The 144179-nt window shown below is 39.8% G+C and overlaps 2 protein-coding genes across 6 annotated transcripts; both read left to right on the top strand.

The window, feature by feature from the left end:
* The first annotated feature begins 37617 nt into the window (after nucleotides 1-37617).
* ACSL4 (acyl-CoA synthetase long chain family member 4) lies at nucleotides 37618-106224 on the top strand. Of its 5 annotated transcripts, none has more exons than XM_061136867.1 (16): nucleotides 37618-37770; nucleotides 64772-64824; nucleotides 77627-77863; nucleotides 78098-78275; nucleotides 78665-78774; nucleotides 78892-79030; nucleotides 82021-82171; nucleotides 82312-82435; nucleotides 83183-83254; nucleotides 87662-87801; nucleotides 88791-88963; nucleotides 90643-90717; nucleotides 93097-93288; nucleotides 94723-94837; nucleotides 97741-97898; nucleotides 103296-106224. In XM_061136867.1, the coding sequence occupies exons 3-16, from the start codon at nucleotides 77636-77638 to the stop codon at nucleotides 103451-103453; spliced, it is 2013 nt and encodes a 670-aa protein (XP_060992850.1). In that variant the 5' UTR covers nucleotides 37618-37770; nucleotides 64772-64824; nucleotides 77627-77635; the 3' UTR covers nucleotides 103454-106224. The 5 variants fall into 5 exon arrangements, with proteins under 5 accessions (XP_060992850.1, XP_060992848.1, XP_060992847.1 ...); XM_061136865.1 differs by having other exon boundaries at nucleotides 77624-77863; XM_061136864.1 differs by having other exon boundaries at nucleotides 77334-77863.
* A 16846-nt stretch (nucleotides 106225-123070) lies between these two features.
* Nucleotides 123071-123582, top strand: KCNE5 (potassium voltage-gated channel subfamily E regulatory subunit 5). Its single transcript, XM_061136785.1, has one exon. The coding sequence runs from the start codon at nucleotides 123145-123147 to the stop codon at nucleotides 123580-123582; it is 438 nt and encodes a 145-aa protein (XP_060992768.1). The 5' UTR covers nucleotides 123071-123144.
* Nucleotides 123583-144179: the final 20597 nt, after the last annotated feature.

Below are 144179 nucleotides of genomic sequence, written 5' to 3'. Positions count from 1 at the left end.
AATGAAAAGAATAAAATACTTAGGAATAAATCTACCTAAAGAAACAAAAGACCTATATATAGAAAAATACAAAACACTGATGAAAGAAATCAAAGAGGACACAAATAGATGGAGAAATATCATGATCATGGATCAGAAGAATCAATATAGTGAAAATGAGTATACCATGCAAAGCAATCTATAGATTCAATGTTATCCCTGTCAAGCTACCAACGGTATTTTTCAGAGAACTAGAACAAATAATTTCACAATTTGTATGGAAATACAAAAAACCTCAAATAGCCAAAGTAATCTTGAGAAAGAAGAATGGAACTGGAGGAATCAACCTGCCTGACTTCAGACTATACTACAAAGCTACAGTCATCAAGACAGTATGGTACTGGCACAAAGCCAGAAATATAGATCAATGGAACAAAATAGAAAGTCCAGAGATAAATCCATGCACCTATGGACACCTTATCTTTGACAAAGGAAGCAAGAATATACAATGGAGAAAAGACAATCTATTTAACAAGTAGTGCTGGAAAAACTGGTCAATCACCTGTAAAAGAATGAAACTAGAACACTTTCTTACACCATACACAAAAATAAACTAAAAATGTAGTAAAGATCTAAATGTAAGACCAGAAACTATAAAACTCCTAGAGGAAAACATAGGCAAAACACTCTCTGACATAAATCACAGCAGGATCCTCTATGACCCACCTCCCAGAGTAATGGAAATAAAAGCAAAAATAAACAAATGGGACCTAATTAAACTTAAAAAGTTTTGCATAATAAAGGAAATGAAAAGCAAGGTGAAAAGACAGCCTTCAGAATGGGAGAAAATAATAGCAAACAAAGCAACTGACAAAGAATTAATCTCAAAAATATACAAGCAACTCCTGCAGCTCAATTCCAGAAAGATAAATGACCCAAGCAAAAAATGGGCCAAAGAACTAAACAGACATTTCTCCAAAGACGTACAGATGGCTAACAAACACATGAAAAGATGCTCAACATCAGTCATTATCAGAGAAATGCAAATCAAAACCACAATGAGGTACCATCTCACACTGGTCAGAATGGCTGCTATCAAAAAGTCTACAATGAATGCTGGAGAGGGTGTGGAGAAAAGGAAACCCTCTTACACTGTTGGTGGGAATGCAAACTAATACAGCCACTATGGAGAATAGTGTGGAGATCCCTCAAAAAACTGGAAATAGAACTGCCATATGACCCAGCAGTCCCACTGCTGGGCACACACACCGAGGAAACCAGGATTGAAAGAGACACATGCACCCCAGTGTTCATCACAGCACTGTTTACAATAGCTAGGACATGGAAGCAACCTAGATGTCCATCGGCAGATTAATAGATAAGAGAGTTGTGGTACATATACACAATGGAATATTACTCAGCTATTAAAAAGAACACATTTGAATCAGTTCTAACGAGGTGGATGAAACTGGAACCTATTATACACAGTGAAGTAAGTCAGAAAGAAAAACAGCAATATAGTATATTAACACATATATATGGAATTTAGAAAGATGGTAACGGTGACTCTATATGCGAGACAGCAAAAGAGACACAGCTATAAAGAACAGACTCTTGGACTCTGTGGGAGAAGGTGAGGGTGGGATGATTTGAGAGAATAGCATTGAAACATGTATATTACCAAATGTGAAATAGGTCACCAGTCCAAGTTCAATGCATGAAACAGGACACTCAAAGCCGGTGCACTGGGACAACCCTGTGGGATGGGATGGGGAGGGAGGTGGGAGGGGGATTCAGGATGGGGGACATATGTACACCCATGGCTGATTCATGTCAATGTATGGCAAAAACCACCACACTATTGTAAAGTAATTAGCCTCCAATTAAAATAAATAAATTAATTAAAAAAAAGAAAAATCTCAATGCTTTGATTAGTTCTTCCTTATAAACAAAATGGAAGATGGAAGCAAACAGTAATTAATTATAGTATAGAATCAATAAGCCATACCTTATAAATATTAAAAACAATGAGATCACATTTCACTAAATGAAATATAACTAAAATTTCATTCCAGTTTTCTGAATGATTGAACAGACTTCATCAAAACAGTTTTGTCTCCACAATCAATGCTTAGCTCTTTTTTTCCTATGTCTTGTTAATTGTTCTTATGGGCTCTGGTTAGTTCAGTGATGTACTCTGACTATCCCCTCCTCTCATAAAGTGGTCATATGATCTTAGACACAAGAGCAGATGCCCAAATTGCAACAAAATTGAGATTTTTACCCCCACCAAACGATAGGACATATCTGTGCTTCAGTTTGGACACAAAGCTTTGTTTCTGCCTTCTGTGTTGATAACTGCACCATTTGGGGTCAGCATTGGCATCAGTAAATTGCATGTCCTCTATCCTCTGATGTGTGTTGCCATGGATTTGAATTGTTTCAATGCCTGTAGTCTAGTCGTACTCCAGGACTTGGTTATTGGGGAATCTAACCTCACAGTGCTAATTATAGCTTGTAGCTGACTCCAACACACTTAATTTGTTAAGATAACAAGTTTAAGGGACACCTAGATGAGATGTCTAATTCCCACTAACAGGCCCATACTGTTTTAGTGAGAGGGAACTTGTGAACCTGCTAGACTTCTCAAGACAGCCAGATTTATTCAAAAGTTTCCATAACCCATTTCTGTAAATGGCATTAAGGGCTTCAGTTAGGTCAATATATCATGTGTGATCTTGATGCTCTCCCCCACATTTTTGCCAAACCAGCCATAGCATCATGTCCAGCAGAAGCATCCTACTACCTTGCATTTCATTCTGATTTCCTAAGTTCTTGGTTTCAAGGCACTGTGTTAGGAAGGATTTTACCAACTGGAGGAGTGGTATGATTATGTTCCTTCACTCTTTTATTCAACAGCTATTTATTGTGTGCCTATATGCTCTAAGTACTAAGGATGCAACAGTGGAACAAACTATACAAGAAGCCCTTGCTCTCATGGAACTTACATTTTTGTTGGGAGAAAAACAGAAAAACAAATACAGGATGTCAGGTGATTATAAGTCCTACAAAGACTAATAAAGCAATTTAAGAGGAAGGAGTGAGAGAGAGAGACATGGATGACCAGTGCAAGGGATATGTACTAATTTAGAGAGGGTAGTGGGGCTTTCCTGGTGGCTCAGATGATAAAGAATCTGCCTCCAGTGTGAGAGACCCAAGTTCAACCCAGTTGGGAAGATCCCCTGGAGAAAGGAATAGCAACTGATTCCAGTATTCTTGCCTGGAGAATTCCATGGTCAGAGGAGCCTGATGGTCTACAGTCCATGGGGTTGCAAAGAGTTGGACACAACTGAATCAACTGAGCACGCATACACAGGGAGGGTTGTTAGGGATCCACTGAGACCTGAAAGAAATGAGGGATGTCAGAGGGAAATGCATGAGTAGTAGCAAAGTGAAGTCTGTGGGGCAAGACAGTGCTTGGGTTGTTCAGGGAACAGCGAGGAGGCCTTTGCTAAAGGGCAAAAGCAAGGAGTAGTGGAAAGTAGTGAGAAAAGAAGGGAGTAGTGCATAGGGAGGTCAGAGAGATAGTTAGGAACAAGACAGTGTAAAGTCTAGTGGGCTCAGGTCATGCTATGATAAAAACTAATCTTGATTTTACATTTTTTGTTTTAGAGTTTCATTTGTAAACTGGGTCATAGATTAACATAACAATGTTTTATTTACATATTTTGATATTTAGTTGCAGTGGTAAAAGCAGCTAGCTTATTTATCAATAGCTGCTGCTGCTAAGTCACTTCAGTCGTGTCTGACCCTGCGCGACCCCATAAATGGCAGCCCACCAGGCTCCCCCGTCCCTGGGATTCTCAAGGCAAGAACACTGGAGTGGGTTGCCATTTCCTTCTCCAATGTGTGAAAGTGAAAAGTGAAAGTAAAGTCGCTCAGTCATGTCTGACTCGTAGCGACCCTATGGACTGCAGCCTACCAGGCTCCTCTGTCCATGGGATTTTCCAGGCAAGAGTACTGGAGTGGGGTGATATCAATAGCTAGGAAACCTCTATTTTCAAAGGAAACATGCTTTGGAAATAAGACAATTAGAACAGGAACTGATACATGTGTGGTGTAACAAAGCTGTGCCTTATTCAAAACAGACCAGTTCCCCAGTAGATGGCTTACTTGTGGCATGATAATGTCTGGCATTTTCAAAATGCTTTTTTATATTTGTGATCTCATCAGACTCTCATATCAACCCAAAGAGATGGGGGGACAGGTGGTATTGCAGATATGGAAATAGAGGGAGTTGATATGGTTTACCCCAAGATAACCCAGAGTGTGAGTCAGTATCAGAGTGGGAGACTCCTGACTCTGAATAGCCACCTCCTCACCGCCTGCTAAAAGGATTACTGAGTAACTTTTTGACTCAGGGGTCAGAATGTTGAATCAACCAAACTGTTAGCTTGTTCCTCCCTTTTACCTCCCAAGGGCATAAAAAATATGCACTATAGAGTTGAGAAAGAAGGCAAAGGATCTCTCTCTCTCTCTCTCTTTTGCTCCCCAAGCAAAGTCACTGACCACTTTGAAAACATAGCTCTACACTCAGAGAAAGGTTTGGTATGTGGGACGCAACCATCTTCCAGATCACAATAGTACAGGGGCTATCCTTTTCCCACCCTCCCAGAATCAACCCTGGAAGAGTAGAGTAGCTGTCTGTGAGTCCCATGTGTCTATGAATAAGGTTCAATACTTCAACAAGTTAAACTTCTGCTACCATATTCTCAACTTAACAGGTATATAAATTTTTTTCTAGTTTTTTGAGAAGTATTAGCAGTGTATTTACTAACATCCTCCTACTGATATGTGGTAAAAAGTAAAAGTACCCCCTCACAAAAATAGCACAATCTCCTTCGAGAAAAGGAATGTTGATTTAAAGAGGGGAAGAGTTATTTTTTTTGGATGTAGTCAGGGTGATTGAGTGGAAAAGTGAAAGAAAGAATTCAGGATTTTTGATTTCCAGAAGTGGAGGGAGAATCCATATATTGTTGTAGCTACTTTTTCATTTTGGAGTACAAAATGAAACAAGGCAAAGGCTAACAGAATTTTGCCAAGAGAACACACGCATCATAGTAAACACCCTTTTCCAACAACACAAGAGATAATTCTACACATGGACATCACCATATGGTCAATACCGAAATTAGATTGACTATATTTTTTGCAGCCAAAGATGGAAAGCTCTATACAGTCAGCAAAAACAAGACAGGGAGCAGACTGTGGCTCAGATTATGAACTCCTTATTGTCAAACTCAGACTTAAATTGAAGAAAATAGATGAAACCACTAGACCATTCAGGTATGACCTAGATCAAATCCCTTATGATTATACAGTGGAAGTGACAAATAGATTCAAGGTATTATATCTGATAGACAGAGTGCCTGAAGAACTGTGGATGGAGGCTCATGCCATTGTAGAGGAGGCATTGATCAAGACGATTCCTAAGGAAAACAAATGCAAAAAGGCAAAATAGTTGTCTGAGGAGGCCTTATAAATAGCTGTGAAAAGAAGAGAAGCTAAAGGCAAAGGAGAAAAGGAAAGATATACCCATTTGAATGCAGAGTTCCAAAGAATAGCAAGGAGAGATAAGAAAGCCTTCCTCAGTGATCAGTGTAAAGAAATAGAGGAAAACAATAGAATGGGAAAGACTAGAGATCTATTCAAGAAAATTATAGATACAAAGGGAACATTTCATGCAAAAGTGGGCACAATAAAGGACAGAAACTGTATAGACCTAACAGAAGCAAAAGATATTAAAAAAAGGTGGCAAGAATACACAGAAGAACTACAAAAAAGATCTTCATGACCCAGTAACAACGAAACCATGATGGTATGATCACTCACCTAGAGCCAGACATCCTGGAATGTGAAGTCAAGTGGGCATTAGGAAGTATCACTACGAACAAAGCTAGTGGAAGTGATGGAATTCCAGTTGAGCTATTTCAAATCCTAAAAGATGATGCTGTTAAAGTGCTGCACTCAATATGACAGCAAATTTTGAAAACTCAGCAGTGGCCACAGGACTGAAAAAGGTCAGTTTTCATTCCAAACCCAAAGAAAGGCATTGCCAAAGAATGTTCAAACTACCACACAATTGCACTCATCTCACATGCTAGCAAAATACTGCTCAAAATTCTCCAAGCCATGCTTCAGTAGTACGTGAGCCGAGAACTTCCAGATGTTCAAGCTGGATTTAGAAAAGGCAGAGGAACCAGGGATCAAATTACCAACATCCACTGGATCATCGAAAAAGCAAGAGACTTCCAGAAAAATGTCTACTTCTGCTTTATTGACTATACCAAAGCCTTTGACTGCGTGGATCACAACAAACTGTGGAAAATTCTGGAAGAGATGGGAATACCAGACCACCTTACCTGCTTCCTGAGAAACCTGTATGCAAGTCAAGAAGCAACAGTTAGAACCGGACATGGAACAACAGACCTGTTCCAAATCGGGAAAGGAGTATGTCAAGGCTATATATTGTCACCCTGCTTATTTAACTTATATGCAGAGTACATCGTGTGAAATGCTGGGCTGGATGAAGCACATGCTGGAATTAAGATTGCCGGGAGAAATATCAATAACTTCAGATATGCAGATGACACCACCTTTATGGCAGAAAGTGAAGAAGAACTAAAGAGCCTCTTGATGAAAGTGAAAGAGGAGAGTGAAAAAGTTGGCTTAAAACTCAACTAAGATCATGGCATCTGGTCCCATCACTTCACAGCAAATAGATGGGGAAACAATGGAAACAGTGACAGACTTTATTTTTGGGGGTTCCGAAATCACTGCAGATGGTGACTGTAGCCATGAAATTAAAAGAAGCTTGCTCCTTGGAAGAAAAGCTATGTCCAACCTAGACAGCATTTTAAAAAACAGAGACATTACTTTGCCAACAAAGGTCTGTCTAGTCAAAGCTATGGTTTTTCCAGTAGTTATGTATGGATGTGAGAGTTGGACTATAAAGAAAGCAGAGTGCCGAAGAATTGATGCTTTTGACCTGTGGTGTTGGAGAAGACTCTTGAGAGTCCCTTGGACTAAGAGGAGATCAAACCAGTCAATTCTAAAGGAAATCAGTCCTGAATATTCATTGGCAGGACTGATGCTGAAGCTTACTCCAATACTTTGGCCACCTGATGCGAAGAACTGACTCATTATAAAGACCATGATGCTGGGAAAGACTGAAGGCAAGAGGAGAAGGGGACGACAGGATGAGATTGTTCGATGGCATCACTGAAGCTATGGACATGAGTTTGAGCAAGCTCGGGGAGTTGGTGATGGACAGGGAGATCTGGTGTGCTGCAGTCCATGGGGTCGCAAAGAGTTGGACACGACTGAGTGACTGAACTGAACTGAGCTGAACTGTTTTGTTACACATGTTGACTTTTCCTGAGGCCCAGTCCTCAGTTGTCTCGCATGCCTATGCTCTCTCCCCTGGCAAACACACCTGCATCCACAGCTTAATTACCACATGCACACACATGACGTCCCCAATTTATATTTCCAGCTCAGTCCTCTTGTCTGACCTTCAGACTGGTATACCCAGATGCCTACTGGACTGGTCCTCTAGGATGTCTGAAAGCCTACTCAGACTCAACTTGCTCCCCAAACATGGTCCTCTTGCAGCCTTCCCTTTCTCAGTTGATTGGCCTACCATTCTACCCAGTGGTACTTAGGGATATTTTGATACCACTTGGCTCCTCCCTCACTTTGAAACTTGCTTTTGGGAGGAGAGTCAAATTTTGCTTATTTTTTTGTTTATTGCTTACTTCCTGAAATCTTGGGAATCCATCCACTTCTTTCCATCTTCATTCTCACCATGCTACCATCAATCTCTTTCCTAGACTACTGCAGTATCTTCTCATCTGCAAACATTCACTCTGATCTGTTCTGTTAATTGCTACCAGAATGGTCTTAGCGTAAGGAATGCCATGTCATCCTCATGCTTAAAAGCCTTACAGCTTTCCATCACTTTAAAAACAAATGCAAACAAGACTCCTTAATGTAGGCTACAAGGCCCTGCATGACCTGGCATGTGTACTTATTTTTCCAGCCTCATCATAGACCCCTTCGCTCTCCTCGCTTACTATCACGTTTGTCTTAAGTTCTTCAAGTCACCAGGCTCCCTCCTGCTATGGGGCCTTTGCATATTTGGATTTGTTTGTTTTGTTTGTTGTTCCTTCTTTTCTCATCTCTTATTCATCCTTTAGATGTCATTTTGAGTGACTCCCTTAGGGTTATCTTCTTTGACCACCAACTCCCCACACCAACCACCCTCCTCCTCGTAGGTCAGTTAGTGTCTTGGTACTGTGTACTAGAATCTGTAGCACTTACTATAGTTCCTTTTTGACATTTGTTAGTCTGATTACTTGATTATTATCTGTCTCCCCAGTAGATTGTTAGCTCCTGGGGAGACAGATAATAAGAACTTAATACGGTATTCCTAGGGCCTAGTAGTAGTAGTGGTAGTAGTCCTAGGGCCTACACAAACTATATGCCTGGCACATAGTAGTAGCAGTAGTGTTAGTTGCTCAGTCGTGTCTGACTCTTTGTGACCCCATGGACTGTGGCCCACCAGGCTCCTCTGTCCATGGGATTCTCCAGGCAAAAATACTGGAGTAGATTGCCATTCTCTTCTCCAGAGGATCTTCCCGACCCAGAGATTGAACCTGGGTCTCCTGCACTGCAGGCAGATTCTTTATCATCTGAGCTACAGGGAAGATCCTGGCACATAGTAGATACCTAATAAATACTTGTTGAATGAATAAGTATGTTTAAGTACATTAGGTCAGTACTTTTCCCCTGTAGAACAAACACTGGACCTTTTTAATTTTTTACATTCCTTAGAGCTACTGACTGGATTCCATAGCCATGCCCAATGGTTACCTATGTTTTTAACAGTAGATTCAAGGATGAGAAAAAATAGACCTAGTTAGGGCTCCCACAAATTAAAATACCAGGGAAATAAAAGAGTTTGCAACTGGAATTTCTGATGTAAACCACTGAAAAGAATGCCATCTTATTAATGCTGTTAGAATAATTTAATTTTTAATATTTTGTCCATTGTGGTTTCTCCCCCTTTAAATAGACTTTATTTTTCAGAGCACATTCTTTTAGGTTCATAACACAACTGAGCTGAAAGTACAGAGAGTTCCCATATACTCTCTGCCTTCAAACACATACTGCCTCCTCTACCATTAACATTCTGAACCAGACTGGTACATTTGTTACAATCAATGAACCTACAGTGACACGTTATAATCATCCAAAGTCCAGAGTTACCTTAGGGTTCACTCTTGGTGTTATATGTTCTATGGGTTTGGTTTAGTTGCTCAGTCGTGTCTGACTCTTTGCGACCACATGGACTGTAGCCTGCCAGGTTCCTCTGTCCATGGGATTCTTCAGGCAAGAATACTGGAGTGAGTTGCCATTTTCTTCTCCAGAGGAACTTCCCGACCCAGGGATTGAACCCTGGTCTCCTGTATAGCAGGCAGATTCTTTCCTGACTGAGCCACCAGGGATGCCTAATTTTATTCAAAAGGGCTGAGAGGCTGTAAATGATTCCTTCCTTTCAAGTAGTGTCCATGGGAAAATCATTAAAAAAGAATTCAAAGCATGGTCCAAGTCCAAAAGCACTTGGAAACATACTCCACATTGTAAGGCGAGTGCAGAGAAAAAGAGAGCGAGCTGGGCAGTCAGGCAAGAAAAGGGAAATTTATTAGAGGGAAAAGAGAGGGTGACTGGCCCTTAAAAAGAATCAGCATCCTCCCTTTCTGATGGAATCCTTCTTATACCCCACCAATGAAAAATTCTCTGGGTTTGGACAAGTGTATAATGATATTGTAGTATCACACAAAATATTTTCACTATCTTGAAAATCCTGTGTTCTGCTTACTCATCCCTCTCTTTCCTGCTTATTCTCTGGTAACCATTGACCATTTAAAAAAAAATAATTTTATTTATTTATTTATTTTTGCCTGTGTTGGGTCTTTGTTGCTGCATGGGCCTTTTCTCTAGTTTCAGTGAGTGGGTACTACTCTTTGTCGCAGTGTGTGGACTTCTCATTGCGATGGCTTCTCTTGTTGCTGAGCACAGGCTCTAGAGCACTCAGGCTTCGGTAGTTGCCACATGTGGGCTCAGTAATTGAGAGTCCTGTGCACAGGCTCAATAGTTGTGGCGCATGGGCTTAGTTGCTCTGCAGCACGTGGGATCTTCCTGAATCAAACATTGAACCTGTATCTCCTGTATTGGCAGGCAGATTCTTTACCACTGAGCAAACAGAGAAGCCCACCACTGACCATAGTTTTGTGTTTTCTAGAATGTCATATAGTTAGAATCAAATAGTATGTAGCCTTTACAAATTAGCTTCTTTCACTTAGTAATATGCACTTAGAGTTCCTCCATATCTCTTCATGACTTGACTTCTTTTTAGCTTTGAGTAATATTTGACTGTCTGGATGTATTACAGTTTATTTATCCATTCAGCTATTGAAGGACATCTTGGTTGCATCCAGGTTTGGGGAATTAGAGAATAAAGCTTCAATAAACATTCATGTGTAGGTTTTTTAGTAGATGTAAGCTTTCAGCTCATTTGGATAAATACCAGTGTGAATGCTCTATCATATATTAAGAGCATACTTCATTTTGTGAGAAACTGTCAAACTAGCTTCCAAAATGGCTATCATTTTGCATTCCCACCAGCAATAAATGAAAGCTCCTACTGCTCTGCATCCTCACCAGCATTTGTTGTTGTCAGCGTTCTGATTTTTGGCTATTCTAATAGATGTGTACTGGTATCTTATTGTTGTTTTAATTTACAGTCACCTAATAATATATAATAGGGACTTCCGCAGTGGCTTAGTGGTAAGGAATCCACCTGCAAGGCAAGAGATGTGGGTTTGATCCCTGGCTCTGGAAGATCTCCTGGAGGAGGAAATGGCAACCCACTCCAATATTCTTGCCTGGGAAATCCCATGGACAGAGTAGCCTAGTGGGCCACAGTCCATGGGGTCACAAAGAGTCAGATGTGACTGAGCGACTAAACAACAGCAAATAATATCCACTTTGGAAAATTTTTTCATATGCTTATTTGATATCTGTATATCTTCTTTCTTTAGGTGAGGTGTATGCTCAGGTCTGGTGTTAGAAAAGGCAGAGGAACCAGAGATCAAAGTGCCAACATCCACTGGATCATCGAAAAAGCAAGAGACTTCCAGAAAAACATCTATTTCTGCTTTATTGACTATGCCAAAGCCTTTGACTGTGTGGATCACAATAAACTGTGGAAAATTCTGAAAGAGATGGGAATACCAGACCACCTGACCTGCCTCTTGAGAAACCTGTATGCAGGTCAGGAAGCAACAGGTAGAACTGGACATGGAATAAGACTGGTTCCAAATAGGAGAAGGAGTATGTCAAGGCTGTATATTGTCACCCTGCTTATTTAACTTATATGCAGAGTACATCATGAGAAACGCTGGGCTGGAAGAAGCAAAAGCTAGAATCAAGATTGCTGGGAGAAATATCAATAACCTCAGATATGCAGATGACACCACCCTTATGGCAGAAAGTGAAGAGGAACTAAAGAGCCTCTTGATGAAAGTGAAAGAGGAGAGTGAAAAAGTTGGCTTAAAGCTCAACATTCAGAAAACTAAGATCATGGCATCTGGTCCCATCACTTCATGGCAAATAGATGGGGGAACAGCAAAAACAGTGGCTGACTTTATTTTTGGGGGTTCAAAAATCACTGCAGATGGTGACTGCAGCCATGAAATTAAAAGACGCTTACTCCTTGGAAAGAAAGTTATGACCAACCTAGACAGCACATTAAAAAGCAGAGACATTACTTTGCCAACAAAGGTCTGTTTAGTTAAGGCTATGGTTTTTCAAGTAGTCATGTATGGATGTGAGAGTTAGACTATAAAGAAAGCTCAGTGCCAAAGAATTGATGCTTTTGAACTGTGGTGTTGGAAAAGACTCTTGAGAGTCCCTTGGACTGCAAGGAGATCCACCCAGTCCATCCTAAAGGAGATCAGTCCTGGGTGTTCATTGGAAGGACTGATGTTGAAGCTGAAACTCCAATACTTTGGCCACCTGATGAGAAGAGCCAACTCATTGGAAAAGATCCTGATGTTGGGAAAGATTGGAGGTGGGAGGAGAAGGGGACAACAAGGATGAGATGGTTAGATGGCATCACCGACTCAATGAACATGAGTTTGGGTGGACTCCAGGAGTTGGTGATGAACAGGGAGGCCTGGCATGCTGCAGTTCATAGGGTTGCAAAGAGTCAGACACTATAGAGCGACTGTACTGAACTGAACTGAGCTGCTGTTCAGGTCTTTTGTCCATTTTTAAAATTACATTGTTCATTTTAATATTGTTGAATTTTAGACTTTGTACATTTTGAATGACAGTCCTTTATCAGATATATTTTTTGCAAATATTTTTTCCCAATCTGTGGCTTGTGTTTACATTTTCTTAATGTTGGATTTCACAGAAATGATGCATTTATTTTTAATGAAGTCTAGCTTATCAATTATTTCTTTCCTGATTTTTGCTTTGGTGTTGTACCTAAGGGGCTTCCCGTGTGTCACTAGTGGTAAAGAATCCACTTGCCAATGTAGGAGACATAAGAGACACAGGTTCAATCCCTGGGTTGGGAAGATATACTGGAATAGGAAATGGCAACCCACTCGTGTATTCTTGCCTGGAGAATCCCATGGACAGAGGAGCCTGATGGGCTGCAGTCCACAGGGTCACACAGAGTTGGACACAACTGAAGACACTTAGCATGCACACACATTGTAACTGAAAAATTCATTGCCATACTCAAGGCAATAATATTCTCATATGTTATTTTGTAGTAGTTTTATAGTTTTGCATTTTATATTTAGGCCTGTGATCCATTTTCAGTTAATTTTTGTGGGGAGTATACCAAGATTTTTTTCTTTTTTTACATATAGATGTCCAATCTCCATTGTATTGCCTTTGCTCCTTTGTCAAAGAACAGTTGACTATATTTTTGTGGGTCTATTTCGAGGCTCTCTTCTGTTCCGTTGATCTGTCCATTCTTTCACTAATCTCATTTGGTTATGGTATAGAATTCTTTTTATACATTGCTGGATTTGATTTGCTAATATTTTGCTGATGAATTTTGCTTATATATTTCTAAGAGATATTTGGTCTGCAGTTTCCTTTTCTTGTCACGTCTTTGTCCAGTTTTGGTATTAAGGTAGTGCTGGCCTCATAGAATGAGTTAGAAAACATTCCTTCTCTTTCTATTTCTGAAAGACATTGCAGAGAATTGGCATAATTTCTTTCATAAATGTTTGATCGAATTCACCAGTGAATCTATCTGGCACTAGTGCTTTCTCTTTTAGAAGGTTATTAATCATTGACTCAATTTCTTTAATAGATATTGGCCTATTCAGATTGTCTATTTCTTTTTGAGTTTTGGCAGAGTGTGTCTTTTGAGGAATTCCATTTCATTCAGGAGGTCCATTTCATTCAGGTTAAGAAATATGTGGGTGTGGCATTATTCATGGTATTTTTTTATTATCCTTTTAATGTCCATAGGATCTTCAGTGATGTTACCTATTTCATTTCTAATATTAACAATTTGTGTCACCTCTCTTTTTTTTCCTAATTACTTTAGCAAGAGGTTTACTGATTTTATTTATCTTTTAAAAAAACCAACTCTTGATTTCATTGATTTTCTGCATTGATTTCCTGTTTTCAATTTTATGGAATTCCTCTCTAATTTTTATTGTTTTCTTCCCTGTGCTTGCTTTGGGTTTATTTTGCTTTTTAGTTTTGGAGGTTTCTACTGACATAGCATCAAGCTCAGAGGTTCCTCTATCCTCAGTTTTGTCCTACTAATGAGCCTACCAAAGGAATTCATTTAGTATGAATGATGTTAGTATGTTTGATGTCTAGTGTTGCTTTTGAAATCTTTTCTAGAATTTCTGTCTCTCTGCTTATATTATCCATTTATTCTTGCATGTTGCTTGTTTTTTCTTTAGAACCCTTAGCATATCAGTAACAGTTGTTTTAAATTTATGGTCAGAATTCCAATATCCCTGACATACTGAGTCTGGTTCTGATGCTTGCTTTTTCTCTTCAAACTGTATTATTTTTACTATTTAGAATAATTTATTTTTTTTTTATTGAAAGGGTTGAACATGTACATCATGAATGAAAAGATCTTCAATAGATAGACATTTAGTGATATGCTGGTAATGTGTAGGAAGAAGGGAAAGTTTTCTGTAGTCCTATCATTAGGTCTCAGTCTTCTATGAACCTGTACCCCTGGGATATAAAATTCACCAGTATTTTTCAGTCCTCCCCCTTCACCTTAGTTCAGACAGGATGGCCAGAGGGAACTGGAGTTGGGTATTTCCCTTCTCCCCAAATTGGGTATTTCTCTTTCATAGGTGGAAGGCTAGAATAAGCTGAAACTGAGTATTTCATTTCCTCCAAGTCAGGCTCTAATACAAACCCAAAAGTTTAGGCTCTGGTAAAATAGATTCTCTTGAGGGTAAGTCTTGTTAAGAAGAACAGAATGCTCTGGTCTACTTGAAAGTGGCCTCTTTCCCCCTGTTCCTGCCAGAAGCCTGAGGGGATTTTCCTTTTCTCCTCCGTGTAAGGACCTGGTAGGGCTCCAGGAGATAAAACTCACAAAAGTGTTGGGTCTCCCCTGGAGTTTTTAACTCACGGACTTGTCCACACCAAGCCTCCAGCAGTTCATCATTTACATCTCAGATTTTCCTACCCCAGTACCCAGTACAGGTTCCACTGGAAGTTTCTGCTTTGATAAACTGTGATTCTCTATATCCGCCTGTCTGTTTCTCCAGTTTTCAGAGCAACATTTTACCCTGTGACCTCACTTCTTTTATGGATCTAAGAAAAGCTGTTGATTTTTCAGTTTGTTCAGCTTTTTACTTTTTGTCAGGATGGAGTGCTGACTCCCAAGCTCTTTACATGTTAGACAGGAAACCAGAAGTTCCTGTTGTTTTTAATGCCAACTTTTAGTGTAGATGTTATCTCTGCAATCCTTAGATAAAAACTTTAAAAACAAAAAAGTAATTTGATCTGTGTTAAAGAGTGAATTACTTATTGAAATCTTGGTAGGCTAGAATAATATGCACTTTGTTGTACATTAACTGTACAACTGATCAAACAACTATCATTGCCCCTGGGCAAGAGTTAAGTTTTTTGTGAGAAAAGGTCTTCGAGTATACTACCCAAAGCAATCTATAGATTCAATGCAATCCCTATCAAGCTACCAACGGTATTCTTCACAGAACTAGAACAAATAATTTCACAATTTGTATGGAAATACAAAAAACCCTGAATAGCCAAAGCAATCTTGAGAAAGAAGAATGGAACTGGAGGAATCAACCTGCCTGACTTCAGGCTCTACTACAAAGCCACAGTCACCAAGACAGTATGGTACTGGCACAAAGACAGAAATATAGATCAATGGAACAGAATAGAAAGCATAGAGATAAATCCATGCACCTATGGACACCTTATCTTTGACAAAGGAGGCAAGACTATACAATGGAAAAAAGACAACCACTTTAACAAGTGGTGCTGAGAAAACTGGTCAACCACTTGTGAAAGAATGAAAGTAGAACACTTCCTAACACCATACACAAAAATAAACTCAAAATGGATTAAAGATCTAAATGTAAGACCAGAAACTATAAAACTCCTAGAGGAGAACATAGGCAAAACACTCTCTGACATAAATCACAGCTAGATCCTCTATGACCCACCTCCCAGAATATTGGAAATAAAAACAAAAATAAACAAATGGGACCTAATTAAACTTAAAAGTTTTTGCATAACAAAGGAAACTATAAGCAAGGTGAAAAGACAGCCTTCAGAATGGGAGAAAATAATAGCAAATGAAGAAACAGACAAAGGATTAATCTCAAAAATATACAAGCAACTCCTGCAGCTCAATTCCAGAAAAATAAATGACCCAATCAAAAAATGGGCCAAAGATCCAAACAGACATTTCTCCAAAGAAGACATACAGATGGTTAACAAACATGAAAAGATGCTCAACATCACTCATTATCAGAGAAATGCAAATAAAAACCACAATGAGGTACCATTACACACCAGTCAGAATGACTGCTATCCAAAAGTCTACAAGCAATAAATGCTGGAGAGGGTGTGGAGAAAAAGGAACCCTCTTACACTGTTGGTGGGAATGCAAACTAGTACAGCCACTATGGAGAAAGGTGTGGAGATTTCTTAAAAAACTGGAAATAGAACTGCCATACGACCCAGCAATCCCACTCCTGGGCATGTACACCGAGGAAACCAGATCTGAAAGAGACACGTGCACCCCAATGTTCATTGCAGCACTGTATATAATAGCCAAGACATGGAAGCAACCTGGCAGCATCCATCAGCAGACGAATGGATAAGAAAGCTATGGTACATATACACAGTGGAATATTACTCAGCCATTAAAAAGAATACATTTGAATCAGTTCTAATGAGATGGATGAAACTGGAGCCCATTATACAGAGTGAAGTAAGCCAGAAAGATAAAGACCGATACAGTATACTAACGCATATATATGGAATTTAGAAAGATGGTAATGATAACCCTATATGCAAGACAGAAAAAGAGAAACAGATGTATAGAACAGACTTTTGGACTCTATGGGAGAAGGCAAGGGTGGGATGATCTGAGAGAATAGCATTGAAACATATATATTATCAAGTGTGAAACAGGTCATCAGTACAGGTTGGATGCATGAGACAGGTGCTCAGGGCTGGTACACTGGGATGACCCAGAGGGATGGGATGGGGAGGGAAGTGGGAGAGGGGTTCAGGATGGAGAACACATGTAAATCCATGACTGATTCATGTCAATGTATGACAAAAACCACTACAATATTGTAAAGTAATTAGCCTCCAACTGATAAAAATAAATATATATATATATTTGTAAAAAAAAGAGTGAACATGTAGTATATAAACTATATCTCAATACAACTGTTCTTAAGAAAAAAGAAGAGGACTTCAACTATAGTCCTATGATTAGGTCTCAGTCTTTTATGAACCTGTACCACTGGGATATAAAATTCACCAATGGTTAACTCTCAGATGACAGAGAGTATACCCTAAGCCACTCTTACTTATGATTACTTGACTCCATCTCTGCATCATTATTACCTTCTCTTATATTATTTAAAGATGCCACTGTTGGCAGAGTCCCCCATGTGTGGAAGAGTAATTGAAGAGGCTCAAAATTGAGGCAGTTTTCTCTACACTCGTGTGTGTAAGGAGATGGACTGCAAATGGGAATAGGCCTTTAGAGCTGTAAAAGGCCACAGAAATAACAATTTTTAGTTGTCTATTTCCATGATAATCTCAGGATGTTATGTAATGTTTCCATTTATATGTCTAATATATGACCTCAGTAGTGTTTGTATTTATTCCCTTGATCATTGGCATATCATCTTGTGAATATTTTCATGGCACATATTCAGACTACAGGAGTACTTGGATCTTGTGTGAATTATATGCTTATTGAGAAGAAGATTGGAAGTTTATTCCAAAAACAAGTTTCTAAACCCCTTGCTGGTTTATGTCTTGGCTTAGCTTCCCTGGTGGCTCAGATGGTAAAGAATCTCTCTGCAATGCAGGAGACCCAGGTCTGATCCCTGGGTCAGGAACATCTCTTGGAGAAGGGAATGGCTATCCACTCCAGAATTCTTGCCTGGAAAATCCCATGGTCAGAGGAGCCTACCAGGCTACAGTCCATGGGGTTGCAAAGAGTTGGACATGATTGAGCAAGCAATACTTTCACTGTGAAAGATAAAAATGGATCTATGACACAATATTTCTTTTACAGCCTTAGTGACTGAGGGGAATGTTCAGGAATGTTGTTCATTGCTTAGTCACCTACTTTTGTCTGGCTCTTTTCACCCCATGAACTGCAGCACGCCAGACCTTCCTGTCCCTCAGCATCTCCCAGAGTTTGCCCAAGTTCATGTTCATTGCATCAGTGATGCTATCCAGCCATCTCATCCTCTGACACTCTCTTCTCCCTCTGCCCTCAATATTTCCAGTATCAGGGATTTTTCCAATGAGTTGTCTGTTTGCATCAGATGACCAAAATACTGGCACTTCAGCTTCAGCATCAGTCCTTCCAGTGAATATTCAGGGTTGATCTCCCTTAAGATTGACTGGTTTGATCTTCTTGCTGTCCAAGGGACTTTCAGGAGTCCAGCACCACAGTTTGAAGGCATCAATTCTTTGGCGTTCTGCCTTCTTTATGGTCCAGCTCTCACAATTGTATGTGACCACTGGGAATACCATAGCCTTGACTATACGGACCTTTGTCGGCAGAGTAATGTCTCTGCTTTTTAACACACTGTCTAGGTTTGTCATTGCTTTCCTGCCAAGAAGCAATTGTCTTCTGATTTTATGGCTGCAGTCACTGTCCACAGTGATTTTGGAGCCCAAGAAGAGAAACTCTGTCACTACTTCCACGTTTTCCCCTTCTATTTGCCATGAAGTAATGGGGCTGGATGTGATGATCTTAGGTTTTTAATATTTAGTCTTAAGTTGGGTCTTTCACTCTCCTCCTTCGTCCTCATCAAGAGGCTCTTTAGTTCCTCTTTGCTTTCTGCGGTTATAGTGGTATCATCTGCATATCTGAGGTTGTTGATGTTTCTCCCTCTTATCTTGATTCTGGCTTATAACTCACCCCCTTCATGGATCACTGCCTTGTCATGGCAAAGGAGCCTGCATAACTCAATGAAGCTATGAGCTATGCCATGCAGGGCCACCCAAGTTGGACGGGTCACAGCAGAGAGTTCTGACAAAATGTGATCCACTGGAAGAGGGAATGGCAAACCGTCTCAGTATACTTACCATGAGAACCTCATGAACTGTGGTGGTGGTGGTTTAGTTGCTAAGTCGTATCCGACTCTCTGTGACCCCATGACTGTAGCCTGCCAGGCTCCTCTGCCCAAGGGATTTTCCAGGTAAGAATACTGGAGCAGGTTGGGTAGCCATTTCCTTCTCCGGGGATCTTCCCCACCCAGGGATCAAACCTGGGTCTCCTGCATTGCTGGTGAATTCTTTACCAACTGAGATACCAGGAAAGCTAAAAAAGATATGTTCAAGATACCAATATCTATAATATAATTGACCATATTATTATGGGATATTAAATGGATCTCATCTGAATCTTAGCTGTAAGGCAAGGGATTAGGTTTTCAAGAAATTTGTGCTAAATCTTTTGCCAGTGCATAATATGGTCTAGAAATCTTAGTGTTCATTGAAATTTTTTCTGCATTTTTTTCTGTATCTGTCACAATGCAACGAAAGTGAATGCTTGTTATTCCACAGTAAGTAAACAGTTCCAAAAAATGAGAAAAGGAACAAAATAATGTTATATTTATCCAAGAGTTGCAAAAGTCTGGGTTTTCAGCAAAGTAATGGTTTGAAGACGTCTGCTTTTGTGAAAAGAAATATTGGTCATTGAGGGAAGCAAGTGGCTCCCTGTGTGAAGTGTTTATAAAAGGATATATTTAGAGCTTACCACAGGAGATAAAAAGAAGAATCCTTGTTGACTTAAGAGACTATCTGAGGAAGAGTAACTCTTGGGAATTTACAGAGGATAAGAACTATAGCCCATTAATATGACATTAGATAAGATAGCTCAAAGGACTCTCAATGGAAACTGTAGTGGAATTCCTTTAACTGTGGGATGGGAATGATGGCATAGGCCTGGAGAAGTAGCAGTCTTCTATGATGGAGGTAGGCTTAAGAAGTGTGAGTTTTTATTAGAAGTGAGGCCTGCTGCTGCTGCTGCTGCTGCTAAGTCGCTTCAGTTGTGTCCGACTCTGTGCGACCCCATAGACGGCAGCCCACCAGGCTCTGCCGTCCCTGGGATTCTCCAGGCAAGAACACTGGAGTGGGTTGTCATTTCCTTCTCCAATGCATGAAAGTGAAAAGTGAAAGTGAAGTCACTCAGTCGTGTCCGACTCTTAGTGACCCCATAGACTGCAGCCTACCAGGATCCTCCGTCCATGGGATTTTTCCAGGCAAGAGTACTGGAGTGGGTTGCCATTGCCTTCTCCGAGAAGTGAGGCCTAGATAACAAGAATTATGTAACACAAATATGCCAGATTTTTCCATTTGGTGAAATGAGATCACATGATTGCTACTATCCAAATTTCATCAGCTGCAAAGCCCCACCTGCTCTCAGAGGAATTTAATCCCCTTCCAAAGACTCTCCAGTTATTTCTAGCCATCCTCTGCAGAAAGCTTTACCACATGTGCTTGTAACAATATCATTCATATTCTTCTAGTCCAGCCTACCAGACAAGGCACCTCATCACTATCTCTGTTGCTGATACCCTTTGGGCAAATAGCATTGAGCTTCCAGTCCTTGAAGTACTGAGATTGGGACCCTCACCCAACTTTATATTAATTTTATCAATTTGGCCCTAAACAGCAACATTTGAGCTCAGAATCACAGAAGGTCCTTCATGAAAATGTTTTTTTCAACTTTTGACTCCATCTTCCACATTGAGCCTTGAATCCAAAGGGCTAGCAGGAGCACCAATACTCCACCTTTCCCTCTGTTCTTTGAAGCTCTCTCTCCTCTTCTGTGTGCCCCAGAAAAAACCCAACAAACAAAAACCCAACTTATCACTCCTTCGGGCGTGATAAGCCTCAGTGTGCACAGAATTGTGCTAATAGGTAAAGGAAGTAATAGGGGTAGGTGTCATCTGATTTGTTTCAGAAAAAGTTCTATCACTAGCACCAGCCTAGTCAAGATAATCTGTAACACACACAATAAAAGCACAGGCTATGTTTCTGTTACATCCTGGGTGGGAATAGGAAGAGCATATCAAGGAAACAGTGGTATAAAGGAGCCACCACTTCAGAAAGAGAATTAAACCTTTAATGAGTGATTGACTGTCTTTGTCATTCTTTCTTACTGCTCTCTTTCATTTTTTCAGGTTTAATTTCAATATTGAGTCAAGCTCTTTTGTTCCTTCATCTCCTTCATCTTTAGATCCGGGAGAGGACAGAGATTAATTAGTATTTATAACTGAACAACCATGACTTAAGATGAGTTTTCATTATGAAAAGCTATGGAAAATGATTGATGACATTAAGTTTGATAAACCTCTTTGCCTTAAGTTAATTCTACTTTATAGCCAAAGCAGAAAGCTTCTATTCCATAATTCATTGGAATATCTTTTCAGACAAAGCAGCCTTTTTATGATGACAAGATTACACTTACTGAAACAGTAAGGACATGCAAGTACTACCCCCATCCTGTTTTTGGAGCAGAGGAAAGCTTATTGTACAGTCATTCAAGGAGAACCAATGGCTCATATTCAAATGACACAAACTCCAAAAGTAGCCCTGTTAAATTAGTCATATCATTGAAGATTTTCATACCACAAAGAAAAAATAGTTTAACAATTATCTCATGTCTTGAAATGGGAGAATTTATAGACTTGATTTGTTAGATATTATTACCCATGAGGGAGATGACGATGAACCTCACTTCAATAGGTATGTTGTGGATTGCCAGACAAAAGTGGAGAGGAAGAAAGTTCTGGAAGCTGTAGATGAGAACTCAGAAGATTTTAAAGTTTTAAGAAAAATTCTTGAACATCAAGAGTTGCTGACAACATAGAGAAGAATCTCAAACTTGGTAAAATACTATAAGGAGTTGTGCTGTTTAGACACTAAGTTGTGTCTGACTCTTTTGCGACCCCATGGGCTGTAGCCCACCAGGCTACAAGGCTGTCCTTGGGATTTCCCAGGCAAGAATACTGGACTGAGTTGCCATTTCCTTCTCCAGGGGATCTTCCTGACCCAGGGATTGAATCCATTTCTCCTGCATAGGCAGGCAGATTCTTTACCACTGAGCCAGCAGGGAAGCCCAGTACAGAGGGTGGAAGTGCTATAATGAAAAGGCAAATGATTAGATTGAGTTAGAGCTGTGGTTCTCAACTGGGGAAGGTTTTGCCCTCTAGAGAACATTTGGCCATGTCTGCAGACATTTAAAAGATAACCTTTCAAACATTAGTATATCTTTCAGTTCAGTTCAGTTCAGTTCAGTTCAGTCACTCAGTCATGTCCGACTCTTTGCGACCCCATGAATCGCAGCATGCCAGGCTTCCCTGTCCATCACCAACTCCTGGAGTTAACTCAAATTCATGTCCATCGAGTCGGTGATGCCATCCAGCGTTTCATCCTCTGTAATCCCCTTCTCCTCCTGCCTCCAATCCCTCCCAGCATCAGGGTCTTTTCCAATGAGTCAACTCTTCACATGAGGTGGCCAAAGTACTGGAGTTTCAGCTTCAGCATCAGTCCTTCCAATGAACACCCAGTATATCTTTAGAGTTACAAAAAAGTTACAGAGGAGAGAGACTTCCTGAATACCTCTACTTTCTCCTATTGTTAACCTGGTGGCTTGGATGGTAAAGAATTCACCCACAGTGCGGGAGACTTGGATTCCATCCCTGAGTTGGGAAGATCCCCTGGAGAAGGGAATGGCTAGCCAACTCTAGTATTCTTGCCTGGAGAATTCCATGGGCAGAGGAGGCCAGCAGGCTACAGTCTATGGGGTAGCAAAGAGTCAGACAGGACTAAGGGGCTGTCACATATTAGTCTGATATATTGTTGCTAGCATGATATATTGTTACAACCAAAGAAACAATATTGATATGTTATCATTAACTAAAGTGCATTCCTTATTCAGAAGTCCTTAGTTGTTATCTAACACTTCTTTTCTGTTTGAAGAAGCTACATTGTATTAATTGTCATGTCTCCTTAGCTTTCTCTAAGTGAAGGTTTCTCAGATTTTCCTCCCTTTTGACGATCTTGACAGTTTTGAGGGGTACAGGTCAGGTATTTTGTAGAATGTTCCTCAGTTGTGATTTGTCTGAAATCATTCTCAAGATTAGACTGGGGTTCTGGCTTTTTAAGAGGAAGAACAATAGAGGTGAAGTGCCATTCTCATCACATCATATCTAAGGTTATCAACATGACTTACCAGAAACATTATGGATCTAACAGAAGCAAAATATATTAAGAAGAGGTGGCAAGAATACACAGAAGAACTATACAAAAAGGATCTTCATGACCTAGATAATCATGATGGTGTGATCACTCACCTAGAGCCTGATATCCTGGAATGTGAAGTCAAGAGGGCCTTAGGGCATCACCATGAACAAAGCTAGTGGAGGTGATGGAATTCCAGTTGAGCTATTTCAAATCCTAAAAGATGATGCTGTGAAAGTGCCACACTCAATATGTCAGCAAATTTGGAAAACTCAGCAGTGGCCACAGGACTGGAAAAGGTCAGTTTTCATCCCAATCCCAAAGAAAGGCAATGCCAAAGAATGCTCAAATTACCTCACAGTTGCACTCATCTCACACGCTAGTAAAGTAATGCTCAAAATTCTCCAAGCCAGGCTTCAACAGTACGTGAACCATGAACTTCCAGATGTTCAAGCTGAATTTAGAAAAAGCAGAGGAATCAGAGATCAAATTGCCAACATCTGCTGGATCATCAAAAAAGCAAGAGAGTTCCAGAGAAACATCTATTTCTGCTTTATTGACTATGCCAAATTCTTTTGACAGTGTGAATCACAACAAACTGTGGAAAATTCTGAAAGAGATGGGAATCCCAGACCACCTGACCTGCCTTCTGAGAAATCTGTATGCAGGTCAAGAAGCAACAGTTAGAAGTAGACATGGAACAACAGACTGGTTCCAAATCAGGAAAGGGGTATGTCAAGGCTGTATACTGTCACCCTGCTTATTTAACTTATATGTGCAGAGTGCATCATGAGAAATGCTGGATTGGATGTAGCACAAGTGGGAATCAAGATTGCCAGGAGAAATATCAATAACTTCAGATATGCAGATGACACCACCTTTATGGCAGAAAGTGAAGAAGAACTTATGAGCCCCTTGATGAAAGTGAAAGAGGAGCATGAAAATGTTGGCTTAAAACTCAACTTTCAGAAAACTAGGATCATGGCATCTGGTCTTGTCACTTCATGGCAAATAGATGGGGAAACAATGGAAACAATGACAGACTTTATTTTTTGGGGCTCCAAAATCACTGCAGATGGTGACTGCAGCCATGAAATTAAAAGATGCTTGCTCCTTGGAAGAAAAGCTATGTCCAACCTAGACAGCATATTAAAAAGCAGAGACATTACTTTGCCAACAAAGGTCCATCTAGTCAAAGCTATGGTTTTTCCGGTAGTCATGTATGGTTGTGAGAGTTGGACTATAAAGAAAGCTGAGCACCAAAGAACTGATGCTTTTGAACTGTGGTGTTGGAGAAGACTCTGGAGAGTCCCTTGGACTGCAAGGAGATCCAACCAGTCCATCCTAAAGGAAATCAGTCCTGAATATTCATTAGCAGGACTGATCCTAAGGCTGAAACTCCAATACTTTGGCCACATGATGTGAAAAGCTGACTCATTGGAAAAGACCCTGATGCTGGGAAAGATTGAAGGTGGGAGGACAAGGGTACGACAGAGGTTGAGATGGTTGGATGGCATCACTGACTCAATAGACATGAGTTTGAGCAAGCTCTGGGAGTTGGTGATGGACAGGGAGGCCTGGTGTGCTACAGTCCATGGGGTCACAAAGAGTCGGACATGACTGAGCAACTGAACTGAACTGATCAACATGACTTATCACTAGTGGTGTTAATCTTGACCACCTGTTCAAGATAGTATTTGTGAGGTTTCTCCACTGTAACATTATCCCCCCTCATCCCACCCATCTCATACTCTATCCTTTGGAAGCAAGTCACTCCCTTGTATAGCCTTCACTTGCAAGGTGAGTAGTTATGCAGCATTGTATCAAAGGGGGAGTATCTATGTAAATGATTTAGAATTTTGCACAGGAGATTTGTCTCTTCTCCCATATTGATTTATTCATTGTTCATTTACATTTGTATGGACTCCTGTATATTTATTACAAACATTTAGATTTTTATAATTATCTGGGTAGACTGCTTATGGCATCTAGTGGGCAGAGACCAGGGATGCTGGTCCTGTATTACATCAGACAGACCTCCACGATAAAGAGTTGTCTGATCCCAAAATCAATAGCACCGAGGTTAAGAAACCCCACTTTTGAGTCCTGGATGTTCTATCCTGCTAGAGAGTGCATATGGAAATACAAGTCTAAAATCATAATTGAAGTCAGTGAATAAAAGTTGTGTTTTCAGAGAACTTCATTGGAATACATAAAATAAATGATTCTTTTCGTGTTGCTGCTAAGTCGCTTCAGTCGTGTCCGACTCTGTGCGACCACATAGACGGCAGCCCACCAGGCTCCCCTGTCCCTGGGATTCTCCAGGCAAGAACACTGGAGTGGGTTGCCATTTCCTTCTCCAATGCATGAAAGTGAAAAGTGAAAGTGAAAAGTGAAAGTGAAGTCGCTCAGTCGTGTCCGACTCCTAGCGACCCCATGGACTGCAGCCTACCAGGCTCCTCCATTCATGGGATTTTCCAGGCAAGAGTACTGGAGTGGGGTGCCATTGCCTTATCTGTCTTTTGGTGTTATACAAACGTAAATAAAAGACTTAGTCTCTCTAGGCTGTGCTCAAAGTGAGCTGGAAAGTTAAGGCAGCTACCCAGACTATTTAAATCCAGAGGTATAGTGACTCCATAGTCCACATAGGTAGTGTGCATTGAATGGACTTACTGAATATTTACTTAGCACTAATGTATGAGTTCTGGGAATCAAGAGATGTTTTGGAATGAGCCTGGAGATGGGAAGGTTAAACATGGCATAATGCACAGGACAGGCTCCTCTGTCCATGGAATTCTCTAGACCAGAATACTGGAGTGGGTAGCCTATCCCTTCTCTGGGAATCATCCGAACCTAGGGATCAAACCCAGGTCTCCCACACTGCAGGTGGATTCTTCACCATCTGAGCCACCAGAGAAGCCCAAATAAAGAATTATCCAGCCTCAAATGCCAATAGTGCCATGGTTGAGAAACTCTGGACTAAAAGGGCAAACAACAGTCTTTCAACTTGATCAAATTGATTTCTCATAAACAGAGAGTGGTGTAATTATCTTGGATTTCTCTTTTAAAATTGTGTGTGTGTGTTTCACTATCCTCTTTGTCCAGATGACTGCTGGTGCTGAAAGACATTTCAGAGCATAGGTGCATCTGAATAAAATCAAACTTCTTACGCTAGCCTATAAAACTGAAAAAACCAGGCCCTCCCCACCTTTCTGTCTTCTTTCCATGCTCTTATGCCCTTGGTTCTCTTGATCCATCCAATTGTAGAAGATGCAAGCCCCATCGGACTTTAAAACCTTTGTACTTCATAATCCTTCTGCCTGGACCACTATTGTCTGAGACTTAAGCATGGCTGGCTTTCTTTCATCATTCCCATCTCAACTCAAACATCACCTTCTCAGTAAAGTTTTCTTTTTCTTTCTTTCTTTTTTTTTAAAATGGACCGTTTTTAAAGTTTGTATTGAATGTGTTACAATATTGCTTCTGTATTGTGTTTTGGTATTTTGGCCATGAGGTGTGTAGGATCTTAGTTAGCTCCCTGATCATAGATTGAACCCACACCCTCTGCATTGGGAGGCAAAGTCTTAAACCACTGGGCCACCAGGGAAGTCCTTAGGACTCAACACGTTCACTGCCATGGGCCAGGATTTGATTCCAGGTCAAAGAACTAAGATCCCACAACCCGAACAATGTGGCTGAAAAAAAATGGAATTATACATTATGTGACCTTTTGTGTCTGACCTCTTTCACTTGGCATGCTGTTTTTAAGGTTCATCCACTATGTATCACATATCAGTGTTTCACTCATTTTTATGGCCAAATGATATTCCATTGTATGATTATACCATATTTGTTTATCCATTCATAAGATGATGGACCTCTGGGGTGTTTCCACTTTTGGGGCTATAATGAATAGTGTTACTTGAACATAAGTTGTTCCTGTATTTATTTGATTACCTGTTTCCAATTATTTGGGGTAAATGTCTAGTGGTGGAATTGCTGGATTACATGATAATTCTATACTTATCTTTTTGAGGAACTGCTGAATTGTTTTCTACAGCTATACCATTTTGCATTCCCACTAACAGTATGGGAGGGTTCCAATTTCTCCTTTTTTTTGTCTTCCTTTTTTAAAAAATAGCCTTCCTAGTGAATGTGAAGTGGTACCTCAACATAGTTTCAATTTACATTCCCTAATAACTAATGAGGCTGAGCATCTTGTTCTGTGTTTATTGTACATTTTCCATGCAGATTATTTCTGACTGTAGAGTATTTCTGAACTTTTACAGTTTCTTTTATATAGTGTAGAAGATGGAAAGATCAGAAGCAAATAGGAACAAGAGAACTAGTGTCATAAAATTATAGTTGGCAAATAACCCCAAATGTCTTTCTGGCCTCAACTCCTGAGAATATCACATTTTCCGTAACACTGGAAATTTCCCTTCTGATATCAGGCATTACCGGACTTGAATATTTGCTGATACAGTTAAATGACATTGCAGGAATGTCATAAAAGTGACAGACAGGAAATATGGAAGGCATCTATAAATGGGGCAAGCTGACCATCAACTCCATGCCTCCATTGGGTAAGGAAGAGGTTGCAACCCAAAGTGGACCTTTGTAAAGTAGATTGACCACATGCAGATAATCAACAAATACATTAGAAGAGTTTGTTTCTTTCCCTTAATGAATTAGATTAGGGAGCAGAAATGATCTTTCCCCTCAAAATTTCCACTTGCTTTCTTAGACATGTTCCACATAAACTGAACAGACCACATTTTCTTGCTATTTTCAAAAAGGTATTCCTGATAAAAAAAGAAAACTGAGCAATTCAGGGCACTTTAATAAATGTGGTTATGGAAACACAACCTTTTAAATTTGCTTCAAAAGTCAAATGACCATAGAATGGTAAAAAAAAAAAAAATATATATATATATATATATGTATATACATATATATATATAGCTTATGGTTAGATCATCAAACCTTTGGCAAATTGATATGAGGTAGGCAATGTAGCAAAATAGGAAGAGCTTTGAGCCCAGTCAGGAGATCCATGTTCTGGTCTCTAGTTCTGAAACAACTAGTTTTGTAACCTTGGATAAATTAAACTCTTGAAGCCCCAGTTTCCTCATTTGTAAATAAATGAGTGACTGTACTCTAGATTAGCTTTCAAGTCCATTACAGCTCTAAAATTATATTTGAGAAGTTCATGTGTTATGCTAAATTTCAGAAGCAACACATACTCTTTTTATGTTTGCATATGTAAAAATTAAAACCGTTGCCTCAGTTCAAACCTGTATCAACAAAAGAGGTTAAAAAGGAAAATAAATAAGGCCTAGGGATACAGGCTTTCAAGTTCCAGAGTCACACTCTTCTTTGTGTACTGGCTAAATGCCTGGGTGCTTTCTACGTGTGATGATCTGTCCTCTACCCTGAGGTTTCTTAATCTACGTTTTGCAATGTGTGTCATAGATGTTTGTTTATCAAACATAACTGACTCACACAGGACATAGCACTCTTTCCTAATCAGTGGCTCAAATATTTCTCATCTCCTGAACTTTTCCAGTCTTAAATTCCTATCTGAAATGAGGATATTTTGACTTTCACTTAATCTGATGATGCATTTTATTGTTGCAGGAAGATACTGGGTTTCAAAATGTTTCCCCCCATCCACTTCATTTGTAGGAAAATGTTACATGAAATGGTAAGGTGATTCTGCTCTGCCACCCATAGAGTCTCTTTCCAGGCACAAGGCCTGGGAAGCTCTGGGTCATTTCATTGCCATTGCCAGAAGAGTACAACTAGCAACTTTAGTCCCTGATGAAGAATCCAGAGTTTACGATCTCTCTGGGAAGGGTTGTGTTACATTTAGGTACAGTATAGCATGAGTTTGTTTGTAATCTTGGGATTAACATAGAGCAAGTGGAAAGGAAAGGGTGAAGCTAGTCATCTCAGATGAGGGAAGCTGATGGTGGTCTTTGCATTAGCATTTATCTCCAATTCGGAAGATGTTCTCACATGAAAAACTGTCCTAGATAAGATAAAGGCTCTATCAAAATTTATGATCAGAGAACTTTACCAGAAAACTGATCTGTTCTGAACTATCTTAAGACTCATTTTTCATGTATTTATTACCTCTTGGCTATTTCTTTTTTGTTCATTTACAGGTGTACATTGCATCAGTGCTTTTCTTGGTTTTCTGTATTTGGTCTTTTAGCCCTAGGTCAGCTTGTGTATTTCCCAAAAAGCAGCAGCTTCTGCAAAATGCTGGGAAACAGGGTGGAGTATGGGGTGTGAAGGAGGGAAATGTGATGGAGGCTGAAAGGAACTTTTATGGTTAGTGTGTTCTGTTCAACTAAGCTATCTCTCCCTCAACTTTTTTTCTCCAGTAGAATGTTAAAATATTGTATTCCTGCCAAAAAATGTCTTAAACTCAAATCCTACACAAAAGAAATGCCCTCTCTATCCTGAACTAAGCTGTATTTATTTTGTGTCTTATTTCAAGAATCATTATATTTAATTTAATTTAAAATTACCTTTGTGATTTTACAACAGACAAGCACATATATTTGTTTTCCTATTGGGGTCTATTGATAAATGGGACTATCATTACAAATCATCGTTTTCAATTTCTTTTTAAAATCAGAGGAAAATTGTTATGGTGATGTGAGTCAATTACCTTGAAATGCATCATTTGATTCAATAAATCTATATCTAGGAGTTATTCTAACAAAATAATTAGGAAGACACAACAAAATCATTTATAGTACTGGGAAAATTTAAAAACCAACATAAATGTCTGGCAAAGAATAGGTAACTAGTTAAATAAATTATGACTCTCATATACTAGAATAGTCTGCAATCCTAAACATTATTTTTAAATAATTTTTAGCAAATGGGGGAGAGCTCATGTTATATGTCAAGTGAAAAAAGCACACAGTATCCAATTTTGGAAGAAATATGCATAAGACAAAACTGATAAAAATATATCAAAATATTAACAGTGGTTCTCCCAGGGCAGTAGAATTGTGGAATTAAACAGCATTCTTCATACATTTTTGGTGTTTTCTATACTTTCTATGATGAATAGTCATTACTTTCACAGAAAAATACAAACAGCTACCAAACATTTTAATGAAAGCCAATTAAACAACAATGAGATGGCATTACCTATCAGATTGGCAAGATTTTTAAAGATTGATAATATTCAATGTTTTCAAGAATATAAGGAAAATGTTACTCTTACACACTCTAAGTAGGAGTATTAATTCATCTGGCCTTTTTGAAAGACAATTTGACAGTATCTTTTAAAATTTAGAATGGACATACTCTTTGACCCAGCATCATTTCCACTTATAGTGCTCCACTGTAGAGATGCTTGGACAAATATACAAAGCTATATGTATTGGAATATTAATTGGCATATTGTGAAAAATTAGAGAAAAATCCTGACTGTACATCAGTAGGGCTTTGGCTAACACATTATGGTATATCCATACTATGGAATACCGTGTAACAGTGAAAAAAGGATGAGGTGTAATTCTTTAGATATCTATCTACATACAAATATAAAGACATGGGATAATGTTTGTGATGTATGATTAAATGCATAAAGGCAACCTGTAGGGCAATATGCATAATCTCATTTTGAAAAAATAAGTATATGAATGTATCTGTGCACAACAAACATTTGGAATGATATATACCAGATTACTCATAGTTATCTCAGAAATTCTGTTACTTCATACACTTGAACCAAAGAAGTGAACATGCACTTCGTTTGTAAAAGAGCAATAATAACAAAGAGACAATCAGTGGAAAATGAGGCTTGCTGTGTGAAAATCTGATTTATTAATAGCCTTTCAGGAATATATTACAGTGGTATACAGCTACTAAGAGTTTGGCCACCTTAACCTAGGGCCTAATCTGTACCATGGCTCAATAAAGAAACAGAATAGTCTCAGGGAAGGAATTGATTCATAAACTGATCTAGACTGCCATACCTGAATTTTTCCCAGTGGCAACAAAATCAGATTTGTTGAACTCTTTCATAAATATCATTGAAATGAACTTGCAGGGAGTTGAGGTTAGCCAGTGATGTTCAAATCTGCCTGCATAGGTGAATTAGATTCATATCATAGCTAAAAATGTCTATTCTAACCTATAAGTTAAATATTTTTTTAAAAAGTCTGTGTGTTCACCTTCAAGGTATTTGCTTTAAATGTCCTTTCATAGGTGGGATTTTCCCTGGGTCTAATATAGAAATAGGATGTGTCCAAACGAGACTTGGCTTCTCTTCTAGATAGGTTTATGTGATAATGGGACGGACACTGGAAATTTTACTTATTCAATCATATGTACATTTCCTCTGGAATAATAATAGTATCCACCTTATAGGCTCATTGGGAAGGTAAAATGATATAACACATGCAGTGTTTGTGGCAGTCCCTGGTACATACTAGGTACTCAATAGCTGGTGGCCATCATTATCCAACCAATTACTAAAGCTTTTCTATTTGAATAGTAATAACTTGGCCTGAACCAGGTGCTATATATGGTCCTGCTAATGAATATTCAGGACTGATTTCCTTTAGGATGGACTGGTTGGATCTCCTTGCAGTCCAAGGGACTCTCCAGAGTCTTCTCCAACACCACAGTTCAAAAGCATCAGTTCTTTGGTGCTCAGCTTTCTTTATAGTCCAACTCTCACAACCATACATGACTACCGGAAAAACCATAGCTTTGACTAGATGGACCTTTGTTGGCAAAGTAATGTCTCTGCTTTTTAATATGCTGTCTAGGTTGGACATAGCTTTTCTTCCAAGGAGCAAGCATCTTTTAATTTCATGGCTGCAGTCACCATCTGCAGTGATTTTGGAGCCCCAAAAAATAAAGTCTGTCATTGTTTCCATTGTTTCCCCATCTATTTGCCATGAAGTGACAAGACCAGATGCCATGATCCTAGTTTTCTGAAAGTTGAGTTTTAAGCCAACATTTTCATGCTCCTCTTTCACTTTCATCAAGGGGCTCATAAGTTCTTCTTCACTTTCTGCCATAAAGGTGGTGTCATCTGCATATCTGAAGTTATTGATATTTCTCCTGGCAATCTTGATTCCCACTTGTGCTACATCCAATCCAGCATTTCTCATGATGCACTCTGCACATATAAGTTAAATAAGCAGGGTGACAGTATACAGCCTTGACATACCCCTTTCCTGATTTGGAACCAGTCTGTTGTTCCATGTCTACTTCTAACTGTTGCTTCTTGACCTGCATACAGATTTCTCAGAAGGCAGGTCAGGTGGTCTGGGATTCCCATCTCTTTCAGAATTTTCCACAGTTTGTTGTGATTCACACTGTCAAAAGAATTTGGCATAGTCAATAAAGCAGAAATAGATGTTTCTCTGGAACTCTCTTGCTTTTTTGATGATCCAGCAGATGTTGGCAATTTGATCTCTGATTCCTCTGCTTTTTCTAAATTCAGCTTGAACATCTGGAAGTTCATGGTTCACGTACTGTTGAAGTCTGGGTTGGAGAATTTTGACCATTACTTTACTAGCGTGTGAGATGGGTACAGTTGTGCAGTGGTTTTTGAATATTCTTTCGCATTGCCTTTCTTTGGGATTGGGATGAAAACTGACCTTTTCCAGTCCTGTGGCCACTGCTGAGTTTTCCAAATTTGCTGACATATTGAGTGTGGCACTTTCATAGCATCATCTTTTAGAATTTGAAATAGCTCAACTGGAATTCCATTGCCTCAACTAGCTTTGTTCATAGTGATGCTTCCTAAGGCCCACTTGACTTCGCATTCCAGGATGCCTGGCTCTAGGTGAGTGATCACACCATCATGATTATCTAGGTCATGAAGATCCTTTTTGTATAGTTCTTCTGTGTATTCTTGCCACCTCTTCTTAATATCTTCTGCTTCTGTTAGGTCCCTACCATTTCTGTCCTTTATTGCGCCCATCTTTGCATGGAATTTTCCTTTGGTATCTCTAATTTTCTTGCTTGCCATAATTTCTTGCTTCTTGGTTTATGCTTGCCATAAACCAGACATTTTATGAGCATGATTTCATTTAGCCCTCCCTCAGAAAAGCCTGTGGTACCATAATGAATGTGGTATCATTATTATCCTTGATTTACAGATGAGCAGGCTGATGCTCAGAAGAGGTTATGCAACTTGTCTAGAGGGGTCCAAGTCCAAAGCCCATAGAGTTTCTCTCCTGTTCGTCTGACTCTATGTGACCTCCTGACTCCAGTAGTCAATGATTCCCAGTAAAGGACATTTAAACAAAAAAAACAAAAAAACTTTTGTTTAGTTATTTTTGCCTGTGCTGGTCTTCATTGCTGCATGGGCTTTTCTCTAGTTGCAGCGAGGTGGGGCGGGGGGTGACTATTCTTCTTTGTGATACACAGGTTTCTCATTGCAGTGGCTTCTCTTGTTGCAGAGCATGGGCTCTAGGGCACATAGGCTTCAGTAGTTGCAGCTCCTGGGCTCTAGAGCACTGACTATATTTGTGGCACATGGGCTTTAGTCGCTGTGTGGCATGTGAGAGCCTGCATGGAGAGATCAAAACTGTGTCTCCTCCATTGGCAGGCAGATTATTTACCATTGAGCCACCAGGGAAACCCCGAGTAAGGGGAAATCTGGACTTGTCTTTTAAGAATGGGTGTGTGCTGTAGGAAAAACTTTGACTCGTCATTTAAGAATGGGTAAAGAAATCAAATCTTCTTGCATGTGAAAAGGAAAGGAAAATAAAGATTTAAAGCGAGTTAAGATATTGATGACCTTTTGTACACATTGCTATATTCAAAATGGATAACCAACAAGGACCTACTGTATAGCACATAGAACTCTACTCAATGTTATGTGCCGGCCTAAATGGGAGGAGGGTTTAGGGGAGAATGGATACATGTATATGTATGGCTGAGTCCCTACACTGTTTACCTGAAATGACCACAATATTGTTAATTGGCTATACTCCAATAGAAAATGAAAAGTTTAAACTTTGAAGAATAAATAAAATAAAAAGGAAAATTCTAAAAAATGAAAAAGATATTGATGACCTTTCCCTCTAACTTTACTAGGCTAGAATCACTACAGAAAATGGGCAAACTATACAAAAGGTAACTTTTTGCAGATTTGAGGACTACCACTGCACATTCAATTTGCCTCTGGCCTTATGGATAAACATGAATTTTTGTTCTTTTTTTCTTTGTTTTTGGGAAGGTTGCAAAAGCAATTTGCGAGGATACTGCAGAGGATTTTATCTAGAGGGGACAGAATTCGTTTTTAAGAAGACAGAGTTAATGAGAGACACGGAAGTCAAATTTCATTAAAACCCTGCTGGGATTTGGTTCGGACTGCACGATCTTTACAGATGAATTTAGGAAGAATTGGGTTTTTACTGAGATTTCCCACCCAGATAACTTCAGTATCTTTCCATTTGTTTTGTCTTTTCAATTAGTTTAAAAGCCAGTGGAATGTACTAAAGTGACAAGAAATTGTGGTCTGAAAAGATAAAAGAGTTGTTTCTCAAAAAATGACATTAAATCTAGCTGAGATGGCTATGGTCATTTTTGAAAGGATTAGCTTAGGTTATTATTTATGTTCACAGTTAGATCAGCTTCTGTCTAGGTTTCTGATTTCACCAGTTTCAGACACGCCACTGAAGACAATATTTGGCTTGGTTATTGGGTCTAAAAAAAATAAGGTCTCATGAATGACAAAGCATAACATCACTTGGCTATACAAATATTATTATAAAGTCCTGCTGCTTGTAGTGAGACCAAAAAGGAAATTATTATTTTACAAACATGTGAAGTATGTTTAACATGCAAAGGCTTGTTACACAGTCAATGAAGAACAGTTGTTTTCTGCCCTTCCATAAATAACTAATGCCAAGAGCAGCCTGGCTATCTGTTTCAGCTTCTTGTTACAGGAGAGTAAAATGGGCAAGGTCTAAATATCAGTACCTGCTAACAGAGCTGTCCTGTAAATTCTGTTTGCCTTCAGTTTAATTTCCATGCTTTCAGTGCTTTTTATGTTGTATGTTGAATCTGTCAATTGCACTGTACATTTTCCTAACTTTTCTCCATGTTCATGTGTTTCTCTCTTCTGTTTCTAATTGGACTGGTTGTCCTGGGTAAAACTTATTACCTAGGGAGCCTGATGTAGTGCAAGCACCCTGGTCTTGGAATCATAATTGTGATGGGAAATCCAGGCTCTGCTACTGGTTAGTTGTATGTCTAGACAAGTCGTTTAACCTGCACCTGTTTCTCTATCTGTAAAATAGGGATAATAATCCCATGTCTTCCAAACTAGTAAACAATGATGCAAATGTTCTCTCTAAAATGTCTGACAGGTGGCTTGGGGGATGTTTTGCTCCTGGGTAGTACACTTCTAGAGGGTTTCTGATGACAAGAAATTAAGCAAAGTTTATTTTGACCTTGAAAAAGTGAAAAAAGAGCAGTTAGAAACAGCGTGGATACACTTGGTATCCTTTTTGGAGATCCTTCTATCCTCTTCGACCTGAGTGTGGTTAACTAGAGAGGAAAAGGTGAGAAAAGGCAGATGATAAAGGTAGCCAGAACTGTTAGCTTGAATGACTGGCATGTGATAAAGATCTTGAAAATTCAACTAGTTTCTTGGTCTGATAAATATCTCTATATCTGTATTTACATACATGCTTATATATAGGTATGTACCTGCACAGATTCATACATACAAACAAAAACTGATAGCTTCAGGCTCTTTCCCTTACACCTTCTAAAGCTGGAGGAACTTTAGCAGCCTACGACTGACTCAGTGTTCAGAAAAAATTACCCAATTGAAAAATTCTGGGCTAAATGCCTGCTAGTAAAGGAAATTGACAAAAGTATGTACTTTCATTACGAGGTTTTTTTTTTTTTTTTTTCATTTTGGTCTGATTTATGTGGTCTATTGGGTCTGTTCTCTGTGTTTTCATTCCATCACTAGACACTAAGTTTGTTGAGGGCAGGGATGATCATTTGTTTGATTTCATTTGTGTTTACTATACTTGACAGTCCTCTGTACACTGTTGGTGCCCAGTGAATTTTATAGCTGACAAATGATTACTTATTTCTGGTATTACAACAAGATCTCATAAATAAACATGACAATTAAACTTGTTGTTTGAAGTCTTGAACTTTCTAGGTCAGTCTTGAAAAAAGAAGTTATATGACTGCCATAGCAATATTCATAGGCATATTATATATAAGTGGGTGGGCCTGTTGAAAATTGGATGAGTAATCCCACTTCAAAGAAGTAACATATAAAGTCTGCAGCTCTCAGCTCTCCAATTGCGGGCTTCCAACCACCTATAGTGTCACCTGAGATGCTTATTAAAGATTCAAATTTCTCAGCCCCACTCAGATCCAGGTATCCATATTTTAACAAGCACCCCAGATGATTTAGATGCATACTAAAGTCTAAGAACAACTCTAGCCTGTAATCTGAGTTGGTCACACACACACACACAGACAGACACACACAAGCATTGTTACCTCCCATAATTATATGGGAAAACGAAAAACAGTGAAATGACATGTCCATGCCTAGCAAGAAAAGGAAGCTAGTCCTCCATTAAACATCAGGGAACTGAAAGAATACTGGCATTTTCTTTCTTTTGGTGATATATTCTTGGCAGTTTGTCGCGGCTTATTTACAATTACGGTCTCTTTTGAAGCCCCGAGACAGTTCGCCAGCATTTTATTTTTAACAGCAGTTTCTTGAATCTCTTGGGAAGATTATTTGTAGGACTGGCTCAGAAGCAACGATTAGGGCCAGTAAGATGTCACAGTGCTGCGGTGACATTTCCTTATCGGTTGTGAGCTCTTTTTGCCACGACACCATCGTAGAAACACAAGGCATAAAGTGCAAACCCTGCGTTCTTGTGATATTTCATAAGTGGGGGTGGCTGTATGGGGTCTTAACGCAGTGAGGCGCGATAAAGGCGCAAGAGAGGCGTTAGGTGGGGCTTGGAGGGGCAGGATGTCTTCGGCAAAGAACGTTAAGATCTCTCTCTAAAGAGAAGTGAAGTCCGAAGATGCGTATCTAGAAAGGGCAGCTGGAATATGCCCCGAGGGGAACTTTCATTCTGGGGTGGGGTCCTGGGAAAGCGAGCGCAGGTGCGGGCGTGGGCCTATGGGGGAGCTCGCTGAAATCAGATAAGCGCCGGAACCTCCCGAAAACACGCTCCATCACCTGCGGCGGATGCGGGAGCTGGACCCTAAGGCAAACCCGCGGGGAGCCGTTAGCCAACTCGGTTCCCCCGCACCTCCCCCCGCCCCCCGCGTTCTAACGGCCCTCGCCGCCCCTCCTTTTCGGCTGACGTCGGGGTGAGCGGGGGCGGGAGCGTGGGTGGGCTGAGCGGGCCGTCGCCCGCGATTCGGCCGGCTGTGCCACACCACCGCGCGCCCCCGCTCCGCCCGCCCCTCCGGGCGCGTCTTTTCCGGGCCCGCGCGCCGCTGCGCCTCGCCCCGCCTCCGTTGGCCCTCCGGGCGCGCGCGCGCTGCTGCGGCTTTTTCTCCGGCCTCCGCGGCGCGCCCCTCCTCGTCCCGGCGCTAGCGGGCACGCGGCTCCTTTCCGCCAGCTTCTAGAGTGCAGAGCGCCCGCCGGCTGCGATCACGCCACAGGCAGCGCCTCGGGTAAGCAGCCGTAACCGGCGAGGCTCCGGCCCCGGCGCCCCTACCCCGTTGCTATGGCCCGGGCCCCCCGCTCTGGCCGCACCACCGTCCCACACCTGAGTCCGGAGGACGTGGGGTGGGGGGACGTTCCTGTTCCCGAAATCCGTTCGGTTTCTTCTAGAGCCTGGGCGATTTACCCGCCCGCCTCCTCCGGGGCCGGGAAGATTTCCCGAGATGCCGGTATCGTCTCCTTTGCTGAGGTGTGGGGTCTTCGAGACCCTGGTCTGCCTTTTCATGCCGCTCACCGCACCCCCCCGAGGGCCAAAAGCTCTTCCTGATCGTGGTGCTAGGCTTTGCCATGACCTTTCCCCAATGAGCACACCAGGGACTCGCCAGACCTCCAAACGACCTTTAGGACGCCCCCGGACCTCAACTCCATTTTGTCCGTTTCGAGTCGCGCTATATCTGAGAGCTTGGGACTCTTTCTGGCTCTAGAAGCATCCGCCCTTCGAATTTGAAGGATGCCCTAGCTTCCGATATCCTCTTAGCTTCCTATCTTTAGGTGGGTTAGAAAACGACTGGTTTCTAGCAGGAGCATGCTCGTGTTTTTTCCTCTCCTACCTAGCCACATCCCTGCCCTCCGTGGGTGCTGTATATTTAGCATCAGCTTTATTCACTTCCTCTTCCTCTCATTCGAGTGCCCTACAGAAAGAATTGTGGTCGATGTCTATAGCACTGAGAAAAATAGAGGAGAATATGATTCACTGCCTAACCCCTATTAAGGGGTTACATATTTGAAATAAGACGTCATTTCTCCTCTTCACTCCAGCATCTCCTCTTTCAAAGGCATTTTTTCCACCCTCTTGAAATGACTTTGCTCTAATCGCTCTTTTCACGTTAAAAGAATCAATCATCGCTCTAAGAAACAACGGCGAAATGGCATTTAAATGAGTCCCTCTGAAAAAGTAAGCAGTCTGCTCTATTGGTTAATGGTTTAATCAACGCCTCAGTTAGCTCATTTACAAAATTGAGGATGTTGAACGAAGGTTCCTTCTAGTATTTTGATTTTAAGACCTGTGAATTCACGGTTAGTATTGTAACGTGTTGCAGCGTAAGGGAGATTTAACCTGATGAAATCCACGTTTCCCAGTAGTTGCTTGTCACATTAGGTTTTCTTTTATATTACTTCTAACAAATCCTTTTAATTGCTCTTGATGCATAAGTTTGTAAGCAGAGTTCCAATGACTGTACTGTCAATGAGCGTATCAATTAAGATTTGCATAGTGTGAGGCCTCTTCCTTGAATTGTAAAATAGCTCATCTTTTAGATTGAAAAGAAGTGTGAAACACCTAAAACTCCTGTAAGAATTAACACCCTCTCTGCCATTTTGGCAGAGGATGAAACACTGAACTGTTACTGTTCTCCCAACGTAGAATAAAGTACCTTACTGTTCTGATAGAAGTAATTTGACACCTAAAAATCCACAGAAGGTGTAATGCAACAATAAACATCTTGAATAAATTCAATTTTTTCCCCCTAAAGCCCCGATTTTAAAAATAAGTGGCTCAGAAGAACATTTTTGAGTGTTTTGGGTAGGGGCAGGATGGGTGGAGAAAGGAGAGGCTTGCCTAATTCCGTGGGAAGAGAAATGAATTGGGACTCTGGAGAAGCTGACGTGCAGTTCCAGTGCTAGCTAAATGTATAACCTTGAACAAGTCACTTTACCTCACTTCTGTAAAAGAGTCTTGATGTTGTCAGAATAATCTGCATAAGTCCCCTAATTTGACAATACATATCTATCACAGTTTGCATTAAGGCTGTGCCGTAAATCGTTAATTAAGTCCTTAGTTATTTAGAACGTTTTTCTCAAAGATCTGCTTATACTAGTTCCAATCTATATATGCATAATTCTTAATTCACCCATATCAAATGAATTACTCTCTGTGAAAGTCTGTGTATTGGGAAGCATTCTACAAAAGTCAGGTATTGTTCACTTCAGCTTGCAAGTGAAGGGTGTGCATACCACACTTTATTTTTCTTTAAAGGTTCAAGGCTTTTAAGAAATTTGTATGGGAATGTATACAGACTGCCTTGTAACTGTAATTGGCTAGGTAATTTGAAAAGAATATGCAAGCATCTCATTCATTCATTCATTTGTTCCTTCATTCAACTTATCTCACTCCTCCATCTGTCATTTATTTTGTGCCAGGCCTCTAGGGTATGATGGTTGAGAAGACAATCCTTTCCCTCCAGGGTTTAATTTTATCGTCCAGGATGGAGGCGATGGTGGTGAGGGTTGTGGAGAGATAGTTTTGTGTGTCAGTTTATTTTTATTAACAACAGTCGAATCAGGGACATAAAATCCTGGGGAAGTTAAGGCTCCACAGGGGAGGAGGAGGTAATTGTGTTAATTGTAGCCTGTAGACTCTCTTCTTGGTGTTCCTTTTTTTTCTTTCCATTCCTTGACTTTCAATTACTGAGACTTTAGCAAAAATGAAAGGTTTGTTTTTCTCACTCCTGCTGTTGACTGGTTTTATATATTCCTTTTATTTGTTTCTCTTTTAGCTGTTTAAGATAGTTGTACATTCTCATACAATTGTAAAAAACAATACCCTTTAATTTTCTTAGCGGTAACATCTGGCATAACTGTAGCATAATATCACAAGGAGATTGAAACAGGTACAATCCAGCCACCTGATTCAGAGATCTCCCGTTTTACATGCACTCACTTGGGTGTGTGTACCTAGTTCTACGGGCTTCTCTATAGGCAATATATAGAGGCAATATATAGTGGTAAAGAATCCGCCTGCCAATGCAGGAGACGTGGGTTTGATCCCTGGGTCAGGAAGATCCTCTGGAGAAGGAGATAGCAACCCACTCCATGTTTCTTGCCTGGAAAATCCCATGGACAGAGGAGCCTGGCCAGCTACAGTCCATGGGGTTGCAAAAGAGTTGGGTACAACTTAGCGACTAAACAACAACAGTTTGGCTCTATGCAGTGTTAGCACATGTGTAAGTTCCTGTAACCACCACCACAGTCAAGATACAGAACAGTTCCATCACCCCAAAGGTCTCTGATGTCCTTTTATAGCCATCTCACTCACTCCCTGACCCCCTGGTAACCCCTAATGTGTTTTCTTTGCCTGATTGATGTTTTTTCACTCAGTGTAACTGTGTGGAGATTCTTGCAGGGAATATATTTTGTATCAATAGTTCTTTTCATTCTTGAGTCGTATTCCACGCTGTGGATGTATTATAGTTTAATCATTCACCCACTGAAGGATATCTGGTTCTTTCTTGTACTTTGTAACCCGTTATGAATAAAGCTCCTATGAACAGTTATGTCCTGGGTTTTGTATGAACGTAAATTTTCATATCTCTAGGATAATTGCCCAAGAGTGCAATTGATGCTTGTATGGATGTTTAGTAAGGAACTGCCCAACTGCTTTCCAGAGTGATTGTGCCATTTTATATTCCCTCAGCAATGCATGAATGGTTCTTATCTTTGCCAGCACTTGGAGTTGTTACTATTTTTTATTTTTAGCCATTCTGATAGATATATATTCGGTGATATCTTGTCATGGTTTTAATTTGCATTTCCCTAATGGCTATGATGTTGGATATCTTTTCATATCTCTGTATTTTCATCAGTGAAATGTATGTTCATGTCTTTTCTCCATTCTCTAGTTGGATTTTTTTTTAACTGTTCTGAGAGTTCTTTATATAATTCTCAATACTAGTGCTTTGTTGGCCATGTGGTTTGCAAATATCTTCTCCCAGACTGCGGCTTACATTTTTGTCCTCTTCATAGGCAAGTTTCACAGAATAAAAGTCTTTAATTTTGATGAGGTCCAGTTTGTCAGTTTTCCCTCTTATAGATAGTGTGAAGGAATCTTATGTACCTTTGTTATTTAATTTTATTCCTTGCCGTTCTGTATAACATCCAGTATTTCTGTAAGCATTGTGAACATGTTTTTTTCTTTGAGCATTCCTAGAGCTCAGATGTATTCTTCAAACAAGTGACCTTGATGGCTTAGAGTGTGAATCCATACTTATACATGTTCTCACTGGATTAAAATGGCTGCCATCCTTTTGTGCCTTAGAAATATAATTTCTACCTTACCAGGCAGTCACCATAACATTAAAATTAATATTTTAAAATTAAGTAGATGCGTCATATGCCAAGGAGATTTTAAGTTTCACTTTCTAATTTTAAAATATTTTGGCAAAACTGTGTAGTTTCTAATCAACATTTCTGGTAAGTAATCCAAAGAGAAAAAATTGAGTTCTCATTTAAATGTACTTTGAAAGTCTGCTTCTGCATTTTGAGTAGTGAAGTTGCGAATATGATGATAGATTTAGTAGGCTTGTTCTGCTCAGAATAATGAAGAGAATGTTGAATTTGTCTGTCTAGACTGTATATTTTTCTTTTATAGTAGCTACTTAATGTTCATTTTAATTATCTTTTAAAATAAGCATTAGGTTTAAGGTAGCTTACAAGTATTATTTTGAAAAATATGTGTGTTCATGTTTGAGAAGAACTTACAGGAAAAGCTTAGTGATTGATTTTTAAGAGTATTCATTTCTGCAAGGGGGCACTCAAATTATTAATTGCCCCTTCAGTGTCACAGTATTTGCTCAATAAATTTATAGCCAGGATAGTGGATTCCTAGTTGGAAGAGATCAGTCATTGGTGTAAGACAGTGGTGGGTAAAATATTGCCTGTGACCAAATCCTGCTCACCACCTGTTTTTGTAAATAAATTTCTGCTGGAATACAGGCACATCCATTCATTTATGTGTTGTTTCGCTGCATTCAAAATACAGTGTCAGAGTTGAAACAGAGAACTTAACGGCCCTAGAAGTCAACTTACTCTCTGGTCCTTTACACAAAAAGTTTGCCCAGAGATAAAGCAACCTTATAACAAGTTATTGAGTCTCTATGCTTTAAAGGTAATTTAACAAATGTTACCTTGACTTTTAGTATCTTTTAGGTATATTTCCATGTGGAAATTGTGGTTTGGAAGAGTGTATTCATTTTCTCTATTGTGTCCAAAGGCACTGATCTAGGGGCAGTGTTAAGGAACAGATGGAGAGTTGGAAAAGTTAATTTTGTTGTTTTTGTCAAGTGTGGGCTATTTCAGTGTGAATGTCAGTTTGTAAGTTTGGCAACTGGTGAGATTCAGAAGCAGGCCTATCTAGTCGCGATATCCTTTGGAGATTCTGTTGTGTGCCGGAGTGGTAATGACAGAGCCAGGTATGGCAGTTCTGTTGCTCCTCTTCCCAAAGTTACTGTGATCTTTAAATACATAGTAGTTTGAGCCTGTCAAGCTGAACTTAAGACTGTTTGTTTATTATTTTGTGTGCCCAAATTCCTTTTGTAAGTTAGAAGTTCATGCTTTATTTTAAATGCCCCACCTACAAGTAAGGCTGAAAATGGAAATTGAGTTTGGACTGTTTCACTATATATTTGGAAAGAAATGGGTCCCTGCCTCACATCATACTCCAAAATAAGTTAAAGCTGTCTTTTTAAAAAATCTATGTATATATTTTAAAAACTTCTGGAAAGCACAACACACCGTAACAAAGTTGAAAAGTCATATGACAGGCTGGAGGAAAATAATTTTTATATATGCCATGGAAGCTTTTATTGACTTCCACTTGACTGACCCACCATATTAAATGATATTCGTTTGTTTTGTAAAACGCACTATGAACTGAACACTTGCTATTAGTAGATTGGTATCTGATATGCCAGACTTGTGAACCCACCAGTACAACAGATGCTTTTATTACGGAATTATTATGAATTAAAATAATTAAATTAAAAATATGAATTATTATTTTATTATGAATTACTATGCTTGTTCTTGTTTTTGTAAATATGAAATTTATTTTCATATAACGATACAATCAGAGTAGTGAGGAATCGAAGTTCTTACTGAAAATTTACATATGAAATGATATGATGTCTGGGATTTGCTTCAAATTATATAGGAGTTGAAGTGCAGAGTGCATTAAGATATGAAAGAAATAAAATTCAGCAAATACAGTTGATAGTTGAAGTTGGGGGATAGGTTTATTGTAGCAAAACAAATGGTATATTTTGAAATGAGTTGATGAAAGCAAGTTGTAAGTGTATAATTAGGTGTGTGTAAGACAATGATAAAAGATTTGTATAAAATATATATATAAATCTGAAGGGTTCTCCACTAATAGTTCCTTGCAAGTATCTTTTAAGTTCTTTGAAGTTCTGCATTATCTAAGAATTCAGTTTAAATTTCTTTACAGTCAGTGGGCCTGGAGTTAAAGAAAGGTTTTGGCTTCCTGGCCCTTTATCAAGAACTTGATGAATGAGTGTACATTTACCACTGATAAAATGAAGATAAAATGAAATGTTTGTCATGAGCATATTTTTTTTATGATTGTTCACCTTAGTTGACTTTTTAAATTAGCTAATTGTGTTCCAAATAAAATTAGGTTAAAAGGTTTCTACTATATAATATCTATGATATGTAAAGAGCTCCTACAGATCAATAAGTAAAAGATACCTATTAGAAAAAGTGGCAGAGGGTTGTGAATTGGCCTTTTACAAATAAAGAAAAGAAATGGAAATAATGATTCAAAAAGAAAAGATGCTCAAATTCAGTCTAGTAATTAGGGAAATGAAAACCAATTTTTTTTTACCAAATACATTGGCAAAAACTGTAATATCCACTTTTAGAAAGGAATGGGCACTGTCATACACTTTAATGAGAGTGTGAATTGTGTAGCTTTTTGATAGAGTGCCAAAATCCTCTCATTTTTAAATGTGCATATATTTTTGACCCAGTAATTCTGTAGGAAGCTATTCTGGGTAAGTATCTGCACATTTGTATAAAAATATATACAAGATTTCAAAGCAATGAAGCTTGGTAACGGTGAAGACTTGGCAGCAACCTAAATGTCCATCAGAGGGGAATGACTTAAATAATAACATGCTGTTCTGTGGAATAATATGAAGCTGTTAAAGGAAAGAAATCCCTTAGACCTATATAAATGGACATGGGAGTTCCAAAATATGTTGTTAAAGGGTGGAGGAAATTATATAACACTCCATATACCATGATTCCACTTATCTAAAAAAGACAAAACCTTGCCATGCATATGGATAATACAAAGAGGTTTGACTGATAGGCACCATGAATGGTTATCTCTAGGGCAAAAGGAAGGCATTATAGAGATACTTATACTTTTTACACTATACAATTCATTTTAATATACAATGCATTTTATATACATTTATATACATATATATATGCATTTAATATACAATGCATTTTAACATATGATTATCCTTTTGATAGTAATTTTACAGATTCCTCATATGCAACATTACACAGTGAAGGATATTTACAATGCATTTTCTTCATTGTGCTATATACGATAACATTGTGCTAGAAATGGGGTGAGTACCTTGTATTTAGAGAGTACTTAGTACTTTAACAAAGGAAGAACATTATTTTTAAAACTATTTGTATTTTCTGAATTTTCTGCACATAAAATTTAAGTATAAAAAAGAATAAAAGCACCATAATCCCATACCCAGGGAGATCTGTTGTCAACTTTTAGGCACACATTTGTGTACATACGTGTATGGACACTTGCATGCACACACACATGCACGTGTGCAAACATATGTATCTTCTTTCTACAAAAGAAGGGTTCCTAGTGTACATACCGATTTGTAACCTGCTTCCTTTAACTGGACTCTGTCTATACAGTGAGCATCTTTCATGATCGATAACCGTGAATAAGTGAAAAAGACATCCCAGTGGGAAAAAGAACAACCATGTGCCAGGTAAATGTAGTGTTCCACTTAAAATAACTGATTTCTGGGACAAACTATAATCTTCAAATAAAGTCATGGCCACCAAAAGTAAATAACCAATGAATGAAAAAATTCTCAATGTTAAACCAGTTCAGTTCTGTTTTGAATTTATGCACATGTTATTTAAGTTGTAGTTACTAGTAATGATGTATAAGTACAGTATATTAAAAGGTCATTAGGGATCTTTTGGGTGTGGTTTGGTTTTAATGAAGGTTTTAAAACTGAGCTTGAACAGTTATTTTGGTTCAAAGAAAAACCAACTGCTCTGACTAATTTTTGGTAAATGTGTGGGCGTAGTTGTGTTCTTTCACAGCTTATAAAAGTAAAGAAAATCTGGGTGTCTGTGGCAACATGAATCTTTGTCTATGGTATCTCAGTCTACAGTAAAATTGAACATTAAGAGAAGTGTGTTGCAGGACCAAGTTTGATTTATATAGTATGTATTCTGCTCATATTTCATCGAGAAGCATTCATTAAGCACATCTGCTATAGGCTCATTATAACCACTTATGGATTTATACTGTGGGATTTAAAGATGAAAAAACCTTACTTTATGATGAATTCAATAGAGTATTTAACAAAAGACTATTCTACATTGTAGACAGTGGTGTTAATGTGATGGCCCAGTGTAGCTGCTCATATTTTTGTTATGGCGATTGAAATAGCATCCCCATTCTCCAAGGCCTTTCTGGAATTGATTTTGCAGCAAGATGATTTTTTTTTCATAGGCACTGTGAAGTTAGAAGATTTTATAGGGGAGTAAAAATCCCATGGACAGAGGAGCCTGGCAGGCAACAGTCCATGGGGTCGCAGAGTCAGACACAACTGAGCCACTAAGCATGCACGCAGAATAGAGTTTTCCCATTTCTCACCTGATTAATGATAGGTGCATGTGAGATGAGACTATTAACAGAAGTATTTGAAACATTTATGCTGGCTTCTAGTGATTGTTAGAAGTTAAGGCAGTGGAAGGCATGGTGAAATACCTGTTTTCTCTTAGGTATTCTGCTTATTACCTTCAACATGTGCCTGAAGCATTCTAATACTGTTAAAAAAAGAAATGACAGGGTTTTTGGAGGACCACTCCCCTGGGGGTACCTAGGTGATGTCATAAAGAAAAGGTCAGCAAAAATGGGCAGAGCTGCTCCCTGTGAAATGGTGATCATTCGTTTTTCTCAGAATATATTAGTCATTTCTGCTTTTGAAATGAACTGAAAGCTGAAAACTTCTCGCAGACAGGAAACAGGAACTTGGTTGAATGAGCTTAAAGTTCAGTTATGGCTTTGGAAACAGAAGAGAAGACACAACTAGCACTAGTATCTCATGGGATGCATCCAAGTAAAAGGTGCTCTGTTCTCCATGACTGCTGAAGATGGTAAGTTGAGAAGTTGCTTAAAAGAATAGTTGAAAAACCGTAACTTGACTCAGGGGTGGAACTGAGCAGAACTAGCCATAAATAACTGTCAGATGAATGTGTTTCAGACAAATAGAGTAGAAAAGAGAAAAGCAGGCCGGGATAATAGTATTCTTATACTTGGAACCGCAGAAACCTTCCGGATTTGGTCAATTGCAGGTTAGTCTAGAATGGTTTAAAGCCTTTGGTAAAATATTTGGGATTCCCTCTGTGCCCAGGCATTTCCTTACAGAAGTAGGTTAGAATATCTGTGAAGAAAGTGGTTTCCATACTCTGGAAACTAGAAAAGGCAGGGTTCAGGCTCACTATTTGGTGAATTATAGCGACCTGCAGATGGGAAAATGTGTAATGTTTATTTCCCTCAGTAGAAAGAAATGTCAGTATTAGCATATTCATTCAAATATAGTTACATGTTATACATTTTTAGGCAAAATGAACTTGGAAGGATATTATACAACTCAGATTTTTCCACCAGAAATTTTGAGATCCCTTTCCTTCGATTTTGTTTTTAGTGTCAAGTGTAAAGGCCAGGATTTTTATGTAGAAGCAGGTTTTTAATTTATGCCCTTATGTACATTAATTTTAATGTTCTCTTAATCACCAGGAGATCTTTGAGAATTAAACTGTTAATAAGGGAGTAGCTTTCTTTAGGAAGTATCCCCCCAAATAATTTACTTCTTTACAAGTAATTTTAGAAAAGACAACTGCAAAATGGAAACCTCCCTGGTGAATCTCCCTTTTCTGTTTTTTATTCTTGTTTTGAAATGGAGTTCCCCAACCTCACTATTCCAGTCTTTCTTTTAGGACTGAGTAGAATTGAATCAGGGATGATGATTCTCAACCCCAGAAGTACAGTGTTCACTGCAGTTGTAAAGATACATGCACTAGTCCTGCTGGCTGACTTGAATCCTAGCTCAGTAGGGTCCTTTTGCAGTCACTGTAAGTATATGGAGTCTGCAAAGGAAGACTGTTCTACCTGGCTCTTGGGAAAAGAATATTCCAGTGCTCAGATAGCTCCCTAATCTCTGTCTTATGTCAGCGGTACCCTGCATTTGAGCCATTGTTCTTTGGTTATATGAAATGTTTGTGAGGAGTGATTGGCCTATGATTGCAATGATATACATGTGGTGAAATGGCGGAGTTGTTCCTAACTCAACTTTCAGACCACTGATCTTTTTCTCATAAAGCCCCTAGCCCTTAAAGATTGTAGGGTGTTTTTTTTTTTTTTTAACTTCTTAGGGAGAAAGTGTGTTTCCCTGGTGGCCCAGTGGTAAAGAATCTGCCTGCCAATGCAAGAAGTCTCTTGGTTCGATCGCTGGGTTGGGAAGATCCCCTTGAGGAGGGCATGGCAACCCACTCCAGTATTCCTGCCTGGGAAATCCCATGGATAGAGGAGCCTGGCAGGCCACAGTCCATGGGGTCGCAAAAGTTGGACATGACCTAGCGGCTAAAAAACACAAGGAGGAAGTGCTTCCTGTTAATCTTGCTTCTAGTTGTTCTCAACTGATGAAGACTGTTGTCCACCTCCCTCCCTGCCTTTGATTGAAGGGTCATGTTGCTTAGGGCATTGCCCACAGGAAAGAGGAGGTGGATTCTATACTCGGGCATGACCAAAGGAGTGGGAGGTGGCTGTGAGCATACAGTCTCTAGCCAGAATGTACCTTGAGTTTTGAAAGCTAGGAATCTCAGCTCCAGTTTGTAGTTTAAAGACATATTTTAGAAACCAGCTGTAGCCTGCTACTACTAAGTCACTTCAGTCGTGTCCGACTCTGTGCGACTCCATAGACGGCAGCCCACCAGGCTCCCCCGTCCCTGGGATTCTCCAGGCAAGAACACTGGAGTGGGTTGCCATTTCCTTCTCCAATGCATGAAAGTGAAAAGTGAAAGTAAAGTCGCTCAGTCGTGTCCGACTCTTAGCAACCCCATGGACCGCAGCCTACCAGGCTCCTCCATCCATGGGATTTTCCAGGCAAGAATACTGGAGTGGGGTGCCATTGCCTTCTCCGAGCTGTAGCCTATCGAATCCCTAAACTGAGAGAATATTGAGAAGCCTTGCAGTGTTTAATCTGATGATATCACAGTCCTCAGTGAAAATCTGCAAAATTGAGTCAAAATTCTATTTGTCTTCTTCAAATATGGGGTTGTTATGAAACACATATGTGCTACTTTAATGACTTTTACGAGATGCACGCAACTTATTTTAATGCAGCTAATTCTGGTTGAAAGAATTACTTTTCAACCTGGATTAGATTTCTTCACTCTTGCATCGTCTCTAGCTGTTGTGACACTAAGGTCATTTTATTTGTCTGGTCTCTTCTAGATGTCATAACATTTTGTCATGAGATTATGAGAAGTGTTTCTTCTGCTTTGAGAGGAGTGATTAGGAATCTGTTTAGGATGGAAAATCTAAGATTTGTTGCCTCTACTGCTTACCTCTCTCTACCTGTTGCATGAAAGAAAATCAATAGTGTCTCAAAGCCTCACAGTTACATATTTGAGTTACATAAAATTATTCTGTGGAATGATCTAAACTTTTAGAGTTTGTTTTGAGTTTGGTACTTGGCTGGGTCTGGGGCCATGTCTTGCTATTGCTTGACCTTAAGTTTTTTTTTCTTTTTTTACTGGCACTGCCCCACTGCTGATGAAATATCAGGATGTTGTCTAGGTGGGCTTGGCACCAGATGCCAAACCTTAGTACCTTTCTCTTCTATTTTCAGGCATAGCAGCCCTGGAAACAATGAAATTGAGGTGCTGGAAGTATTTTGATAATATCTTTTCTTATTCTTTAAAAATCTGGCCTGTTACTGTCACACAGCCATCAGACCTCAAGATGTGTGCTTAACGGAGAACGTTTGTTTTCAGAACCGCCTCTGTGTTGACCTTAGTTTTGCTTTTGAAGAAGAGTAAGCAGGGTATTGCCCCATGCAGTACATGAGAAAGCAAAGCGCTTTTACTGCTCCTCGTATTGTTTGCAAGTGTTTCTAGGAGGATTGAATTATAACTTAACTTAAAGATGATACATTTTCGCTTAACAATTCACAGAAATAACTGCAAAGGGATGTCTTAAAGGCAGATTACATTGCAGATACAGCAAAAATTAATTGCTTTAGAGATAAATGGGTGATATCTACTAGTAGGGAATATCAACACTGTTGAAATTGCAGCAAGTTTCTTGGCTGACCTTTTTATGGGGATACATAATAGCCCTTCCTTAAGCAGTGTCCCATTGAGATGGGAAAGACTTCTGCTCTTCTTGGGAGTTCTTAGTACGCTGGTGCTTCTTTTTAAATCTGTTTTTTGAAATTCTTGTTTTGGGTCTCATCTGCAGAAATACCTTATTGATGCATTTTCAGTACTCAACTAATGAAACTTCCAGGTAACAAAACCTCAGTTGGGTGTGTTTTGCAATGGAACTGACCTATTCCAAATTTTACACTTGCCAGAGTAGTATTATAACCAGAAAGCTTACAGCTTTTGTAACAGCTGGGTAGCAGTCTGCAGATGAAATTGATCAAAACCTTTTAGTTTTCTGTTTGTGTACTTCTGCTGCATTTTCCTTTCCTTTCTTTCTTTTCAGAACCTCACTTTCATCCTTTGGCTTTGCGTAATTCTTCTTGTTCCAATATTTAAAGATTAAAAAAAAATACATTTTGAGCAAGCCATCTGATCCCTAAGCAGTAACAGGTATAACTGGACAATTCTAGAGGGTAGCTATTATTATTAGCTTTTTATTAATAAAAGGTAAGATGATCATCTGATTGGGCATATCGGGTTGAGGGCTGGCTCATGGGTGACCCTCCTTTCCTGTTACAGGTGCATGTCTGCTCTCTGTGTTAGTCTCATGGCCTCTTTTTATAAAATTTTTTTAAAGATTTTTCTGATGTGGATCATTTTAAAAGTCTTTATTGGATTTATTACAATACTGCTTCTGTTTTATGTTGTGGTTTTTTGGCCACAAAGCATGCAGATCTTAGCTCCTGGATCAGAGATTGAACCTGCACCCCCTGCATTGAAAGGCAGATTCTTAACCACCGGACCACCAGGGAAGTGCCTAGTCTAATGTCCTCTTAAACTGTTGTCTATTGAACACTAAGCTCCAGAAGGAGAGGGCATAGTAAATGTTCACTGGATTTTTCATGAATGAATGTATGTTCATGTACCTGTAGCTGCCTGGAATTTGACAACTAGAAATATTACAACTAAAAATATTACAAAAGAAAAGGGTTGGGACTTCCCTGGTGGTCCAGTGATTGAGAATCTGCCTGCCAATGCAGGAGACATGGGTTCGATCTCTGGTCTGAGAAGATCCCACATGCCATGGGGTAACTATAACTAAGCTGGTGCCCAGCAACTACTGAGCCTTTGAGCCACAACTACTGAAGCCTATGGGCCTAGAGGCTGTAGTCCATGCTCTGCAACAAGAGAAGCCACGGCAATAAGTCCGTGCACCACAACTAGAGAGTAGCCCCCACTCGCTGTAACTACAGAAAGCCCTAGTGCAGCAGTGACGATCGAGTGCAGACAAAAAGTAAATACATTTTTTAAATTAAAAAAAAAAAGAAAATGGTTGTTACTGGCTGTGCTTACTTTTAATTCCTTCCCTCAAATGTTCTTATGGTGGTTGGTCTTCAGCGATGATGATTACAAAATCAAAGAAAATAGAGACTCAGCCATTTATTTCCGGCTTCAGTGAGTCTTTGCCCAATAGGGTAACTTCACTTTCATATTATGAAAGGCAATGCATATGTCATTAAGTCTTTACAGCTTTTGGTTATCATGCTAGACGGCATAGCTTCTTCAAAGCTTCTATCTATAAAAGAAGTTTGATTCCACAATATTATTCTTTAAATGTAGGAATCTTTTTAACCAAATGGATTTTTTCTTCTAGGTTTAAAAGGCATGATCTTAATACATGGCTTATTTTTTAAAATAAGTATTTCATGTTGGAATAATGTTAGATTTACAATGAATTTATGAAGATAGTTCTGATGTTCTGGATATCTTTTCCTCCAACTTCCCCTAAGGTTAACATTTTACATAACAGACAGTGGCACAGTACTCTACAGTATAGAATTTGTTTGGATTTCCCTAGTTTTCCTACCAAAGTCTTTGTTTTTCTTCCTGTTCCAGGATCCAAAATTGTTAGAAACATGTACGGATAAAAAGAGAAAACAAAGTAAGGGTAACCCCCTACCCAGAGACATCTATTGAGATTTTTAGTATATATCCTTCCATATGCCCCCAAACATTTTGAATGCCCTTAAAACACTGGGTCTTAGAAAAGACCCTGATGCTGGAAAAGATTGAGGGCAGGAGGAGAAGAGGATGACAGAGGACAAAATGGTTGGATGGCTTCCCCGCCTCAATGGCCATGAGTTTGAGCAAACTCCAGGAGATGGTGAAGAACATGGAAGCCTGGCATGCTGCAGTTCATGGGGTTGCAAAGTCAGTCACGACTGAGTGAACAACAGCAAAACACAAAATGTGTTTTATATACTGTTCTGTAATTGCTTTTACACTTAATATAGCGTTTACTTTTTGGTGAACATGTTCCCATGTCTGCTATTTTTTAATATAGTTTAATCTATTCCCTGTCCTGAGGGTTTTTTTTTTTTTTTTGTCATGTTATGTGGCTTGCAGAATCTTAGTTCCTCAACCAGGGATTGAACACATATCCTCAGCAGTGAAAGCACGGAGTCCTAACCACTGGACTGCCAGAAAGTTCCCTATCTTTAGTTATTTTGTTTCCATTTATTTGTTCAATTAACTCTTCATGATTAAAGAGAAACTATGCTTGTATTCTCAACCTTTTTTCCCCCAACAAACCTGAGAGATAGGACACTCTTATCAGTAACAGTGTCTCACTAAACTAGTGATTCTAAATAGATGTGTATTTGGTTGAACTCTTTGAAATTGCTATTTTGGGAGGTATGTAACAGTTTTTCGACTATCAGCAATTTTATATGGCTCAACTTAATAGTTTTTTTTAGTTTTTTAAAAAAACCTTTATTTGTATTTTGAAAAATTTCCAATAAAGATCATATTCATTTACTAAGACAAAGTGTATTCTTTATTTCCACTAAAAGTGGTTTAAGAGGGACTAAAGAAAAACTGCCAAAATCAATTCATGAAAGTATATTTTAAAATGTGGGATAATACCACCTAATAGTTTTTTGAATAGCTTTCTAAGTCATTCTGATTCCCTTCCTTCCTTCTCACTCCACTCAGAATCCCTGGCATCTCACTCTGAGATTCTCTGCATTTAGAATGATAAGCTGACTCTGAAAAATTTCACCAGGTAAAAGTGTTGACAAATCACCTTCCAGGTGTCTCTGATAAACACAACATCCTTAAGACCTATGCCTGTGTTAATGATATATGCAGAGAACTTGAAATCTGGTGAATTGCATCTGTCCATCAGTATGCTGAAAATAAGCTTCTGAGCATTTAAACTAAGCTCTGGAAGATGCAGGCTAATTGATGGCTCTGCCTCCTGGTTCCATGTCTGTATTGGATAGCCAGGGCCACTGGCGCCACCCAGTGGTTCCTTGTAGACTAGCAGCTGATGTTCCTCTTAATGCTGCTGCTGCTGCTGCTACTAAGTCGCTTCAGACCTGTCCGACTCTGTGCGACCCGGTAGACCCCGCAGCCCACCAGGCTATCCCCGTCCCTGGGATTCTCCAGGCAGGAGTACTGGAGTGGGTTGCCATTGCCTTCTCCGCTCTTAATACTACTTTCACTTTTTTTTTTCTTTCCTGTTTTTCCACGTTCATGGTCTCACCTTGCTTTGCTTCTCTCCATCTGTGCCAGTTGCACTAATGGATTTCATTTAGCCCAGCTGATGCGAATTGGAGCAGTACCCTAGCCATATAATTTTGCTGCGATATCCTTACGTCAGTAAAGGCTTTGGAATATGAGACATGAAATCATAGATGTAAACATACTGAACAGACTGTTACTTGCTCTGCTTGTGAAATCATTATTCCTACCCAGAATGGCCATAAAACTTGTATTCTGGAAGAATGTGGCATGTCTCGTGTTTAATTTTAAACTTCTCAATAGATGAGAGGAAGTATTCCTATACATCTCAGATATGAAGAGGCATACATTTCTGCCCAGAGTGAAAGATTTAAGTGGGAATTCATTCTTTGGTCTCCTTCCTCTTTAGCATGACTTGTTATTTCAGTCCAGAACTGTTTTGTAAGCACCTACTGTGTACCTGTACTGTGCTGGGTTCTCGGGATTATAGCAGTGATGGGGACAGATATGACTTCTGTCTTTAAAGAGCTTATAGCCCAGCTGGGGAACAGAAACTTGAACACGTTTAGGTGTTGTGCTCTGAGCACTGGGAGGACAAACAGCAGAGGCACCTGACATAAAGTGGGGAGGTCAAGGAAGGCTTTTTAGAAGTGTCATTTAAACTAAGACCTAAAGGAAGCCAAGAAAAGGGAGAAGAGAATGTTCTTGGCAAAGAGAAAAGCATGTGCTAGATGCAGAGGTGAGAGATTAAGCTTGGTGCTTTTGAGAACCTAAAAGAAGTTCGTGATGGCTGGAGCTGTGAGATCAGCTCATTTCAGTTTCACAGCAGTCCCGGGAGGTGGTAGTAGTATTCCCTCCATTTCAGGGTTGTGGCAAATGAGGCGCAGAGGGTACGTAACTTGCCCGAGGTCATTACACTCTAGTAAGCGGTACCGCCAGGCACTGGACCCAGGCCGACTGGCTCCAGCACATTGGTTCACAATTACCCCCCATCAGGGCGGTGTGTTGTGTGTACTAGAGCTTCACTGTCCCCCTCCCTTTAGCCTTTGCTGGAGCATAGCACCTTATCCTGTTCATCTGTGGTCTTTATTTTTTTCTGATGGGCCAAATTAAATAAAATCTTTCTTAATAAGCTGGGATACAGCCTCTTCCAAGAACTGAAGCTTATAAATAGGTGAAAAATTCCTTAAGCTTACAGCATCTGGGTTAGCCTGGAATGTCTCTTGTTTGCTTCAGTCTTTTATCACTGGGAATCAAATACCTCATTTGATATGCAACTCTATGGTTGCTAACCTGTATTTTCCAGAAAATCTTAGATGGCAAGTTACAATTGGTTGTATTTTTCAGAAATGAGTATCAGATTTGTATTCCCTACAAAGTTAGAATTTTTGTCTGCTCAGTCCATGGGGTTGCAAAGAGTTGGACATGACTGAGTGCATAAGTACAAAGATGGTTTGGCAATAGGTTAATTTAGTGAAAGGGTAAGCACAACTTCTTAAAAAGGATTATAGTCTTTAAAAGTCATAAGTTAAAAACCTATTTGTGGTGGTATTTTCTTAAAATGGATCTGATTTATCCTTTATGTACTTAATATACAAGTGTATGCTTTGTAAGATGAGGAATTGACTTCAGTTAGAAATTACCAATTAAAATCTAAGTAGATTTTAGAAGTGGGATTATAAATATTTGGTTGTAGATAAAATATTAAAAGTTATCGTAATTTGATATTGTTGAAACACTTGGAATAAAAACTCGTGTGTGTGTTTAATGGCACAAAGCTGATTATTTCATTTACTTCCCATTTGTATATGACTGTGGATTCAGTCAGGACTTAGTACATGGAAGTGTCTTTCCAGTTGTGAAGGTTGGCTTCTGCTGATGTAGCCATACATTCTTACCTTGTTCTCTGTGGGGCCAGAGTTAGGGTTATTACTGGGTCATCACTAGGGTTGTCTCTCCAAAAAAAGGAAAAAGGTTGGGGGGGGGGGACAACTCTGATAAGAATTCTGGTAAGAATCTGGGACAACACATGACAACCAGGGAACATACATTAGCAAGCTGAGAAATGTGATTGCCTTTTTTTTCACCAATTCACATGTATGTGAGCTTGGTCACTCAGTTCTGTCCGACTCTTTGTGATCCCATGGAGCCCACCAGGTTCCAGTGTCCATGGAATTTTCCAGGCAAGAATCCTGGAGTGAGTTGCCATTTCCTTCTCCAGGGGATCTCCTGACCCAGGGTTCGAACCCTCATCTCTTGCATTGCAGGCAGATTCTTCACCAATTCACACAGGGCTCAAATGTGTGAGCTTAGCTTCAGAAGCACTGGCTCAACTCAGTTAGTTGAGTTACCCAGCAGCCACAGATAGCCTTCTCTTTACTTTGGAGTAAAAACATTAATTTTCAAGTAACTGCGTTATTGTGTACTGCAGTGGGATGTTCTGCGTAGCTGCTGTGTGCCTGTTATTACTCTGAGCATTGTGAACTCAGTGCTGCTAGGCCCTGTCGAGGTTATTGCAGGACACAGTTGGAGCTGTGTGGGCCTTTACAGGAAATGAGATTACTTAATGATACTTTACTGTTGCCCGAAACATTTTGAAATGAAAACTTTGAGGGAAAGAAATGATTCAACCCTTTCTGCCTCCTACAGCTTTTTGAAGTCAGCTAGTACATATTAGTAACCTGATATCACAGTTGACTGGAATGTCTGAAGCAAGACAGTCTTAGGTAAGATGAGCTCCTCTAATATTCTGAGCCACTGGTCCGAGAGTTCAGGTTGTAAACAAGTGGGTACTGATGGAGAATATACTTCTAAAATCCCCTCCCTGTATCGTCCTTCCTATCACCGTGTGGAAAGCAAGCAAAGGATACTCATTTGCTGCCTTCTGCCTGTGGTGCTTTCACCTGGGGGCAGGCAGGCCTCAATTCCCATTAGGGGGCTGATTGATATTAATATTATATTAATATTACTTAATAGTATATTAGTGTTAATATACTTGGGCTAGCTGAAAAATATTTTCTTTGTGGGGCAGAGGAATGCCAGTATGACTCTTCTCATACCTCTTAAATCTTTTGCCAGTGTCACCTGACATTTGAATTCCTGTTTGTTTTAATTGGATAAGTGGGTGGAACTGTGGACATTAAGGAAATTATTGATATTTCCATCTGTGCAGAACCCCTTGTGATTATCTGGCTTTTGGATATTTCCTATTCACTTGCCAGTGGGCTTCCCTGGTGGCTCAGATGGTAAAGAATCTGTCTGTAGTGGGGGAGACCTGGGTTCAATACCTGGGTCAGGAAGATCCCCTGGAGAAGGGAATGGCTGCCCCAACTCCAGTATTCTTGCCTGGGAAATCCTGTGGACAGAGGAGCCTGGCGGGCTACAATGTAGTTACAGCAAGAAAAAAACCCACTCATTTTATTTCACTTCGTAGATCATATTACACGAGCAAAAGAAGTTTCTTTTACTTTGAGTCTAGTTTAAAAGCTGATCTTCTCTCTACAATGCAGTTATGGCAGCTCTTGGCTCCTTTTGTAGCATCACTTCACCATGTCATAGGGCCAAATGCCTTATGGGCCATATTCATTGTCACTTATCAATACCCACATATAAACATAGACACACACTAGAATTAATTGACACTGGTGCTATATTTTTTACTTATGTATTGAATGATAAAAGTAACATGTTCACTGTCGCAGTTTTAGAAAATGTAGGAAAAAATAGGACAAAACTAAAAATCACCTATAATTCTACAGTCCAGAGATGAATATTTCAGCTGGTAGCCTGCATATATTTGGTTAAGTTTTGTGTTAATCCAATTTCACTTATTAATGTCTTGACCGTTTTTTCATATCCTTAAAAATCTTTGACTATACTGCGTTTGATGGCTGTAGTGTTAAATCATGAGGCTACTTCATTATTTTACCAGTCTCCTTTTGGATATTTGCTGCTGTTTCTAGTTTTCTGTTATTTATATCACAGCAGTGACTTATTGTCTATGTTTTTTTGTGCATGTGCATTTCTATTTCCTTAGGCTAGTCCTAGAAGTAGAGTGAAATTACTCAGTCATGAGGTAAGTATGACTTAAAGCTTCTGAATTACTTTCTATAAAACTTGTACGAATTTACACTTCTGTTAATGAGATATAAAGTGCCTTTCTGTATACATTTGGCAACACTGAACAATTTCTTTATTCTTAGTTGGCACTACTTTCAACAGAACTCAAGTGCATTTTTTTTCAGCAAATAAAACTTATTCCTGGCAGAAATGAAAGTGGCACTTGCAATATTATGAACAGTAGTACTGCCAGAAACTGGTGGCCCCAGATACTTTGAGAGTCGTCAAAACAGGCCATATTTTAGCTCTAAGAGTCTGTATTTCTAAAAATATATTTTCTTTTCTCAAGTAGTTTATCAATCTCATCTTTAATGTAGAAGAAAATGCTAATATTTTTCTCCTAAAATGATTGCTTCATGAGTACTTATTGTTCATTATCTTAGTGCTCTCTCTGTGTTTATTTATTGAGTCATGTCTTTAAAAACAAAATGTAACTTCTGGCAAAAATTGCCCAAGCTTTTGGAAAGTTTTGATTGTTACACAGCAGTACTTTCTGGTCAAGATCTCTTAAAGTAACAAATACTTCTTTCAAGCATTGTTCAGTTCTTCAGTATTTTAATAAAGGCCTTGTAAATTCAGAATTACCCATGTATCAACACACTGCTTGAGTAAACTTGAAAGGAAGAGATGTGGTAAGTCCAATGTTTGATATTATGCAATCAATTTGTTCAAAACACTCTTTTAAATCAGTATCGGAAGATCATTGCTCCTGAGTCAACAGTTACCAATGTGTCAGCAATTTTCGTCTATTAAAACAGTTATTCCCCAGTGATTGCCTTCTAATAGTCAAGCTGTATCTTAGATGGATCTTACAAATAGGATTCTTGATATTTGTGGCTTTAAAAATTTCTTATTTAAATGCAGTTGTTCTATTGAGAGCATTTAAAGAGAATGTGCCTTTCTGTCTTGATAATGTTAATTTCATCCTAGGTAACCAAAAGGTTAGAAATAGTGTACTTTTTTGCTTTCTAATGTTCTCACATTTCATCTTAAGAGTAAAACTAATCAACAGTGATTAGAAAGAAATTCTTACGTTAGCTGTATAGGGAAGCATATAAGACGCTTTCCTTATGTTCTAGAAAATAGATCCTCTCTTAGCTCCTGTGATCATTTGGAAGGGGAGGGAAGGGAGTTTCTTCCTAAAGACTAATTACTGTCATTTTAAAGCGTATTTCAGCTCTGGAAGTCTATAACTTTGTAGGTAAGGAATGGAATTTATATGCATATAGTTTATCTTCCTGTCCCAGGTGAGATCTGGTACTTATATTGTAGGTAGATACTTGTCATTTTTATACATACACACAATTTACATATGTGTGTGATATGCAGATTGTATGTGTGCATGTATATATATAAAGCCATGCTAGTGATGAAACTGTGTGTGTATATAATTCATATAATTTGCCATACTAACAACTATAAGGGGAAAAATTATGTAATAGAATGGGTGATAACAGAATTCTTAACTAGAGTTGAAGTATTTTAATGTTCAAACCAGACTTTGTCTTTGAGCTTGACAATGGGTAGACAATGGGTAGAGTATAAATAAACATTGCTTCAAAACTGAGAAAATGAAACGAAGAATTTACTCCAGAATACTGCAGATTTAACTATGTAAAGAAATATTCATTGTTGTCATGGATATGCAATTTATATATTGTTCTAGCACTGAAAAGAAGAATTTCTGACTAATGAGTACAACAAAGGATTTTCTCTTTGGCTAAAATTGATTATCATTGTATCATTGTTCTAAAATATAATGGTAGTTTTTTGTTATAAGTACTTTTCCAAAATATCTGCTGAAGTTGATAATGTAAAAAAAAAACCCTATCTTAAAAATAGTTACTAATGAAGTGAAAGCTGATATTAAATGTAAAATGAGTTAAACCAGCTATATTCTCGGACAGCTGTTAGTTTCCTTTATCCAGTCCAACAGATTTTTAATGCTCTTTCAAACCAAAATAGATGCAGAGATAATAAGACACAATCCTTGCCCTATATGACCTTATATTTATGTTTACTTAAGTGATTAAGATGAATTCATAAATGGTATAATAAGGTGCAGTTAACCTAGCAGTTTGACTTAACAGTTCTGCTAGAAATGTATCCTGTCGAAGGGCTGGCATAAATATATTGTTAAGGGTGTTTATTGCTATGTTTCTAATGATGAGAAATTAGAAAATCCCAAATACCCATCAATAGGGAAGATTGGTAAGACTTAATTTTGACACGGCCATACAATGGAATACCATATAACTGTTAAAAATTTAAAAAGTAATAACAAAGTAGTATTATGTTAGATCTATGTATTCTGACATGGAAAGGCATGTAAGAGCCATTTTTTAAAAAGAAAGTTGCAAGCTTGTATAGATAGTATGATTCAGTTTTTAAAAATTGTGTGTGTATTTTGGAATATGCTTAGAAAAAAGTCCCCAAGGGTATTCACCAAACTGTTAAAGCTCTTGTTTCTAGAGGATTGAATGAAAAAGATAGTTTCACTTGTATTTGATATTTTGCAATGTTTGTTTTTCAAGCAGCTTTTTGAGATCATGAGTATTTTGTAAACACTTTTTGATGTTAACTAACTTTTCCATGAAGCAACATTATAGTCTATGACTAGTCTGTGGCTAGTCTAGAGTCTGGAATTATATCCGTACTCTTTTCATGATAGATTCTGGGTAGTTTTACTTAGGTTATACCATTTCTTTAATAGTTTTAATGTTTACAAATCAAGTGATCTACAATCTTAGGAGCATTTAAAGCTCCTGGACCACTCATACTCAAGTATATTTTTAAAGGGAAAAGAAAAGATTCTACTGTAGCTTAGACTCTGAGCAGTACCTCTGGTAATTTGACTAGCTTATGACTGTCATGTAGGCCTTTTAAATGAGTTATTTTCTTGTTCCTTTAGGATTTTGAAAAACTCATTTTTAAGTAAGCAACTTTTATTTCTGGAAACTTTGGAAGATACTAAGTCAAAGAATACACAACATAAAATTAGTAAAACATGTAAAATTCCCCTTTAATTGTGCCATGCAATAATAGCAGTAATATTTGGTGCATGTCTTGCTAATTTTTCTACGAATATGTGCCTTCTCAAATATGTATGGATATATATAATGATAGACTCATACATACTGTTTTGCACCTGTGTTATTCTTTATTTCAACATCTCTGGCCTTTAAAATATATGCTAGCATGGCAGTTTTCATCCATTAGTACTTGCCGGTATAAAAAATTTTGTATACATAGATTTATAAAAGACTGTTGCTTAGGGAATTGTTTTATAAGGGACTTTCCAGGATTTACTTTTAGATTTGGACACAATGTGCATAGGACTTTGTTAATGTTTCCCACTCTTTCCCGAAACATTCTCTTTTAAACTTACTAAGATTGGTCCTTGAGTCATTAAGGAAGGAATGATTGATCATGCCTGAAACATTTCCATTTGATGCTATCACATTTTTAGTATATTGACTTTACTTTAGAAAAATGTTTCCAAGATATTCATTAGCAGACTAACTTATTTACAGAAAGGGCAAAAACTAAACACATTAATGGTTTGTTATGAAGTCTGTCTCAAAACATGAGGTTGAACAACACTGCCTTCTATTTGTATTACTTTTTCCCTTAGTCACCCTCTTGTTAGCTGCAAGGACGCTGTTATGCTCCTTGATATTTAGTGGGTAAGGCTTTCTCAGAGCTGCCTCATTCCCTAATTGAAAGATGATTAGCTCTAGATGCTGTATTATAACTCCTTTTTTTCATGCCACCAAGTGACTATAAAGTGGAAAGAAACCATGTTATATGCTTCAGTCTGTTAAAAAATTTGCTATGCTAAGGATTTCCAACTTCCTTATGTTGCAAAAGCTTGCATATCCGTGAAAGTGAAAAATATGACTCAAATTTGCATTATAATCTTAGCCAGATAATCCCTATTTCTGATTATCTGTAAGGAGAACCTGTGTGTTGATAATCTGTTTAGTTCTTTTATATCAAATTATTTCTTCAATTTAATAGGATGACTTTAAGAGGAGGATGCTATTTTGTAGGGAGGAGGCGAGAGAGAGAGAGAGAGGCGAGTGCCAGTTTTTCTGTTGTGTAGAGAAAATTAGGCTTGGTTAGGAAATATGATTTGATTCCCTTTTATCATACTGGGCAGCTGTTGCTTGCTTGCTTTTTTTATGTGTGTGATGAAAGAAATGCCCTTTATGATTATAGGCACTGAGAAAAATTATGTCTGTCTTTTGTATTAAAGAACATCTGAGAGTTACTTTGTCCTGCCCAATTGATTGAGGGCTCTCAGACTGGAAATTAGCCAAAGGTTGGTATGGGCCTCTCATCCAGCTGAAAGAGTTCTCTTATACTTATGAGTAGCCTCTCCAGCCTCTCTTTCTGTAGGACCAATGACCAAGTGTCAAGTCTCCTTTGGAAAATTTCACTATGGAAATTATTTTTCAAATTTCACAAACTGCTGGATAGTTTTGTATCCTGTCCCCACTCTGCACCACCTATAGGTGTTCAAGTGATTTTATGGAAGGTTGGTTTTTTGTTGTTTGTTAGTTATCTGAATTAAGCTCTGTGTGGGGGAGGAAATACATGCATTTGTATAAGAAATATGGAGTTTTTCTTCCTCAGCATTCTCTTTTTGACCTCTTGGGACTTTGTTTTAACAGGAACATGCAGAGATTTCCCCTCTTGGTGTTAATATCAAGTGTTAGCCCTCAGGGAGAAAAGGAAGAAAATATTAAATAGTGTGTCTTTTGTTTATAAGTAATCTTAACCACTTGCATTCACACAGGTACTGATACTATTGCCAGAGCCCCCTTTCCTAAAGTAGATTGTGGGTATTAACTTGAAGTTGAAAAGTAGTTCTATTAAGCCAAACGAGAGGCATACTCAGTTAGTGATTGATCTAGGTATAAATCTTTGTTTCCTTCACCCTCCTGATGGTAGCAAAAGAGAAAACCAACTGTTTGAGTTAATACCAGCTAGTTAGTATGTTGATTAGTTATATGGATGTTTGATTTGCAACTTCCATTGGGGTGCTAGAGTAAAAATTTTGTTTGAATGTTATTCTCATAATCATATGGAAGTAGTACCAAGTACTACTGGATGGAAAGAAAACTGAAGCATAATATGATGCCCAGTCGTGCTGAAATGTAAGTAAACAGTATCAGTTACTGGAGAGCTTTATTTTACTGTTCTGAGTATTCAGATGGTAAGAAGTTTTCTCCTGCATTTTCCAAAATAGACTAACCCTCAACTATAAATGGATCCTCAACCTTCACAGTGTATATATCTTGAAGGATGTCACAAGACTATCTCTTTATTCATTGAAGGAAGATGAAAATTATCTCTCATTTCTACTTAGACTAGTGCTGTATTTGAATTTGGAAAGAGCCATGTATTGTTTAAAGGAAATAATTCATTTTTAATGAGAAAATAGCTGGGTGCATGTGGCATTGAGGTTGGGGATAACCAGTCAGATTGACCTACTAGTTTGCTATAGTCAGACTTTGTCTCTGAACTTGGCTCCTGTCCTGACTATGGGACAATAAGAGGTACAAATAAAACCATTTACATCATGACTCCTGCTCCCTGTCATTTAAAAAATTTTAATTGTGTATATATATTCTATTGAGATATAATTAACATATAACATTGTATAAGTTTAAGATGTACAATGGATTGATTTGATATATTTATATATTATACTGATTACTAACTTAGTATTGGCTAACATCACATCATGTTAACTATCATTTCTTTTTTGTGACAAGAACATTTGAAATCTAATCTCTTAGAAATTTTGAAGTATGTAATACAGTATTGTTGATCATAATTACTATGCTGTGCATTATAGATCTCCAGAACTTAATCAACGTTCTAGTTTCAAGTTTGTATCTTTTAACAACATCTCCCCAATTTCTCCACCACCCCACTCAGCCCCTGATAACCAGCCTTCTAGTCTGTTTCTTTGTGTGAGTTTGACCTTTTCAGATTCCATATAAGTGATATAATACAATATTTGTCTTTCTTTGACTTGATCTAACTATAATGTCTCAGGGTCCATCCATGTTGTTGAAAATGGCAGGATTTCCTTCTTTTTCATGACTGAGTAATACCTCCATTGTGTGTGTGTGTGTGTCTGTGTGTGTGTGTGCATGCATATCACATCTTCTTTATCCATTCATCCCCTAGCAGACACTTAGGTTTTTTCCATATCTTGGCTATTGTGAATAATGCTTCACTAAACATGGAAAGGCATTGAAGAGATCTTCAGTATCCTGTTTTCATTTCCTTTGCATATATAAGCAGAAGTGGGAATGCTGGATCATGTGATAGTTGTAGTTTAAATTTTTGAGAAACCTCCATACTGTTTTCCATAGTGCCTGCATCAGTTTGCATTCCCACCAACAGTGCGCAAGAGGTCCCTTTTTCTCCACATCCTCACCAGCACTGATTATCTCTTGTCTTTTTGGTGACAGCCATTCTAACCGATGTGAGGTGATAACTCAATATAGTTTTGATTTGCATTTCCCTGATGATTAGTGATATTGAGTACCTTTTTATGTACCTTAGTGACCATTTTCTTTGGGAAAATGTCTGTTCAGTCCTCTGCCTGTTTCTTAATCTGCCCTTTTCCCATAGGGTTTTGACTACTGTTTCTTAAAGCCAGACTCAGTTACTTTTGTAAGACCCCAGTAGCACTATTTCTAGTCATTTCTTGTTTTTCCTTTGGTACCTGGCTTATCATGAACTAAGGTGCACAGGTAATGCGAAAAAGCAGATGGGTTTCTTTTTAAAAAGGATCTTTTCTTATGTCACCATACACATAAATATTGTCTCTTATTGCAGATTCAAATCCAGAAAGATATACGTGTTCTTCTTAAGAGAAAAAGAGAAAATCTGTAAGTATTTGTCCTTTAAAAATTCTAAATTTACAATCTTGTCAGCTTTTGGAGAAAGTTAAGTGACCAAACTAATAGACATTTTTCCTCTCTTTATATTGGCAAAGCCCTGCCAATATTTATGTTAAAAAGGTAAAAAGGCATTATTTGGAAAAGTAAAATAGGAAAACATTTTATTCTGGACAGCTTCTAAGATTTAAACCATCTGTCACTCATTTATGAATGGGGAAGTGATAAGTAAAATATAAATATGATCTTTTTTTTTCTTTGAGTATTACCAAAAAGTGGAGTCACGATTGGAGTTCCAGTTCTGACTACTGAGGCAGTGTGTCTCTGAAAAGTTATTTAGCTTCCCTTTGCCTCAGTTTCTTCCATCTGTAAAATGAGCTTAATAGTAAGTGTCCAGTGAATGGTTCATTAATATTGATGAAGTTGAATCTGTAGTAGTGCATACTTTCTCCAATAAATTGAAGCTTAATTTTAGTTATTATTTCTCAAAATGATTTACATATATTTCTGATCTTCAAAAATCTAAGCATCAGTGCTGTCCTTCATGGAGCACCTACTCTAGAGTATAATATAGAATGAAAGAAATATAACAGAGCACCTAAAATTATAATTTTAGTGTTTGAGCCTTGGACCTTGAAAATTACCTAGTTCAAGAGTTCCCAAACATTTACTTTTAGACAGTACCCTGACCAGTGAAGACTTTTTACTGGTCCCTGGCGAAGTGAGAGAAATAAACCCCACAGGCCATGAGATTTTTAAAGCTGAACTTTTTCCATTTGAAAAATTGCTGCTTATTATAAGTTATAACCTTCTAATTTTGAGGAGTTAGACCCGTTCTGTATTATATGAAATGATGATGATAGTAAATGATAGGTTTTTTATGTCCATGCTTGGCCCAAAAAAAAAAATTGGCTGTTGTGTCATTGCCCTCACCATCATTCTTTGTTTACAAAACTTTTACTTGTCTGTGATATCTTAAAATCTGAATCCAACTTTCTCGTATAGATGAGGAAATAGACAAGGGATAATTTAATTTGTCCCAAGTAGTGCAGTTCGTCAAGCTGCTGAGCCAGGACCAAAGCCTGTCTCTCTTGTATTTCTGGTCTTCTGAGAATCGCTCTCATTATAATAGATTATGAAACTGAAACAGAAGAAATAGTAGCTTTTATGTGTAGAAGTAGTTTTTATGTAACTATTTTTGAATTCCAAGTATAAAGAAATTCAAAAGACTTAATGTGCTTGTATAGCAAAGATTGCTACAGTTGACTGATTAGGCTGCATTAGAAAAATCTTGAACATGAACAAAGATTTTCATCAACAGACTAAAATTAGTTGTCTCTGAATTCGGCTACACAGGTAGCATGCTATCCCATGATTGACAAAGGAGATAAGGTAATAAGTTTAGTGTTTCTTTTGGGAAATAGACCATAGTGCAATTGTATGGGCTGTAGGATTCAGGCTCCTATAGTTATTTATGTACAGAGAATCTATTTCCTGTTTCTTTTTCCCTCTCCACCCCCACCCCACACGTCACACACACATAAAAATTTATTGTAATTGGCCTACAGCCCATTTAGATGTGTAAGAGAAAGAACTACCAAGGTGAAGAGTAGGAGTTTCCAGAAACTTTAGCAAGAGTATCTGGCCAGTTCAGGAGTCAACAGACACTTTGGAGAGAGTTCTTCAATTGGCGTAGTGCCTTGGCTCTCCCAAAGTACACTTCAAAATAGAAATACCTAATTCCCTTATCTCACTCACGTTTGTGAAGCTTGCATGGGTCAGGTGAACAAATGAACGTAAAGAGAGAACAGAATGGAAAATATTCCTCATCCCTAACATGGAGACATTACCTCTAAGAGTACTTTTCCATGGCTTCTTGTATTTGACTTCATGTGGCATCCTTCTTTAGTTAAGAATTCTTTAATTTCTCAAATGTCAGGTACACCCATAATTCAGTGTGAATAATTTAACTATGTATTGCATTAATAATGTTAATAATAAAAATACATATTGAATTTTTTCATTGTCTTTGGAATATCCATGCCCTTTTCTTTACTAGCACTAATATTTGGGTTGACTGAATGGCCATAAGATTTCAGTCTTCAACAGATTTATCAGTCACTGAATTCTTTTATTAATCTCATAAGATATATTTGCTACTGAAGAGCAGAGCGAGGTTTTGTTGTTTTATTTTGTTTGTTATCTACCACAGTACAGTTTCACATTATGGTGGCCTGGAAGCTGAATCATAGTGACTTATTTTAGCCATTTTGTAAGAAATGGTTTAAGACTACCTTGCTGCCTAACTTTTTAACAGTGTGAGTACTGGAAAACAACATTCATAGAGAACCAATCTATTAAACTGGTCCCTCCTCTAGCAAAGGCCAGAGGATAGGGCATGTGGCCAAAAAAGACGTAAGTTGCAAAATTCTCCCTGTAACACAAAGGCTGTGGGAAATAGCACTGCAGGTTAACAGATTTTTTTTTTAACCTGTGCTCAGTGTTGGCAGCTCACAGCTGTATTAACTTATTATAATTAGTAGATAAGATGATAGGAGACAGATGTGTAACAAATAGCAGATAATAGTCTGTATATTTCTCATTAAGATAACACATTTATAACTGTGAGGTAATTTGAAAGTTCAGATATGTAATCCGATTGTTTTTAATTAACTTATGTTAAGATCATAAAGAAAAAATACCCAGTACGTGGAAGACTTTACAGACAAAAAGTCTACACCATGCATGATGGGCCATTTAATGTAGCAGCAGGGTTTTGTCTAGAGGGACCTTTAGCAGCAGCTGTAGGGATTGGGGTTGTCATTGTCGTTGTCTGCTTCCCTTCTATAGCACTGAACCCTTTATATTTCTCTCTGAACACATAACTCCTAGACTTTAGTTTCTCTCCCATTTTTCATGATGTCTGATAAAGTTGGATTATAACATCATGCTTTGTTGGCAGGTGCCACTTCTAGCATGATATATCCTCAAAATTCCTTATATGTAAGCTTTGGATTAAATTATATCCAACCCACTCTCAACTTTGGAAAGCTTTAAAAATCAAGTGTGTTTTTAAAAATAAAAATCAAGTGTGTTTCAATCACTTAAAATGAGGAAGACAAATGTACTTGTACACAGTGTGTGTGAAGTGTGTAGGCACAACATTGTATGAGGCTCCAACATTTCAACACACTACATCTCCTTATTTCAACATATGTAGATAGGATCCCAATTATACTATCCTGTGACCTAGAAAAAGCATTATCTGATGCGTGCAGGGCATGTTCTTAATGCATTATGGGAGGGAACACATGCTCGAGTAAGAAAGGGCATCTTCAACATGGCAGCTGAGGTGCTTTCTTTGCTGGGGAAAGCTGGGAAGAGACTAGCAGGATGGCGACTTCAGGAGTTAATATACGTCCAGGTGATGAAGCAAACAGGTTTGGTTAATTTTGTTAGAGATGTTACCAAAGATCAGTCGTAGCTGTGAGACTCTTCTGGTCAAACTAGCTAGGCAGGAGTACGGTGTGTGGTATAGAGCGTCTGTCTAGTCATCCTAGGTGTTTGCTTTTCTTTTGCTTTTTTTTTCAGCTTTCAAATGTATTTATTATAATTACTGTATACTTCAGAAGTTTGACTGTATAAGCTATTTCATATTGATTAGATTGACTTACCAACTTTGAGTCACATGAGACTTACATAGAGCAGACAGATATATATTTCACATGATTATTCAGTCCTACAGACTGATAGCAAAAGATCATGCTAGCTACTCTTACTGCCTTTTATTTTCTTAAAATATTAACATTTAAAAAGTTTTAATGTTGAAATATAAGGTTAATTATGTTGTAGTGCCTATGAAGTTTGATTTCATTAACCAAAGCAACTGTTTTCTTTAATGTGTATATAACCTTTCTCCTATATGTTTTAAAATCACTTGAAACTTTTTAATAGTGTGTGAAAGAAAATAGGAATTTTTAAAAAAGCACTCCACCCCTTTACAAAAGTCTTGTTGATGCAATATCTATGTCGAAGTATGATCTTTTAAAGTGCAACAGGTATGCATATCTGTTTTAATCTCTTGGAATTTTTATAATTGTTTTCTGATTTAATGTTTAGTGGATATAGGCTTATCCTTTTCAGAAGGCAAATTATCTCTTTCTTTGGTATTTAAATTACTCTTAACTGATGTGTGATTTGAGAATGTGATTTCTTAAAGTAGCACTGACAGTTAATCATTGATTATCACATTGATATCTCTTACATTTTCATAAGGAAATATATCAAGGACAGATGAAGTATATTTGTCTCTACCACGTGTCTCAACTTGGTAGATGCATGGATCCTTGCTTGGTTTAGACCATTTTCTAAAACTTCCGAAAAAAAATATCTTGGCATTGACTTTAGTTTATTATTTTTTCTCTTTCTTAAATGGGTGTTGTGTCACATGCTACTAGGAAAGATGATAATTTCTTTTAAATTCAGCCTTTAATCAGTATGTCGTGTTTGTTTACTTTGTGTGCTGGAGCTTCATGTATTACTAATGCTTTTTGTGTTTAACCTATCTCAGAGCGTTTGAAGTAACTGGAATGAAATACTTAACGTTAAACTTGGCCTCAAAACAAGAAGCAGCGTAAAATTACATCTGATTTTCATTTAAACTTCTAGGACTTACTGGGCAGCTAAAGGGCCCCCCCCCCGCCCCCCGCCCCGCTCCGCTGTAAAAATGCTTTAGACTGTAGGACAGATCAGTGCTCAGAGTTGTCATCAGGATTTTTTCATACACAAAGTTTGTCACTCTCACCTATTTAAATTATACCTGTATGACCCAGGTCACAGACAGTACAGCTAAAAGCATGGACTTTAAAATCCAGTAGACCTGGATCAGAATCCCTACTTAGCTATGTTATCTTGGTCAAATGATCTGTCTGAGACTGTTGTATCATCAGTTATAAGTTATATCCCTAGGGTAATTAGTTCAGAGTGTTTCTGAAGGATTAAAGGAAATAGTGTATCTAAAGGACTGAGCACAGTCCTAGCCCATAGTACAGGCTCAGTAAGTGGTTATTAGTCTGATTCTCGGGCTTCCCAGGTGGCTCATTGGTAAAGAATCCCCCTGCCAATGCAGGAGATGCAAGAGACGCAAGTTCAATCCCTGTGTCAGGAAGATCCCCTGGAGGAGTGCATGGCAACCCACTCCAGTATTCTTGCCTGGAGAATCCCATGGACAGAGAAGCCTAGCAGGCTACAGTCCATGGGGTCACAGAAGAGTTGTACACAACTGAGTGAGCATGCAATCCGATTCCCAAATGGAATGCTGAACATCAACAGGAATGATTCGCTATCCCCTGACTGAAGCTGATGCCCTGCCCTTTGCAGCTGCATCATGTCCTCCTGGTGGGCATGTCCTCCTGGTGGGACAGCAGTATCCCTCTCATACATGGCAGGACAGCATTCCTTTATGAAAGGCATCCGTGGAAAGGCACATGGTACAAATTCTATAATCCTCTTGCTTTTGTAACAGCTTGTCTTTTTCCTTTGTGGAAAAGGCAGTTTGTCCAGTTTCATGTTTTCCATCAAGCAACTAAACACATGTTCAAGTTAATTACCAGGGATTTTAAGAGTATACCATTTCCTGGAGTGTTGGCATGGACAAGTGATTTTTTTTAAAAGATGACTAAGATTGGTTGTCTTCTGGCTATTGCCCTTAACATCCATTTTTACTTTATAGTTTCAGAGCAATCCCATGTCCATTCTTATTTCAGTCAACAAGTTTATTGAACACTTCATACACAGAGGTACAAGTGTAGGAGGATTCAGCAGCACACAATAAACTCTGCCTCACGGAACCTTTATGTTCTAATGGAGGCCTTGAAAATAAACATGAAAGATAAAGCATATGCTGTAGTAGTGATAAGTACTAAGGAGAGAAATCAAAATGGGCTGTTATTTTGGAGTGACTGGAGAAGACCTTGGGTTTCCCAGGTGGCTCTGTGGTAAAGAATCCACCTGCAGTATAGGAGACGCAAGAGACCTGAGTTCAATCCCTGAGTCAGGAAGATCCCCTGGTAGAGGGTATGGCAACCCATTCCAGTATTCTTGCCTGGGAAATCCCATGACTGGAGCCTGGCAGGCTATAGTCCATAGGGTCACAGAGTCGGACACGACTTAGCAACTGAGCATGGAGAAGGCCTTACTGAAGGGGTGATATTTGAATAAAGGCAAAAAGGAGATGAGAAAATAAGCTGGGCAGGTATCTTGGAAGAATGTTCAGGCAGAGAGAATAGCATGTACAAGAGCCCTGAGGTAGGGTCATGCTTGTTGTGTCCCAGAACCATCAAGGAACAAGTGGCATGGTAGCAGAAGGAAACAGGGACAGTGTCGCAGATGAAGGCAGAAACTTGAGGTGGGGGACAGGTCCCTTCTCATAGATCGGAGTAAGGACTATGTTTTTTTCTGGATGAGTCACATGGGGATTCTTTGAAAGCTTTTAGCAGAGGAATGGCATGATCTAGCTTACAGTTGAACTAGAGCACTCTGCTGCTGAGTTTAGAATTTGTTATAAAGGTGGAAGCAGGGAGCTCACATTGGCTATTGCATTTCTCCAGGTGAGAGGAGATAGTGGCTTGAGCCAGGTTGGTATGTGTGGAGGTGGTGAGAAGTAGTCGAATTTGATATCTGTTTTATAAGTAGAGCCGGTAGGATTTGCTGATGAATTGGGTGTGGAATTGTGAGAAAGAGAGGGGAATGAAAGTGAACCTGATTGAAGGCTTTTCGTTAAAGCAACTGGAGCTACAGAGACGAGCAAGACTGAGTGGGCTATTTGTGGAAGGATGATCAGCGACTCAATTTCCTATCAATACATATGTATTAAATGAGTATGTAACTGATATCTAAATGGATCTGTTGAGGAAGCAGTTGGATATACAAACCTAGTGCTTAAGGGAGACCTTCAGGCTTAGCAGAGAAACTTTGGGATCATCACCATATATATGCTGTTTAAAGCTATGAGCCTAAATGAGATCACCTTGGGAGTGAGCTTAGATAAAGAAGAGGTTCAAGGACTGAACACTATAGCATTGAGAGATCCAGGAGATGAGGAAGAAGCAGTAATGAAGATGGAGAAGGAATGGTCAGGGAAGTCGGAAGAAAACCTGAAGAATGGCTTCTCCTGGAAGCCAAGTGAAGATGTTTCCAGCAGGAAAAGAGGGGTCAACTGGGCTGAAGGCTGGTAGTTGTCAAGGGCAGGGTGAGGGCTGAGCTTTAATTGACCTTGGGATCTGACAACATGGAAGTCATTGGTGACCTTGAACAAAGCAATTTTGTGGAGCGGTAGGCGGAAACCTGAGCTTAATGGGGTCAAAAGAAAATGGGAGATAACCTGCTGACAGAGCATAGGGACAACTCTTGAAAGGAGTCTTACAGAGAAGGAGAGGGTTTCCTAGGTGGCACTAGTGGTAAAGAACCCACCTGCCAATGCAGGAGACTTAAGAGACACAGGTTCGATCCCTGGGTTGGGAAGATCCCCTGGAGAAGGGCCCAGCAACCCACTCCAGTGTTCTTGCCTGGAGAATCCCATGGACAGAGGAGCCTGGCGGACTATAGTCCAAACAGTCAGATGTGACTGAAGTGACTTAGCACACACACAGAGAAGGAGAAGAAATGGAGCCACAGGCAGAGAATAAGGTACAAGAGAGGGAATGGTCTTTAAGATGAAAGAAATCATAGCCTGTTAGGATGTGGGTGGGACCAGTTCAGCAGAGCAGGAGAAATTAATGAGGCAGGAGAAGGAAGTCAGTAGAGCAGCACTGCAAGGTCTTTCTGGTCTAGACAGGGGCTTCATGCACGAGTGAATGGGTCAGCCTTGGCTGGGAGCATCACCAGCCCATCTCTAGTCACAGGAGACAGGAGAAATGTGGCCACAGGTGTGAGTAGTTGCAGAGACACTGGTGGGAGTCTGTGGACGTTCTCTTCAGACGGTTTCAGTTTTCTCAGCCAAATGGTAAGCCAGGTCAGCAGCTGAGGTTGAGGACAGTGAAGGAGCCTCGGTGGTCTGAAGAGAGAAAACAAAGCGTGAACCCCAGGAGAGCAAGCCTGTGGATGGCCTAGGGCAGGGCAGTGTGGCTTCTCTGCAGCTTCAAGGGTCCATTTGAGGGAGCAGCCATGGATCTAAAGGGGGATGTTTGGCACTGTTGAGTGCTTCTCCAGCCAAATTCAGCAGCATGGGGATGGGTGCAGATGAGGTGGTAAAGTGAATTTAACCAGGTCGTGGTTTAGCTGAGTGAGTACACTGAAGTGGGAGGGGGCAAGAGGGTTGAAAGTGTATTCCAGGGACCAATACCACACACCCATGGAAATGAAGCTGGATCAGACAGAGGACTTTCCCAACAGTGCCATGAAGTAGACAACACAAGCAGTATTCCCGATTACACATGATGCCGCTGGTACAGAGTGGCTGGTACGTGAGAGGTCATATATTTTGTCCAGAGTCACACTTAAGAGCAGACATTGAGTTGAGAAGCCAGATCTCCTTTTGTTTAGGGTGTTTACCACCCACCCTATCATCAGGCTTTCTCCTAATATAATAGCAGGGTGTTTAATCTTGAGTTACCAAATCATTATACACATGTGTCTCTTATAATGACATTCTAGTAGCATTGACTCTGAAATAATATGACTTAGATCACAAAAGGGGACCAGCACTTTAAAAGCAGAAAGCTCGAAAGCATCTGCTATGCTGCTTGCTGTTTTCTGATACATCCTGCAGTTCTGCCGCCAGCCATTCCCCAGTCCATGAGGACCATCCTCATTTCCCAGTCTTTGTCCTCTGCTTTTGAAAACATTCCCATCCTTCACACCAACCCAAAATACTGTGCTTTTTTTGTGAAACCTTCCTAAACGGTTCTCCTTCCTCCTTCATCTCTCCCCTGCCCCTGCTCCCCAAACTGGGAGTAATCTCATCCCTTTTTTGAATACCTTTTGTTCTTGCTTCTCTGATGGGATCTATCATAATCTACTGTATATGTTTGTGAACTCATCTCCCTGCCCCCTACCATACATATGGACATGCACATGTGCATGCAAAGGATTGAGAGTGTGTTTTACTCATCTTTGTATTATGTGCTCAAAACATACATAGTAGGTTTTCACATCTTTTTTAAAAAAAATGAATTTATAAAAAATAAAATAAAAAGTAAAAACGAATTTATCAGCAGACTGTGTGTAATGCTGGAAAACTTTTGATAAAGAAGGATTTTTAAATGATAGGCCAAAGTGGGCAGAGGCTGGCTGGGAGCGGCCGGTGGGGGTGCTTGAAAGAGCACCAGACTTGGGGACAGGTCTTGGATACAATTTGCATTGTCACTCATTTGCTTCCCTTGGAGATGAAAGATCAGATAGCATCAATGGCTCAAATGCTCAGCTGAAATGGAGGGTCCATGGAGTCCCTTCAGGTGCTTAAACAGCTTCCCCAACTGAAGTAACTCTGCTTTTTTCTTTTATCTATTCTTGTGTTTCCGTGTCCATATAAGATTTTATTCAAATGAATGACCCATACCCACCCCATGCCCCCAGCCTCAGCACCATCAGAAAAAATTAGAAAACTTCTGGACTAAATGATCTCTCTTTACCTCAGTGTTCTTTGAGCCTTGTTTGTGTGTGTGTGTGTGTGTGTGTGTGTGTGTGTGTGTACTATGAGGATTAAGTAGATGTTTCCCTACCTCTAAGACTTAAGGGAAATCTGTGTAAAAAAAATTAAGTGTATATAACAATACAATTGACTGAAAAGCATCCAGCACAGTTTAAATCCAGCTAGTTTGTAATATTGTCAAAAGCTGTCTTCTGCTTCTTCAGCCCCATTTTTCAAATGAGAATGAGGTGATACTCCCCACTTAGGGGGATTCTGTCAGTCTAAAGACTTTTGTTTGTCTTCTGGTATTGTCCCTGAGAATTTATGTATTGAAATAAGTATTTATTTTGAATTAATTTCCTTTCAGTACTTCTTTATATTAGAAGTAAGGAATTATTTTTAAAACTGTGTGTGTAAGTAGACTATCATCTGTGAGTACCCTTTAAGGTTTAAAAAGGAGTATTATAAAATACTTGTTATAATAAAGAGGTGCTGGATTTGATAGGGTTGAGAACTACTGGTCTGTGCTGCATACTTAGATGCTTAGATGTTTAAAAATAATGGTAGAATCAAGGATCAGAATGAGTGGTAGACATTTCAAGTGATGTGGGAAATTAGGAAAAGGAGAGATTGTGGATTTGGGTAGTCATGGGATGTTTGATGGAGGAGAGGATTGTTAGAGGGGATCTTGCATACTGAGGATCAGGCACTATGATAGTGTGTTTTATCTTGAAAAAAAAAAAAAGGATGACAAGACTTGTCAGAGAGACAGAGAAAGCAATTTCTATGTATATTGTTGGTTAGTAGCTTAATTGTATCTGGCTCTTTGTGACCCCATGGATTGTAGCCCTCTAGGCTCTTCTGTCCATGGGATTTCCCAGGCAAGAATACTGGAGCAGGTAGTAGTTCCCTTCTCCAGGGGATCTTCCCAACACAGGGATCAAACCCACATCTGCTGCATTGGCAGACAGATGCTTTCCACTGAGCCACCAGGGAAGCCCTTTTCTAGGTATAGTAAAGCATAAAGTTAAGGTTGCAAGGGCCCCAGGAAATTGTAAGGGTGGTGTCAACCTTTGGTGTTCATGGATGGATTCCAGGGAACTCAGGAATTTCCTGAATTTGAGTATACCATTTTGCATATCTTTCTGAGAACTGGGTTTATAGTTCTCATTGGATTCTGAAAGTGGTCCATCACCCCTAGCAAGTGAAGGCCTACTGATCTAGCCAGATCTTATGCTCAGAGGCTTTGCCCAAGGTTACACAGCTAGTCAGTGACAGAGATGGGGCCTGAATCGTGGGTCGTTTCATCTGTAGTTTCAAGCCCATTTCACCACGCTCAGTGGAACAACATGAATAACAGCACAGCAGGTTTAAGGATTATGTTACCATTTTATAGTACTTGGTGTAAAAAGGCACAACTGTCTTGGGGTCAGTAGTCGATTTTCACAGGAGTTGAAGAAGGATGCACTTTACTTTGGCTCCTCAAAGTGAGCTAATACTTTACTTTTTTTCTAGTTGAAATACACTGCCACTCACCAAAATAGCTTTCTCAACTGAAGGCAAGCTCCTGGAGAAAGATTATTCTCTCGGAGGCTGTTTCTGCAGTTCCTTTCCAACTGGCACTGTTTTTCTGACCTGCAGTGGCCTCCAGTTTCCTGCCAAATCAAATGAAAGCTACTTTGCCTGATGTGTCAGATCATGTACTGCTGTGGCCTGTACTGCTGCGGCCAGTACTCCGTGCCCCAGTCAGGCGAGTGTCCTTATTATTTGCACTCATTCCTCGCCCAGAGTCCTTTCATTCCTCTCTTCTTGTGGTTCCCCAGCCCAGAATGACCTCTGTCCTTTTCCCTTTGTTTCCAGATCCCCAACATAAGGTCCAGCTTAAGTCTAATCTCCACAAAGCTTCCCTTTGTGACTGTGGACCATTTTGCACTTGCTCTGAACTGCTATCACGTTAATTGCTTGCACTGCGCACCACAGGACTTGGGTATTTCCACAGACTTTTCATTGGAAAGGCTCCAGTGGTCACTTTGGGAATGGGGTTCCAGGAAGTCCAGGGTGGGACTCAGGGCACCCCCATTCCCTGCTTCAGCCAGTGTTTACAGATGGGAAGTCTTCACTAGTGTTTATTTGATGAAATGGGTTAGCTGCCCCTTTCTCCTGCAAACCAAGTTTGAAAAACACTGGATCTATCTTGTGTGCTGATGACCTCATAACTGTTAACTCATAATGAGCAGGGGCCAGGAGACTTACACTGCGTTGGACTTAATACTGCCCCTCCCAGGCAACTGGTGCAATTTGAGCACAAAACAGACATGTAGGAAATGATTTTATGATTATATTAGTCCAATTTGGGGGATAGGCGATAGTGAATAGCATTACTAAGAAATTATCTTAATGAAGAACTCAGAATATTTCTGGGTTGATCATTGAGAAATAAACCAAAATTGGTGGATTTATTTCCCCTCTTTTGAAAAAGTCAAATACTATTTAAAGCTGTTCAGTTTACATATGCATATTGAAGAGAAACCTCAGTATTGGCATTCTCTACTCTCCTGAAATTTAGCCAACTTAAATATCACATGCATGTGCTCATATAGGTACTATAGTGTTATACAGCTGACTTGTAGAGTCACGTGCAGTATACCAGAAAACCTGCAAAAATTACATCTAAAATTTATGGCCATAATGATTAAAACTGGAAAATACCAGTCTTTCAGACCAGTTATTTCTGCTTTCTCGTATCAAATCAATGATAGAAACTAATAAAAACCTGAGTATTTAAATCAATGGTGCTATCAACTTGTTAATACTCTTTTGTTTTTGTTTTGTTTTCCCTGCTCTCTGCCTGGTTCATTGTCTTCACCTGCAGGTGTACTTTGTTGTCGGCTTCCAAAGATTACTAACTCTTTCTGTATCATTAAAATTGAACTGCCTTGACTATTCTGCTACTCTTACTGCTGCTCCCATTATTGCCTTCTTCAGCAAAATCAGGCTTTCCGAAGCCAAAGAATAACAAGAAATAAACACCATTTTAGAAGCCTTGCCACCATGAAACTTAAGCAAAATGTGCTCACCATTATTTTGCTGCCTATCCACCTGTTAATAACAATATACAGTGCCCTTATATTTATTCCATGGTATTTTCTTACCAATGCCAAGAAGAAAAACGCTATGGCAAAGAGAATAAAAGCTAAGCCCACCTCAGACAAACCTGGAAGTCCATATCGCTCTGTCACGCACTTCGACTCGCTAGCTGTCATAGACATCCCCGGAGCAGACACCCTGGATAAATTATTCGATCATGCTGTCTCCAAGTTTGGGAAGAAGGAGAGCCTGGGAACCAGGGAAGTCCTAAGTGAAGAAAATGAAATGCAGCCAAATGGAAAGGTTTTTAAGAAGGTAAAGCATTTTGGGGCTTTCTATTTTTTTTTTTAAAGGATACACTTGACTATAAATCAAGTGCATTTAAAACACACTGACATTTCATTACAGTGCCTGTAACTAATTCTCCAAAGGTGTTCCTAGCATCTGTATATTCACTTAAGGGCAATTTTGAGTTCTCCTCATTGAATAGTATTTTAATTGCTTGTTTGAGTACATATGCTAATATTACAGCATCTCTCACTCTAACAGTTAATTCTCGGGAATTATAAATGGTTGAACTATCTCGAAGTGAACCGCAGAGTGAATAACTTTGGTAGTGGACTCACTGCACTGGGACTGAAGCCAAAGAGCACCATTGCCATTTTCTGTGAGACCAGGGCTGAATGGATGATTGCGGCACAGACCTGCTTTAAGTACAACTTTCCTCGTAAGTGTCTGGCGGTTTTGGAGGGAGAGAGTGGACTATGCTTACACATCAAACTATCCTGAGATCCTCTTGTCTTCCAAGCAAGTGTTAAGCCAGAACCTGTTGACCTTGAGAAATCTTAACTGATGGATTTTTGCCCAGTTTGTGGCACTTTCAGTATTTTCCAGTTTCTTTAGGTTTAGAGAGTTAGAATCCTGAGAATTTGTAAGACACATTTGTGACTGCCAGGAAGTCTGAGGCAAGGCGGAAGGGTAAGAGCAGAGACTATGAATTCAAATTAGATTATAAAATATATTCATGTCTGTGAGTCTACCATTAAAAGTTGGCTGAAATAATATATCTAAGAAATATTTATCATTTAATGTTTGTGTTTATTTTTTATTATGTAGTTGTGACTTTATATGCCACCCTTGGCAGAGAAGCTGTAGTTCATGGGTTAAATGAATCTGAGGCTACCTATCTGATTACTAGTGTTGAACTTCTGGAGAGTAAACTTAAGGTAAATATGACATTTTCTTTTAATTTATGGTAGCATTTGACAGCATAGGAAAATATTCAGTAATGAAGTTGATTGCAGGCCCATTTTTGATAGCTGGATTTTCTTTCTGTTCAACAGACTGCATTGATAGATATCAACTGTGTTAAACATATCATTTATGTGGACAATAAGACTATCAATAAAGCAGAATACCCTGAAGGATTTGAGATTCACAGCATGCAATCAGTAGAAGAGTTGGGATCCAAGCCAGAAAACTGTAAGTAAAGCAAACAAATTTAATCTTTTCAAGGCTTATTATTCCAGTAGATTAAAGAAATAATACAAGTGAAAACAACTGTTAAGTTCCTGATTTAAAAAAAGGTTTGTATAACTCAATAAAAACTATCAAGACCATATAGTATTAAGATTTTCTCTCTCTCCTCAAAAAGGTAACCACTGCTTGAAAATTTACTAAATTATTGCTGCTGCTGCTGCTGCTAAATCGCTTCAGTTGTGTCCGACTCTGTGCAACCCCATAGACGGCAGCCCACCAGGCTCCCCTGTCCCTGGGATTCTCCAGGCAAGAACACTGGAGTGGGTTGCCATTTCCTTCTCCAGTGCATGAAAGTGAAAAGTGAAAGTGAAGTCACTCAGTCGTGTCTGACTCTTGGTGACTCCATGGGCTGCAGCCTACCAGGCTCCTCTGTCCATGGGATTTTCCAGGCAAGAGTACTGGAGTGGGTTGCCATTGCCTTCTCTGACTAAATTATCGAGAAGTATTCAATAGTTCAGGGCTTCCCTGGTGGCTCAGATGGTAAAGAAGCCGCCTGCAATGCAGGAGACCCGGGTTTGATCCTTGGGTTCGGAAGGTCCCCTGGAGAAGGGAGTGGCTACCCATTCCAGCATTCTTGCCTGGAGAATTCCATGGACAGAGGAGCCTGGCAAACTATAGTCCATGGTGTTGAAGAGAGCTGGACACGACGTAGCAACTAAGCACGCATGCATTCAATGATTCAGATTTATGGCAGCTGATGCCAGACTTTCTTTCTTTCTTTTTTTTTTGTTAAAAACCTGCTATAACCTTCCAATCTGAACCTCATGTAAGGGACAGATCTCAGGCCTTCCCTTCAGTAAAATTTTCCTTAGTTTTTTTTAATGCTAATGCTACTGATTTTAATCATGTCTCTGAGGATACAAACCTGTTTGCTAAAACCATACTTGGATTTATTCTACCACTGATATGGTAGTTGGTATTCCATTTGAAGTAAGTTAAGTGTGTCATATCAAAATGTCAGTTGGTCTTCAGGTCAGAGAGGGTTGAACAATTGAAATACTCCATTTAAATTATTTTCTTTCACATGTTGAATGCAAAGATCACAATACTCTGCTAGATGAGGAAGCCAAGTCTTTAATAACAGGCAGTCAGAATGCCTGCCCTTTGCTCTGAGGAAAAGTATTATCATTATTGCACTGGACAGTGAGCATGCCTGTTCTTTGCTCCAGAGGGAGACACTTTTTCTGTCTTCCAAGACTATTCACTGTGGAATCATCTTTGAAAAGATAGTCCAGAATAAAGTCAGTGCCTCTGCTCACAAGATGTGCAGAAACTCAACAGACCCATGGGGAATTATGTCTCAACACCAGGCTGACCCTGTAAGATTGGGATAAAGTTGACTGAGAAGTCCTGATTGGTTGGGATTTGTTGGCGTGAAACTATGGGAGGTAGGGGTCCTCATAATTTTGTGTAAGCCATAACATGATAGACCACATATCCCACCTAGTCCACTCATCTCTACCTTCTTTTATTGTACTTTACAAATGCATCCATCCATAAATTATTAGGGGAAAAAAAGGTCCTCACAGCAGATAGTTTGAGAAGCACAACTCTAGCATACAGTTTAGCAAGCTCCAACCTGCATCTGTTTCTCTAAATGAAGTTGAATTGGAACACAGTCACATCCATTTGTTTAACAGCTGCCTATGGTTTCCGTCACTCTCCAGTAACAAACCTGGGTAGCTTTGGCAAGAGACCATACAACCCTCCAAGTTTAAAATATTTACTCTGCGGTCCTTCACAATGAAAATTGGCCGATCCCTGCTCAAGACAGCTAACTGTAATCTGTTGGGAAGACCTCTCTGTTTCTTTCCCCCAGTCATTCAATGAGCAGAGACAGCACTGGGGCTCAGAACACAAGATGATTAAATGTTCCTACCTGCAGGCAGACAGCAAGAAGAAACAAAGTTTAGAAACTGTTTAGATATTACCTTTGGTGGGAAATGAAGGGCATGTAAGCCCCTCCTAAATTGTCTCTTTTTCTTGATTTCCTGAAATTCCTGTCTGATTTTGATTAAAAGGAATCAAAGTATGGTCTGACCCTGATAGGGAAAGAAGCATTAATTCTGGAAGACCCAAAAGAATCCCCAATCCAGACACATACCAAATATTCTAACTATAGGCATGAGTGAGTGTGTGTGTGTGTGTGTGTGTAGCAGAGAGAGAAACAATTTCCTGTTACAGTTTTGATGTCACTGCACTTTCAATAGTTTCAAGAAATGATTTCCTATATAGATTTCAAGAAGCAACCATCAAAACACAGACGTCATTTTGGTTTGATGCCCTTTGGATTTTACTTGCTACTTGGAATCTAATTAAAAATATGTTTAAATGTATAATGGTTATCTTATTGTTATTTTACTCAATATCCATGGTTCAATTATTTTTAAAATAAAATTATTTTTCTAAAAACTTGAAAAAAATCAAGTCCAGTGGTTTTCAATCAGGAGTGTGTATGAGTGTCACTTGTGGAGCTTGTGATCCATTCCAGGCATACAAAACCAGGATTTTCAGAGCTAGGGTCCAGAGATAGTATTTTATTTAAGTTCCACAGGCGATTCTTATGCCCACCAGTGGTTAAGAACCAAAATCTAGTCCAACCATTTCATTTTAGACATGAGAAAATGGAGGCTTGAGGCGCTCACACATAGTACTCTAGCTTCCTAATTCTCCAGATCTTAGATATCTTTCCACAACAAAACCCTGTAAACAGCACTGTGGAGAGGGATTAGGCTAAACATTCAGAAAATGGGCCAAATTAAGTTTGAAGTTCTCATTGCAGGTAACCAGAATTGGATAACCATTTTCTTGTTGATGATCAATAGAGAGTATTTGTTTTAAATAGTTTATCATTACACCAGAATCTAAAAATCTTACCTTTGTTTAACAATTTAACTTTTAAACTAAAGGAAATGTGCTTTTTCATTATTTAGTGAGCGTTTCTCCAAATAGACCAACTCCTTCAGACTTGGCTATTGTCATGTATACCAGTGGATCTACTGGCCGACCTAAGGGAGTGATGATGCATCATAGCAATTTGATAGCTGGAATGACTGGCCAGTGTGAGAGAATTCCTGGGCTGGGGTAAGAGAAAATTATTGAGTGTTCTTAGAACTCATGTTTGGTATTCTCTAAACTCAGGCTATAGTAAAACAATAATTGATGTTTCTAATTTACAGTGTCTTTTTAAGAATGACTAGAATCTTTCTCTTACTTTGTTTTAGACCAAAGGATACGTATATTGGCTACCTGCCTTTGGCTCATGTGCTTGAGTTGACAGCAGAGATCTCTTGCTTTACCTATGGCTGTAGGATTGGATATTCTTCTCCACTTACACTCTCTGACCAGGTGACAAGCTTTTCAGTCTATTGACATGATCATATTAAGTTACAGTGTTCGGCTGAGAAGAGTTTACTAAAACATGAGAAATTTTAATTCAGCTAAAACTTCCTCCTTGGCTTCAAAAATAGCTCCCATGAGCAGTATGTTGCTATAGAAAATAACCTTGAGGATTTGTTAGCATTGCTTTATCTATATGTTTTAAAATTATTTTGAGGCTGATAATTACTTTCATTGTCTTCAGTATTCTATCAACCAAAATGTTACCAAATTAGTATTTGTATATGATGCTAGTTGATGTTCATAGAGATGACTTGGAGATGTGGCTTTGCCTTTTGGCTGATCAAAGAAAGTTAAAATTTTTTTCAGTTTTGTTTTAGTGTTTGATCTACCTTAGTTTAGGTTTTTTCACCTTTTTTTGTTTTTGTTTGAAAATGGATGGTCTGTGCTATATGTGATATGTTATTAGTGAAAATGCTCAGTTTACCAAAATACCCCATTTTCTTTTATCCTGGATCAGAGTTTCTCCTATAAGGGAGACCGAAATGTGCTAGAAGAAATCATCTACAGGACAAAACACTAATGTCCTCATACCTCAGACTTGTAGGTTATGATAGTTGGAACAGATAACTCACAGCAGTAGAGAGCAAATTCCATGTGTAAATATCTGTCTTTGCTCTTGATAATACTTAAATTATAACCTTTTTTCTGCTAAGGTTTCTTTCCTTGATCCTATTTACTTTGTCTTTACTCTAGTCCAGCAAAATTAAAAAGGGAAGCAAAGGAGACTGTACTGTACTGAAGCCTACACTCATGGCTGCTGTCCCGGTGAGTATAGCGTGTCAGTGTCATCCACGGCTTGCACTTGGACTTTTAAAAAAGTAATCCTCTTAAATATTTGTCAACATTTTAAAACACTATTACTTTGTGGAAATTACAGTAAAATGTGTCCCTTAAAATCTTAGATAAGCATCGGGAAAAGATGAAATGGCAAACTTCTGAAATGGATGCCTGTAAGGGTTTGCTGATTCTTGAAAATGAAGTGATGAAACTGACCTAGCTCAAATTACATAGTCTGATAATTGGTCATAATATTTTAAAGATAGACAACACTCCAAAGATCATTTAGTTTAGTCACTTCATTTAAAAATGAGGCAACCAAGGCCATCCTGGAGAACTGGGGCAGTGTATACAAGGTTACAGAGCTGGTTCATGGCAGAGTTGAATCTAGAATCCAAACCTGCTGACCCTTATGGTGGCTAAGAAAGATTAAGGAAACTGTCATATGAGAGAACTCCCAGAGAAAAAAAGTTGAATTCTCAGTTCAGTCCAGTCACTCAGTCGTGTCTGAGACTTTGTGACCCCATGGACTGCAGCACGCCAGGCTTCCCTAGCCCATCACCAACTCCCAGAGCTTGCTCAAACTCATGTCCATAGAGTAGGTGATGCCATCCAACCATCTTGTCCTCTGTCACCCCCTTCTCTTCCTGCCTTCAATCTTTCCCAGCATCAGTGTCTTTTCTAATGAGTCAGCTCTTCACATCAGATTGAATTCTAGATATTCAAAATCTTTCTGTGAAATATTGCCTTTCATAAAAATAAGATGTTACATTTTATAGCCTTGTAATGATAAATTATGAAATCTGACAATTTTTCCTACTGTATAGTCAAATATATTCTAGCACTTTAGGCTTCAGAAACTCCAGTGGGAGTATCACTACTGCTTGTATTATGATCAGACTTTACATCTTATCCTATTATCTTTCAAAGAATTATTTTTGCATATGGATTAGATGCATATGTGATTAGATAATGAAGTGTTCATTCCAAGTTTTTCTAAGAATTACAGATGGAAGATAATTTTTTTTTACCTTTAAATTACCAAAATAACCAAAGTATTAGATCAGAGTAGCATTTGCTTTTTTATTTAGAGGTGCTGTAGAATTCAGCAAGTTTACAAACTGAAAGGAGAGGCTTCTGATTAAAAGCATAATAAAATGCTGATAATAGGTTTCACAGTACTTAACTATGTTCCAGACACTGTGCTAAGCTGGTTTAGATGGATCATCTCACTTTGTCCTCCTTAAAACTCTGCTAGGTGGGTCCTTTTATAAAGAAAAAAAAAAAACTTGCCAAAGGTCACAGAGCACATAGGTGGTAATTAAAACTTGAGCTGTGATGGCAGAGACTTCTTAACCACTGTGGGTGTCTATTTAGGATTGTCTTTGGGAAACAGTATGTTGGGTTTATCACCCAGGAGTTCTTAGGAAACAGTATCAGAGGACATAATTAGGGAGGGGGAAGGACCGAGTAGTCTAGGAAATAATGTCTGAATTTAGGCCTGAAAGATAAGCAAGAGTTAGCTGATATGCTGTGTATCTTTTAATTACCTGTTTTTCATTCTTTACTTTGTGTCTTGGGAGGCTAATTCCAGGAGGATTTGCATGCGTTCTGATTTCTGGTGGGGCTTGGCCACTTGTTGGTGCTCATGAGAGATCAGAGGACGGAGAGAGAGGTCTGCCTATTTACTGACTTTGCCTCTTCTCTGCTAAGCTGCCCTTTTTGGCAGTTGTTGCCAGGTGCTCATGGGACAGTCTCTTTCCTATTGGCTCTAACCAGGTCTTTCCCATGGCAACGGTCCTCCATCAGATTCCAGTAATACTTCTCTCCTCTCAGTTCTTCAGACCTAGAGATAGTAAACCATCTCCTATGTTGCTAGTTCACTGATGCTTTACCATACCTTATTGGTTCCCTTAGCTCCTTCCACTCTTCTATAAATAAACCTTTAAAAAAATTTTTATTGAGAATTGTTTCTGATAGACTCTATTTTTTCAGTTTATTTCCTGAGTCAGAATAAAAGATACATTTAGTATTGTAATATTCACATACATGATGAGAATTCACAGTAAATCGCTACTTATAAGTAATGACTGTATTGAATGTCATGTAATATTATTAGGTCGAGTTAAAGGGTGACTGAATGTGCTAACAATAAACCCTGCCAGCGTGTTGCAACTGTGTTGTGTTCTTTACTCATTAAGGCCTTTCTGTATCTGTGATTGGTATCTAGTGTTGGAAGTAGTTCTCACACATCCGTCTCATTCCCATATGCTCTTTTCCACCCAACATATTTTTCAAAAAAATGACTTGTACATGATTTATTGGTAGAATACACATGATACAATTTCCCTCGGTGGGGGTTTAGATTGAACTATAGTTAAGGTATAGTATTATATTAGTTTTAGGTGTACTTGTACTACATGGATTGTCATTTACATACCATACACTTTCTTAAGAGGAATAGTTATAGGATGCTAAAACCCTTTTAGAGAGTCTTTGGGATTTCTCAATCACAGATAGAAACAAGGATTTCAGTTTATCCAATAGTGATTCTTTTTGAGGAAATGGAGAGAAACAACATTGTACCATACTTGAGTTGCCATGCTACCCTCCCTCGTCAGCTTTATTGAGATACAGTTGACATACAGCACTGTGTCAGTTTAAGGTCTGCAATGTGATGATTGGATATACAGATGTATTGCAAAACGATTACCACAATGTTAATTAAAACATTTATCACCTCACATAGTTACTGTTTGTGTGTTATGAAGAGAACATTTAAGATTTTATTTTACCAACTTTCAAGTATACAGTATTATTGATCACAGTCATCATGGTGTACATTAGATCTCTAGACTTATTCAACTGGAAGTCTATACCCTTTGACCAACATTTTCCCATTTCCCTCACCGCCTAGACACAGGCAACCACCAATTTATTCTCTGTTGCTATGAGTTCGGCTTTCTTATGTTTCACATATAAATGAGATCATGCAGTAGTTGGCTTTTTCTGTCTGACTTATTTCACTGAACATAATGTAAGGGCTGATTCTGCTGTCCTCATTTGAAAATGACTCTGTGTTCTAGCATTGAAAGAGCCATCCATAGAGTTATTCATGTAGCACAACTGAATTTACATTACTTGCTATTTTAAATATTTAAAACTAGGTATAAATATGTATACTTTATGTAATAATTCTTGTTGATTTGTGCTAAGCAATGCCAAAGAAACATCATCTAGTGATATAGTGATAGTTGGGGCCTTTACTGGTTGGTTGGTTTTGTTTGTTTTCTGTTTTCTATGTATTAGCTTGGTAGTTAGTATATCCCAGACCTTGAACTACTTCTAATTTTCCAAAGAGCTGTGAGCAAGAATCCTTTTGTTGTTGTTGTTCACTTAGCTTCTATTAAGATGGAATAGGAATGCCTCGTGTATAAGGAAATAATTTTAAGAAACTGTAAAACTCTCTGCCAGGCTGTAAGAGTCACAAGGTAGTAGTAAGAACAACATTAGGATTATATTCAACATTGTTGGATGTTTTAGTGCTATTTGAGAACAAGTGAATATATTTAAAAGAAAAGAAATTTTTTAAAGTTATTTTTATGTGACATGTGGATTAATTATTTATACTTTCAGTTCAAGTCAGTTCAGTCGCTCAGTCCTGTCTCTTTGTGACTCCATGGACTGCAGCACGCCAGGCCTCCCCGTCTATCACCAACTACTGGAGCTTGCTCAAACTCATGTCCATTGAGTTGGTGATGCCATCCAACGATCTCATCCTCTGTCGTCCCCTTCTCCTCCTGCTTTGAGTCTTTTCCAGCATCAGGTTTTTTCCAGTGAGTCAGTTCTTTGCATCAGGTGGCCAAAGTATTGGAACTTCAGCTTCAGCATCAATCCCTCCAATGAATATTCAGGACTGATTTCCTTTAGGATTGACTGGTTTGATCTCCTTGCAGTCCAGGGGATTCTCAAGAGTCTTTTCCAACACCACAGTTCAAAAGCATCAATTTAGTCAATGTTTAAAACACTTCCATTCAATATATTTATTAATTGGCCACACCAATTAATTGGCTTGCAGGATCTTAGTTCCCCAACCAGGGATTGAACTCAGGGCCATGGCAGTGAAAGCACTGAGTCCTAACCCCTGGACCTCCAAGGAATTCTTGTAAGAAATTTTAGATAAAGTTAGTGTATAGAACTGAAGAAACCCCTATACTTGCTCTTAGTGTTTTTGAAATAGTAAACAAGTTAGTGAAATTAATTCTTTAATAAAGTAAATGTTTCCATTATGCTAAAGACTATTAAGATTTTGTAAATAAAGTGTTTTCAACTAAAGGCTATCTCAGTGTTCATGTAGTTCTTTTCATATTATTTAATATGTTGCTTACCTTTCAGGAAATCATGGATAGAATTTATAAGAATGTTATGAGCAAAGTCCAAGAGATGAATTATATTCAGAAAACTCTGTTCAAGATAGGGTATGATTACAAATTGGAACAGATCAAAAAGGGATATGATGCACCACTTTGCAATCTGTGAGTATATTTCACAGACTCTGTAGTTTGAGCCTTTAAATCTTTTTGTGTTTTAGTATCTGGACGATGAATAAGTAAATGACAAGTTAATTTAGTTTGAGCATCGCCACCATGATCATAACATTGAATTTCTCTCTTACTTCTAAGCTTTGTTGTTTATATAGCAAGCAGAGGACCTTGAACTCTAATCTTGGCAGTTTAACAAATTTTAATAATTGGCGTACATATGTAAGATTTAATTATAAAATTTGGTCTCATGAAGAAAAACTAGAGTAGACTTTTTTTCAAGATAGTTGAGAAAAAAGTGATCTAACTAAAAAAGTGATTTTCAATATTTATTTTGTGTGAAGGTTTCTGATTTATTGTATTCATAAAATAGCATATTAAGCATATGAATATAACGGTTACTTTAAGTGTAGTGCTGGGGAGTCAAGATGAGGAAGCATTTTTCATTGGAAGGGAAATAAGATCGATGACAAAATGTTCCAAAGATAACTTTACATTTTCTCATTTGACATCATCCTTTTCTTTCATTTACTGTGTGTCAAAGCAGTTTCCCAACACCATACAGTTTTCTTTTTGAATTTCTCAGAGTTTTTCTAGCATTTTTTAAGGTGTTACTAGTTGTTGCTTTGATCACCTCTCATTATCACAATGGTCCCAAAATCGAGATGTTCAACCAAAGTTGAGACATCTTTTCCAGAGGCTATGAATTAGTGCGTCACCAAGAATAACCTGTGCATACGTTAAACTATAGATAGCCAGCGGGAACTTGCTGTGTGACACACACAGCTCAACCCAGTGCTCTGTGATAACCTAGAGGGGTGGGATGGGATGGGAGATGGGAGTGAGGCTCAAAAGGGGAGGGGACATACGTATACCTGTGGCTGATTCATGTTGATGTATGGCAGAAACCAGCACAATATAGTAAAGCAATTATCTTCCAATAAAAGATTTTTAAAAATAATTTGTCATCCCTTTTTATCAAGGATACTGTTTAAAAAAGTGAAGGCTCTGCTGGGAGGGAATGTCCGTATGATGCTGTCTGGTGGAGCACCCCTGTCTCCGCAGACACAGCGATTTATGAATGTCTGCTTCTGCTGCCCAGTTGGTCAGGGTTATGGATTAACAGAAACGTGTGGTGCTGGGACAGTTACTGAAGGTAAGTTTTTTTTTAATTAAAATTTATTGAAGTATAGTTGCTTTATAATGTTGTGTTTGAACATCAGCATTTTTAACATGGCAAATAATTATATAATTATAACTGCTGTTGGGAACCGTGGTGACTTTATACCTCTTAAGTAATATTAGATTCCTTGCAAATCTACATATTTTAGTTTTAGAAACTTCTAATTGAGCCATGTGTACCTTTTATTTGTAAGCCTCATAAATATTTATGACACATTGTCAGTCCTCAAAGTTCTGTCACCCTGGTCTTGTAATCTCTCTCTAAAATGATCACTTCCTCAGAGCACTGCACTCTTGGATTAGGTATCACTTTTTTTCTCTCCCAGCTTTCTTTTTTTTTTATTAATTATTATTGGAGTAGAGTTGCTTTATGACATTGTTAGTTTCTGCTTTTACACTTTTGTGCTCCCTCTTGAATCTATGTTCCTATCCTGACTTCTTGTTTGCTTTCTTTTCTGTTGTTTTCAACAGCCTACAGCAGGGTCTCTCAACTTAAGCACTGTTGAGATTTTGAACCAGATAATTCTTTATTGTTGGGACTGCTCCTGCATGTTGTAGGATGTTTAGCCTGCTATGTAGCTGCCAGATGATGTGACAATGAATTATATCTTTAGTTGTTGCCAAGTATCCCTGGGTTGTGAAACAATGGAGTAGAGCAATTCTTTTTTGTTATCTCGCTTTCACTTTAAACTCCTGTCCAAAGTCAATGCCACTGTCCAAAACCATCTGTCCATTGCAAGATTGTGTATGACAGTGTTACTCAGTTCAGTTGCTCAGTCATGTCTGATTCTTTGCGACCCCATGGACTGCAGCACGCCAGGCTTCCCTGTCCATCACCAACTCCCGGAGCTTGCCCAAACTCATGTCCATCGAGTCGGTGATAAAACCATTCAGGGCATTAGTTTTGAAGTCATTGGATTGTTTATTTTTAATGTCTTTAAATTTCACCCCATCTCCCCATTTTTTTCATTGGGGATTGCTCCCTCCCCTGGCTGCCACCTTTGGCATCTCACCTTTTATTACTTCACCGTGTCCTGAAGTAACAGCCTTTCAACTGCTGTGTCTGCTTCTATTCTATCACTTCTGATTCATCCTGTATTCTTCTGTTAGACATGTCCACCTCGAACACTGCTTCATACCTGGTGAACCTAGATTTCAAACATCTCTAACCTGGCACCATTGTACCTAGTCATCATTATTTCCCACCTGTGTATACACCTGGGTTCTTTTCTCCAGACAAGCCAATCTTTTTACTCTCTCTTGTATTTTCTGTTCCCTTCTCTTGGAATGCCCCTTTTGCTGTCTGGTCCCAGCCATCTTCTCATGTGCAACTCTTCAATTAAATCTTTCCCAGCCATTTCATTTTATGTTGACCTTTCTATAGCCTCCAAGGTGCTAGTGTGCTCACCTTCAGAACCATGCAGTTTACTATTTAATGTGCTTTTCTCTCCAGGTAGTTTGTAAGCTTGGTGAGGGCAGGGTGTCCTTACCTTTACTGGGTTTTCCTCACAGTGTTTAATGTAATGCTAAGGTACATAATAAGTTGTCCATAAATACTTGATTAATGCATGCAATGATCACATACTACAGAAGGACAATATATCAGTGAAATGTCATGCACTAATTAATATCCTTGTTACTCTTCCCTTATAGTTACTGACTATACCACTGGCAGAGTTGGGGCCCCTCTTATTTGTTGTGAAATTAAGCTAAAAGACTGGCAGGAAGGTAAGCATTTTATGACAAACTCTAGTGTTTATAGATATGCTGAAAATCACCATGAGCCTCTAGACTTCCATTTTTTTAAAAGTGTTAGGTTGTCAGTGCTGTTGCTTGTTTTTTGTGCTTTTTCTTCAGTAACATCATTAGGTTCCCAATAGAAGAAGAAAATCTCCAGAATCTAGGCATGAAGATTCTGAACTTGTGACTACTTGATGGATGGTAAAGAGGAAAACGTTCTTAATGGGGCATTTCCTGGGTTCAGAGAAGGATAAAGTCCTATCCTTTGAATCTTGAGTTTGCTAGTGAGTAGATTTGGGCTGAAAAACCCCAGATTTTCAGGGGATACAGTGACTAATCACACACACACGCTCCCAACTTCTTAGCTCTTCACCCCAGCAAACATTTTTATAGTTGAGAATCCACTGTCTAGCTTTGTATAGATTAATTTTTATAAGTAACTGTAGAAGGTGAACCACTTCTAGGAGACCTGTGCTTTACAGACATTAGTGATAATCCTTTTCTGTAAATCAGCTGAAGGCAAAAGTAACGCAGTCTTCCTGTGATGAAATTGTGAAAAAACATTAAGTATATTCATTAACTGCAAAATAATTAACAACCTAGGCATGCCAGATGAAGAGTAATTAAAAAGTTTAAGATTTCCTTCTATTTTTAATTTACTGTATTTGGTATATAATATGTAAACTTAAGACATATAGCATGTTATTTTGATACCTTTCTATATTGTAATATGATTGTTGCTGTAATGACATACAGCATTTCTATTACATTACATAATTGCCTTTTCTTTTTAGTGGATGGGATAATTAATTTTTAGTCTCTAAGCAAGTTTGATGGATATAGTACAATATTATTGTCTGTTTAAAAAAAATCAAAGCTTAACTTTTGAAAAGGGAGTATTCACCCTAGAATGGAGCCATAGACTGAAATTTTAAAGGACCAGTTATCTTGTTGTACATATCTCTTAGGTTGTTCAAACCCAAGAAAATGAATGGGCTTTGTCTGACATAAATTTGAAGTTTCTAAAAGTGTTCCTCCTATGTGACTTTTAATTATATGTGCATTATTGTTGGTGCTCTATGAGCAAACAACCATTTCTTTTTAAATACCATGTTGAAAAGCCAGTTTCATTCCCAGGTGTTTTACATGTTGAAAATAAGTCTTCCTCCATTCTCCCATGGTAGTGCCTTTCCAGCTTTAGAATGAAAATTTGAAAAAATATAGGGGCTGTGTGTCTATGTTATATTGGGCATGAGCATCAAAATTGCTGTATTCGGTGGGTTATTTATTAAGCAGTCGAATCAGAGAAACAAGGTATATTATAAAACTTAGTAAGAATAATTTTGCCTTTAATTTTTATTTTCTGATTTTTCTGGTACTGGGCTTTAATGTCAGTTTTGTGGGGAGTGGGTCCATGTTTGGAGTTTTCCTTGCTATGAAAGAATCTTTGCCTTATGTAATACGAATGATATCCATGCTTTACACACAGTGAGTTTTGTCATATTGAAATATTGAATTGTTTTAAATTTATAAGAGTAGCTAACAGCTGGGAAGAACTCTGCTTTTAATTCTTTTATGACCTAAAATCTAACCAGAATCTCAGTTTATCAATTCGAATTTTTGTGTATTTTCCTTAGGGTAAGCTTTGTTCAGTAATAAACAAGTAATGAGTGTGATAAAATGTTTCAGTACTCATTGTCAATGATTTCGGTGCTTTCACTTTTAAAGCCATGACTGGCCAGAGTCAAAGTGAAGAAAATAACGTTTCCCTCTCACTTCATAGCTTCTCTGGTAGCTCAGATGATAAAGAGGCTGCCTGCACTGCAGGAGACCCAGGTTCGATCCCTGGAGAAGGGAATGGTTACCCACTCCAGTATTCTTGCCTAGAGAACTCCATGGACAGAGGAGTCTGGCAGGCTACAGTCCACGGGGTTGCAAAGAGTTGGGCATGACTGAGCGACTAACACTTTCTTACTTCATGATGTTGCCTTTGAAAGCACTTACTCTCAAACTGCTCTCTTTGATTAAAACAATATATCTGAAACACATTTTATATCAACATATTAATAATTTATTTATAACAGCTTCAAGTATTATCCTACTTGGGGGTGATTTTATTTTGGTAGACGTCTGTGAACCCTAAGCTCTAATGATGTTCTAAGTGTGAAATTTTCAAATGGGTTGGTACTTCTGCAGTCACAGTCACCCTCTATTCCTCACACAAATCTCAGTAAATATTAACTGATATGCTCCTGTAGAGTGAAGTAAAATTTGACCAGCAGAAAAATATTAGCAAAGGATCTTTAAGAATTAATGCAAGTAAATTTTGTTTTGAAACAGTAACTAAATAGCTTTTATGACCTCCAGGCGGTTATACAATTCATGACAAGCCAAACCCCAGAGGTGAAATCGTAATTGGTGGAAAGAATATCTCCATGGGATATTTTAAAAATGAGGAGAAAACAGCTGAGGATTATTCTGTGGATGAAAATGGCCAAAGGTGGTTTTGCACTGGTGATATTGGAGAATTCCATCCCGATGGGTGTTTACAGATTATCGGTCAGTGTGTTCTCTTTTTGTGCTTTTTCTGTAGTTTTTGCAGCTTCAACAACATGAAAGGTAATATTGGTCAAGTCATTAATAACATTGATGATGGTTCTATTAGTTTAAACTTTAGACGTGTTATTTAATTAATGTCTGTGCTTCTCCATCTGTGAAATAGGGACAGCAACATTGACCTGGTAGGGGTTTTGTTAGGATGAAATGAATTTATATGTATAAAATGCTTAGAGCAGGGCAGTGCCTTCACCTTAGTAAGTGGTAGCAGAACCAGCATTAGAGTGGGCAGACATAAATTTGAAGTTTCTAAAAGTGTTCCTCCTATGTGACTTTTTAATTATGTGCATTATTGTTGGCGCTCTATGAGCAAACAACCGTTTCTTTTTAAATACCATGTTGAAAAGCAGGAAGATAGCAGGTGGTAATGAGAAAACAAAAATTGCTTCAGAAGAGGGACTTTTGGTTGTTTCTTTATGGGTTTTTTCCTTTTTTTTGGTCAACTACATTTGGTTCCATATAACCATGTACTGCAACATACCCTATTCTAGGGCTTCCTCACCATTTACCTCCCCACCCAAGAGGCAGTGTGGACACATTATTTTCCCTAGTGGCCACTTATATGACTCTAACTAGCCTAGACTCTTAGAACGAACTTTTTGGCCAACACATCTCAGTTCTCAACGTTAATCCATTCTGAGAATGTCAATTGGCTTGGCACTGCCTTTATTGAGCCTACTAGAATAGACTTTGAAGTTCAAAGCTACTCCAAAATAGCCCTTACACTACTCACTTTAATCAGGCAAAAGTTAAAAATTTGACTATCTAATACCGATCACAGTATTGGGTCTCATTCAGGCTCTTTTCAAGCCATAAAATTTCCTCAGTCATATCTACAGTGGTCCATTTAAATCTGTCTCTGGACCCATATGTGACCTGAATAGAATCAGAGATTTCCTGAAAAAATCTGGTTCTTTGCCTAGAAGTTTGATCTGCCAGGGAAATTTCCAGGAAGCATGGCTTGATTTAGAACCTGTAACCTCCTCATTGCCTTTTTCCCCTTGATCCTTAATTGTGCTAGAATCAAAGATTGGCTCTGTTGGCATGTAGAGTGGGTTCCCAGCCTATGAGTAGGGATGTAAGACAACCTGATGATTAGCCATGCTGTGCCATCGTGTGCCAGCATGTTATTAGAGCACAGTCATTTTAACAATAAAAAATTGAAAAAGAAAAACTTTTGGTGTGGGATGTAACATTTTAGCCAGTACTTCTTTAAGTAGGCGTTTTCTTTTTAACTGATGTGTGGGAGCAGGCATTCTATATAACAAGATTTTAGAAGTATCTTTATGACTAAAGGTTAAGGCGATGGGATGGAAAGGAAATCAAAATTGTACATACCTGTACTGTGGGTAAGCTAACACGCTTCATGACTTACAGACCGTAAGAAAGATCTGGTGAAGTTACAAGCAGGAGAATATGTGTCTCTTGGGAAAGTAGAAGCTGCACTAAAGAACTGTCCACTTATTGATAACATCTGTGCTTTTGCCAAAAGGTAATTCTAAAGTTGCATTTGTTTCATATACTTACAGTAACAGGATAATGGGGAAAATATTGATACAATCATAAGGAAAACATTAAACTTTTAGAGTTGGGGAATGTTATACATTTTATGAAAGTTCTTGAATTCAACAGCTTAAAGGTCATTTGAGATAATCCAGACATTTTAACCATTTATGGACCACCTACAATGTCTTGCCATGCCACAACAGTTATTTGATTTAACATCCATAACAACTGAAACTTAGCATAAGTAATTTTCCTAGGAAGGTAACACAGCTAGTATAAGTTTTCTAAATAAAAAGCCTGAGAGACTGCACCATTTTCTTTCTTTATATGTTAACATGGTTTATTTTTCTGGACTTTATTACTCCCTTTAAAAAATTTAATTATAAAAAACACAAAACCTAAATTCACCATCTTAACCATTCTTTTTTTTTTATTATTTAAATTATTTATTTATTTTACTTTACAACATTGTGTTGGTTTTGCCACATTGACATGAATCAGCCACGGGTGTACATGAGTTCCCCATCCTGAACCCCCCTCCCAACTCCCTCCCCATCCCACCCCTCTGGGTCATCCCAGTGCACCAGCCTCGAGCATCCTGTATCATGCATCGAACCTGGAGTGGCGATTTGTTTCACATATGATAATTTACATGTTTCAGTGCCATTCTCCCATATCATCCCGCCCTTGCCCTCTCCCACAGAGTCCAAAAGACTGCTCAATACATCTGTGTCTCTTTTGCTGTCTCTCATACAGAGTTATCGTTACCATCTTTCTAAATTCCATATATATGCATTAGTATACTGTATTGGTGTTTTTCTTTCTGGCTTACTTCACTCTGTATAATAGGCATTCTTAATACAGTTCACTAGGGTTAAGTATACTTACATTGTTGTACAACCAATCCCCAGAACTTTTCATTGTGCAGAAATGAAACTCAATGTCCATTAAACAACTCCACATTTCCTCCTTCCCCCCCATCCTCCCCACCCCCTGTCCACCAACATTCTCCTTTCTGTTTCTGTGAATTTGACTACTCTAGATACCTTAAATAAATAGAAGCATACAATGCTTATCTTTTTGTGACTGGCTAGAATATTATTCAGCCTTAATAAGGAAGGAAATTCTGATACATACTACAGTATAGATGAACCTTGAGGGAAATTCTAAGTGAAATAAGCCAGTCACAAAAAGATAAGCACCACTCCAACTAATAAAAAAAAAAGATTTAAAAAAAAAATTAAAAAAAACATAAATAAAAAAATAAATAAAAAATAATAAAAAAAATAAATAAAATTCAACAGCTTGAAAAAAAAATAAAGAGTTCAGAAATAGACACACACACAAAAAAAAGATAAGCACCATATGATTCTGTTTATTCAAGGTATCTAGTGCAGTCAAATGGCAGAATCTCTTTCTTTCTCATGGCTCAGTAATATTCCATTGTACATATACACCACATCTTTATCCGTTCATCCACTGATAGACATTTGTTCCTGTATCTTGGCTATTATGGACTAATGCATGCAGTCCACTACATGGACTATGCAGCTGTGAACATGGACCAGCTATCTCTTTGATATCCTGTTTTCATTTCCTTTGGATTTATACCAAGAAGTTAGATTACTGGATCATATGATAGTTCCATTTTTAATTTTTTGAGGAGCCTCCATACTATCTTCTGTAGTGCCTGCACCAATTTGCATTTCCATCAGCAGTGCACAAGTGTTCCTTTTTCTTCACATCCTCCCCCAAACTTGTTATTTCTTGGCTTTTTGATAATAGCCATTTTAACAGGTATGAGGTGATATCTTATTGTGGTTTTGATTTGCATTTCCCTGGTATTGAGCACCTTTTCATGTACCTGTTGACCATCTGATCTGTATGTCTTCTTTGGAGAAATGTCTATTCAGATCCCATACCTATTTTAACTGAATATTTTTTTCTATTGAGTTACATGAATTCTTTATGTATTTTGGCTATTAGCCCTGTATCAGATATGATTTTCAAATGCTTTTCTCCCATTTTGTAGGTGGCCTTTTCATTTCGTTGATGGCTTCCTTTGCTGTGCAGAAGCTTTTTAATTTTATATGCTCCTACTTGTTTGATTTTGTTGTCTTTGCTTTTGCTGTCTAATTAAAAAAATCATTACCACACCTATGTCAAAAAGCTTCCACCTTTGTTTTCCTCTAGGAGTTTTATGGTTTCAGGTCTTTGCCCATTTTTTAATAGAATTATTTTGTTGTTGTTATTGAGTTGTATGAATTCTTTATACGTGCTAGATATTAACCCCTTATCAGACATATCATTTGCAAATAGTTTGTCCAGTTCCCATAGATTGCCTTTTTATACTCTGTCGTAACCTTTGATACACAGAAAATTTTTTATTTTTGTTGTACTCTTCATCTATTTTTCTTTTGTTGCCTGTGCTTGGTATCATATCTAAGAAAGCATTGCCAAATCTAATGTCATAAATCTTTCCCCTTGTTTTCTTCAAGGTGTTTTATTATTTTAACTCCTACATGTTTAGGTCTTTGATCTATTTTGAGTTAATTTCCCTATGTGCTATAAGATACAGATGCAGCTTCATTCCTTTGTATGTGGATATCCAATTCTTTCAGCACCATTTGTTTTAGAGACTGTCCTTTCCCCATTGAGTGGTCATGGTGCTTTTGTTGAAGATCATTTAACCATATATGCAAGGATTTATTCTGGACTGTATTCTATTCCATTGGTCTATCTATATGTCTGTGTTCATGGCAGTACTATGGGCTTTATTACTTCTTAATGAACTTGTAACAAGAGAAATATGTATTTGGACTTAACGTGTACTATTTTTGTTGAATTTATGTTTTAATTTCTGTTCTGTTTTATTATCTAAATTTTTAGTGACCAGTCCTATGTGATAAGTTTTGTGGTTCCTAATCAGCAAAGGTTGACACTTTTGGCACAACAGAAAGGGGTAGAAGGAACTTGGGTTGATATCTGCAATAACCCTGCCATGGAAGCTGAAATACTGAAAGAGATTAGAGAAGCTGCAAATACCAGTAAGTAAGAAATTTTTTGTCTTCTGAAGTCCTCAAAAGTTATTTAATGAGGTCCTATGCATTAGGCTTTTCAAGATGTCTATTTGTTTTGTTTTGATAATAAAAAAGTTTTTTTTTTAAAAACCCTGACTCTTAAATTATATATAATGAATTTTCTTGTTGAAAGGATCTTTAAATGTTATATGGTGAAGTAACCTATCTAGTTCTTTATTGAATGTCACAGCATCCCTGCTAAGTGGTCATCTAGCATGTGTTTGGAATGGTCTAGTCTTTGTTCTCATTGGGCTTCCCTGATAGCTCGGTTGGTAAAGAATCCGCCTGCAATGCAGGAGACCTCAGTTTGATTCCTGGGTTGGGAGGGTCCCTTGAAGAAGGGAAAGGCTACCCACTCCAGTATTCTGGCCTGGAGAATTCCATTTACTATATAGTCCATGGGGTTGCAAAGAGTCGGACACGGTTGAACGACTTTCACATGTGCCCTGGTGTGAATCTTTTATCATTTACTATTGTGTATACTTACTTGGTGTGGGCCCTTTTAATCTAGAAATCTCTGCTCTTTGTTTCTGGGAAATACCCATTTATCTTTTGTTGTGTGTTTGCTTTTCTTTCATAGTCTTTCCCCCCTTTAAGTTTTGGGTTCATGTTTTTATCTGGGACTACTTTTATATGACTGTTGACCTTCTACATTCATCCTCTTATTTTCATATCTATTTTTTCTTTTGTGTTCTGTCTCTTCCATTTTGTTTTATATTCTGGCAGATCCCTCAACTTTATCATTGCTTCAGTCTATTGAAGTTCCAGCTTCTAATAACAGAATTTAAATTTTCAAGAGCTCTTTCCTGCTTTCTCAGTGTCCTTTTAGTAGCTCCAGTTGCTCTTTCATGGGTGCAGTCATCCTCTGAGGATAACTTCTATGAAGTTTTCTTCTCCTGTTACTGTTTCTGTTTCCTCCAGGTTCCACTTTCTGCTTGCTTTGGTTAGCCTCACATACATCTGCTGACCTTTGTCCATTCATATTTGAGAATGAGGTACTAAAAAGCTATTTGGAAAACTTACTGGGCTTCATGAAAAGTTACTCAAATGTTAATGTCTTGGGTAGTACTGTTTCTGCAAAGAAGACTTCTCCACTCTCTTCCCTGGAGTGATATTAACCTAAGTGTCAAGTTTTCTGGCAGCCACAAAAGGGACTCGGGGCTGGGGTTGGGTTACATAGATCTTCCCCTCACTGAATTCTTAGGTTGTCAGCTTTATTCCCTCCCTCTACTGTACCTGGTGTCCTTGAGTCCAGAGTCTCTAGTTCAGCTGGGGCTTCCCAGGTGGCACTAGTGGTAAAGAACCCATTTGCCAATGCAGGAGACTTAAGAAATGCAGGTTTGATCCATGGGCTGGGAAGATCCCATGGAGGAGGGCATGGCAACCCACTCCTATATTCTTACCTGGAGAATCCCATGGACAGAGGAGCCTGGCAGGCTACAGTCCATAGGGTCACAAAGAGTTGGACATGACTGAAGCGACTTAGCACACGTGCACACCTGTCTCCAGCCTGGTTGGGGAAGAGCAGAGTGAGAACTGTCCTCTAAAGAGGCGGGGGTCAGCCTCCTGTTTTCAGTGCGCCTCTCATCTCTCTCTCTGGCCCCTGTAGCTTCTGTCTGTGGGCTCGGGAAGTCGGTTTGCCTCTGTCAGTGTCCTTCAATGTCAACAATTAGCTTTTTAGCCCATTTGCTTTTGGTCTTCTAAGATTTTGTTGCGTCCTCTCACCTACTGTCCTCTTTCTCACATTTCTATTTTTTTTTTTCCTGTGAGGTTAATACCTTTTTAATATAAAAAATTATTTTCAACTGTTTATTTTCCAGAGGAACCTGTATAAACTGTGTACTCTTCATGCTTAATTGGAAGCTGTTAACCCAGTTTAACCTGTTGCCGTCCCTCCAAAAAATGAAAATATCATTTTTCTGAGTATGGGTTACCTATATTCATTCTAAACTACTGGACAATACAGAAAATTTAAAGGAGGAAGCAAAAATCACTTGATAGTACTTACCTTTGGGTGGTGACATTACATATGGTATATATACTTAACGTATCAACGTCATCTACTTTCTTCTAAGTCAGTAGATATAGAATTGCATTACCATGTTTTTTACCTAAATAGTATTCCAGTATAGGAGTATCTACTTGTTAGACTTTTTCCCTCTACTGTTAAACAAATAGACCCCCACCTGTTCTTGCCTCCAAGTCAATTTATTTTCTTATGTAATTATTTTATTAGTATGAATCCTTAGCCATTGAATTTCTTTTTTTTAATTAATTAATTAATTTTCATTTATTTTTATTAGTTGGAGGCTAATTCCTTTACAATATTGTAGTGGTTTTTGCCATACATTGACATGAATCAGCCATGGATTTACATGTGTTCCCCATCCTGATCCCCCCTCCCACCTCCCTCCCCATCCCATCCCTCTGGGTCTTCCCAGTGCACCAGCCCTGAGCACTTGTGTCTAAATGTAGTATTTTAAAAACAACTTCAGTCAATAGGCTGAGCCACCAGGGAAGCCCCAATAGGCTGTTAGTCACTCTCAAAGTACTAATGGACTAGAATGTGACTTGAATAATTCATCATTGAATATTTAACTGTGTGAAAGCAATAATAAAGTTTTTCAGGCTGGAAAACGGAATAATATTCTAGGCTCTAATACATCTACATAACTTTCCTATGTTTGGAATGGGCATGAAACTGAACAATTCATGATTTGGTTAATGAACAGTAATCATGAGTTAAGTCTGTATAACTCAAGAGCTTGTCTGTGCCACAAAAGATTTATTTTACTAATCTTTTGCTTCAGATCATAATTTCAGAAACTGAAAGTGTTAGTCACTCAGTTGTGTCTGATTCTTTGTGGCCCCATGGACTGTAGCCCACCAGGCTCCTCTGTCCATGGAATTCTCTAGGCAAGAATACTGGAGTGTGTAACCATTCCCTTCTCCAGGGGATCTTCCCAACCCAGGGATAGAACCTGGGTCTCCCATTCTTTAACTTTTGAGCCACCAAAGAAGCCCTAATTTCAGAGACTAAGGTAAAAAAGTATAAAATAGTTTCTCAGCTAAATCTGCCTGAGATCATGGACTGTTCACAGCAGGCCTCTTCATGTTTTAAATATAAGTGCAAGGTATTGATAAGAATGCAAAATAATTGTTTTGGGGTGATTTGACAATTATCACTGGCTAAAAAAACTGACATTTGCTGCCACCTTCAGGTCACATTTCATAATGTCCTAGGTAATTCTGATAAAATGCCAAGATAAAAATTGTCTCCTCTAATCTTTTTCACTTGTTGGCAGTTTTTCCTTTTTATAGGAAACTGTGTGATTGCCTATTGTTCCCTATAACTTGTGGTACTAGATAATGCTTAGGTGTTTCCAAAACTGGGAAACCTCTGATGCAGCATTTAAAAAATATGTATGCTTTATTTGCTTGTGTGCAATTGAAATAATATGCCTGCTTTGTGTCATTGTTGTCAGTGTTTCTGGAATAGGACCTAGGTAAGCAGGGAAAGTAATACAAAATAAAAGATTTTGGAGCCCGATCAATACTTGAGTTAGTCCCTTGAAATTCAGATTTGGCCTTATTTCAGGGACCTCTGTGTAACTGAGCTGTAATGTATCATTGGAGTAGATACAGTTAATTTGAACAAGTTTTAATAGTGTTAGTCGCTCAGTCAAGTCCGACACTTTGCGACCCCATAGATTGTAGCCTGCCAGGCTTCTCTGTCCATGGAATTCTCAAGGCAGGAATACTGGAGAGTGTTGCCATGCCCTCCTCCAGGGGATGTTCCTGACCCAGGGATCAAACCTGGATCTCCTGCATTGCAGGTGGATTCTTTACCATCTTAGCAACCAGGGAAGCCACCAGGGAAACAAGTTTCATATCCTTTTATTTACCTTTTTAGGCATCACTTTTAGGAAGTTGGTTGTAAGTAGTTCAAAAGATTACTTTTCATACTCAGCTTTATATTTTTCTCTTATTTTAATGAGAAACTCAATAATTCAACCAAGCTTTCATAAAACTTAGACTAGCCTTAGAACAAAAGCTTCATTGAATTTGAGTTCTTTGTGCCTATTACTAAAACCAAGTTATCCCTAAAGTTACCTAAGGCTGTTTAGTAGTAGTTTTAAAGCATGCCGATGTTTGTTTGTGTCTTCTAAACTGCTGTTTTAAATGATAGCATATAAAATAAAGCTCATCTGTAGATTAACATTACTGTTAGTAGTGAGTCTTCAGAATCTGGAATAGGACCTTAAAGAATCTTAAAGAAGACATTGTATTAATAATAAGTAACTTGACTGAATATAACTTATTGAAATTTAAAATTATTGAGTACTATATTGATTGCTTCTCTTTATTTTCACCATTTTTCTTATATTTCTTTCAACATGTGTTGTCTAACTCAAACCCATTATGTGCTACATCAGTTCTTGTATCGTTTAAAAGTATGAAATTCACAACCCCCTTTTGATTCTTATTTGAATTATAATAAAGTTTCTGAAGAACAGTTATCTAGAGGCTAATTTTCTGTGGAATGAGTGAATAAACATGTATGTGCTTCTTGAGGGCTCAATGTAGCCTGTGAATGGCAGTGAATAGAACAAAACCCCTGCTTTCATTTTAATAAATCAGACACATATACAATGTATGGGGTGGTGATAAGTATTTTGAAGAAAAGATAGCATAAGGGGATACAGAGAGACAAAGGGACTTCTGTTTTGTTAGGAGTGGTCAGGGAAATCCTCTCTGAGGAGGTGGCAGTTGAACAGACACTTGGATGAAGTAAGGAAGTGAGCTGTGCAGCTGCTATAGGGAAGGCCATTCGAGGCAGAGGGAGCAGCAGATAGACTCTAAATTGGAGGATGTCTACACACACACATATATATAGTGTGTGTGTGTGTACTCAGTTGTGTCCGACTCTTTGCAACCCCGTGGATTGTAGCCTGCCAGGCTCCTCTGTCCATGGGATTCTCCAGGCAAGAACACTGGAGTGGGTTGCCATGCCCTTCTCTGGGGAATCTTCCCGAGCCAGAGATGGAACCTGCATCTCCTGCATTGGCAGGCAGATTCTTGACCACTGCACCGCCTGGGGACATATATATTAGGGAAAAAAACTGCATAGACCAAAACCATCCAACTGAAACAATTGATGTGTACTTTGAGAAGTATAAAATGAAATTATAAGGTGGTGGTATTTAATTAACTATAACATACCATTAAGTAAGTTTGTCTCATCACCTGCATCATCTAAATCCTGCAAAATTCATGTTTTATTGTTTCTCTCTCTCACTCTTCCCCCTCCCTTCCTCCCTCTCTCCCCCTTTCCTCTCCCTGCCCCCACACTTCTCATTTCAGTGAAACTGGAGCGATTTGAAATTCCAATCAAGGTTCGCTTAAGCCCAGAGCCCTGGACTCCTGAAACTGGTTTGGTCACTGATGCTTTCAAACTGAAAAGGAAGGAACTGAAGAACCATTACCTCAAAGACATTGAGCGAATGTATGGGGGCAAATAAAATGCTGAGCTCGTATTTACAGTTGTGCAGAAGGTGGCTTGGTGTTTTTTTGGTTCTAGAGTTTTAAGCCTCGGGTCATTGAACTGTCTGTTAGAATGTAAAGTGTATCGTTCTAAAGACATAGTAACAAAAAATCAAAACCAAAAGTGATTAAGTCTGCTTTAACTAGTTTCCATAGTTCTAGTGAAGCTGAAATTGAAAAGTTATTTCCCTGTAGCTGTGTTATTAATTTTAGAACAAAACTTTCTGTTTTTAAAAATTGGCCTAAGATTATACTTGTTTCATTAAAGAAAAAAATTTAATGTTGAACAAAATAAATTAGAGCTGGAGTAGAATGTAGTTTGAGGAAATTTGCAACTTCCAACGTCTACTGTCTTCCTAGTTCAGAAGATGCTTAAATATTAAGCATGACCAAAAAAATGTATTAACATTACTCAAAGCAGAAGTGCTGCAGGGCTTTAAAATTCTCTTCCAACCATTTGTCTTGATTTGTAATATAATATACGGAATCAAAAACATTGGAAACCATTTTAGGATTCATAATTGTTGTGTAGGTTAGACGTAGAATCATTATAATATTGTGAATAATTGCAGTGCCTGAAGTTAGAATAAAAACATATAAATGCACCAAAAATATCTAGTAATACATTTAAAGGGAAATTGAACTGTTATTTGAAACTTGGAGATGAAAAATCAGTAACTAATTATTTGAATGGCTTAAGTATAAAAGTACATCTTCAAAATGCTGAAAATTGCCTTTCTCTGTTCAAAATAAGACTGAAATCAAGAGTTAAAATGATAGAAATTTAATCAAATTTTAGTGGGAGCATTTTCTCTGTTAGAAAAGGTGATGATATCCTGAGTATTTAGAATCTTGACCCTTGCATAGCATTGAACCTGGGAAAGGATTTAGACTCTGAATTTATCTTTGATAACAGGGATTGGTTTTAAAGTGTATCATATCACACTCATAATTTAAGGTCTGTTTGCTATTGCTGATTTGATTCTTGATCAATTTGTATTTCTAAAAGCATTTCATTTTGCTTTAATTTTAGCAAAGCGGATTATGATAAATGAATTCCCTGCTATCTTGTTTAAATCTATGAATGATTAATTAACTTGGACGAATTTGGGGAAGTTAAAGGGAAGAACACTGTTACTACTTTTTTTTCCTGTTTGTAAGAAGAGTTTAGAAACTGGAAATGCTGGATTTGGGAGAAGGGAAGTTACTCAATAAGGGACTGATATTTGTGCAGTAACTTTGTGTGTGGGCTTCTTTTTGAATCTTTAATTGAAATCTGGGATTATATATCCCTGAAATATAGTCACACTTGAACCATAGTTACTGTAAAAAAAAAAAAACCCACAAAACTTCTTAATACTGTTATTCTTTGCACTTTTTTCTTAGTCATTTTATATATATATACATATATATATATGCCTATATATATATGTTGCTTATATTGCTTTGTACAGTTGTGGGCCACCACTGCAACAAAACACATTCTTTTTGCTCTAGAATATTTATAAAGAAAATATTTAAATATTATGTATATGGTGGTTAAAAGGAAAAATCATCTGGTGTTATTATAAGCAAGAATGAAGGTTTTTGTAAAGAATGTTCAGTGTCTGCAATGTAAAATTTGAAGCAAGGCCCCCTGAAGTTATGTGTATGTGAGTATTCTCATTCTTCCCAAATTGCCTTTGAAGAGTGAAAAACCATTCTTACAAGTAGACTACTGTTCAGCTTCTGCTGTTCCTGGCCCACTGTTGACCCTCTAAGGATGATGTACTTAGACTTTTTTAGTATGTGACCTCCCCTTTTGGAATGGTGATTTAAAATGTGTGAGTGCATGCATACATACTCAGATATTTGCACCCCCACCCACTCCCATCTCCCAAAAGCTAGAACACTGCCAACTAATCTGTTGTATGGGTCCTTTAGAAACACGTAATTAACACTTAAGGATGGGTGCTGCTAATTCTTTGTGAAAATCCAAATATTGTTAAGGGACCAGGGAGATGCCACTACCCCGTGATTTTTCATCAAAAAATACACTTGTTTATGTAAACAGATCTTTCCATATTCATGGTGACTTTTTAAGTATTTGAGCCTACAGATTTTGATCCTACATTTTTATACCGGTTTAAATTGTTCACTGTTATTATTACATGTCAGCCATCAAATAAAGTTGTACTTTAAAAATTTCCTACAAGTATGTACATTTCTAAGACGAACACCTGTGACTTTTGCTTTAATTACATGAAAGTATCTTGCCTCCAAAATTTCCTACAAGTATGTACATTTCTAAGTCAAACACCTGTGACTTTTGCTTTATGTGAAAGTATTTTGCCTCCTTGATATTTGTATTGATTCTTTTTTTTTCTGGAGTGGAGGTATAATTGTATCACTTTTTGGAACTGAGATACAGATGAATGATTCAAAAAGTCAGAAGTTAAGAATGTTTCTATGGTCATAAAGATTGATTAATAATCTTTGCCTATATTTTCCTGATGGCACATTACAGATGTTTCTGGAATAGCAAGATGAAAACAGATTAAAGATTGTGGGATATTTGAGATTTGGAGAGAAATATTTTAATTTTCAAATGTAGTTACAAATTAGAATGTATTCATATTTGTATTTTCTGTTCAAATGCACGATTGCCGGATTGTTACTTAGATTTTCATGTTTTCCTTGATGAAAAGCTTTGCTCTGGTTTTTAAGTTTGCACTTGAATCTTAAGAAATAAATCCACCCATGTTATCAAGCCAGTTCGTGCTTAATTATGTGCCAGGATAAAATCTGCAAATTTGAAGAATATTAACCAAACTTTTAAACACATATTTCAAAAGTACTGATCTCTAGGTTTATAGAATTGCATTAAGCAGATAACCTGGTTTGTGGAAATCACATCCATTAGTTTGGAGGATTGAACCCAAAGCTGTTACTTTTGTACAGTTAGTAGAGTAAAATTCGTTTGTAGCACTGATACTGTGGGACAAAACATAGTCATGTTGTGTGGATTGTTAGCATGTGCTAATAAATAATTGTTACCTTCAGGCTAATTAAAATTTAGGGAAAAATTAAGTTACCTGAGTTATACAAGGGTGTATATAAAATGGTATTAGAGACGGGGAACCATTGCCTGAGTCTATTTCCTGGCTTTGCCACTCACTAGGTGTGTGACTGGGCAAGTTCGTTAACATCTCTCCACTGCATTTCTGCTTCCTGAAAAATGAGGTGCATTGATAATAGGATGGTTGTGAGGGTAAAATGAGTTAAACTGTTTAAAACATAGTAAGCATATGTTACCAGCACCAACAAAAACATATGTTAGCTGTTATCATCATCATTGTTGTATCCAGGTAACATTCATCAGTCAAGTGTTTTAACATACTGGCTGGCACACTCAGGGACTCAAAGGACTGCTAGCCCCTGAAGACTTGGTAGAAAGTTCTGGATTTAGAGGTGAGGAGACCTGGGCTCACTGTCACTAGTTTTGTAGCCATGGACGAATCTCATAACACTCCCTTAGCTTTAGTTTCTTTTTCCTGTATCAAAGAAAGAAAGGGGGAAGACTGGACTTAAAAAAAAAAAAAAGCCCTTTGTAAATAGAGGAAGATGAATGACAGAAGAAATAAGGAGTGTAATTGACCCTAAGTCCCATCATATCTAGCTTTCTTATTGTGATTTTGCTATCCTATCCCAAGGTGAGTTTTTGTTTTTCTAAGATGCCCTTGGTCCCAAGTTTCCTAGAGGGATATGAGGCTGTAGATGATGCCATGCTACTAGGTATCAAGAGTTTCTGTCACTCCCATGTTCTCTCTTTAAAAAGCAGGGCTGTGCATACACAATTCAGCAGTGCTTTCAGGTATATGCTGTGGCCATACACTTCTGTGTATCCTGCTCGTGCTCAGTCCCTCAGTCGTGTCTGGCTCTGTGATCCCATGGACTGTAGCCCACCAGGCTTCCCTATCCATAGGACTTTTCAGGCAAGGATACTGGAGTGGGTCACCATTTCCCTCTCCTGGGGATCTTCCCGACCTAGCAATCAAACTTGCATCTCCTGCCTTGGCAGGCCGGTTCTTTATACTGAGCCACCTGGGAAGCCCCTGCTTCTGTGTATATGAAACAATATTTTATGACAGTGTTTATGTGAAAAAAAAAAAACAATGAGATGACCAGTGACTCTCGTTTATTTAAATGCTAGTTGTCACCCTCTCTACACTGATTTCATGACCCCACAAGATGGTGCTGTCCGATGGAACTCTGTGAGGTTGGAAATGTTTTGTATCTGTGCTATCCATTACAGTACCACTAGGCCATCAAGCATTGGAGATGTGGTTAGTGTGACTGAGGAACTGAGTTTTTCATTTCATTTCCATGTTGGCTAGCACAGCTCTAGAGAGTGTGCAAGCCACTCTTTGGAAAGCACAGGTTGAAAGTCAGCTATCCTATGAAGTCCATGAAAGAAAGCTATCCCTTGCTCTCATCCACCTCCTCTACCTCAGAGACAACCACACTGTTAGACCTCCCAGTCAGTACTAGTATTTTCTTGTTAGATGAGAAGGCAAGGATTACCTTTGAAGACTAGAGAAAAGAGCAAATTGGTTCTGTAAGATAAATTTTCATAAAAAACTTGAAAACTACCATTAAATAAGAGCAGAGAGCTGCAGGAAAAAGTAATATATAGAAAACAAAGCCAAGCTCTTATTATAAATATGATGGCTAAAATGAAAAATTGGAAGAACTGGTAGAGGAAATTTCTCAGAAAGTAGATTTTTTGGAGGGGCCAAAATATTGTGGTAAAATAATATATATAATGAAATGTTGCTTTAATCATTGTTGAGTGTGCAATTAGATGGTATTAATTATATTCACAAAAATGTTGTGCCACTATCACTACTACCTAATTCCAAACAAAGTATTTTTTAAAGATGAAAAATAGGAACAAAAAGGTAAGGGTATTAAAGAGTCAGTCCAGGTGATTCATCATTTGAACAACAGAACTTCGAGAGAGAGAGAACCAAATAAAGGGAGGGGGATTTCAAGTATTCAAGAAAATTACCCAGAACAATGTGGGTGGAGTTTGTTAAAAAAGCTTTGCTGTAAGGTGATGTTGGCTGGGCCATTTGGGAAACCCCATGTCAGCACTATTCGTAATGACCCACAAATTGGAAACAACTATAATGGCTATCAACAGGAGAATAGATAGAAATTGTGGTATATTCATACAAGGAAATGCTACATAGCAAATAAAAAGAATAAACTACATGCAAAGATATGGATAAATTATATTCACAGATAATTATGTTGTATGAAAGAAGCTATTCACAGTACATTATGATTCTATTTATATGAAGTTTATATGAAGAATAGCCACAACAGTGATAGAACCCAGAATAATGGTTTTCTCTGAAGAAAGTGGTGGTGTTGCGTAGAAAGGGACATGAGGGAATCTTCTGACATCCTGAAAATGCCCTAAATCTTGCTAACACGAGCATCCTGAGTAGGATCAGACATGTCTGGCCTGAGGAGGCAAGATTGATGGGAGAAGTTGAAGGTTGGGTGGATTTGGGTGTGTTGGAGGAGAAGAGGATGAACCAATTCCACTCATATTCTGTCCAGCATATACTGGACAGAATGTAAAACTGATCTCAAACTGATCAATTTTGGAAACAAATGTATTTAATTAAGGGTGTGGGAGAACCTGAAAGGCTCATCTGATGAGCAACATCTTTGTGGGCTTGAATAGGAGGAAGTAGACCTAGGCAGCTGTGAAATAAGGGGCACAGACAACTTGGGTGAACTTAAAATACCTGAAGTATGTCAGTATATTTTACTGTTTGCATCTGCTTTCGGTCTCAGTTGGGCTTAGTTTTTGGGAGACTTGACCTCATGTACCTAGTTCATTTCCTACTCTCTTCCCACAATTACTACCACAGATCAGACCTTCAGTACTTTTCACCTATATCAGCTATGCATGCCTGAGTGCTTAGTCGCTCAGTCTTCTCTGACTGTTTGCTACCCTATGGACTGTAGCCTGCCAGGCTCCTCTGTCCATGGGATTCTCCGAGCAAGAATACCGGAGTGGGTAGCCATTCCCTTCTCCAGGGGATCTTCCCAACCCAGGGATTGAGTCTGGGTATCCTGCATGCAGGCGGATTCTTCACCATCTGAGTCACCAATACAGCTATACTGACCTCCCAAGTAGTTTCTTGGCAAGTCTTTTCTTTCCATCACAGCCAGTATACTCAGTATACTCCATCTTGTCCAGAGCTCTGCCAGACTAACCTTCTTAAAATACCACCTTGTTGATGCTGTTTTTATTCAAATCACCATGTCTTGGTATTCAAGTCCCTGAATCAGAAGCGCTGTCTTTACTTGTCTTACCATATCTCCACAACAGAAACCTTCCATTCTCTTTCATTTCTGTGTTTTCCAATCTGCCAAGCTCATCACTCCAAGTTGTTCTTCATCCTGCCTTCACTTAGAAATCACATGGGAAGTTTAACAGCAACAACAACAACCAAACCCAAACAAACAAAAAACAGTATCCGTGCCTCATCCTCTCTCACTGGTCAACAGTGACCTTTTCCCTAGATCTGTAAGTTCCTTTGACACCTGTCCTTAGATTAAACTATTACACAAAATACTTCACAGAAGAGAGGGCAGTCTTCACAGCTTACCAAGATAGGAGGCTCCCGGTTAACTGTTGGCTCCCCTAATCCTCTCCTGTTGATAGGGGATTGATTTTTCTTTTGTGGGACAGATGATCTATTTCCTTTGACACCTGAAAACGTGACAGATTCTGAGAGAATGAAATCTTGAATCAGTTTGTTTCTTGGAAGACACTCCTAAGGGTATCAAGAACCAGAAATGGGCTTTAGTGGTGGGACCACTTGGAAGTGCTAACCATCAACTTTATCTAATTCATATTTTTTGCCTTGGGGCTGTGAGAAATCAACAACAATACTAATAAGAGTCAAGAGACTCCTAGGGACAAGGAAAAAGAGAAAAGAAGAGAGAATATGTTGACCTATCCATGTGTCTCTCCAGGGAGACTTTGAAGCAGAATTATGAAAATGATTCTTTTGAAGTCAGGTATTTCTTCTTGTGGCCAGCTTTTTGCTAGCTCATGGAGTTATAAGAAGCTCAGAATCAGATATATGTATATGTATACATACATATGTATTACAGACATGTCCGCACATATTTTCTTTATGGCCAACAGCTCTACCTTAGCTGTATCTTTGACATTCCTTAGGATGGGGCACTCCAATGCCCATTTTCAATTTGGGATGGTGAATTGTACTCATCAACATAGGAAAGTAGCAGTGTAGCTCCCCAAGAATGGGGGGAGGAACTTCCCTAGTGCTCTAGTGGCTAAGTCTCTGTGCTACCAGTGTAGGGGGCCCAGGTTTGATCCCTGGTCAGAGAACTAGATCCCACATACCACAACTAACAGTTCCTGTGCTGCAACTAAAGATCCCGTGTTTGGCAACTAAGACCTGGCACAGTCAAATAAATAAAATAAATATTCTAAAAAAAATTGTTTAAAAGAATGGGGGAGAGACGAGGCCAGAAAGGGAAATCAGGAAGCCTCCTTGTCTAGTGACTGAATCATGAGCTACTTCAGCAGGCAATGCAGAGATGAGTTAAAAGTTGTCACATTTGAACCCCAGCCTTCCTCAAGATCACATAATTTCTCACCCAAATCTTCATTTCATTGGCCATTAGGATTCATGATGGTGAGAGAATTAACTTTTCTCAGGGAGTCCAAGGGAAGGAAAGGATGTGGACTCTTCCGTTTCATTTCAGCAGGAGTCTTTATTTTCTCTGCAAGACACCCCTTGGGCTCTCTTTGTTTGTGAATTCTTCCCTTTTGCTTATGATATAAACAATAGCTCCCTTGACCCTATCTCCTGGGGTTGTGGGATATCTTGGTTGACCTTTGGTTGTGTTCTGAGAAGAAAAACTCCAAACTGGCCTGGAGTTGTGGGGCTTCAGCATCCTGTCTCCAGGAAGAAGGCCAATTACTTCATTCTCTTACAGCTCTGGGACTTTCTCTTTGAAGTTTTAAAAGATGGCTTCAGCACTGAATGTTTCTTAGATAACAAAGCCATTTCTGTTTTAAGACCCTTTTAAGTTCCAATAAGACTTCTTTGGTCTTGAAACATGACACTGAAGAAGTACTTCGGAGCTTGATGCTATAGGGTAGACGATGTTCTTGTGCTGTCAGCACGAAATATCAGACTATGGGGGTGAATTAGAAGTTGAACTGTGAACTGAAGACTCTCAGTATGTAGGAATTTGGAAGAGACAGAGATCCATTTAGGCTTCAGTTGTCCAGGAAGCCTTCCTTGGAGCCTCCATTCTAAGCCTAATGCTGAAGAGGCAAAAGTGACTCTTACCAACTTCTAGTTAATAACGAAGAGTGCATATTCATCTACAGCAGCATCCCTTCTGTGACAAAGTGGAATGAGAGCAACAACAATGCCATGGGTTATAACTTGAGATTCTCAACCAGAGATGCTAGGTGTGCCTGAGATATTGATGCCCTCTGCCCTTGGAGTGGCCAGAGCTCCCTGGCAGGCTACTTTCTTACCCATTTATCCTAGGGGTCATATATGTTATCTATGTGTGCTATGTGATGAAAACAATTGGAAAGCACTATTTTAGATAGATCCCTCCTCTGAGAAAACTCTGGTGACTCATGGTCACAATGCTTTGTTTTCATGTCATAGTTCCAGGCAGACCGTCAGCTCTGAGAAGGTAGACAGACTGTGTCTGACTTGTTCACTGCTATATCTCTAGTGTCTGCCACTGTGCCTGGAACATAGTACATTCTCAGATAATATTTCAGGTGAGTCAAAATCACAGTGAGCTACAACCTCACACCTGTTAGGATGGCTATTACCAGGAAGACAAGAAATAACAAGTTTGATGAGGATGTGGAGAAAAGGGAATCCTCGTGCACTGTTGGTAGGAATGTAGATTGGTGCAGCCACTATGGAAAATAGTATGGAAGCTCCTCAAACAATTAAAAATAGTATTGAGGTTCCTATCATATGATTGAGCAATTCCACTTCTGGGTGTTTATCTGGAGAAAATGAAAATACTAACTTGAAAAGATATATGCATCCCCATGTTCACTGCAGTATTATTTACAATAACCAAGATATGGAAACAACCTAAGTGTCCATCGATGGATGAATGAAAAAAGAAAATGTGGTGTATATATACAATGGAATAAATGAAATAAGTCAGAGAAAGAGAAATACTGCATGATCTCATTTATGTGTGAAATCTAAAAAAACCGAAAAACAAGCTCATAGAAAAAAACATTGGTGGTTGTTGGGAGGTATGTGGGAGAAAGGGGTGAAGAGGGTCAAAGTTACAAATTTCCAGGTATAAAATAAATATGTCTTGGGGATGTAATGTACAGCCTGGTGACTATAGTTAATAATGCTGTACTGCATATTCATAAGTTGCTAAGGAAGTAGATATTAAAAGTTCCCATCACAAGAAAAATTTTGTAACTGTGTGTGGTGACTGATGTTCACTCACCTTATTGTGGTGATCATGTCACAGTATATTCAAATATCGAAGCATTATGTTGTACACTTATAACTAATAAATGTTATATGTCAATTATACCGCAACATAAAAAAGAAAATATTTCATGAACAAATGAGAAAGTCTAGACCATGAAGGATGAGTAAAATTAGGACAACATAGAAGGCTTAAGAGTTTGCAGGGAAAAACAATATGAATAGAATCAGATATGGTCATGATGTGGGCCAGGCACAATTTGGAGAGCAACAGAGGGGCCCAGAAATGTTCATGTTTTGAGGCAGTGGGAAATTACCAGGCTCCAGCATGCCTATGTTGGGTGAATAAAGAACCAGTGAAGCACTATTGCCCCCAAAGTCAGAATTAAAACAAACACGTGGTAGTTGACACAACTGGTCTTGATTTTTCTTTTAGCATCTAGTTTCAAGTCAAGCTTTGCTTATCCACTGTGGGAACCAATTTCTCACTTGGTCTGGGTCCCAATCCCAATATTCCTAAATGTTCCCACAGCATCTTCCAGCTCAGAGGCCCCCATCAAAGCACCTGGCACTCCCAAGGCAAGGATGCTGTGCCAGCCCTTCATGATGCAGGGGTGAGAGGAGGTGAACGCTGTTGTTTTCCTTACCCACATGTTGCGGACATTGCTTTCCACATGGAGGAAGGGTCCGAGTGACTACTTCCTATTCAAAACATCCCAAATGTCACATCCGCAGGGACGGCTGCTATGAGCTCTCTGAGGATGAGTTAAATGCCCCTCTTCTGGGACCTATAGCACCATATGCTTATCATTAATGATGAAGTAACCATGGGTGAGGGCTTCCCAGGTGGATCAGTGGTAAAGAATCTGCCTGCCAGTGCAGGAGACATGGGTTTGATCCCTGATCCGGGAAGATCACCCCTGGAGAAGGACATGGCAACCGACTCCAGTATTCTTGCCTGGAGAATCCCATGGACAGAGGAGCCTGGTGGTCTACAGTCCATGGGGTTGCAAAGAGTCGGACACAACTGAGCAGGCCTATAACCACGGCTGACATTATTAAACATTTAATATGCTCAAAGCACTATTCTAGGTGCTTTCTCAGCATTATCTTATTCAATCCTTGCCACAAAACCCTACAGTGAGCACTTTTATTATAATCTCCATTTTACAAAAGACGAAACTGGAACACAGAGAAGTTAAGTGACTTTGCTCAAGGTAACAGAGCTGGTAGATGGCCAACTCAGAACGAAAATGCAAGTTTGCCTTATTTGTCTCTAATAGGACTTTTACCACACAGTGTTGTAAGGGTTTGGGTAACCCCCACACCCTAGAACGTTAGCCTCATTACGGGAGGAAGCGAGTCTCATCTGGATTCTCCACTCCTAACCCAGGGCCTGGCACAGAAACCGGCAATAAACCTGTGAACAGAAAAACGAAGAAAAACAATAACCCAAGGCTTCCACCAGATGGCGCTGTGGCAAGTCCAAGAGAAAAGGGCCCCGGGCTGCTTCCTTTCCAACTTCTTTCCCACAGAATACCTCAAGTCTGCACATTTGTTTTCTTTCCTTTTCCAGAGAAGACTGAGTGGGCGGGAGAAACATTTTTCAAGATAATGTTTAGGCATGAATTGACACAAATTTGACAATTTGTGACCTTATGGTTTGGCCCTAAAGGGAAGGTTGACCCTACTCCATTCTCTTAGATTCACACACTTCTTTCAGAGATCTCAAAATGGTTTTCAGACTCTTGTCATTATTAAAAAGGCAGAAATAAAATCCGAATTGCCCAAAACATTGAAGGAGGCTGTGTACTGGAGTGAAAAGGTTTCCTGACTAGGAGGTAGGATTCTGATGGCTGTGTGTGTGTGTGTGCGTGTGCTCCATCATGTCTGATTCTTTGTGACCCACAGACTGTAGCCCACTAGGCTCCTCTATCGATGGAATTCTCCAGGCAAGAATACTGGAGCGGGTTGCCATTTCCTTCTCCAGGGGATCTTCCCAACCCAGGGATCGAACCCTGGTCTCTTATGTCTCCTGCACTAGCAGGTGGATTCTTAACCACTGAGGCACATGGGGACTTCAGTCAAGTCTTTCTCCTCTCTGGACTTCCATATTCTCAGCTGAAAAACAAAGGGGTTAGGAGTGAACAGAGAAGTTCTTTTTTTTTCCTGTTAGCCTCTGGACAAAGGACATTAGACAGCAGCATTGTAGCATAGTGGTAGTACATTACGGGCGGCTTCCCCTGTGGCTCAGTGGTAAAGAGTTCGCCTGCAATACAAGGAGCCTCAGGAGATATAGTTTCAATCCCTGGGTTGGGGAGATCCCCTGGAGGAGGAAATGGCAACCCACTCCAGTATTCTTGCCTGGAGAATCCTATGGGCAGAGGAGTCTGAAGGGCTACAGTCCATGAGGTGGAAAAGAGTTGGACACAACTGAAGTGACATGGCATGCATGCAGTGCATTACAGACTCAGGTTCAAGTCTTGGCCACCTACAAGGTTGTGACTTTGAGCAAGTTAACCTCTCTTGGCCTCAGTTTCCTCATCTGTATAATGGGAATGACACTGTACCTACCTCAATGGGTTCCTGTAAGGATTAAGTCAGATAATGCATATAAAGTGTTTAACACAGTGCTGGGCACATGTAAGCTTTCAGTAAAAGCTATTATTGCACAGAGTTGACTCACATTTTAGCAACTCCATCTAGAGACTGGATATACATTTAGTAGTCAGCAAAATGGGTGATGGGGTAGGCTTTATGTAATAAACCACAAACAGGCCTGGCCCTATTCTAAGAGTAAATGCATGTCATGGGTACAAGACAAAGCTAAGTATGGGATTGAAGCAAAGAGCTGGAAAAGTAACCACAAACAATTGGAATCCTCATACATTATCGGTGGGAGTGTAAAAAAATACAACCACCTTGGGAAAAGGTCTGGCCATTTCTTATAAAACTAAGTCACATCTTCCCTATGACCCAGCATTTTCTCCCTCTGTATTTTCCCAAGAAAAAGGAAAATATATGTTTACAAAAAGACTTGTATGAGAATATTCATAGCCACCTTACTCTTAATAGACAGAAACTGAAAACAATACAAGTATCCATCAGTAGGAGAAAGGATAAATGGATAACTGATACACAAACTGTGGTACTGTCACACAATGGAGTGCTATTCATCAATAAAAAGGGACAAATGACAGGTACATGATTGGATGATTCTCAGAAACCTCAGGCTGAGTCAAAGAAGTCTTTTCTTAGCATGTGTCTTTTCAAAGAGGTCTTATACAAAAGAGTTCATGCTATATGATTCCATTCATATGAAGTTATATAATAGGTAAAACTAATCAATGATAGAAAAAAAAAAATCAAAGCAGTGGGTACCTCTAGGAGTGAAGGGAGAGGACTGCCAGGGAAGGGGCAAGAGGAATCTTAATCTTGAGTGGAGATAATCTTCTACATCTTAGTAGGGAGCTAAATTACAGAGTTACATTTGTCAAAACTCAGCAAATGTACAATTAATGTTTGTGTATTTCATCATAGATATATTTTACCTCAAAAGTAAAACAAAGAATAACAAGCAAATATTGAACCCTATCCCCTGGAGTAGGAAATGGCTACCCACTCCATTGCATGGGAAATCTGATGGACAAAGGAGCCTGGCGGGCTACAGTCCAGGGTGTCTTGAAGAGTCAGATATGACTGAGCACATGCACACACACATACACACACACATGTGGAAAGTGTTTAGGAGCAAAATGTACTGATACCTGCAACTTAAGAAAGAAAGGACACTGGATAGACAGACAGATGGATAGGTGAGGGATGGATAAAGTCAGTATCAGAAAACTTTACGGTAGGATCTGGCTAATAAGTTACAAGGTGCTGCTGGCAAATTCTTTCAACTTTGCTGTATGTTTGAAATTTTCATAATATTCTCTTTTTTTGGGAAAAAATGCATACACAAAGTTCCATATCCTGAATGGAGCCAATTTCTTTCAAACTTATAAGGCTTCTTTGGAAGAAGGCACACCTCAGACCCTAGTAAATATTTCCTGATCACCTACTGTATGCCAGGCACTGTTCCAGGCTAGACAAGGAATATGAAGAGAAAGAACACAGCCCTTGCTCTCAAAAGGATTGTTGGGACCATCTGACAAGCACACATATTACTGGTATCCTATGCTGTGGATTTGCTAAGGATGGAGAGATGTTATCTAGTTGAAAATATGTCTTAAAAGCTCTCCCCACCAAAAAGAAATGATCATTCTGTCAGGTGATAGAGGAAGATTTAGCTCATGTTACGGCAGTAATCATTTTGCAATACAAATGTACCAGATCAACATATTTGACACCTCAGACTTACACAGTGTTATATACTAATTACATCTCAAGAAAAATAAGTTATAAAAAAAGAGAAAAGATTTCTGGTATTGGAGACATGTTGGGTAGTTATTGCTACAAATATGACTGGAAGGCATCTTCAAGCCAGAGCACAGAGAGTTTTGATGGCCACACTAAGGTGATAATTTGTCAAGCCAATGAGGCCCATTCAAGAATTTTGAGCCAACAAGTGGCATCCTTAGAAAACTGCTGGGAGAGAGGGGCAGCTGCAGTAGATATCATTGCTTTAGAGGAGTCAGCAGGCAAGGGGTATTTCACGTACTTGCTGTGGACACAGGGAGCTGTGGAGGCACCGGCAGGGCGGAAAAAGATTCAAAATGACTCAGGACAGCTGTGAACCCCGAGGAGATGAGATCTTGGTTTCGTCTTCTGGGAACTAGGAAACTCTTTAGTCTGTGCCTCTCTCCTACTTCTTTGCCCCATGATGTGGCTCTGTGAGGCTATATTGGTTGTTTATAGTCAGCATCTAAAACCTACTCCAGTATTCTTGCCTGGAGAATCCCAAGGACAGAGGAGCCTGGCAGGCTATAGTCCATGGGGTCACGAGTCAGACACGACTTAGTGACTAAACCATTCTGATTGTTTGCTCATCCATCAGTGCCCAACACATAGTGCTGTTAAATATTTTTAATAACAACCCTACCCTCCTCATAGGGTTGTTGTGAAGTTAATTAATAGCACATGCTAGGCATTTGAGACTTGAGAGTCCCTTGGATTGCAAGGAGATCAAACCAGTCAATTCTGAATATTCATTGGCAGGATTCATGCTGAAGTTGAAGTTCCAATAATTTGGCCACCTGATGCAAAGAGCCAACTTATTGGAAAAGACCCTGATGCTGGGAAAGATTGAGGGCAGGAGAAGGGGGCAACAGAGGATGAGATAGTTGGATGGCATCACTGACTCAATGGACATGAATTTGAGCAAACTCTGGGAGATGGTGAAGGACAGGGAAGCATGGCATGCTGTAGTCCATGGGATCGCAAAGAGTCAAACACAACTGAATGACTGAATAACATCAACAGGCATTTGATAAATGAGATCAGGGGCCATATTTCATGCTCCCATATGTGGCCTGGTTATAGGGTGACCTCAGCACAAGCCCATCTCCAAGAAATCTCCAAAGTAGGCACATGAAGCCTCTGGGGTTTATTTGAACCCATAAATATTGATTTTATCAAACCACAGTCCCTCTACCCCCAATACTGCACACAATCCCATGAAGCAACTGAGAAGTCCCAGTGGGATCCAGGAACTGTCCCATTTATTCTCTTCCCTCTTTTGAATTAAGGGGACTCTTCCTTTTTAAAACAAGTCTTTGGACTCTAATGCTTAGGTCCAGACTCAAAATTCTCTCCCAATCAGAATTCTGGCTATCCTTCATGCCCACCTCTCATCCCATTCCAGATCCTGGCACTCCCTGCTTTGGCCCAGTTCACAAAGAAGTGTCTGTGATCCATCAAAGCCACAGCCAGCTCACCAGTGTGACTTGTTTGCTGAGGTGTCTCTAGGATCCAGCACAGCGCCTTGCACAGTGTAACATGCAACAAGTATTCATTGAAGAAATGAATGAATGAATGAATGATTCTTTCTCGGTCTGTAGTTGGTGCTTCATGAAGCCTTCTTTCCTCCCCTCCCTTGGAGCCCATTGTAGCTTTGCCAGCCTCCTGGACTCCAGCAGTGCTTACCATCTGTGCCTGTCCTTTGGCAACTAGCCAAACTCAACTCAGTTCAATTCAACCAACTTCCATGGAGCTGTGCTATTGGCAGGAAACATTCACAGTTTCAAGGAATGGTGAAAGCATTTCCTAGCCCATGGCGCCTCAATTGTACTTTTAAAACAACCCTGGCATGGAACAGAACCTTTTCCAAGACTTTTTTGAAAGTCTAAACACATGATTATAAATTCCTTCCCTTTGTCAACAAACTTGATTACCAGTCAGGAAATAAGTGAGTTCTGGACAATGGATAAACAGATGATTATGTGACAGGTATGGGACAGGTGTAGAGGGGATGGAAAGCTGGGGAGGAATGAGATTCAATCCTTGTCTGATGGATTCACAATTTCATTAAATGTAGGGGGTTGGAGGGGGTTGGCATCTCAGCCATTCAGGGCTGGGGTTGTAGGGTTGTCCAGCAGCCAGCCCCTTGAGTGAAAAGAAAGCTAGAGTCTTCCCCACACACACCTGTTGTTTTTTTCAGAGGGTTGGGCCTTTTTAAATTTTATGACTAGTCTCCATTCCTGTTTCCACCCCCTTCTATACATCTCTCGCTCCCTATGCCAGTCTTCTGCAAATGTGTAACTTGCTTTCTCTGGTAATTATTTCCTTTAAAGGAATTAGAATTAGCCTTGTATGTATTCATGAAAACATTATCTTTAATAGCAAGAACCTTGAAATTAACCAGAAATCTTACAATAAGAGCTCACTTAAATACATCATAGCAGGTCCATAGTACAGAATACTGTGTAGATAATAAAAATCATGTTATAAAAAATAGTTACTGACATGAGGAAAAATTCCCAGTGTCTTGTTAAGTGAAAAAGGCTACAAAACAATGATGTATGTATGGTGTGTATGTACGTATGTATGTATGTATGCTGTATGTGTGTGTGTTCATGTGAAACATTTGTGTGCTCTTGGGGATTCTTTTTCTTGGTGTTTTTCTATGTTTTCCAAATTTTGTGCATTGAATACTGCAGTCTGAGTTGGGGCACTATCAGGTGGGGTGTGTTGTAAGGACTCTGAGAGCACAAATAGGGGCATCAAGCAAGACTTCCTTTTGTCAGTGTATTTTGAGGAAGATGAAAGATCCAGAGTATTGGAGAGAAACTCCAGGAATATGCTATTTTGCAAGTGCAAAGGAAGAAGGTGGTGTCTATTGGTGATGAGGACTTCAGACCCATCAAAGAAGATTAAAGAAGCAGTGGGGAACAATTTTGGGTTTCTGAACACAGGGGTGAATGGATGGAAGTGGTGTTGGCGGAGAATTATTTCAGTCATAGCAAGGTGGACTGGGTTGTAGGCAGGGCGATCTGACAGGAGACTCTCAGTTTGCGTATTTGACCTGAGGTAATGAGAGCTTGGATTAAGCTTGTGGCGATAAAACCAGAAAGGAAGGAATGGATTGATCTAAAAGATGCTAACAAGAAAGAATCAGAGCTAGAGATTCAGATTTGGCTAAATAAATGCCATGTGGTCGGTGAGACCATGTAAGGAGACACTTTCCAAGGAAATGGATGTTATGAAAGAATAGCTGAGGACTGAGTCTTCAGGAATTCCAACAGCTAATGGGAGGAGGAAAGAACAGGAGCCAGCAAAGGAGACAGAGAATGATGCATCAGAGAGATAAGAAGAGAAACTTGAGAACGCCATACCACCAGAGCCAAGGGTAGGACAGGAAGAAGTGGGCGGTTGATGGTATCAAATTCACCCTTGAGGTCAAAGATGCAAACTGAGAAGAGACCCTTAAATTTGGCCCTGAGGGTGTTGGTGAACTTACTGACAGAGAGTAATTTTGTCCAAAAGTGCTGGACTCTAGAAGTTTCCAGGAATGGAAAGGAAAGGGAGGGGTGAGAAAATGGAGGCAGTTCATGGATACCGCCCATGTGACAAGAGTCATGTGTTATGACATAGAACAAGGTCAAATTTTATTATTCTAGTCCTGCTGCTTAACCATTTGAATCTACTGGCTTATAAGCCTGTTGAAAGTAAAAGTTTCAATGATTGTATTCATGCTACAGTAAAGAGGCTTCTTCTTCCCACTCCCCCCAACAAAAAACCCTAGGTATTATGGGCATGTTTTAACAGATCAGAGAGGTCTTTTAGCTTAACAGTTCTGTCGTTACGTTGGTAGTGCTTTGAGAATTTCCTAGCTGTGTAATTGGCATTAGTCATACCAATTCACTTGAACAGTTCTTCCCTGAGTCCCTCTGAGGTGAGGACATTGAGGCAAGGTGATTAGGAGGGATGCAGTGGTCAAGGTCACGTGGAATGTCTCTAAGAGGTATGTAGAGGCTGCTAAGCAAGGTTCTGTTTGAGACCCTGGGTATGGTTTGGTGCCGCCTTCACTCCAACATACAGAAGGCTACAGCCCTGCAGTGGCTGGCCCGCTAGTTGAAGGGTGGCTGAAACAGAGACAGCAGAAAAACATATCTTTTTAAACCCATGGTCCTTGCAGATCAAATGGCCCCTGGACTGAATGATCTTAAACAAGCAGCTTGATTTGCATGGGGTGCATACAGGCATATAGCTTTTTTTAAAAATCCCTTTTATTCTTACTTGGCAATCATATATGAGACCTGACCAGCACTACTTCATTTTTTTTCCTACTCGCTGTTTAGAAATCAGTCCTTTGAGCAGTTTCTCTTTGTGAATCCCAGTCTGTTTCCAGTTGGACATACTATGAACTTATCTCTGTCTTAGTGCCCTGATTACTCCTAAAAGAAGACTGTTGTTGTTGTTTAGTTGCTAAGTCACGTCCAACCCTTTGTGACCCCATGGACCATAGCCTGCCACCCTCCTCTGTCCATGGCATTTTCCAGGCAAGAATACTGGAGTGAGTTGCCATTTCCTTCTCTAGGGGAACTTTCAGACCCAGGGATTGAACCCACATCAGCAGGCAGATTCTTTACCACTGAGCCACCAGGGGATACCCTCTGAGGAAAAAAAAAAATGACTGCTGCATGAGCCAGCAGGGCCAAGACCTATTACCAAGCCCCACAGAGGCACAGAGCTGGATATCAGGCTAATTGGGTATGGAGGTCAGCAAATTCTCTAGAATTGGCACTTTTCAGATCCTGAGATGTCTAGAGTATAGCCAAATAGTCTTTTAAATGTCCCTGCTCCTTTTAATGGAAGAACTTGGCTGCATTTCTGGGAAGATGATTTGCCACCCAAGGGAAAACAGGGTCACATAATAGATGTTACACTCACATGCTAAGATGTGGAGGCCCCTCTAAAAATGTGATAGGAGATCAGAGCAGGGGTACTTCCCAGGAGGCTAGTATATTATCAAAAGCCTTTTTGGAAGCCTGGGGCATTCTACTCCACTTCAGTCGCCATATTTGTTCTGAGCATCTTCTGAATTAGATGCTCACCTCCTCCGTCCAGGGGAAGCAATGATGGATGGGAAGCTAGGCCAGGGTCCTTGTCTACATCAGTAATCACCAGCTCTGAGAGGCGGACCAGCGGTCTCTGCTGCCACGTTCTGTGAGAGCTGATGGAACCCCCGCACAATGCCGGCCTTGGTGGGGGGGGCGGTGGGCAGATGCTGTAACTGGGCCAAAATTGGGCCTGCAGGGCAGGTGGCCAGAATTTAGAAGGAATTCTCTTCCGCCGCAGCCCGGGGTCCAGGCTTGGCCCCAGTGAGCCGCCCAGCCAGTCTTGGCCGCCGGGGGCCCCGCGCATTCCGCGCCCCCGCCCCCTCCACCCCTCTCCTGGCCTCGCCCCCTCCCTCGTCCCCTTCTCCTCCCCCCACCAGCTGTCCCCTATCCCCCGCGCGGCGAGACAGCCTGGGAAGAGGCGGCTTCGGGCCGAGGGGGCGTGGTGGGGAAGGGGAGGAGGTGCGGGGGTGAGGGAATAAGGAGGCCCGGGCGGCGGGGCCCCCCAGCCACTCCGCCGCCCGCCCCGGAGGAGCCGGGTACCGCAGCCGCTCGCCCGCCCGCATCCCCTCGGCCTGGCCCGGGGGCAAGGTCAACAGCGATCTGGAGCCGCCGTGTCACTCCCCGACAGCCATGAACTGCAGCGAGAGTCAGCGGCTGCGGACCCTGCTGAGCCGCCTGCTGCTGGAGCTGCATCACCGGGGCAACGCCAGTGGCTTGGGCGCCGGCCCCGGCCCGAGCATGGGCATGGGGGTCGTGCCCGACCCCTTCGTGGGCCGCGAGGTAACCAGCGCCAAAGGCGACGACGCCTATCTCTACATCCTGCTCATCATGGTCTTCTACGCCTGCCTGGCCGGCGGCCTCATCTTAGCCTACACCCGCTCCCGCAAGCTCGTCGAGGCCAAGGACGAGCCGTCCCAGGCCTGCGCCCAGCACGAGTGGCTGCCAGGAGGGGCCCCGGTCACCGCCGACGCCGAGACAGTGGCCGGCTCGCCCGCCGAGGGCCGCCGCCAGCTCGCCCCCGGCGGGCTGCCCGCTCCGGCCCTGGCCCGGGGCACCGAGGGGGTCTAGAACCGCCACCCAGCTCTCTGGCTCGCCCGCTCCCTCCTCAGCTCGCTCGTCTCGCCGTGTCCTCTCCTCCCCTTCCAGGGCTTGCCTCCCCTGAGGCTCAGAAGACGTTGAGAGGCCAGGAGACCTCGCCTGGAAGGCCGTGGAAGAAGCATTACCCTCCGGGCCAGCCTCTCGCTCCTCTCCCCGCCCCCCAGACCCCCACCCCCACCCCGCACATCCCACCACCCTAAACTGCCTCTGCTCGCTTGTCTTCAGACAGCCCCGACACCAAGCTCCAGGCCCCTGGGAACTGAATCCAGCACGTCCAACACTTGGCATTGAACTGAAGCGGTGAAGTCTACCTGAGCTCTGGGCCGTCTAACTGGCAGCTGCTCCAGGGGCTCAGACTCTGCAGAGCCAACGCGCTTGCCACCACTGCCAGGCCGGCCGCGGCGGCTCCAGCTTCCTGTTGCCTTAGGGACAGAGACAAAGAAAATGAGGAGACCTCAAACGTCTTTTCCCTCCCTCCTCCTTCAGCAGGGAGCTAAGCAAGACACTAGGTCCAGTCTGTGGTGTAGAACGGACTTGATGGGGACTGGTGGGGGAGGGGGCTTAGGGGTGGGGAAGACGTCTGAGTCCCAACTGTATGGTTTTCTGGCTTCCAGTTGTCATCCAAAGGTAACTTGCCTACTTTTGAGCAGCTTTGCCATCTTCTGCCATGGACAAACATTGCTGGGTGTATTACTCCAGTACTTCCCTATGCCTCTCTTATCTTGATTCAGTTGTTAGGGCAGCTATCTGCTTCCTCCATAGAACATGAGGCTCAGTGGTCTCCTGCTCTGTAACCTGGGGAATGTCAGAGGCAGGTAATAAAGGTCATTTAAAAATGGCTTAAGACTCTTTTCTCAAAGACCCCAGCGTTGAGACCCAGCACTATATACAGAATGAATTCTTTTTGTTTTTTGGAAATGATGTTTAGATTTAGGAGTTGGGTTGTTGTGATATCCAGTTCCAATGCCATAGATGTCACTGTGGGTGAAGAAAAGGCTTACAGATGGCTAAATGGGTTGTTTTTTTCTTCAAATGTTTCCAAGTTATAATGGCTTTATTCTCCTTTTCCCTTAATTCCGAAGCACTTTCAAATATCACAGTGCTAAATAAGGATTTTTCACTTGCCTTTTGCAGTTTTTTGGCATAGACTTTAAATGAAAGCAACATCTCATACCCATCACTATTAGCTATTATCAAAGTTAATTTTTAGAAGCCACCTTTGTAACTCTCTCAAAGAAGTGGCTTATTTTAAAAAAAAAAAAGCCAACAAAGAGTGTAAATCTTAAGTCAGAGAGGAGATGCTTAAACTATCTTAACCAATGATGGGTAAAGTTAGAGGTGTATGTTTATTGATTTATTTTCCTCTGAAGGTCATCAGAAACTTGCTTGCCTAGGGCTTAAATGCTTATACCTGATGATGTCTGTTTGAGCCTCATCAAACACACATGAAGTCACCTCAGCATTAAGTCAACTTGCTTCAAGACAGCTGGTTTCTCAGTAGTAGCAGGACAAAGATATTATGGGTTACTTAAATGCACTGAAAATACACAAGCCTCATTCAAGGCATTGGCTTTGACCTTGTAGCCCATATGGTATTTTACTGGAGCTATTAATAAGTTAGACAAACTTACTTTCGTTCCCAGGATTCACTCCTTGAAGATACACTGGCCTTGCCCCACTGGCTCCTCTCCAGTCCTAGTTCCAGCCCCAGGAACTTGCAGGTGGGGGCCAGGGATTGGGCAGTGGTCCAAGACAATGCGAGGAGAAGAGATGATGCTGTGAGAGTCATCTCAGGGCCAGGCAGGGGGGCCTGAATGGGATATGGAGGGAGGACACAAATATCCATCCATGCCAGGGGCATGGCAGGGGAGGGGGAGCAGTGGCAGCCCTCATCCTTGTATTAGTTGGCTAGAAAGTTCCTTCAGATTTTTCTGTAACATCTTATGGAAAAATCAGAATGAACTTTTTGGCCAACCCGGTATTTTGGGTACAAAAACGTCCCTCACTGATCTGGCATAACTGGGGACATGAGGTTGTTTGATAATGAAGCATCATCACTGCTCTAGGTGTTGAAAGTTTGTAAACACCTGTACTTTTTTTTCAAAGACATTAAAAATATATATTGCCCCCAAAAGGGCAGCTGGGAGCAGTTGGGATAATGTCCATAAAAAAGCATGAATGTGCCAGCTGTGGGAAACAAATCCCATTGCCAAACTATTCCTGCTTTTAAACACATTTTAACCTTTTGTTTTTCAATTTCAATTTTTTTCCATTTATTTTTATTAGTTGAAGGCTAATTACTTTACAATATTGTTATTTTTAATTGAAGGATAATTGCTTTACAGTATTGTGTTGGTTTCTGCCAATAGCAATATGAATCAGCCATAAGTATACCTATGTTCCCTCCTTCTTGAACCTCCCTCTCATCTCCCTCCCCATCCCACCCTCCTAGATTGTCACAGAGCCCCTGTTTGAGCTCCCTGAGACATACAGCAAATTCCCACTGGCTGTCTGTTTTACACATGGTAATGTATGTCTCCATGTTACTCTCTCCATACCTTCCACCCTCTCCTCACCCCCCACCCCCCGCCACCGTGTCCATAAGTCGTCTGTTCTCTATGTCTGTGTCTCCATTGCTGCCCTGCAATTAATATTTTAACCTTTTTAGGATGATGAGGGTCCTGACTAAGTTCATGTGAGAGTAGCCAAAGAGCTTTCCCAGTGAGAAAAATGAGCTGGACGGGGGAGAGTGATTTGCTTGACTGCCCATCCACTTTTCCCAAGCACTTTCAAGAGTGCAACTGTGTCCCAAATAATGAAGTTTCCCACATGTCTGGACACTTGAATCTCTACCACTTGTGGGGGTGTCAACAGCATTGAAGTGCTCACACTGTGGTCAGCATGTGCTGGAAGAAAGAAGACCTTAAGGGACCCGGTCAGCCTGTAGTTTTAATAATGTATTCCTGAATAGCACTAGCTGACTGTACAAACTGGGAAATTTTTTTCACCTTCTCCTTAATGTGATTCTAATCAATTAGAGTGATTTTTTTTTTCAATCTACCCCCCAACAGCAGGCTATTTCTTCTGTGTAAGTAGGTCCCATTTCAGTTCAGTTTCAGATCTTTGCTCCATAATAATAATGAAGAATGCTTCCTTACTTGTAACTTGAGGCTTTCAACCAAGTGGGGCTCCGAGATGTTTTGAGTTCCAATGTCTGGAAGTGCTTATTGACAGTGCAAAAATAAACAGAAGCTTTCCTCCTGTTACAGACATAATTCTGTGTTGTCAGTTCATTTTTCTAGAGGGATATAAATGGGGTCTTTCATTTGTCTGTAGTCAGTCACCATCTTCTTTACAATTTGCCATCTCCTTTAGAAACCAAAGATCTGCACACAATTTGTATCAATAAGAGGAAAGGGACTGGGCTGCTTTCCAAACAATCTTGCCTGACGGCTAAAGCAAGGATAAGAATCTGGGAGAACTGGGGTCCAGCCCCAGGTTTGCCACTTAACAGGCTTTGTTTCTCAGGGTGATCTACTTAACCTCTCTGGGCCCATCTCCGCAGCTGTGGGGAGCTGAGGATCAAGTGAGATACCATATGGGAAAGAAGTACAGCAACTATAAAATAAAGTGTTACATTTATATTTTCCTTTTCCTTCTTTGGGGGAGTGCTCTTGGGAAGGTGTGAGGGGAAAGTGAGGAAGAGAAAATTCTCTGCTGTGTTGTTGTTTAGTCACTCAGTCGTGTCCGACTCTTTTGTGACCCCACGGACTGAGCCTGCCAGGCTCCTCTGTCCATGGGATTTCCCAGGAAAGAACACTGGAATGGATTGCCATTTCCTTCTCCAGGGGATCTTCCTGACCCAGAGATTGAACCAGAGATTGAACCTGTGTCTCCTGATTTGGCAGGTGGATTCTTTACCACTGAGCCACCAGGGAAGCTCTCTCTACTGTGTGGTTCACTTTTATTGTTCAAAGAAGAGAATTGCAGTGACTTGGCCACTGGCTCCCAGATTTGTCAGCCTTTTCCCCGAATCTTGGAATCTTGGATAACTAGGAATCTGTGCAAAATGGTCTCACATTCCTATTCTACTCCCATTTATCGGTAGGCCTACAAGTGCCCTTAAAAAATAATAAATACTGTATTTTCAGGGATTCTAGACTTTGAAGACACAGGTCAGGGATTAAGAGAGGACATAAGAGAAGAGAATGAAGGGAAATAATCACAGGCTGTGGGCTTCATGAGGGACTTAGGAGGAAGAGCAATCTGGAATGTTCTGTGAAGGTAAGGGAGCATGAACAAAGACCACCAAGGGTGCATAGATTAGATTGGTTAATAGCCAAGCCTTGTTGGAGAACCATCAGAATGGCTTTGGGAGAAGAAGTTGGATGGAAAGTCACTTTTCAGCCCCTTTTCTCACTTAATGTACCCTGCAGCCTATCCAGAAAGACAAATAATGTGGTTAAGTCAAGTCTTCTTTGCTAGATCTCAGCATGGGACCAGGTGACCAGTCCCTCATCAGCTGTTTTTTTTTTTAATTGAATAAAAGATTCTTTAAATTCTATAGTGCTTCACAGTTTTCAAAAGCTGCAAACATAATTTCATATAATCCCACAAATACCCCCATTTCCCCCTATCTTGCCCCTCCCCCTTCCCTCTCCCCACTGATAACCACTAGTTTTTTCTCTATATCTGTGTCTCATCAGCTGTGTTTTGAGGCAGGCAGGGTCTTGGTACAGTTGTGGCCTGGGCCTCTTCCTCTGAAGACAGTGTAGTCAGAGCAACGGGGGAATAGTTCAGATACATTTTTTTTTTTTTAAATTGTGGTAAGTTATCTATAGCATAAAATTCAGCATCTTAGCCACTTTCAAAAGTATATAGTTCTGTAGTGTTAAGTACATTCACATCATTTCCATCACAGTGCCCTTGAAGTCAGAGAAAAAGGCAAGCAGCTAAATTATGTAGAAGGAAGCAGGGCTTAATCATTGCTTCATACGACTCGCCATTTAGGGTATTCACACTTTATAATAGACCGTTCAGGGCGATGTAAAGGTGAAACCTGAACAAAGAATCTCGAGTTGTGAATTTCAGTGGACTCTGAAAGGAGAGCTATCCAGAAATGTCTACGCAGGATGGGGAAGGTGTTTGGGGGAGAGGTGAACAAAGGAGAAGCCCCAGTAAGATGCTAGGAGGGGCGAAATCACATTTAGAATCAAACCCCATATCTGCCAAAAATGCTTAGAGGGCTCAAACAAACCTTGTGTGCACCAGGACCCAGAGATCCCACAGAGACTGAGACAGAACTGTGTTTGAGTGTCTCCTGGGGAGGTACGGGTCAGCAGTGGACTGCCACAGGGGCAGGGGCCCTGGGTACAGCAGACCTGGGTATGGCATAAGCCCTCTTGGAGGAGGTCCCCCAGACTTGCCCATAAGTGTCCAGGAGTCTCCGGCAGAGGCGTGGGTTGGTGGTGGCCTGCTGCAGGGTTGGGGGCACTGAGTGTAGCAGTGAGTGCATGGGACCTTTAGAAGGAGGTCGCCATTATCTTCCTTACCTCCACCACAGTTTGACCCTAGGCAAATAAGAGGGAGGGAACACAGCCACACCCATCAACGGAAAATTGGATTAAAGATTTACTGAACATGGCCCCGCCCATCAGAACAAGACCCAGTTTCCAGTTTCAGTCAGTCTCCCCCATCAGGAAGCTTCCATAAGTCTCTTATCCTTCTCCATCAGAGGGCAGACAGACTGAAAACTACAATCACAGGAAACTAACCAATCTGATCACATGGGCCACAGCCTTGTCTAACTCAATAAAACTATGAACCATGCCGTGTAGGGCCACCCAAGACAGACGGGTCATGGTGGAGAGTTCTGACAAAATGTGGTCCACTGCAGAAGGGAATGGCAAACCACTTCAGTATTCCTGCCTTGAGAACCCCATGAACAGTATGAAAAGGCAAAAAGATAGGACACTGAAAGATGAACTCCCCAGGTCGGTAGGTGTCCAATATGCTACTGGAGATAGTGGAGAAATAACTCCAGAAAGAATGAAGAGATGGAGCCAAAACAAAAACAGCACCCAGTTGTGGCTGTGACTGGTGATGGAAATCAAATCTGAAGTAAAGTAAAGTAAAGAGCAATATTGCATAGGAACCTGGAATGTTAGGCCCATGAATCAAGGCAAATTGGAAGGAGTCAAACAGGAGATGGCAAGAGTGAACATAGACATTTTAGGAATCAGCAAACTACAATGGACTGGAATACATGAATTCAACTCAGATGAACATTTTTTTTTAAATTTTTTTATTAGTTGGAGGCTAATTACTTCACAACATTTCAGTGGGTTTTGTCATACATTGATATGAATCAGCCATGGATTTACACGTCTTCCCCATCCCAATCCCCGCTCCCACCTCCCTCTCCACCCGATTCCTCTCGAAACATCCCACCCTCGCCTTCTCCCAGAGAGTTCAAAAGTCTGTTCTGTATTTCTGTGTCTCTTTTTCTGTTTTGCATATAGGGTTATCGTTACCATCTTTCTAAATTCCATATATATGTGTTAGTATGCTGTAATGTTCTTTATCTTTCTGGCTTACTTCACTCTGTATAAGGGGCTCCAGCTTCATCCATCTCATTAGGACTGGTTCAAATGAATTCTTTTTAACGGCTGAGTAATATTCCATGGTGTATATGTACCACAGCTTCCTTATCCATTCATCTGCTGATGGGCATCTAGGTTGCTTCCATGTCCTGGCTATTATAAACAGTGCTGCGATGAACATTGGGGTGCACGTGTCTCTTTCAGATCTGGTTTCCTCAGTGTGTATGCCCAGAAGTGGGATTGCTGGGTCATATGGCAGTTCTATTTCCAGTTTTTTAAGAAATCTCCACACTGTTTTCCATAGCGGCTGTACTAGTTTGCATTCCCACCAACAGTGTAAGAGGGTTCCCTTTTCTCCACACCCTCTCCAGCATTTATTGCTTGTAGACTTTTGGATAGCAGCCATCCTGACTGGCGTGTAATGGTACCTCATTGTGGTTTTTATTTGCATTTCTCTAATAATGAGTGATGTTGAGCATCTTTTCATGTGTTTGTTAGCCATCAGATGAACATTATATCTACTACTGTGGGCAAGAATCCCTTAGAAGAAATGGAGTAGCCTTCATAGTCAACAAAAGAGTCCAAAATGCAGTACTTGGATGCAACTGCAAAAATGACAGAATGATCTCTGTTCATTTCCAAGGCAAATCATTCAATATCACAGTAATCCAAGTCTATGCTCTGACCAGTAATGCTGAAGAAGCTGAAGTTGAATGGCTCAGTGAAGACCTATGAGACTTTCTAGAACTAACACCCAAAAAAGATGTCCTTTTCATTGTAGGGGACTGGAATGCAAAAGTAGGGAGTCAAGAAATATCTGGAGTAACCGGCAAATTTGGCCTTGGAGTACAGAATGAAGCAGGGCAAAGGCTAATAGAGTTTTGTCAAGAGAACACACTGGTCTTAGCAAACACCCTCTTCCAACAACACAAGAGAAGACTCTACACATGGACATCACCAGGTGGTCAATACCAAAATCAGATTGACTATATTCTTTGCAGCCAAAGATGGAGAAGCTCTATACAGTCAGCAAAAACAAGACAGGGAGCTGACTGTAGCTCAGATCATGAACTCCTTATTGCCAAATTCAGACTTAAATTGAAGAAAGTAGGGAAAACCACTAGACCATTCAGGTATAACCTAAATCAAATCCCTTACGATTATACAGTGGAAGTGACAAATAGATTTAAGGGGTTAGATCTGACAGACAGAGTGCCTGAAGAACTATGGATGGAGGTTCGTGACATTGTACAGGAGGCAGGGATCAAGACCATCCCCAAGAAAAAGAAATGCAAAAAGCCAAAATGGTTGTCTGAGGAGGCCTTACAAATAGCTGTGACTAGAAGAGAAGTGAAACGCAAAGGAAGAAAGGAAAGACATACCCATTTGAATGCAGAGTTCCAAAGAATAGCAAGGAGAGATAAGAAAGCCTTCCTCAGTGATCAGCGCAAAGAAATAGAGGAAAACAATAGAATGGGAAAGACTAGAGATCTCTTCAAGAAAATTAGAGATACCAAGGGAATATTTCACGCAAAGATGGGTTCGATAAAGGACAGAAATGGTATGGACCTAACAGAAGCAGAAGATATTAAGAAGAGGTGGCAAGAATACACAGAAGAACTATGCAAAAAAGATCTTCACAACCCAGATAATCACAATGGTGTGATCACCAACATAGATCTAGACATCCTGGAATGCGAAGTCAAGAGGGCCTTAGAAACCATCGCTATGAACAAAGCTACTGGAGGTGACGGAATTCCAGTTGAGCAATTTCAAATCCTGAAAGATGATGCTGTGAAAGTGCTTCACTCAATATGCCAGCAAACTTGGAAAACTCATCAGTGGCCACAGGACTGGAAAAGGTCAGTTTTCATTCCAATCCCAAAGAAAGGCAATGACAAAGAATGCTCAAACTACTGCACAATTGCACTCATCTCACATGCTAGTAAAGTAATGCTCAAAATTCTCCAAGCCAGGCTTCAACAGTATGTAAATCGTGAACTTCCAGACATTCAAGCTGGATTTAGAAAAGGCAGAGAGGAACCAGAGATCAAATTGCCAACATCTGTTGGATCATTGAAAAAGCAAGAGAGATCCAGAAAAATATCTACTGCTTTATTGACTATGCCATAGCCTTTGACTGTGTGGATCACAACAACCTCTGGAAAATCCTTCAAGTCATGGGAATACCAGACCACCTGACCTGCCTCTTAAGAAATCTATATGCAGGTTAGGAAGCAACAGTTAGAACTGGACGTGGAACAACAGACTGGTTCCAAATAGGGAAAGGAGTATGTCAAGGCTGTATATTGTCACCCTGCTTATTTAACTTATATGCAGAGTACATCATGAGAAACGCTGGGCTGGAGGAAGCACAAGCTGGAATCAAGATTGCTGGAGGAAATAATAAAAAACCTCAGTTATGCAGATGACACCACCCTTATGGCAGAAAGCGAAGAAGAATTAAAGAGCCTCTTGATGAAAGTGAAAGAGGAGAGTGAAAAAGTTGGCTTAAAACTCAACATTCAGAAAACTAAGATCATGACATCTGGTCCCATCACTTCACAGCAGATAGGGAAACGGTGGAAACAGTGACAGACTTTATTTTGGGGGTGTCCAAAATCACTGTAGATGGTGACTGCAGCCATGAAATTAAAAGTTACTTGGTCCTTGGAAGAAAAATTAGGACAAATCTAGACAGCATATTAAAAAGCAGAGACATCACTTTGCCAACAAAGGTCCATCTAGTGAAAGCTATGGTTTTTCCAGTAGTCATGTATGGATGTGAGAGGTGGACTATAAAGAAAGCTGAGTGCCAAAGAATTGATGCTTTTGAACTGTGGTGTTGGAGAAGACTCTTGAGAGTCCCTTGGACTGCAAGGAGAGCCAACCAGTCCATCCTAAAGGAAATCAGTCCTGAATATTCATTGGAAGGACTGATGCTGAAGCTGAAATTCCAATACTTTGGCTACCTGATGCGAAGGACTGACTCATTTGAAAAGACCCTGATGCTGGGAAAGATTAAAGGCTGGAGGAGAAGGGGATGCCAGAGAATGAGATGGATGGATGGCATCACCAACTCGATGGACATGAGTTTGAGTAAACTCCGGGAGTTGGCAATGGACAGGGAGGCCTGGTGTGCTGCAGTCCAAGGGTCACAAAGAGTCGGACATGACTGAGCGACTGAACTGAACTGTCCTGAACAATTTCTCGCACAACTTCTCAAGTCACATCCTTCTCCGCCTGCCAGATGCTCTTAGGACCCTGTGGAGGACCATGGTGGCCATGAATGACTGGATTTAGCATGAATGTGCTGAATTTCTGCATACCTGACTCAGGGACATTCACTCATGAAAACACTTCAGGTCCCTAGAAGGACAAGGGGCCTTCTCTTGGCTCTTTTAATTATCTAGATATGCTCTAGCAGGGGTTGCATCTCGAGTGGGCCTGAAAGAGAACGAATGGAGAGAAGGGGGTGCATTAATTTTGCTTCTCTTCTTGTGGGGCCACTCCTCTGGCATACTGGTGGCCAGGACCAGTTCTTAGTAAAACTATGGGACTGGTATTTATCTCATTTCCCCTGTCCTGTTCCAACCTTCCCTTAGCCATTCCCAGTCCTCCAAAACTCTTTCTTCCTTATTGCCAGGGTCTAATGACCTTATTCATTTACATCTAATCTGCTGCTCATCCCAGTGATGATCCAAGGAGTGTATCTTTTTTCAAAAAATTTATTTTTAATTGGAGGATAATTGCTTTACAATATTGTGTTGATTTCGGCCATACATCAACATCAATCAGTCATAGGTCAAGGAATATATCTTTAATGGTGGCTTTTAGACACTGGATCAAGGAGAAAGGTGTCAAGAGGGACTTGTCCTAGGACACCCAAATCTGATTTGAGTAAGACTGCTCTGATAGTCACATCGTTTTTGTAAGCTCGAGAACAGAAGTTTGGCTCTTTCTTTATCCTCATTCCTTCTAGGGGGTGTTCAGAATACTTAACTTTAGCCATCTAGGAGGGCACCTGCATTTCCAGGTGAGTCTCCTGGGGTTTGGGGGAAGGATGCGGTGGGGGTGGGGATAGGGGTAACTGGAACAAGCAGAAAGGTGAGAAACCCTTGGCCTACTCTTCAGCTAGGTCTCTGTACATTGGGAGGCTAATTTAGCAAACAGACACCAGAGAGGAATGACTAAGGTGAGTGAGAAAAGAAATATTATGATAGATGCTTTCAGAACTGTAAGGATGGAATTCCTATTGTTTTTCTGCCACTGCCTTATACATCTGTGCCAAACCAAGGCTGTGACCAAATAACAAGCCCTGCTAAGAGGAGGCTGCTCTGCAATCAGCTGGGTTATTCTCCATCCCAGCTCGAAGTAACCGGTACCATCTCTCAGAGACTAGGATTTCCCTCTAGCAAGTCCAGGGTGCTGGTCAGTTCAAAAGCCCCCACCTTTTGACTTTCTCTGTCATCCAGGAAAGTAGGATGATGTAGTGCATAGGGCATGGGCTCTAGAGCCAGGCTGCCTAGGGCCACAGCGATGATCTGCCTTTCATCAGCTAGGTAATGTCAGGAACAGGACTTCACTCTCTCTAAGCTTTGTTTCTCTATCTGTAAAATGGATGGAAGAATAACGCCTACCTCCCTGAATTGCTGTGAAGATTGAATGCTTAACATAGTGCCTGGTTCTGGGTAAAGGTTCAGTAATTGTAGCTTCTAATCTTGCCTGGATTACATGTAGGGTTGTCACCTACACCACACCAATGAAACGACTTTGTTGTTGGTCACTGATGACCTGCATGTTGCTGAATCAAGTGCTCAATACTCAGTCCTCATTTTCTTTTTTTTTGTATTTCTGGTACTGTTGTTTTCTACTCCTATCTCTTATTCTTTAATGTTATCAATAATGACAACAACAACAACAACAAAAAACAAATAACATTCCAAAATCCTTCAAGTATAAAATTTCAAAACCGAGTTTCTCTTCTTATTTAAACATTATCTAAATTCTTAAGTATAAATAATACGTAATTAAAATACAATGGATTCTCACATGAATTAGAACAATCAAAAGACAAAGGTAACAACAAAAAGAGATACAAAATTCTAAAGTAAGATGCATAATTTAGGTATTTAGGTACAGTATTTACTTATATACTCTAAAATCCAAAACAATGGATTTTATCAGAGATTTAAATTTATTTCACAACTAATACTATTGTCTTGTTTCTTTTTTCCCTCCTAGTCCATTCCAAGATATGGAAGTTCCAACAACTCAGGCAACTCAGGCCCAGCACTACCTCCCTCAACCTTCTAGTACCTAATTATATGAGGACACATGACAGAGATATACAATCTCATGCACTATACATTTCTACCCTCAAATGTCTGTTTCCCATTAAATTCATTAGTTCATGCATTGATTTTATGAACAAAACAGAAATGCAATACACTGGATGGCTAACCTCTTGATTTTCCACTCCATTGCTGGGAAGCTCCAAAACAGAACCTCCACTGTCAACCACTGCTGATGTCATTGTTCACTCCCTGAGGAAGCTTCAAACGCTACCAATCACTGTAATTAAAGGTTCATGGATGACTGTCAGTGTTACAGGTTTGCATTATCATCTTTTATTTTTTTTTTTATTTTTTTTTATTTTTATTATTATTATATATATATATTTTTTTCCAGTGGGTTTTGTCATACATTGATATGAATCAGCCATGGATTTACATGTATTCCCAATCCCGATCCCCCCTGCCACCTCCCTCTCCACCCGATTCCTCTGGGTCTTCCCAGTGCACCAGGCCGGAGCACTTGTCTCGTGCATCCCACCTGGGCTGGTGATCTGTTTCACCATAGATAGCATACATGCTGTTCTTTCAAAACATCCCACCCTCACATTCTCCCACAAAGTTCAAAATTATCATCTCTTTTAGAAGTCAATAGAGATGGAGTAGAGTTGATATCCAGAAATCCAGTCTTCTTAAGATGATTAACCAGAGAGCAATTTGCATGTTAAGTAGTCTAAGCATCCTTCACTAGTTTCACAACTTGGCAAGAGTTAAAATATAAACCAGCAGTACTCTGGAACTAGCGCTCTCCGCGTCGCCCGGGGAGACCGCCGCGTCGCTTTCCCTCCCGGCAGGGCCGCGGACTAGCCGCCGCCGCCGCCGCGGCGTCCGGAGGGAGCCGGGGCCTCCCCGGCTGCCCGAGCCGCTCCACTGGGAGAGGAGGAGACAAAACAGCGGCGCGCCGCCCCGCGCAGAGCCCCCCGCCCGCGCCACCCCACCGACCCCCCCAACCGCCGAGGCGACGGCGGCGACTCAGTCCTCATTTTCTATGATACTGGGCAGCGTTTAATGCAATCGATCACTCCTTCCTTGAAACTTTTTTCCTTGACTTTCAAAACACCTTAGTCTTCCGTTTTGCCTCCTTCTTCACCAGCCCCTTTTCTTCTTAGTCTTTCTTCTCCTGGTTTCTCATCCTCTCCTCAATCTCTCAAAGTTGAGTTGCCCAGGACTCCGTTCTGGGACTTCTTCTCTTTTTCATCTATTCTGTCTCCCTTGGTGATGTCTACCAGTCCCAACATGCAAAATATCATCTTCATATATGAATACCATCTTTATAATGATGATTCCAGTATATATACATATTTATCCCTGAAATCCCCTACTCTGAACTCCAGGGTTTAATATCTGACTGCCTACTTAACATCTCTATCTAGGTATCTATACCTGTCTCAAAGTTTACATGCCCAAATCAGAGTTTTTGAGTCCCTTCCCTAAAATTTACTCCTCCACTTGAGAATGAAAGTTTCTTGCCATCTGGGAATGGGTCTGACATTTCCATCTAGGTTTCACTGTTGGTTAGAAGCTGTTCACAGATAGGCCATGTTATTCTCCTGTCAGACAGATGTCATCTCACAGAACACCACATTAGACAGGACATGTTTCTGTGACCATGATGGAATGAGACAAAATACGAATGTTTAATAATGTTATTTAAGTACTGACAAAAATAAGGTTACTGTGAAACTCACAAAGCACCAAACAGCATCCTTTCCCAGCCAATCTGAGTGACTGCTACTTCTCTATCCATCACTGCTTTAGTCTTGCTCTAGCTTTCATTATTTTTGGATAAGATTTACTCAATCCTAGAATCACCCTCACTGCCTAATAGCATCCAACTCAGAGTAAACACTTGCTTCCTTGGACCCTCCCTAAAAAAACCTAACATAAGCTCCAACCCAATAATAAGTCCTTTCTAACACTTCTTACTTAGATACTCGTGGTTTGCCATGCTATGAATTCTTCATTTCTGTAGTACTGAATTCTTCAGTAATAAAGTCAGCCTGTTCAAATGAAGGTTTGTTCCTGGTGATTGTCAGTTGGAGGGCACTACCACATTAACTCTGCCCCTATTTTTTGTAAAAGGTTAGGCCAAAACAAGAGTCATATTGATTCTACTCTTTCTCTCACCCTTCCACAGTCAATTTAGAAGCCAAGGCCTTTGAACTCTACTTCCAAAAGGGATTGTATATAGGACCTCTTCTCAAGATTTGCTCTTCTACCACACTAGTCTACACCCCCATCATTTCTTCCCTGAACTAATATTACATTTTCTAACTGGTCCTCTTGTTTTTACCCTTAGTTCTTTACACAACAGCCAGAACAATATTAAAGCACAGAGAAGAGTATGCTCTGTCTCTACTTAAGGCCCTCCATTTGGAGAAGGCAATGGCAACCCACTCCAGTACTCTTGCCTGGAAAATCCCATGGACGGGGTGCCTGGTAGGCTGCCATCTAAGAGTCGGACACAACTGAGTGACTTCACTTTCACTTTTCACTATCATGCATTGGAGAAGGAAATGGCAACCCACTCCAGTGTTCTTGCCTGGAGAATCCCAGGGACGGAGGAGCCTGGTGGGCTGCCGTCTATGGGGTCACATGGAGTTGGACACTACTGAAGCAACTTAGCAGCAGGAGCAGCAGCAAGGCCCTCCATTGGTTGATCCATCTAATTAGAATTCAATCTTAATGCCTTACCATGGTCTATAAGACCACATGCAAACCAACCCTTGCCAACCTCATCTTCTGATACTCCTTTGACTTCCTCATTAAACTCAAGTTACACTAGTCTTCTTGTTCTTTAAATACCTCAAGCTCATTCCTGCTTCAGAGCTTTTGCATGCTCTGTTTCCTCTGCCTGGAATATTCTTCCTCCACGTCTTCTCAAAAAAGCAAGAGAGTTCCAGAAAAAAACATCTACTTCTGCTTTATTGACTATGCCAAAGCCTTTGACTGTGTGGATCACAACAAACTGTGGAAAATTCTTAAAGAGATAGGAATACCAGACCACCTGACCTGCCTCTTAAGAAATCTGTATGCAGGTCAGAAAGTAACAGTTAGAACTGAATATGGAACAACAGACTGGTTTCAAATTGGGAAAGGAGTATGTCAAGGCTGTATGTTGTCACCCTGCTTATTTAACTTATATGCAGAGTATATCATGAGAAACGCTGGGCTGGAGGAAGCACAAGCTGGAATCAAGAGTGCCAGGAGAAATATCAAAAACCTCAGTTATGCAGATGACACCACCCTTATGGCAGAAAGCGAAGAAGAATTAAAGAGCCTCTTGATGAAAGTGAAAGAGGAGAGTGAAAACGTTGGCTTAAAACTCAACATTCAGAAAACTAAGATCATGGCATCTGTTCCCATCACTTCGCAGCAGATAGGGAAACGGTGGAAACAGTGACAGACTTTATTTTGGGGGTGTCCAAAATCACTGTAGATGGTGACTGCAGCCATGAAATTAAAAGTTACTTGGTCCTTGGAAGAAAAGTTAGGACAAATCTAGACAGCATATTAAAAAGCAGAGACATCACTTTGCCAACAAAGGTCCATCTAGTGAAAGCTATGGTTTTTCCAGTAGTCATGTATGGATGTGAGAGGTGGACTATAAAGAAAGCTGAGTGCCAAAGAATTGATGCTTTTGAACTGTGGTGTTGGATAAGACTCTTGAGAGTCTATTGGACTGCACGGAGATCAAACCAATCCATCCTAAAGGAAATCAGTCCTGAATATTCATTGGAAGGACTGATGCTGAAGCTGAAACTCCAATACTTTGGCCACCTGATGGGAAGAACTGACTCATTTGAAAAGATCCTGATGCCGGGAAAGATTGAAGGCAGGAGGAGAAGGGGATGACAGAGGATGAGATACTTGGATGGCATCACCGACTCGATGGACATGAGTTTGAGTAAACTCCAGGAGTTGGTTATGGACAGGGAGGACTGGCATGCTGTGGTCCATGGGGTCACAAAGAGTTGGACATAACTGAGCAACTAAACTGACTGACTGACATCTTCTCAAGGCTGTTTCCTTCTTATCATTCAATCTCAGCTCAAACCCCACTTCCCCAGAGGCCTTCCTTGATCATCCTGTCTGTAGTTGCTCCTTTTTATCTGCTCCATTCTATTCTCTATTCCATTACCCTGTTTATTTTAAATTCACACTACAAAGCATTGTCTAAAAATACTATAGTTTATTGTCAATCTCTCCCATGTAGACTGCAAGTCCCATGAAAGCAGGGATATTAAAATTCCTTAAATTTAATTTTGTTACTTCATTGAGGTATAATTAACATTGAAAAGTGCACAAATTTAAAATACATAACATGGTTGATTTTGACATATGTATACATCTATGAAATCATCATCAGAGTCACATTAATGAATATACACTTCACTACCAAAAGTTTCCTTGTGATCCTTTGTGTCCTCTTCCTTCTGGTCCAGATAATCAATCAATGATCTGCTTTTCATTGCTATTGATTAATTTGCATTTTCTAGAATTCTATATAAATGCAGTCCTACAGTATGCACTTTTTTCCCTCAGCAAACTGATTTTGAGATTCACCCATGTTGCATATTTCAAGAGTTTGTTTCTCCTTATTACTGAGTAATTATAGAAATGTACCATAGTTGGCTTATCCATTCACCTGTTGAAGGACATCTGGGTTGTTTCCAGTTTTTTACAATGATGAACAAAAACTTCTATTAACATGGGTGTGCAAATCTTTATGTGGATCTATGTTGAAGGCAGGGATTTTGTGCATCTGGTTCTTTGCAAATCTCCCATGCTTAGGCACCTGTATATTATTTATATAGCATGTGTTGGTTAAATGCCTGTTCAATGAATAAGTGAGCCCTCCTTTTTAGCCCAGGTTTGCGGATGTTTCCACTGTTTTTGTGCCTACCCTAGAGTCCTTTACCACCATAGCTTTTGTTCTCCTCTTGCATTTCCAATCTGCAGCCCTGGGTGACCCCTTGAGTGGAAGGTGAGTGTTTCTACTCTTGGCCTGTGGGAGAAACCCTGCTCATCGTGTTTGCTGCCAATGCATGCTCTCTACCCTAAGCTGGCCCCTCTGGCTGTTCAACAATCCATTCATTCCTCGCTTGCTGACTCCCTATCACATTCCCTACAGCAGCTGCTTCAAACTTCCTGTGCTTTCCTCAAGCCCCCAGCCCCAGCCCTCCCCTTCATTCTCAGGAGATGACTTCACCTCCTTCATTAGTGAGAAGATTGAGGCCAACTGACAGGAGCTTCTTCGCCTGCCATCAGAGCTATCTCCACATCGCCATCTCAAACGCTTCCGGCTCTCAGGAAGACGTGTCCCTTCACCTTGCCAAGGTTAAGCTCTCTGCCAGTGTGCTTGATATGAGTTCCAGCTTTAACGGTATTAATAATAACAGCAGCAAAACAAAAGTATTTAGCTCTGGATATAGACCATGCACTTGGATAAGTACTGATAAAACTACTGATGTTCCCTGAAAAACTGTTTTTAACATGTATCCTTTCCTTTTTCTCTCTAAGCTTAAAAGCGCATTTTTGAAAACAAAAGCATTGTACTTGGTGTGTTATCTAACTTAATTTTCACAGACAGCTTGTAGCATAGTACCATTTTTAAAAAATTAATAATACTGGAGATCAGAAAGGTTATGTGACTTACTTTGGGTCTTAGAGATAGTAAGTGGTGAAGCTAAGATTTAAGCTAAGATCTAAATCCTGTTCTTCTTTCCTCTCCCTGTCTCTTTCCCTCTTGCTCTCCCTCTCTTTCCTTGAAGTTTAGAGAGTTCTTCTCATCCTACTCCTCAGTTCATGGCCAATTATCAACTTTGGTTAAAATATAAATTAATTATAGGAAAAGTAAAATATAGGGGAAAAGAGACACACTAGAGGAAGACATGAAGGATCTTGCCAGACTAAGGAGTTTGAACTTCATACTGTAGGCAGTGATTCCCCAACTTCAGGCAGCCCTCTGTGGGGTGCTTGTTAATAGCACAGATACCCAGGCTCTACCCTTAGATCAGTACCTCTGAAGGTAGGCTAAAGTGGGAGCATAAAAGACCAGTGAGGAGGCTATGAGAGTATTCCAGAGGAAATGGCAGTGGCCTGGACTATGGTGGTGGCTATGAAGGTGGAGAGATGTAAACAGGTTTTTGTGTGTGTGGTAAAATACACTTAGCATAAATCCACCCTTTGAATCATTTTAAAGTGTACAATTCAGTGATATTTAGTACATTCACATGGTGTGCAATGATCAGCACTATCACTTTCAAAACATTTTCATCACCCAGATTGGAGAATTTGAAAAGGTCCAACTGGCAGGGCTGTGTAATAGATGGAATATAGATGGTGAGTGAGATGGATGGGTCAGGTTCGTTAGGCTTGGATGGCATGCTGATCAGGATAATGGTGATCTCTAACAGAGGTGAGTGAATAGAAAGTGAGACTTTGCACAAGTAGAAATGAAGGAAATATGGAGGCAATTATGGACATGTTGAATTTCTTGGAGACCTTTGGGGCAGATATGAAGTGACTAGTTGGAATGGATCTGGAGTACACAAGTGAAAGTTTGGGCCTGGGGGTTCAGACTATACAACAGCAAACACATGAGGCTCACTACTAGTTAGAGACTGGTCCAAGTCCTCTTATATACATGATCTCAATGGAGTCTCATGTTACAGATGTGCAAACAAAGGTACAGAGTAACTTGCCAAAGTTACTAGCATGTGATGGGGTCTGGGGGCGGGGGTCAGAACTCAAGCAGACTGATTTTAGGGTCACTGCTCCCGGCCCTATACTGTGCTGCCTCTCGCAGGGACCATTTTATCTGCAGAGAGAGAACACTTGAATCTAGGACAATAGAGGCAAGGCTGAAGGCAGAGACTTTAAGGAAAATCTACATCTATAAGGAGAGAGTAATATAAGAGGAATCAACTGAAGAAAACAGAGAAGAAGAGATAGGAAGGTAACAGGGAAATGGGGAAATCGTAGAGGCCAAAGGAGACAGAGTTTCAGGAAGGAGGGTGTGTCTGATCCTGCTTGTGATTGTCACTAGTAACCTTCTAGATGACTAGTTAGTGGGGGACAGGGAAGGTCCAAGGGAAAGAGGTAAGGAGTGAGATGGTGGTAGAACAGAAAACAGTTGTATGAACTATTCTTTTGGGAATGTTGGAGATGAAGTGAAAGGGAATGATGATTGATAAAGTTTTGGAAGGAGTCAGCATGGCCTCTTGGATCATGCAGACAGATCAGATTTCCTGTTCTGCCACTTACTTGCTGGGTGGCCTTGGGTAAGTGAGTTAACTTCTTAGAGCCTCAGTTTCTTCATAATAATAACAGCAACAATAATTATATATGTGTGCATGCATGCTAAGTCACATCAGTCATGTTCAACGTTGCGTGACCCTATGGAATGTAACCCGGCAGTCTCGTCTGTCCACGGGATTCTCCAGACAAGATTACTGGAGTGGGCTGCCATGCCCTCCTGCAGGGGATCTTCCTGACCCAGGGATCGAACATTCTTTCCCCAGGGAAAAATCTGCCAGTGCTCAAGGCATACAGTGGCACTTATGAAGTTCACCTCTTGGGACTGGCAACTAGCATCAGTGCCCACCTCACAGTGATACAGAGAGCAAATGCCGACCCAATGCTCTCTGAGCAATATGTAGACTCTGGCTTCTAGAAGCTTCCATCTGAAAGCAACTAACATGGGAAGGGATGTTAGGCTTCTTCTCTGCATTTTCCCTCTCTATCCCACCCATTTCTTTAGCTCCCTTTGCCACTGGTCTTTTGCTCCTTTCCATTGAGTCGTTGGAGGGACCACCCACAATTACAACCCTTCCTGCCCTCTCATCTAGGTCAGTCTCAGAGATGTTTCTAGTTGGAAGGATCTCTTTCTCAAGGCTGACATTGCTACCTATGCATATCTGGTGACACTGACTTGAGCTTTCCTAAAAGCGGGACTCTATGTCAACAGAGAACTAGAATTCAAGCAACGTGCCTGGAAGGGAAGATGTAGGGGCAAGGGTTTCCTATAGCAGATTCAGGGACACGTGCCACTGAGCGCTGTCAGCTGATCTGAAGGGAGTCCCCGACTTTGGTGAAACAAACCTGCTCTCATCTAGCTAGAGAAAAGTGGCATTTCTCCTTTAAGACCAGGCCCAATGCAAATACAATATGCAGAGTCTGTCCATCCACAGACTGTTGGGCCTTCTCTTCAGTGTGTGCTGGTCACCTTTTGAAAAAGAAGAAAGGATGTCTTCACAAAAATAGAAATATAGACCAAAGGAACAGTATAGAAAGCCCAGAAATAAACCCATGCTCCTATGGCCAGTTAATCTACGACAAAGGGATCAAGACTATACAATGGTGGAAAGACAGTCTCTTCAATAAATGATGCTGGGAACACTGGATAGCTACATGTAAAAAAAAGAAACTAAAATATTCTTTAATACCATACACAAAATAAGCTCAAAATGGATTAAAGACCTAAATGTGAGACCAGACATGATAAATCTCTTAAAGGAAAATGTAGACAGCACACTCTTTTTCTTTTTCCTAAATCGCAGCAATATCTTTTTCAATCTGTCATTGAGTCTAACAGAAATAAAAACAA

This window comes from Dama dama, chromosome X (assembly GCF_033118175.1).
Source record: "Dama dama isolate Ldn47 chromosome X, ASM3311817v1, whole genome shotgun sequence".
Classification (NCBI taxonomy): domain Eukaryota; kingdom Metazoa; phylum Chordata; class Mammalia; order Artiodactyla; family Cervidae; genus Dama; species Dama dama.
The sequence above is the reverse complement of the archived record's forward strand: the minus strand, read 5'-3'. Positions and strand labels throughout refer to the sequence as shown.

What these genes read in the sequence shown, in the direction of transcription:
- ACSL4 (XM_061136864.1), top strand. Translation starts at nt 77,513, where the DNA reads ATGAAACTTAAGCAAAATGTGCTCACCATTATTTTGCTGCCTATCCAC. An exon ending in TTCTGGAGAGTAAACTTAAG is followed by an intron (nt 78,775 to 78,891) that starts GTAAATATGACA and finishes TCTGTTCAACAG; the next exon opens with ACTGCATTGATAGATATCAA. An exon ending in CACTTACACTCTCTGACCAG is followed by an intron (nt 82,436 to 83,182) that starts GTGACAAGCTTT and finishes TCTTTACTCTAG; the next exon opens with TCCAGCAAAATTAAAAAGGG.
- KCNE5 (XM_061136785.1), top strand. Translation starts at nt 123,145, where the DNA reads ATGAACTGCAGCGAGAGTCAGCGGCTGCGGACCCTGCTGAGCCGCCTG.